Genomic DNA, 139,003 nt, shown 5'->3' on the forward strand with positions numbered 1-139,003 from the left:
TCTCCAAGGTAAACTGACCAGGTCTGAATCCGAATTGATGATCTGAGATGACACTGTTGGAAAAATAAATTAATGATTTTATGTCAACTGCAATGATGGATTCCATGACCTGGCTGATGATTGGAAGTACAGTGAGCTAATTGGGCTGTAGTGAAGGGGATCCGTTTTTGCACCTTTTTTATGTAAAGTTATGATGGTGGCTGATTTCCAATTTCTCAGGTGGGTCAAAGGAGAGCAGTCCTGAAGTGTAAAAATAAATAAATAAATAAAATATATTTTTAAAAAATTTAAAAAACGTAAATACACGAAGTGTGAATGTAGAAGCAGGTCACACTTGAAGTCCCACAAATTGCAGGGCTCGACAATATGGATATATATATATATATATATATATATATATATATATATATATATATATATATACATACATATATTGCAGCATCAACAGCTCAACTACTGTTGAACTCATTGCGGCGGGAGGTTAAAATCTCACGATGTACTGAACGGTTTCAATTCCCGTGGAGACATTTCAGATTAATGGTGGGTTTGTGCGCCTAGTGAGGAGAGATACGAAAACCCGAAGCTTTTGTAATAACAAAGGGGTCTATTCCCCGAACATAAAACATGTGATGATTGACCGATGGAGGGATATGAATGCGGGTAGTGGTAGAGAAGAAAGGGGGAGATGGAATCGATAAAAAAATAATTATATGCAATGAGAACAAACCAAATCTAAAGAAACTAAGGCACCTCACACCAGATTCAGTTCCTGACGGTAAATGGACAAAACCGGGGGACTCAGCTCTGGTGGTCGCAGGTAGCTTTTTTATACTGTGCAAAAGCTTTTTATATTTTTATATCTTGAACACTCCTTTTACTGTGCATTTTCTATACCTGTGTATTAACCGCACCCACAACTTTTAACTTTTTCCACTGATAAAAAAGCGTGGTTAATACACCGGAAAATATGGTACATACAATTTCCTTAACCATAATCCCTAACAAATTATTACCATGCACCACCCGCTGTATGGTGCACATACAAACAAGTCATTCTTTAAGCTGACATGTCTGAACTTATTACAGAAAGATGGGCTAACTACTCATACATGGTCCATGCTACTCTAAATATTCCTATCTGTTTTATTGTCACATCTACCCCCCCCCCCCTTCCACCAACGTAACAATATACACATATTAATTTGCAAGACGCAAGACATTTCAGCTTTTCATTTTAAATTAATTTATAAAAGATTCGAAAAACATGTTTTCACTTTGTCATTGTGGGGTATTTTGTGTAGATCGGTGACAAAAACATTAAATTCAATCCAATTTGAAAATCGGGCTGTTACACAGCAAAATTGAAAAAGTAAAGGGGTGTGAATACTTTCTGAAGGCACTGTCTATTAGATGCAAGCAAATACAACCCGTCACTTCATGGAGGGAATATTAAGATTGGGGGGGGGGCTGCGAGGGCAAGTGGAGTGAGGAGGGGTGGGGTACAAGGAAGGCGTGAGGAAGGGGGAGAGAGGAAGTGAGGGAGAGAGCAAGGAAGTGCAGGAGAGAGCAAGGAAAAGGGGAAAGTGAGGGGGGGGAAGCGAGGCCTTACCTCATATATAATCTATGCAAGTTGCTATACAATCCGGGAGGGAGTGAGGAGGATGGGAGAGAGAAGGGGTAGTGGGGAGGGGAAGGAGGTGTTCTGGACATGCGTATGAGAGGGGAACTTGAAGGAAAGTGGGGGGGGGATGGTCCCCTTATGCCAGTATTAGTACAGGGTTGAACAAAATTGGATATGTTAAAACTGCATGTTCAATCCGATCACACTAAACGATGCCCGGACACTGCCCAACGACGTCCATGGTGGTTGAAGGGGCTTTTGGAGGAGGTAAGCATGAGGGAAGGGAAGGGAAGGAAAGGCATTTTCTTTCAATCTTCAAAAAAGCCACGGCAGTGTTTGTGCCTTTATTTAATTTCCATACATACAATATCAAAGCATCAAAGCAGTAGTTCTGACTACTACTAAAAAAAAAGCTTTCATTTGTCGAATTTGCACATTCTTTGACAAACTTTCCTCGCCTCAACCTCTGGATAGTTGTATGATATTTAAGAGGGTTTCAAAGGAGGATAGTATTGCATGAGGGGAGGAAAGGGAAGGCAGCATGAGGGAAAGGCAGTATGAGGGGAGGGGAAGGCAGTGTAAGGACAAGGGAAGGAAGTGTGATTGGAGGGGGAGGGAAAGCAGCATAAGGGGAGGGTATGAAGTGTACCAGGGCATTACCGAGTTTGGATATCTTTTTTGTGTTTTTTTTTAAGCTGTTTTAAAGTTTTGAATTTTTCTTAATTTTTGTTTAAAAAAAACAACAACAAAGCAAAAAAAGGCCATCCCCATAAGTCGAGGGCAAACAATCCTGAAACACGCGTCCATGATGGTCCTTCTTCTGGGTGGACTGGTTGATAAAATTGAGAATTCAATTATCTTCCTGGTATTGGCTGCAGTCCAATCCTACTGCGAAGTAGGTGGTTGTAGCTCTGCTGAGCTCATGCCAAATAGGCACGGCCTATGCAAGTGTTTAGCAAGAAAAAAAAGAAAATATATCTATGCGCGCACGCGCGCACACACACACACACACACACACACACACACACACACACACACACACACACACACACACACACACACACACACACACACACACACACACACACACACACAACAAATAACTTTGAAATCCATCCCCAACCTGGTGAAGTGACTCATTAAAGAATGAAAATAACCTCAAGCAAAAGAGCAAAAGAGTCAAGGTGCTTGATGGGACCTCTCAAACTTCCAAAGTGAACCCTCTAGGAAAGTTCTGGGAGAAAGCAGGTGAATGCTACATGCCTTGAGAACACACTGAAGCAATTAGGATATATCTGTGCAGGAGAATGGGCAAAACTTTAAAAGGAAAGATGCTTTGTTATGGTCGAAATTTTGTTTAAAGAAATCCTTGAATCTCTTCTCCAATGAAAGTGAGGTCACAACAGATATGAAAAATTCCGATGTGGATACTTCTGTCGTTGTTCATGAGAACATTGTGACTGTGTTATGAAACTTGATTGGTGTAGTATGACTAAACGTTTGTTGATTTTTTAAATTGAACTTCAGACTTTATTTTTAGTTTGTGTAAACTCGATTATTATTGTATCCAATATGTAACTTTCCTAGGTATTACTTTCCTGGGAATAAACCGTTGGGTTACCACTGTGTTACTGCAAAGACCAATCCTCATTGTGTCACAACGCAAGTTCCATTCTCTGCCCATGTAACAGCAATTAATGCAAACAACCAAAGTGATATTAAAAGTATACCAATGGTTAGACACAACATTCACATCAGGAGTGGTTTGTAATTGCTTCTGAAAGAAGAGGCCCACTTACTTATTAAATTTGGTCACAGATGACCACTTTATATTTGATAAAAATTAGAAATAGTTTAACTTGGAACCAGTCAGAACTTGATGATAACTGGAATTCAGAATTTGACATGACTACATCAATGGATATGCCTCCACCCATGTTAGATGTCAACTCACTGTTGTGTTTGATCTTAATTAAAGGTCACATGAAAAAAAATTAAAGAGAGTGAGAGAGAGTGAGAGTGAGAGTGAGAGTGAGAGTGAGAGTGAGAGTGAGAGTGAGAGTGAGAGTGAGAGTGAGAGTGAGAGTGAGAGTGAGAGTGAGAGTGAGAGTGAGAGAGAGAGAGAGAGAGAGAGAGAGAGAGAGAGAGAGAGAGAGAGAGAGAGAGAATGAATCAGTCAGTCATGAATAAGTAGAAGAGAGATATCATATGCTTCTAACTTGAGTTATGGTCTGCAAAATGATTTCCAAAGGGCACATGACCATTACCTTTTGACTTGTTCAATCTAAAATAATTGAATCAGTACATTTTTGTTATTGCAGTCCATAAGTGTATCAATTATGTTTGAAATATCTTGAGTGGTTCATAAGTCATTGCATGACAGAGATTTTAAAATAAAGGGCACTTGACCTCATGCCTTTGACTATCTCCAGGCGGTGCCCATTGGCCATGCTAAGGTCCTGTAGTACCACCATCGACTGAGGTTGGGCAAGGAGTGGTTTCTTGCCAGCTCAGAGCCTGCTGCTAAGCCATGCTTAACAGGTCGAGATATAGCTTTTCCCATGGATCACTGTCATGGAATGTGAGATTTGGCTGTTGGTTTTGCCATGGAGTGTGTTGCAAAGTGTGTCCGGATATGTTGATTGTGGAGAGAGAGAGAGAGAGAGAGAGAGAGAGAGAGAGAGAGAGAGAGAGAGAGAGAGAGAGAGAGAGAGAGAGAGAGAGAGAGAGAGAGAGAGAGAGAGAGAGAGAGAGAGAGAGAGAGAGAGAGAGAGAGAGAGAGAGAGAGAGAGAGAGAGAGAGAGAGAGAGAGAGAGAGAGAGAGAGAGAGAGAGAGAGAGAGAGAGAGAGAGAGAGAGAGAGAGAGAGAGAGAGAGAGAGAGAGAGAGAGAGAGAGAGAGAGAGTGAGAGTGAGAGAGAGAGAGAGAGAGAGAGTGAGAGAGAGAGAGAGAGAGAGAGAGAGAGAGAGAGAGAGAGAGAGAGAGAGAGAGAGAGAGAGAGAGAGAGAGAGAGAGAGAATGAATCAGTCAGTCATGAATAAGTAGAAGAGAGATATCATATGCTTCTAACTTGAGTTATGGTCTGCAAAATGATTTCCAAAGGGCACATGACCATTACCTTTTGACTTGTTCAATCTAAAATAATTGAATCAGTACATTTTTGTTATTGCAGTCCATAAGTGTATCAATTATGTTTGAAATATCTTGAGTGGTTCATAAGTCATTGCATGACAGAGATTTTAAAATAAAGGGCACTTGACCTCATGCCTTTGACCTTTTGAACCCAAAATTTAATCAGCTCATCTTTGCATAACAATCCATAGTTATGCCATGTTTGGTCAATATCAATTGAGTGGTTCACAGGTTATCATGGAAACCAAAAATCTGCTATTTTAAGCTGAAGATCACATGACCTTTGACCCCAAAATCTAATCAGTTCAACTTTATATCATCGTACAACTTTGTACCAGGTTTGTAAAAAACACCTTCAGTTGTTCATACGTTATTGTGGTCACAAAAATGTATCCCGGACAGACAGACACACGGCGAGACAACCCAAAAACATAATGCCTCTGTACTCTGTACTCTGGTGGTGGAGGCATAAAAAGTTCCATTTACCAAATAAAGTGTGTTTAAGTGAAGATAATTTGAAATAATATTTTCACTTTGTGAGTTCTTATGATTAAGTAACCCCATCAACCCCAGTGCATCACCTAAAGGTGTGAATTATTTTGACAAGTGCCTTTCATTAACCAGAAACAGAATTCTTACAGACAACTGATTGTTTATTCCTATCGTAAAAAAGTTGTTCAAAAATAAATAAGATGGTACATCCTGTTTAATCACTTTCATTTTCTCACTGATTTTGTTTTCTCACTCTCACTGGAGGACTTGCAAGAAGCAAATGAGTATTTATTCTGTTCTGAAGATATGGGGAGAGCTGCCCTTTTGAGGTAGAATACAACTGCCCAATCCAAGCTGCCCTTAAGTATCTTTAACTCAACTACCAGTGGACTCACACCAAGTGTAAACAATGATGGGCGGGTGGATCATTTCCTCTGTGAAGGTCATTTGTTAGTCATCTTGAGTTTTCTTGACCCACAATCCAAAGTAACATGCCAATAATTCTTCTGCGACGACAAGCTTGAAGTCTAAATTCTAAATAATGCCCTTTTTAGGTAGACAAAATCCTTATAATTGCTGGTAGTCAAAATATATTTCATTGTTGAGGATTTGGGTCTGTAGCGATTAAAAGGGGAGTTCTCGAACCCACTATCTGGCCGACGATCCTGTAAGCCGATGAGCTGCGGATAATTCTGTGGTGCGGCGGGTTGCTAAACCACCACGGGTGGCATCTAAGACATTTAATTCAGGCAGGGTTCAGCGTCTAAATCCTCTTTACCTTTCTGGCAAATTAAACCCCCTGAGTAAAAGTACCGTGCTCTCAACGTCCCACCGTGATTAATCAAATGGCCGAGCGATACAGTAAGTGGAAACGTTGGCTACTGGCTAACCATAACAGAACGGTGGGAATGAACTCTTGGATACAACTCACACATATGGTTTAACCAATCAAACAGTTTGAGAAACGGTTTGTATTGCTAACAAGTCGTGTCACAGAAGAAAAGCTCTTATCCCTCGTAAAAAAGCCCAGCCTTATTCAATCACTGAGTCAAAGTTTTAAATCACAGGCACCTCAGTCATTCTAAGGAAACGGGGTGAGGAAGAGGGACAGAGAGGAGAGAAAGAAGTACGAGGTATGTTTGCAGCCTCCCTCACCGGACGCAGTCTGGGTGGCTTACAATGGTCCCAACAAAAGAGAGGGGAGGGGAAGAAAGAAGAGGAGAGTAGATGGTGTCATGCGCCATGAAAGGAGAGGTGCAGGTGGTGATTGTGTGTGACTTAGAGGAAGCAGCATGAGGTGTGAATCAGTAAGTAAGCCCTACAAAGGACAAAGGGTGCTCAATGATGCTCTGTGCATTCAGAAAAAAACAAAGTAGAAGTGGGGAAAGTAGAGAAAGGTCATGTAAATCAATGTGTCATGGTCAACGGATCTGAGAAATCTTCGCTGGTTGGGCCCGTTTCTTGTTTGGAACCTTGCTCACTCACACTCTCCACCAGCCATCTGGACACCAGCTTGCCCTTGTGGACTGGCGGGACTAGTCTTGAAACCCAGGCGCACCAACTCCTGATCTGTCCTTCGTTCTGGGATTTTATAAGCTGTGGACAGGCATGGCATTGTGGATAAGCGGCTTCTTCTGCCCTGGCAGCGGTGCTGGTGTTACCTCAATTCCGCTACCCAATTGCTGTCGAAGCTGGCAGAGCTTTGCTTCCCTGGTGGCCAACACTATCTCCAGGCGGTGCCCATTGGCCATGCTAAGGTCCTGTAGTACCACCATCGACTGAGGTTGGGCAAGGAGTGGTTTCTTGCCAGCTCAGAGCCTGCTGCTAAGCCATGCTTAACAGGTCGAGATATAGCTTTTCCCATGGATCACTGTCATGGAATGTGAGATTTGGCTGTTGGTTTTGCCATGGAGTGTGTTGCAAAGTGTGTCCGGATATGTTGATTGGAGAGAGAGAGAGGAGAGAGAGGAGAGAGAGGAGAGAGAGGAGAGAGAGGAGAGAGAGGAGAGAGAGGAGAGAGAGAGAGAGAGAGAGAGAGAGGAGAGAGAGGAGAGAGAGGAGAGAGAGGAGAGAGAGGAGAGAGAGGAGAGAGAGGAGAGAGAGGAGAGAGAGGAGAGAGAGGAGAGAGAGGAGAGAGAGGAGAGAGAGGAGAGAGAGGAGAGAGAGGAGAGAGAGAAGACAGAGAAGAGAGAGGAGAGAGAGGAGAGAGAGGAGAGAGAGGAGAGAGAGGAGAGAGAGGAGAGAAAGGAGAGAGAGGAGAGATAGGAGAGAGAGTAGAGAGAGGAGAGAGAGGAGAGAGAGGAGAGAGAGGAGAGAGAGGAGAGAGAGGAGAGAGAGGAGAGAGAGGAGAGAGAGGAGAGAGAGGAGAGAGAGGAGAGAGAGGAGAGAGAGGGAGAGAGAGGAGAGAGAGGAGAGAGAGGAGAGAGAGGAGAGAGAGGAGAGAGAGGAGAGAGAGGAGAGAGAGAGGAGAGAGAGGAGAGAGAGGAGAGAGGAGAGAGAGAGAGAGAGAGAGAGAGAGAGAGAGAGAGAGAGAGAGAGAGAGAGAGAGAGAGAGAGAGAGAGAGAGAGAGAGAGAGAGAGAGAGAGAGAGAGAGAGAGAGAGAGAGAGAGAGAGAGAGAGAGAGAGAGAGAGAGAGAGAGAGAGAGAGAGATATATATATATATATATATATAGATGGAAAAGGAAGTCACAATGGGGTTTGATTCTTCTTCACAAACACAATGCATATTCCATTTCCACTGATACAGGGAAGAGATAATGTAACTTCACAATATACTACAGAGATAACCACACAATGATTACTCTTGGTGTCTTGTATGTGTCTCGCTGGGGTCTCCGAAAACTGTCACAATATATTACTAACTGTGGTGTCTATCTGTGCATTCCTATGTCTCCCGTTTACGGTGGATGCTGCCCGCAATGCATTTGAAAAGCTCAACATTCACTTTTGAAATGATGAGAGAACAGGTATGAATAATGTTGATGCCAAATATTATTTCACAAGCAGGATATTTCGCCCTCTGTTCAAACAAAATGAACCTCCGCTGCCTGATGTTGCACCGACCATTTTGCAGTGTCATATAAGTAGCTCAGAGCTTTGGCTCTGAGTGAAACCGAGAGTGCAACACAATTAACCTTTTTAAAAGTCCATGAACTATTGTAAATTGATAGATTATCAAACTTTTCCCATCACTGGAGATGGATACTCTTCCTTGTCTATATATTATGGAGCAAGTGTATGGATGTATTACCAACTCCTCGGGGAGGATTTCACCTCGGAAGCTGAAACTTTCAGGAATTAATGAAGGTACCCTGAAGTTGTCCAGGTGCAACTTTCATTTGATTTCATCCAGTTTTGAATAAAAAAAATTTCGCCCTTCTTGCCCATTTTCTTGGGGGGTGGGGGGGTTGATGTTGGGCGTTGATGGGGCGTTGATGCAATCGGAATTATCCGAGCAATATAACCACAATGTATGAAATATGCACATAAGCAGTACGCATGTTTTCACTTCATATACGCAACCCAGGTTAATTATATTTTTGGGAGTGACTGAGGAAGCGGTCTGTTGCTTATACACCGCCCGACTAAATAGATTTGTTTGAAAAACATGTTGCATGTTTGTATCAAGAACGCCTGGAGGGTGGGTACTCTGCAATGGTATTAATAATCATAAAGATAATAACATGACCCCCTGGCAGCTCCCAAAGGGAGCGAGTGCTTCCAGTGTAAATAATTGCTTCCTTCGATCAAATTTTAACCCACATCCTCTGAGATGTCAAGTCTAGGGTCCTCACCCAAATACCATACACACCTCCCTAATTTTCACACTTTCATTGGCTCTGACACTCAGTGATAAAACTAACATATTTGTTGGTTGTTGTGGAGCAAGCTTAGGAAGTGAGCAACACAAAACACCTAAGCTGAGGATTTCCCAGGTGCAATGATGGAACTAGGTCATAAAATTCAGTGGCTGCACTAACCGAGCTTGCTGTTCACAGAAAAGCCTGGCTTCTCTTTGAATGCGCGCATTTGTCAAAAAATCACAAACAAATTATTTTTTAATTAAAAACAAACATCAAAAGTTTTACTACAAGCAAATCATGAAAGGTTAAACTGGAAGGTATGTGAAAAATGATGCGCCAAACGTCAATCACGGTGCAGTCATCTGCAGCCACAAATCGTACACACAAAACAAGACGCAGCCATATAAAGTTCAATAATTAACAGGTACCTATCAGAGGCCGTGATTCATGTTTAACGATGCACAAACCCTAAGTCGATACAAATTGCAAGCAAGTCCAACGGTGATGGTTTCTGGGAGGCGAGTGATGAAAACGATCAGCAAATGAAAGCAAGTTGTGTGGTTTGATGAGTGATATTCCCTTCTAATTGCATCGGATGAAATTATTTTTGTGGTCGTCACTGCCATGTGAAACATTTGGTACAACAGGCACGTTGTCATTATTACAGATTGCTGGAGATGAGGGGAGGAGTGTTACAGCTCGTTGTACCAAAATCGTAAGGTTGGATCAGGCAATGTGATTACCTGCGATTGTGTCAGACAAAGGTCGTTCAGAAATACCACTTCTACATTCCTTCGAGGAATGGATGATTGAGTATGGAAATTCTACCATCTACCGGCCTGGTGTTTGCGCAAGAACAAAACAAAACAGGATATTTCAATTGGACATAAAAAATGCTGCACAAAGTCTTTCCTTCAGCACTTAATGGTAAATTAGAGTTACATGTAGGTGCAGGCATTATGGATGTGCCAAGAAAATTACATACTCTGACATGAAGACAATAAATATAGATCCATCGAGTTAATTATAAGTAAATATGTATTCTACAGTGGTGGCCCAATGGTTCGGGTTAAAATCCCAGAGGTGATGGGTTCCTATCTGAATAATGGCACCAGTATCAAGGATTTGGATTCTAAAGCCTCGTCTGCAGTCAGAAGTATTCCCTTCCCAGGGACGTTGCCATTCAGAGGGATTTTAACCTTCTGACCCTTTATTCTTCAGGCACTGAGGGCAATGATATTGTGACGAAACACCAATCATCGTCCTTCACTTCGAGTCAGGTACAAAAATTTCAGCTTTCACGCTTAATCATGATATTGCTTCGCAGAACAATGACCTGGGATAATAGCCACACTGAGATGTGCCTGAACACCTTTTCATCCCTTGAAGTTGGTAAAGGTTCAACTTGAATATATTATCTTCTGCCCAAAGCATCAGCAATTCTTCAATCTCGAAAGAGCACCAAGACGGAGCACTCGATGTGTCTGCCCTTTTGTCTTTCTCGGTGTTACGGGGCAGCTTAGAGCGTGATAGCAGACGGCTAGAAGCATGATGACATCCCAAGTCCGATAAAGCGTTCCACCCAGTGGAGTAAGATCAGGTGAGAAAACATTCACTGGCCTGGTTGATGGCTGGCTTGCTTTGCAGATGGCAGGATTTAGATGAGAGAAGGCAGCACTTCAAAGCTGCTCCAGGACTCGGCTTGTGATGCAAATGATGCATAAGCTTCTCGAAATCGAGCAAGCTTTAAAGGAATTACATCACGATAAGATTGTTGGTTAAAAAAACAAAAAACACAGCTGCCTCATCGATGATCTTCAGAAAGAGATGAATATATCTGTCACCACCTGGTCTGATGTACCTGTGATGCCAGATCATATACTACGGTAGACTCTTATTGCACTCTGGCCTAAATTATTTATTTCGTATGCAGCCTGTGGCTGGTGATTGTATCATTGTTGGGAGCACGGCTGGACCGCTGATGCAGTGCCCCCTGTAGGTAGGAGCAGGAATTCGTAATTTGGCCAGGGTGCCGGTGATAACTTGCTTACTTTTCAGGAAGGACACTGTGGGATCTTTAATGTCCAAAAAAACTAATACTGGTAAGATGGAACGCACAATTTAAGATCTATCAGAAGGAGGGCACACATTGGTGAATCACCCTACCTGTGAAACACCAGCATGAGAGTTTATAGCTGGGTCAGAATTCAAAACCAGGATTGACACCGCAGAGGCTAGTGTGCGTACACCTCTATTCCATCCTGCCAGCCCCTATTCAGCTTTTATGATATGGCAGTGATGCCTCAAAATCTAAAATCCCATAATCAAATGGAAAAATTAAAAAAAAACTGTTCAAAGTTCGAGATTGACATCGAATTAGTACATCCTGCTCACCGACAATGTGACAGCAGGTGCTTGTAAGCAATAATTGCTAAACGTAGTTTTACGATCATTATTATTATGGTAGTATTATTGTTATTTTCCATAACCCCCATTAAGAGTGAGGGAAAATTTACCAAAAACAATTCTTCACTCTGCCATGAGCCTCGACTTTGTGTTGGGAAAAAACAAAAGTACAAGATGAGAAGTAAATCATGGAAGGGCTCCTGATCAAAAAGGCATCACTCCAAAACTGCTTTGGCCTTTGAGAAAGCAGCGACTGTGTGACATCCAGAAAGCCGGGTCTATCCGTCAGGTATTCCTGACAGGTATAGGAAAACACCTGCTGGAATCCCAGCACGGAAGGATGCGCAAAGAGCGAGCAATTTTACCCATCGTTGAAGACATTCATAAAAGCAGAATTATAATGCGTTTATAGCAATCCATAAAAAGTCCTTACGTAGAATTGTTCAACCACTCAAATGAAAGAAAAATAAATAAATATTTTTATTTCCTCGTACTAAACCACCCAAACTGCTGAACCCCCAGAAAACCACCTGCAGAGCTGCATACAAAATAAGAAGAATACCAAGAAGAGGAACATCCTGCACTCAGTTTACAGTGTGCGTTTCCATTGCCATTGCTTCTCGACCGCACTCGTTCGCCACATTCTGCCAGTCTTGTACCAAATGATCATTTCTGAGTTAAGAAATTCCGATTTTTACATTTCACTCTCAGCAGGACCTTTATTGTAATATTATCACATCAGGAGTCGACCTTTCTGCTGCTTCCACTCTTGTATCTCCAAATCTCTCACTGAGAGGCATTTCCATCATTCCATCAATGGGTATTTTTGCTCACAACCCAACGCGACGTGAAATTCCACGAAGAGTCCTGAAAGCCAGGGAGCTGTGTCATGTGGGTGCTGACGTGGGCTAGGCAGGCTGTAAGTGGACAGACAGTAATGAAAGCGAGCCAAGCATGCACAGATCGGCTGTGTTGATAGAGCAAAACGTCTGACATTGAAGAAACGCTACCGAGGCACGTCCTCGTGCATCAAGCCGCTCCAGTTTTACAATGAAATTTACATTTTGTCATGATAATCATTAATTTACGAATAATTATTCATGAAGTAATCGGTTTGTAAATCTTTAATTTTACTAATCTCTTGGTGTCCTTTCAGAGATTCTCAATTTGATATTTCTTGAAATGTCAATCAAGAGACGTTGGCTGTTCTCACATCATCAGATCAATGACGCTGCCTTAACCTGGAGGTTCAGATTGAGGTAGTTTACCACGGTCCTGTGAGCTGGTAGTGAGGTTGACCATGTTCCCATTATTAGCCCTCATAGGATTTTGATGCCCAAATTGAGTTTGGGGTGCATATCACATCTTTAGGATGGAAGACACACGAAAATGGAGGTGACAATTTTTTCGACCCTATTGAGGGTGTCAGGTGACCGACCCCTCAATGACCTTTACCTTTCTATGACTATATCGATGTGGAAATGGACAGATTACAGCAATGCATGCTCTGATGTAGCAAGGACCTACGGGGTCAAGGTCATGCCCTAAGGTCAAGATCAAACCCCCAAAACTGACTTTTTTTTTACTCCCATAGCTGCAATTTGATATGTATTATTTTTCTCTTTCTTCAGATCTTCAGAGAACCTGGTGGATTCCTCACCTCTAATCATCTGCAATAATCAACGCAGTCTCATCTGCGAAGAAATCACAGAAATCAAGAAGAATGACTGATAATATTTCTCTGATATATGTCACATAAAATGAAGGACGATCTCCCAACCATCTCGTGCCTGATCCTGGTCTTTATAAGATACTGCCGATCAAGGAATATGCTGAGAAACTTGTTGCATTCGGTGAACTTCATGTCAAACCTTAAAAGCCTGGTGTTGGTGTAGTGGTTAGGGTGGCTGGCTTGGGATCTTAGGGTCCTAAGTTCAAGCCCTGTTGGCTGCTGAATTTACATCACGTGAGGTGAACTCAGCCTATCATCCTTCTGAGGTTGGTGAAATGAGTACCAGTATACTGGCACAGCATCAGCGGCAGAGTCGCACCCCAACAAAATGATAGTTACTTGGCAGCCAAACTGCCATACGCAACAAAAAGATCTTAAACCTCTCGCTAACCATATGGCAAGCTATCGCATGCTGAACTGAGCCTGGTTAGTTATCCTGCGTGTTGTTGGAACATGTTGTTGGAAACAAGTGGTACACAGACTGTCAGATGAATGAGCAGAAAAAGGAGGCTCTGTTTTCCCACTCGTGTGACAGTTCCACCTAAAGTTGGGTGGCCATCTGTTTCTGATGATTGTAGTCATCCACAGTGTGTTTGTGGTGTGAAATATTGTGAAAAATATGTATTTTTCTCCTTTGTCCATACGAAGGTAAAGAGAACCTTCACTTGGTGAAAAGTGACAATAGAGAACAAACATTTTTTGATATAAAGCTTAGAACGACAGATGACTGTATAAGAGCATGTTTATCTACTTTTAATGACCCCAGTGATGCTTCTGCACAGGAAAAATTGTATCATTCCAGCTGTGTGCAAGATATGATACGTGCACTTCCTGGGGGAAATGAGACCCAAACTGATGTTGAAATCAGGCAGCGTATATCCAACATTCAGCTAATCATGTGTGTCAAATATAGCCTCTCTGATGAGAGAATTAAAAAAAATTGAAATTGAAAAGCCATTCCACTTGGATGGCCAAACAAAGCTTTTGCATGGAAGATAAGGTCACGAATCTGTGGGAGGAGCGGCAGCTACAGTACATGCGCGATTACTCGTGATCCAGCAGTCTTGCCGAGAGTTGATGCTGAGCCTTCCAGCCATCATCGAGGACTAGATGTCGTTGATACCAAGATCAATGTTCACCATCGATGGATCGCTGCTCATCCCAAACAATAAAAGAAATGTCATGCATGCAGTTGAGGTTTTTTTTTCTTCTTGTATACAATGTCAAGGCTCGTATGAGAGCGAACACACAGAACGTACAGCAAGGGGAGCAGGAGACAAGAGTGGCAGGAGCGGGAAGGACAAAACAGCACAGAACAGAGACATGAGAAGATCTTTGGAAGTGAGAGGGATGGGGTGGGGTAAACAGGAGAAACAAGATGGACACTACAGGGACTTTCAAGAAAGAAAGCATGGAATTTGAAGGAGGTGGTTTTTGGGTTGATTAGCAGGGGTAGAAAATATCATGGTTTTGGATGGAGCAAGACAAGAGATGGTGGTGAACAGCTGTTTTGAACACCTGGAGGAAAGAGTGGGATTGAAGAGAGTGTCGGAGTTTGTTCCACAGGAGGGAAGAAAGAAGAATAATAGAGTGAAGGTGAGCAGTGTTTCTTGATTTTGGTACTTTTACCAGAAAGGGGTTTCTGGCAGACCTTGAGAGCCCTGTGGAAATATGGAAGGGGACATATCTCAGACAGAGCAGGGTGAAGGTGAGGCCAGAGAGGAGATGGTAGAAGACAGAAAGACCACCGACCTGCCTGTGGTTCGAAAGTGAGAGACTCAAAAACTCAGCCTCATCACAGGAGATAGAAATGATCCTAAATACCTTGTTTTTCACAGCATGAAGCTGAGAAAAGTGAGATGCGGGCGCACCAGCCCAAACGGGAGAGCAGTACTCCATCAGGCTGTGGACGAAAGCTTTGTATGTGGTCAGGAGCTCAGGTGGGCTGAAGAAGGACTTTGCATGATGGAGGATGCCCAGGCGGTGACTGGCTTTGGAGGCCAGCTTGGAAATGTGGCTTTCCAAATGCGACCTTGACCTTAGTTGGTGACCTTGACATAGGGCATCAGAACATGTCTTAATCACTTAGGCATCCTAAAAACTGTCAGTTTACATTCCTAGATCTTCTCAATGAGAGCATGTATTGCTGTAATCTGCAAAAAAAATAAAGTCAGTTTTGGGGTTTGACCTTGACACATAGGGCCTTGGAACATGTCTCAATCGATTGGGTATCCTAAATACTATATGTTAACAAACTTATATCCTCTCACTCTGATCATTCATTACTGTAATATGCCCATTTCCACATAGATATAACCATATAATGATCAAGGTCATTAAGGGGTCACATGACCCATCAATGGGGTCGAAAAAATTGCCACCTTCCATTTTCGTGTTTCTTATGTACGCGATATCTACCCCAACTCAATTTGGTGCCAAATTCCTATGGAATGACATGGTCAGCTCACAATGCAGATGGAAGTGGGACCAACACAATTTTTCCACAAACCAATTGACTGGGCCTCACGTTTATGAGTTCAAACCAAAATGTGCATGAAATGACCAAAAATCCCACCTTGAGAACACATGGTAAGCAACTGGTGGTGAACACAACAACAACAACATTCGGCTCATTTTCCTCCTCATTTGGCCCCTCCCCTCGCTATTCTGCAATACCCAACACTCTTTCAACAACCCTCCTTACCTCCCCCCCTCGTCCCTTGTCCTACCCTCCCCCTCCACCTCCTGCACCCAAAGCCTCCTCCCCTACCTCTTCATTGAAAGTGTGGACCTCAAATATCCGGGGCCTTCGCTCAAACCTTTCAGATCTTTCCATACAGGTTGCCACTGACAAACCAGACATTATCTGCTGAACAGAAACTTTCCTCTCCAAAGACGTGTCTGACTCCCAAGTATCTCTCCCCGGTTACTCCCTCTTACGGTATGACAGACCTGAGCATCGTCCTGGTGGAGGTGTTGCTCTCTTCATCAAAGACTCTATTCCTCACTCTCCATGCACTGCTCTCACTCCCCCACACCCCCAGGAATACCTCTGGCTACGGTTTCCCCTCCACTCCCACCTCATGTTTATATGTGTACTGTACCGTCCACCAAACAGTGATGACTCCATCTACACCTCACTATCCGAAAACATGGACCATCTTCTATCTTCTCATCTAAACTCTCTCTTCCTCTTATGTGGTGACTTCAATTGTCATCACGCCAGTTGGCTAGGTGTGGGTACCTCTCTCACCTGCCATGGCACCTCAGCAAAAGCTTTCAGCGACTCATTAGGACTGACTCAATCGGTCAACTTCCCGACCCGGATCTCAACCAATGGTACTCCATCTCTTCTGGATCTGATTTTGACAAATTTCCCAGACAATATCTGCTGCTCTTCCTCTGATCCAATCGGTTCTTCTGACCACGTCCTTATCAAAGTGGACATCTCTCTGGCTGTTATCAGAGAACCACCTCACCGCCGTCGAGTCTGGCATTTCACTCAAGCCAATTGGCAGGGTCTCCGCACAGCCATCAAACTTATAGACTGGTCTCCTATCACGACTTTCTCAAACATCAACTCATCCTGGGAATTCTTACAAAGAAACTTGCTCTCCCTCATGCACAGATTTATCCCCTCTCGTGTTCAGTTGTCATACCCTTCCTCCCACCCTTGGTTTACTGAAGCTTGTGGCGAGGCAGTTGTCCTGAAACAACTTGCTTTTGCCTCATGGAAAGCAAACCCAACTGAGGGCAATCTCAGTTCTTTCCACAAAGCTCAGAACAAGTGTGTATCTACCCTCAGGAGAGCCAGAAAACAACATCTTTCTCATCTCAAGTCTGAACTCTCAAACCTCTCTCCCTCCTCAAAATCCTGGTGGCGTTTAATCAAATCTGTTTCTGGTGTATGTTGCCCCTCCATCCCCTCCCTTACCTCAAATGGCCGCACTGCTGATACCACACATGATAAAGCTGAATGTCTAAACTCGGTGTTTGCAGCTAAATCTTGTGTCCTAAACCCATCAATTTCTCTACCCACTTTACCCAGTCACACCCAACTGTCCCTGGACTCTATCCCTTTCTCCTGACAAGGTGGAGAGCTTGCTTTCAAACCTCGAGTCAGATTCTGCAACTGGTCCAGACGGCATCAGCCCATGTGTCCTCAAAGCCTGCTCTTCTGCTCTTGCTCACCCTCTCTCTGTTCTATTCACCCTCTCACTTGCCCAAGGTCATCTGCCACCTGCTTGGAAATCTGCTAACATCACTGCCCTGCATAAAAAAGGTGCAAAAACAGATCCCTGTAACTACAGACCAATCAGCCTTCTCCTAATCATCAGCAAGGTAATGGAATCCATCATCGCTTCAGACATGAAATCCTTCCTCTTCTCCAATGGCTTGATTTCCAATCATCAATTTGGTTTCAGACCAGGTCACTCTACCCTGGATATGCTGCTTCTGCTCTCCCATCAATGGATGGAGGTCCTCAATGCCAGACAGGAAATCCGAGCCGTATCCCTGGACATATCACGTGCTTTTGACACAGTCTGGCACCCTGCACTACTCACCAAACTCTCTTCCCATGGTATTCAAGGCCATCTCCACTCATGGCTCGCAGACTTCCTCTCCTGTCGCAGTCAACGTGTGGCCCTAAATGGAGTTCTTTCATCTCCTCTTCCTGTGCAGGCTGGAGTTCCTCAAGGTAGCATTCTGGACCCTGTTCTTTTTCTGGTTTTCATCAATGACCTCTCGGACTCTCTGGAAAATCCTCTATTTCTCTTTGCCGACGACTCCATCCTCTGCCTGTACCATCTGTCATCCCTCAGACCGGCAAGCAGCAGCTTCTTCGCTCACAGCAGATCTGGATAAAATCACAAACTGGTCCAACACGTGGAACATGCTTTTCAATCCAGACAAATCTCACACTCTCACTATGTCTCTTCGAAAAGACCGTTTAGAAACCCCCCCCCACCCCATCCACTTTCTCAACAATCCTCTGGAAGAGGTATTTTCTTTCAAGCTTCTAGGTCTCACTATCTGCCATGACCTTTCCTGGGAAAGCCACATTTCCAACCTCGCCTCAAAAGCCAGTCGCCGACTGGGAATCCTCCATCGTGCAAAGTCCTTCCTCGGCCCTCTTGAGCTCCTGACCACTTACAAAGCTTCTGTCCATAGCCTGATCCGGAGTACTGCTCTCCCCTCTGGGCTGGTGCTCCTGCCTCCCACCTTTCTCGGCTTCATGCTGTCGAAACCAGGACATTTAAGATCATCGGCATCTCCCGCAATGAAGCTGAGTCTTTGGGCCTCTCACTCAATCACCGCAGGTTGGTCGGTGGTCTTTCTGTCTTCTACAGACTCCTCTCCAGCCTTGCCCCTCCTGCTCTCTCTGCGATTTGTCCCCACCACATTTCCACAGGGCGCTCAAGGTCCGCCAACAACCCCCTTCTGGTAAAACTACCAAAATCACGAATCACTGATCATCTTCACTCTTTCATTCCTCTTTTTTTCCCGCCTTTGGAATAAACTTCCTCACTCTATTCTTTCCCATTCTTCCCTCCAGGCTTTCAAAACAGCTGTTCATCACCACCTCTTGTCTTCCCCCATCCAAATCCTCGATCTTTTCTACCCCCGATAATCCACCCAAGCCCACTTCCTTCAATTCCCCTGCTTTCCTTCCTGAAAGTCCCTGTAATGTCCATCTTCTCTTCGCCATGTTCCCCGTCCCATCCCCATCCCTCTCCCTTCCACAGTTCACCTAATGTGTCTGTACCCCACTGTTTTTTCCCTTCCACTCCCGCCCCTCTTGTCTCATGCCCCCTTGCTGTGAGTTGTGTGTTAGCTCTCATACGAGCCTCGACAAGGTATACAAAAAATAAAAAAAAAACAACAACAATGCGATACCCATTCCACCACCACGCCGCTGTACCTTGAAGTTAATTGAACGATAAATAGTGAAGAACTCTTCCAGAGGACAGTGACAAATTTCCAACGACATTATTGATGCGATACCTGGCATATGAATCAGACAATTCCAAAATGATGGTTCCACTAGGCCCTTGACATTTCATACGAGCACGAACATGATGAACGGGACCCGCGGCATTTCTCGGGACATTCAAAAAGATCCACCAACGAGAGTCTCACAATGATGGTACAAGACGTCCAACGTTATTTATTTATTTTCCTTGCTGCATCACCATGCAGTATTATATATTTCCTTCTTAAATATTTATACCAATCGAGTGAAAAAGTAAAACGTTGGCATGTCTTACACCATTGTGGGTACTCCATCTCATTGGTAGAACATTTTGAACCCCAAGCTCATTAACTCGCGCATCATCCGAAACCATCAAAGATGTTTCAATTCACACGTGATGTTCGTGATTTGACAGAGCGTTACAGTCGTCGTCGGTTGACAGACGCAGCTCGGTGCTGTTGCTATACTTCACGGAGTGTACTTGCTAATGTTTCCCTGTTCCTCCATGCCCATAACTCGGAAAACTCACCAGGGCTTGTGAGAGCTCATTTTCTTTTCCCTCCATGATTAACGATCATAGTGCGGGGATATTCTTCAGGGTGGAATAGTTAGATGGCATCAGGCGTTTCCCATCGATAAAATGTGTGATGGAAATGCGTTTGCCATCAGGTGTGGCCAATCACGAATTCATGGCTTTGTGTACCTTCTCAAAACTCATGTTTAAATAAATGGAGGACGTCAGATTGCACCTGTGTTTATGAAACAATCAATACATTTTTTACGGCTGTAACGGAGGGAAAATAAATAATTGAGTGCCCGAGTAAATACTTTCACTGTGCTCGAAAGAATTTTGGATTGGGAACATGTGTGCTGGTGAGAAATGAAATCTAGAGCTCTGGACACAAATCCAGCGTTCGGCATGTTCAGACGTTCTCTTTGCACCTTCTGTAAAGTCTTCCTTTGCTAAGGAGGAAGAGAAAATGGAGGACTTCAGCAGGAAACCGAACAAGAAGGTTTATACCATGTGCTGCAGCTCTCTCATTTCAAAAGTCACTTTGATGTCCTTAATCCTTCAAAAACCTGAAAACACGAGAAGGCCAAAAGAAAAAGCTTCCATCTGAGAAATGGACATTCCATTCAGACAAAGGAACTTCAGCACTGCAACTGATGTATGTATATATATATATATATATATATATATATATATATATATATATATATATATATATATATATATATATATATATATATATATATATATATATATGTATATACCAGAAACTGTAATGATAAGCATGTAATAATCAACAATCATCATCATAATAAGCCTTGTGTTTGCTTACCGGTTGAGGTGGCTGGCTTCAGATATTTGGGTCTTGAGTCGGAGCCACCTGTTATGTCGTTAAACAACACCAGGTGGATTGACTCAGCCAGTCATCCTTCCGAGGTTAGCAAAATGATTAGCAGCTTACCGGTAACGGGGGCACTGCATCAAATACCAGCAGCAGCCACAGGCTGCATACGAAATGATAATCATCGTAGTGAACGCAGCTCTACCTTTTTGCCATTCCTTCACTTGTTCTCCTGATGTTCACCTTCAAGCCACGGTCTCATCGTCCCGTCTCCGTTTCCTATGATGAAAAGCCTTTTCAGAATCAATTCGATCGATCTCCTTCATTATCCTAAACATTTCAATTAACTGGCTGAATAATGCCTCCTTCTTCTTATCCTGTACTCCATAATTATCTTCGAATCCACCACATTGTATCAAGAGCAATCGATAGATGTTGGTCTGATTTGAGTTAACGGTGCCAGTCTGGTACAGTTTCTGCGCCAGCAGCATGTCAGCACAACGGCTGGCAGATAACATCAGATGCTCGATGATGCGTTGAATGCAATTAGGAATCTCATCTAATATTTTAATCTGTAAACACCCAGACGTAAGAATAAGAGTTGTGTGCAGGGACGGCTGGCCAAGCACCCTTAAGGTCATTTAGGACTATCCCGAAGACAGCTGGCTTTACCCAGTTATGCCACAAGCTAGTTACATGGAGGCCAATTGCTTATAACCTATAGATAATTTGCTTAAATCTTCCCAAACATGTATTATCGATGTATAAAGGACTGGTGGAATCGAACCACATGAATAAAAAAAATTCAAATATCACATACTCTCTGGACTTCAGCTAAAATATTACTGAGGAGCAGACCTGAAATTTTCACTTTTGTTTTATCTAAGAGAGAGAAAAACAACCACCATGATTAAATCATTCCATGTACCCCTCCCCTCATCATTTCCAGGGTGGTGGTTTCCTCAGCAACTGCAGCAAGGTCCTTCCAGGGGTCATTGAGAGCAAACGGCCCCAGACTCTTCCATTTTGAGAATTTATACCTCTTTAAGACCAATTAGGTGAAATAAACAGACCATTTGGGGCTGGAATATACTCATATGTAGTTGTAGAGTATTTATTTCTTGTTTAAAATATATTTTATCCTTTGGTACCGATTCTGCCCTTTATACACACAAGAAAAGAAAAAATCATTTAAAAAAAGTAAAAACATGGAGATGAAATCTAAAAAAAAACAACCAAAGTATGAATGACACCACATTTTGATGCCACAATACGACACCACAATCGTCTTATGGTTTACCATCATGACATCTTTTGACATTTTACTTTTGTTGTAGGATTGTGATGGAACAACATCAAACGATGTTGGGATGCTAAATCAGAAGACGATTGTGGTGTCGTATTGTGGAATCGTAATGTGGTGTCATTCATACTTTGTTTGGTTGTTTTTTTGAGATTTAATCTCGAAGTTTTTACTTTTTTAATGTTGTTTTTTGCTCAGTTTAGTCGGACGGCCAGCTCTAGGAAGAGTCTGGGTAGTTCGGTCCATATTCCTTCCATTTATGCCTGTTGTTGGCTTAATGGTTTGGGTTGTGGGCTTTGGATCCTAGGGTCCTGAGTTCAAATCCCGCCCAGCTGTTGAATTCATACCAGGTGGGGTTAACTCGACCTGTCATCCTTCCGAGGTCGGCAAAATGAGTGCCAGCTTGCTGGTATACTGGGTCGGAGTGGCGACCCGTCCAGGATTGTGCCCAATAGCCAAGGAGACTACATAGGCAGCACCAACGCTCTGCACAGAGTGTGGTCCCAATCTCCTCTCCTCCCTCCTTCCATTTCCTAATGGTGAAGCTCATTCTGTTCTTGGGAACTTTCAACACTCTAGAAATTGTTTTATACCCTTCTCCAGATCTACAACCTCCTCACAATTCTATCTCTGAGTTCTATGGACAGTTCCTTGGACTTCATGGTCGAGTCTTGGACTCTGACATGCACCATCAACTGTGGAACCTTATATAGAAAGGTGTGTTTCTTTTTAAATCATGTCCAATCAATTAAATTGGCCACAGGTGGACTCCAATCAAGTTGCACAGACATCTCAAGGATGATCAAAGGAAATTGGATGCACCTGAGCTCAATTTGGAGTGCCTTCATAAAGGGATTGAATACTTATTGATGCAAGATATTTCAGCTTTTCATTTTTAATTAATTTGTAAAAAAATTCAAATTTTGTTTTTTTCCACTTTGACATTAAGGGGTATTATGTGCAAATCGGTGATAAAAAATAAAAAATCTCAATTTAATCCATTTTAAATTCAGGCTGAAACAACAAAATGTGAAAAAAATCAAGGGGTGTGAATACTTTCTGAGGGCACTGTACAATCATTTCAGCATGGTGGTTGCTTTTCCTCTGTCAGATCAAACAAACTCAAAATTTAGTGCCCCTTTTATTTTTTTTACAATTGCTTCCCCACTAAAATGTTCATTCATAGAATAGCACATCATACATGAATAACATTAATTTTGTATGACACTGAACTACAATCACCATTAACATTTGTTTATTTCTTTTGTTCAAAAACAGTGTTCGATGGGTCAATTTGGTTACTCAGCATAACAGTTAATCTGAAGGAACATGGAAAGAGGAATAAAAAAAAAAACCAAGGATGAGACTACTCCCAAAACTCCCGTTTGAGTAACTTAGGAATAATTGCTCCCCTTTTTTGCTGCTTCTCTGTGTGTGGGCCCGTCCGGTGAATTGTGCTCAAAGCGACGTCACGAAGTGATGGCTCCAGATATGTCATTCCTCGAGCATGGTTTGAGATTGTCAGAGTGCCCACGGTGGTCCGTCCGATACCGTGTGTGATCTTAAACTGAGAAACACATCCTCTGCTGGGAACTCAAACTGAGGCAAAGTCACTCAAAGTTCAATCAAAGCACTTTAGTTTTGAGACTTCTCTCTGCCTCTCTCTCTCAAAACCAAGGTAAAGTTCTCTATGGTCTGAAATAGAGCTCTACCTGTCTCACTAGGCAGAATGAGAAAAACACACCTCCTCTGCGGTGCTGGAGCGGAGCTACTTGTACGCAATCACAATGTGCAACTGGCAGCCAGAGAGGCCAAAGGGGAAAGCGAAAGCCCTCCACGACATTTTTTTCAACCTCATGGCCAGGTGAGTTCAGGGAAGGACTCTTCAATGTCTATAACCTTTTTAGCCAAATGGAGGCAAAATTATGTCGTCAAACAATCCTGTATGTTTACTTCGGTGGTTCACATCTGCATTGTGAAGGTGCATCTTCAAATTCAACAAACCACATTCCAAAATCTATAATGCCTGCAAATAATACTGTGAATTTTATTCTAGAATTACTATTTATAACCCCAGTAATTGATTTTGCAGGCTACATGCCACAAAGGTCCTCGTCATATAATATGCATGAATAACCCCCTGATCTTTCACAACCTGTGTGGGCTGAAAAAATACCATTTGCAAATTCCCATGAGAATTTTGTCAGACAATGAAATGAGAGTAACTCTGAGGAAGCCATGTAGTCCCAGTATCATTGCAAGCCTGCTGTATGCTGAAGATAATATGGTATCTTTCAAAAAGCATAGGCCATTGTGTACTGTTATCTTGGACAAATTAGACATTTATGTCCTCATCTACAGCAGGCTGCATCCTCATCTACTGCATCGGCAGCGCACGTGGTAAAAAAAAACTCGACCAACAACAGCAATCCAAAGCACAGTAAAGAAAAGGTATAAAAAGGTGTTTTGGTAAATACAAAATACATTTAAATACTTTCATACTATTCAAGGAATTTCACCTTGAGAAAATAAAAAATAAAAATAAAACATTGGCACGCCTAGCACTTTGTGTGTGTATTGTTGGTCGACCACTTTGAGCACCTCTCATAGTTGTACCCACAAATATCATGCGACCAGCTGCCAGGTATTGAAGAGCCAACCAGAACCGCACTCGGTAAAGTGCATATCTCCACCAGGCTGAACAGTTTACGTTTTGTATCCCACTGATAGGCCGGATCTAGATCTTCACCAAAATTGAACCAGCTCATCCTTGTCACACACGCAACCTGTCCACCAGGTTTCGTCCGAATCCGTCCATAACTTTTTGAGATATCGTGCGATGTATCGTTTTTGGCCCTATCTCTCAACGGCGAAGAATCACTTTTAAAAATTCTAGTATCCCGATCCGGATCCGGATCCTCACCAAATTCTAATCATTTCGTCCTTGTAACACACCCAACCTGTCCACCAAGTTTAGTTTGAATCCATCCAAAGCTTTTTGAGATACCCTGCTCACAGACAGACAAACAAATTAAACAGACGGGGATGAAAACACAACCTCCGGCCACCTTCAGTGGCGGAAGTAATAAGATAACCTGCAGGTAAGCTCCTCTATGAGATGTAGAGACTGCAGAAGTGTCCAGTGGCTATAACAATAAGGGATTTGCTTTTATAGTTTCAAACAGTTTATAAACCTTGGATTAGCTTTTGTATATAAACCCATCCCTTCAAACAAGAAAAGCACTCGGAAGAGTGCAACATCTGCGGGGCTGAACAGTTTACGTTTTGTATCCCCTGATAGGCCGGATCTGGTTCCCAGACCTGAACTAACATCTAATCAGCTTGTATCGTAAAGACATGAAGGGGGGGTGGTGGTGATTAAGGATGGTGACGGGAGGCCAGTGACAAAGAGGGGGGCAGAATTTAAAGTGTGGGAAGGATATTTCAAGGAGTTTTGACCCGTGAAGGAAGCAACGGCCAGCTGGTGCACTACCGTGTTACGATTATGGGAAAGTGGAGTTGGTGGAGATCACGGAGAAGGAGGACGTGCTGTCTGCATTGAAGATGATGAAGAAGGGAAGAGCACCAGACATTGATGAGGTGTGTACAGAGATGATAATTGCAGCGGGAGAGGTCAAAGTCAGTTGGACGAAGAGGCTGTTGAATATATGTGTGAGAGGGTTCAATTCCAGAGGAGTGGAGGACAGGGTTAATTGTGCCGAAATGGAAGGGGAAGGGTGATGTTCAAGATCCGGAGAAGTACAGGCGAATTACGCTCCCAAGTCATGTAACGAAGGTGTTGGAGAGGATTCTGGACAGGAGGATAAGAAAGAGTGTGGAGTTGGAGATTGGAGAAGAGCAGCTGGGGCTTAGAAAGGGTACGGGGATGATGGATGGGCTGGACACATTGAGAGTACTGGTGGAGAAGAGGTTGGATGTGCAACATGAAATGGCATTGGGATTTATCTACCTGGGTCCAACTAAGATATTCTCGTTTTGAGTTTTTAATTAAATTTCTGAAGTTTGCAGAATTTGTTTTTCACTTGGAAGTTACAGGTTACAATGTGTGAATAAAGAAGGAAAAAGTCTGATTTAATGCAATTTAATTCCAGGCTATAAGGCGACAAAATATGAAAATTTTGAAAAGGGGGTGTAGACTTTCGATAGGCACTGTATATAAGTTATGTTGTTCAACTACCATTAGTGAAAAGACGGCTCATTGCTCGGTGTGCTCACCTGTGGCCTCATGGTCAATACACCACTCCCCCAAACCATGCCTCCTCCCCCTGACGATGCTAAACAGTTGATGACCAAGAAAATAGAGAGGTGGGTTCATTTAATGATTATTCTGAAGTGACAGGGTGAGACTGTGAGATATTCCAGGATGAAAGGAAAGTTTCCATTTATCAGACCAGAGTCTAATCATCTACAAATCAGCAGGGAGAGACTCGTCTGCTGTCCGCCTTACAGAAAGATGGGGGTACTGTACCGTACATTACAATGCAGAGTTGTCTGCTAAAAGGAAGAGAGGGTTTTCCAGAACATTGGAGAGGTCATTAATATAGTTGAGGGACAAGAATGGACCCAGCACACTGCATTGGGGAACTGCAGCCTCCATTGTGAGAGGGAAGGAGAGGAAACACATTGATTGCGTGAGTGGAGGAAATCAGAAATCGAGGAATAAAGACCTTCTATACAACAGGAAAAGAGCTTGGCAAGCAAAGCAGGATGCCAGACTGTGTCAAATGCCTGAGATATATCCAGGGAGACGGTATAACTTATTGTTTGAGATTTAGGGCTTCAACTCTTCTTGAGAAAGGAGCAGCAGCATGTCCAGTATATCGTGACCAGGATAGAATACAAACCGGTGCTCACAGATCAGACTGTTTGAAAACAGGAAAGATTTGACATCCGAAGCCATAATGGATTCCATGACTCTGCTTGTAATTAGAAGCCAGCTCACTTGACTACGGTTGGTGGGGTCTTTGCTTGCACTCTTATTGTGGACCGGCATGATGTTTGCTGAATTATATGCAGATCAGAGGTGGGCAAAGAAGAACAGACTCAATAGGGTGGGTGGAAAGGAATTGTGATTTGTGCAAAATGTGACAACAATGTAGGCTTTTCATATCTATTTTTTTAACTTGGCAACCTGGGGCAGCACGTTAAATTGCTTTGAATAATAAAAAATAATAATTCAGGATTGGAACACATTTTATCTTAACATTATCCCATGCAGATAATAATTATTATGCATCTTTTGGGTCATTTTAAAATCTTTTTAAGAATCCAACCATCCATATTATTCCATCGCTGAAAGGCCATATGGCCCAAAAATTAAATAAGGCCAAGTACAAAGAGTGGGTGACCACACCACTTCTTTTCAGGATGGGGGTCAGCAATTTATCGTTCGTTAAGGGTGTCGGCGATAGATCTCCTTATCTTTGAGAAAGACACCGAAGGATCTTTAAACGTCTTCCAACTGCAAACGGAACATCCAGTTTCATGTCCATTTGAGAGATAGCACAGACAGTAATGCCACGCCCTGCCTGTGAGACCCCAGGATAATAGTTTATAGCTGGGTCGGGATTCAAACCCAAGCAAGACAGCTTGGAAGCAGTTAGGGTTAGTTTAGGGTTAGGGTTAGGTTAGGGTTAGCTTAGGGATGAATACATCTAGGCTATCCTTTCAGCGGCTTATTAAAAATATACTTCACAAAACATTTGCAGGTACTGTATTGTTCGTTCTTTGTTTCAGACATCAAGGCTTCACTTCCAGTTCCAGTATTTGAGGCATGGTTGGTTCTCCCCAGGGGTCTATGCTGAATTTCTCAAAGAGAAGTTTCCGGTTGTTGATCGTCGTGTTTTGACTGTTCTTTTGTTGCCTCCATGTTTAGTAGGTTGATTTTGGTTCAAAACTTGTGCAATTTGGTTTGTATTCAACAGGTTATCATATCGGGTTTCCATACCCATCTTCCTGTCTATGTGCACGATCGTGTTTATTTGTATTTTCTCCTTATTACCATCAGTTTTTATTTTCACCACTTTTCCCTCCACCCTCCCAACTATACCCTGTGTTCCATGTCTTAAAATAAAAAAAATTACAACAAAAAAACCTTTTCCCACCTCTCCTAAAACCCACGTAACCACGTGACTGTTGATACTGACTCTTCTTCTTTCCTATCTCCCTGCCAATTTCAAACTTTTCCTTCACTCTTCCCCCTGTCTTCCCTTATTTAAAAAAAAGAAAGCAAAAGAAACAGTCTCTCACAATGCTTCAACTTCCCCTCTCCGACCAGTTCTTTTTCTTCAAAATTGTTTGTTCAATTCGACCTTTCTTTCATCCCGTATCTAAAAATTCCATCTGGTACAATGCTTCCTTCTCTGCTGTGTCAATTCTTCTGTGCTCCATCCTTCTTCCAATGTATTTAAATGAATCTGACCTACAAATTTTTAAAATCCCATTTTGCAATACTTGTTCATCTCCTATATGAAACAATCTTTTTTTCCAACTTCAGTGCAAATTCATCCGACCTCCTTAAATCCACCTCCTCCTAAATCCTTCGCTGTTATAACCCTCCTCACTCCTCCCAACTTGCCCCCCATTCTACCATCTCTCCACTGGCCTCTGCCTTACCAATAGTTCTCCCTCTGATATCCCAAACTGTTTCGTTTTCAAATGTATCACACTCTCATTCCGCATGCTGCTCAATCTCTCTATCATGCTCCCTTTCCTCTCATCACATATTGTCCTCTTCCCACCCCCTCAAATCTTGTTCCTCCCTCTCCCCGCTCCCACCTCTACCATACCACTACCCAGTCTCATCCTCCCCCTCTCCCCACCCCTCACTTGTCCCTTCTCCTCCATGACCATGCCTGCTCTCATTGTCTCCCTTCCCTCTCAAAGCTTCCGTCTCACCCCTCCCTCTCAATTCAGCCACCAACTCCCTCTTCAAAGTAAACTTCACTCTCTCCACCCCCCAAGTTTCCCCTCATCCTTCTCAAAAGCTTCTCCCACACACCTCCTTTATCCCTCAATTCTCCCCCCTTACCATTCTCCCACAAATACCCCCATTGCCCCTCCCCTTCAAATATCCTTACCCACTCCCTCTTCTCAAAGCTGCCTCCACCTCTTTCCACCCTCTGAATTCTCATCACACCTCTCATTCTTCACACTCCCTCAATTTTTCTCCCTCTCCCCACCCATTCCCATCTCCACAATACCTCTACCCAGTCTTATCCTTCCCCTCTCCCCACCCTTCCTTTCTCTCTCCTTCCCCATGGCCGTGCCTGCTCTCATCGTCTCCCCTCTCCCTCGAAAGTACCCTCTCATCCCTCCCTCGCAAATCAACCGCCTCCCCACTCTTCATAGCAAACTTCTCTCTCTCCCCCTCAAAGCTTCCCCCTAACCTTTCTCCAAAGCTCCCCCCCACACACATTTCTCCCTCAATTCTTCCCAGTCAATCTTCTCCCTCAATTCTGCCCACTCACCCCTCCATTTAAAGTCTCGCCTCTCACTCCCCCCTTCTCAAAGCTGCCCCCCTTCACATCTACAAAGCTTCCTTCTTCTCCAAACCTTTCTCTTCCAGCTCATTCCTCCACCTCCTCCCACTTCCCTTTGACCCCTCTCTTATTACTCCCCATTGCTACTCATCCCTTCACCACCTCACTGTTTGTCCTCCTCCCCATCCGACCCTCTCCCCAAGCTCTTCTACAATCTATCATCAACTGTTAACACCACTCACTATCTCCACCTCTCCTCACTCACACAACCTTCCCCCCTCCCCTCTCCTACATCCAAAGCATCCTCCCCTCTCCTACATCCAAAGCATCCTCCCCTCCCTCTTCCTTAAGAGTATGGACCGCAAACCTCCGAGGCCTTCACTCTAACCTAACTGATCGCTCCATACAGGTTGCCACTGACAAACCAGACATAATCTGCTGAACAGAAACTTTGCTAGTTCAAGACATCTCGAACTCCTTCGTTTCTCTCCCTGGTTACTCCCTCCTCCGGTATGATAGACCAGAGCCTCGTCTTGGGGCAGTGTTGCTGTCTTTATCAAAAACTCCATTCCTCACTCTCCATGCACTGTCCTCCCTCCTCCACACCCCCAGTAATGCCTCTGGCTATGGCTTCCCTCCACCCCACCTCTTGTTTATCTGTGTGTCGTACCATCCACCAAACAGTGATGACTCCATTTACATCTCGCTCGCCAAAAACATGGATCAGCTTCTATCCACTCATCCAAACTCTCTCTTCCTCATATGTGTTGACTTCAATTGCCATCATGCCAGTTGGCTGGGTATGGGTACCTCTCTCACTTGCCACGGCTCTTCAGCAAAGGACTTCTGTGACTCATTGGGACTGACACAATCTGTCAACTTCCTGACGTGGATCTCAGCCACTGGTACTCCATCTCTTCTGGAGTTGATTTTGACCAATTTCCCAGAAAATATCTGCTGTTCTTCTTCTGCTCCAATCGATTCATCTGACCATATGCTTGTTAAAGCGGTCATCCATCTGGCTGTTATTAGAGAACCACCTCGGCACCGACGAGTCTGACACTTGAATAAGGCCGACCGGCAGGGTCTTCAAGCAGCTATTAAATTTCTAAACTGGTCTTCCATTTCTACTTTCTCCAACATAAACTCATCTTGGGAATTCTTTCAAGGAAATTTGCTCTCACATGCACAGATTTATCCCATCTCATCTTCAGTTGGCCTACCATTCCTCCTGCCCATGGTACAATGAAGCATGTGGTGAAGCAGTTGGCCTGAAACAACTTACCTTCGCCTCATGGAAGGCAAATCCTGCTGAAGGTAATCTCAGTTCCTTCCACAAAGAGTGGAACAAATGTGTGTCTACCCTTAGGAGAGCCAGGAAACAACTTCTTTCTCATCTCAAGTCTGAATTCTCAAACATGTCTTCCTACTTCAAAACCAGGTGACATCTAGTTCAGTCCTTTTTTGGTATATGTTCCCCCTCCATCTCTTCCCTTACCTCAAATAGCTGCGCAGCTGACACTGCACATGAAAAGGGAAATGCTGATCCCTGCAACTACAGACCAATCAGCCTGCTCCCAATCATCAGCAAGGTCATGGAATCCATCATCGCTTCTAACATCAAATCCTTTGTCTTCTCCAATGTCCTGATTTCTGATCATCAATTTGGATTTAAACCAGGTCACTCTACCCTGGATATGCTACTTCTGCTTTCCCAACAATGCACGGAGGTCCTAAATGCCAAACATGAGATCAGAGCCATATCGCTCGACATATCGCGAGCTTTCGATGCAGTCTGGCATCCCACGCTGCTCACCAAACTCTCTTCTTATGGTTTTCAAGGTAATCTCCACTCACAGACTTCCTGTCCTATCGCAGTCGACGCGTGGCTCTCAATGGAATTCTCTCATCTCCTCCTCCCATCCAGGCATGAGTTCCTCAAGGCAGTGTTCTTGGCCCTGTGCTTTTTCTGTTTTTTTTTTGTGATTTTTTTTCATCAATGATCTCTAAAATTCCTTGGAAAATCCTTTTTATCTCTTTGCTGATAACTCCACCCTCTGCCATACCATCTCTCATCCCTCTGATCAGCAGGCAGCACCCTCTTCACTCTCTGCAGACCTGGATAAAATCACAAGCTGGTCAAACACTTGGAATATATCTTTCAATCCTGACAAATCGCTCACACTCACCATGTCTCTACGAAAGGACTGTCTGGACCCCCCCCCCTCATCTACGGTACTTTGTCAACCATCCCCTTGAAGAAGTCATTTCATTCAAGCATTTGGATCTCACTATTTGCCACGATATTTCCTGGGAAGCCACATCTTCAAGCTGGCCTCCAAAGCCAGTCGCTGACTGGGCACCTTACGTTGTGCAAAGTCCTTCCTTGGCACACCTGAGCTTCTAACCACTTACAAGGCTTTCGGCTGCAGCCTGATGGAGAACTGCTCTCCCCTCTGGGCTGGTGCTCCTTCCTCTCACCTTTCTCAGCTTCACGCTGTGGAAACCAAGGCTTTTAGGATCATTGGTATCTCCTGCGATGAAGCTGAAGCTGTCATTGGGTCTCTCACTCTCTCACCAGAGCCAGGTTGGTGGCCTTTCTTCTGTCTTCTACTGTCTCTCCGACCTGCCCCCCCCCCCGCTCCCCGGGCTCTATCTGTGATCTGTTGCTCCTAGATTTCCTTGGGGCGCTGAAGGTTGGCTGAAAACCCTACCCCTTGTGAAGTGAAACTGCCAAAATCAAGAATCACTACTCACCTTCACTCTTTCATTCCTCTTTTTACCACCTCTGGAATAATCACCCACACTCTCTTCAATCCCACTCTTCCCTCCAGGTCTTCAAAACAGCTGTTCACCACCACCTCTTACCTTCCCCCATCCAAAACCACGATATTTTCTACCCCTGCTAATCCACCCCAAACCCACCTCCTTCAAATTCCCTGTTTTCCTTCCTGAAAGTCCCTGCAGTATCGTCTTTTTTACCCCGTGTACCCCACCCCATCCGAGATTGGTCGTACATTTTTTGTGCTTCTCTCTCCCACCCCTCTTGTCACGTGTCTTGTTATATGTTTCTGTGTGTTGGCTCTCACATGAGAATCGACATAATACACAAAATAATAATAATAATAATAATAATAATAATGATAATAACGAGCCAAAACCCCGTCACAGACGGATTCCGTTCCATGAGGCCAATATGACAACCAGTGGCGGCTCTTGTAAGAGCCGGTTCCCAGTTGATGTACTCCATGGCCTTACCTAATGGGGCCTACAAAACGTCCTAGTACATGACATTTTTAGTGTACACTATTCCTTGTGAAGAAGTACCCTGATTTGTGCACGTGTCTACTTTGACGTACAAACACCGTGTCAAAACTTCTCAGGTCACAGTACCGAGAAAAACGTGACGCGACCGCTCGGAGGAGCACAAAGTTGGTCCTTCAGTATTAATATATAGATAATAACAATAATAATAATAATGATAATAATAATAGATATCCACCATGTGTGACAGCTCATTCACTGATTTATTCTTATGTATTTTTACAGGGACCAAGGCTCATGGAAGAGCTGAGATGATACAAAAAGGAGACATTTATTATGATTTTGAGAAAGGTTGAAATTAAAATTGAAATCGTGTTGTTTTTCACATCCTTAAAAACTACACAATAACAATCCTGGTTCTTCCTACAAACTTGCAATTCAAGGACAAAATACAGAAGGTTTCATTACACAAGCAGCACAAATGAAAACGGAATGAAAAGCAATTTACAACAGAAACTCCATGTTCAATACAGAACAAAACTTTAAAGAAAACTCAGATTTTTATTTTTAAAATGTGAATAAAACACTCAAATTTTAATGAACTGGCGTACTCATTGTATGAATAGAGCTGAAACTTCCTGTCACAACACAGAACTTTTCCCTGTTGAGACCAGCAAAGCCTTTCCTTATCCAGCCATCATTCTCTTTGAATCCCCCACCCCCCCCTTTCCATACTCTCGTTCATGTACCCACTTCTAACACCACTTCACACACAGATACACACGAGAGACACACCAACACACTTCCTCTTTCCCACATGATAAATGACTTATTTATTATTTAGAAATACAGCCAATTTGTTACATCATCCTACCAAACTGCTCCCTTCTTCTTCTTCTTCTTTTTCTTCTTCTTCTTCTTTTTCTTCTTCTTCTTCTTCTTCTTCTTTTTCTTCTTCTTCTTCTTCTTCTTCTTTCGGCTGCTCCCGTTCGGGGTCGCCACAGCGGATCATCCGTATCATCCACATCGTGATTTGGCACATGTTTTACGCCGGATGCCAAACATTTCCCTTCTTATCTCTTAATTATACATAAGATAATTTTCTGGATGTCCATAAATTACTGATCCGAATTCAAATCGTAAAAAAAAAAAAATGGTCATCTATAAAAAATTCTGCACAGGTATGGTTGCCTATAATTATAGCTAGCATGGCTGCGAGAGGAGACACCCCCACCCCGTGCCCCTCCCCCCCCCAATTCTCCCATCAATACAGCAGGTGTGGTTGCCCAATGATTTGAGGAGCATGACACTAATGTTATCCATATGTCATGGCCTTCTCAGTCACCAGATATATGGGATATTCTGGAATGATACCTGAGACAGCGTTTTGCAACTCCATAAAACAGATGTGAGTTGATTGACTTTCTCGTGGACAAATGGTGCCGCATCCCTCCTGCAGAACTCCAGACGCTGGTGGACTCTATGCCCCATTAAGTTGTTTTACATTGGTGTTTCCATATTTTTGTCCACTACTTGCAGATGGGAGGGTTTTGTAATATTATCCCACAATCATTGTAAACCTCTGCTTAAGAACGTGTGTGTGTGTGTGTGTGTGTGTGTGTGTGTGTGTGTGTGTGTGTGTGTGTGTGTGTGTGTGTGTGTGTGTGTGTGTGTGTGTGTGTGTGTGTGTGTGTGTTAATGTGTGCTTCATCAAGTCGACTGTCAGCCCAACCCAAACCAAGTCAAGCCACATTGCATGTGCATACAATGCTAAAAAGTCTCCATTAATTAGGATGCACAGCGAAACATAAAGAGGATTCTTGGCAAGCCACTGTCTATTTAATTTAAAGCGATTGCTTCTTCGGGTTAATAATGGTTCAGAAAGAAGTTCACTCATAATAAAAAGAAACCTAAAATAATTTCCAGAAATACAAGGTTGCATCATGCAACCAACACAGGATCACGTGACAATACAGGAAGATGACGATATGACAACATTGAGGATATGTCGAGCATATGACGTCGATATGACAACTCTGAACATGACGATACATGACGAAGTATGGTCGAGGTTGGTCATGCATTGAAATAAATACTTATCCATAAGTTAAGTATCATCATTCCAAAGAACATGCATGACATCATAGGGCAATTGTTTGATTGATGTGTGTCTCATCAATGAACAGCGTATGTGCCTGTCTTGGAAATAAGCAAAAAAGCCGAAATATTAACCCGTTCAGTCCATATTCAGATACTCAGCATCGCCTCAATGTCTCACAAAGATACAGCAGCACAATAAAACAAAGGACTCAAGATATGGAGAACAGTGCACAGATGGTGTCCAACAACAATACAAAGAGAAGGTAATAAGTGATGCCTTTCAGGACATAAATTTGTAATAACTACATATTTACTGTAATCATCAGGAAAGCAAAGATTATCATGTGCTCTCTTAAGAATTTCGAGTAGAGAGAAAACTTTACAGCAATTTCAAACATGATGCCATGTCATTGCGCTTCAGAGTCCGTTGATTAAGAGATTGCTCATGGTTGCTGTTGTTTATCGTATCATAAAGCAGCAAACACCTGCACACCCACGTATGCATTATAGTCCCTGTGAACACACATATTGTGTTTTCAAAAACAATTCATGGGGTGCTATACGATGCCTCAAACGCACACGCCGCTCCTTCGCGTTAATCCCTGAATCAAAAAATGTTACACAGGCAACACTTTTGTCATGCCAAAATGTGAAGAAACACAACTGCCTCAAATATTTACACCGACACATACCGATCAAGAACAAAAAGCTCTTCCCAAGGATCATCATCGAATAAATGATGCGTCACCACATAACTGAACACAAGAACGGTGCTCGGTAGAGCGCAAACCTCCACCAAGCTGAATTGTTTACATTTTGTATCAAACTGATAGGCCGGATCTGAATCCGGACTTGAACCAAAATTTAACCAATTCATCCTTGTCACACACAACCTCTCCACCAGGTTTCATCAAAATCTGTCCACAACTTTTGGGATATCCTACTCACAGACAGACTTGGGTGAAACCATAACCTCCATTCATCTTTGGTGCCTGGAGGTAAAAAAGAAAAGAAAAAGGATGTGGCACTTAACACTTCACCACCTTCTGCTCAACAAGACCATTCTCAAAAACTGCTGAAGAAGAAGCAGCAAACTAATGAACAGCTTGGATTGACAACGAGTAGGAATTCGATAGCTGTCGACACTTATGAATAGTACAAAGGATGCAAGTGTACTAAATCGACGCTAAAATAATTGGCCAAATGAAAGATGCAATGAACCAATTGATCATGAGGTAGAGGCTCATACATCTGTCGGACGGAACAATTCCAATCCCGGCTGTACTAGTGCATCGATTGATGCATCTCCCAGGGAGTTTGTATCTCCCTCATTTGGTGATGCTTCGCTTTAGATCCTTTGATGGAGATGATAAATGATGAAGGACTGCAGGTGTATCTTTCATCAGGAGAACATCCAAAAGAACTAACAGTCACACACCTCCTCTACACGGAAGACCGAAAATGTTTTTGCACCAAACGATGGAAAACTAACCGAACAGCTGAAACTGGTAAAATGGTCCTCCCAAGACAATGAAATAGAATTCAGACATAAATGTATCTTTCCAGCAGCAACAGAAGAAAACCAAGAACAACAATACTCAAACTACAAAATGACTCATCATACAAATACCTCGAGGTAGAAGAGGCTCACCAAACAAATGGATAAGACAATTTCTAAGGAATATCTCTGGAAAACATCCGAATTGTGAAAGTAAATCTCTTCCCAAGAAACAAAATCAAAGACATAAAACCAGCTCGCAGTACCAGTATTCCAATACAGTTGCAAAATAGTAAAGTGGGCCGAATCAGGAATCGATAAGCTGGACACTAAAACAAGGGAAGTGCTCACTATACACAAAATGTTCCACAAAAACCAATGTATCCCGAGAATGTACCTGACGAGACAAGGAGGAGGAAGCGACATCATGGGGCACAGCGAAGTGCATCGGAGGATTAGCTGTGTATGTGAAGACTTTTTGGCTGAAGTCTTTCATGAACCATAGGAGACAGATTTGCCATCAGGAGAAATCCTGGTGGAAAAGTTCACAGATTGAATCAGACCCATGGAGTCACATAAATCCTTTGCAGAAGTGCCATGGCTGGTGAAAGAGAGGTACCAACACCCAGACAATTAACATGGTGAATATTGAAGTCACCACATATGATGAAGAGAGAGTTGGGATGAGTGATTAAAAGTTGGTCCATGTCATCAGAGAGAGAGAGAGAGAGTGAGAGTGAGAGTGAGAGTGAGAGTGAGAGTGAGAGTGAGAGTGAGAGTGAGAGTGAGAGTGAGAGTGAGAGTGAGAGTGAGAGTGAGAGTGAGAGTGAGAGTGAGAGTGAGAGTGAGAGTGAGAGTGAGAGTGAGAGTGAGAGTGAGAGTGAGAGTGAGAGTGAGAGTGAGAGTGAGAGTGAGAGTGAGAGTGAGAGTGAGAGTGAGAGTGAGAGTGAGAGTGAGAGTGAGAGTGAGAGTGAGAGTGAGAGTGAGAGTGAGAGTGAGAGTGAGAGTGAGAGTGAGAGAGAGAGAGAGAGAGAGAGAGAGAGAGAGAGAGAGAGAGAGAGAGAAGAGAGAGAGAGGAGAGAGAGAGAGAGGAGTGAGAGAGAGAGAGAGAGAGAGAGAGAGAGAGAGAGAGAGAGAGAGAGAGAGAGAGAGAGTGAGAGTGAGAGTGAGAGTGAGAGTGAGAGTGAGAGTGAGAGTGAGAGTGAGAGTGAGAGTGAGAGTGAGAGTGAGAGTGAGAGTGAGAGTGAGAGTGAGAGTGAGAGTGAGAGTGAGAGTGAGAGTGAGAGAGAGAGAGAGAGAGAGAGAGAGAGAGAGAGAGAGAGAGAGAGCGAGAGAGAGAGAGAGAGAGAGAGAGAGAGAGAGAGAGAGAGAGAGAGAGAGAAAGAGAGAAACTCGAGTGAGAGAGAGTGAGAGTGAGAGTGAGAGTGAGAGTGAGAGTGAGAGTGAGAGTGAGAGTGAGAGGGAAAGAGAGTGAGAGGGAAAGAGAGTGAGAGAGAGAGAGAGAGAGAGAGAGAGAGAGAGAGAGTGAGAGTGAGAGTGAGAGTGAGACTGAGAGTGAGAGCGAGAGAGAGAGCGAGAGCGAGAGAGAGAGAGAGAGAGAGAGAGAGACAGAGACAGAGACAGAGACAGAGACAGAGACAGAGACAGAGACAGAGACAGAGACAGAGACAGAGACAGAGACAGAGACAGAGAGAGAGAGAGAGACAGAGTCATCACTGTTGGGAGGACGGTACAACACACAGACAAACATGAGGTGAGAGCGCAGGGAAAGTCAAAACCAGAGGTACTCCTGGGGTTTGGGAGTTGTAAGAGCAGGACATGAGGAATGAGAATTGAGTTTTTGAAGAAATTGAAGAAATTAAAGCGTGACTCCTCCACCAGGACAGGCAGGGTTCAGGTCGATAAAACAGGACACCATAGCCAGGGACCATCATGAAGGAGTCAGGGATGTCCTGTAGGAGGAAGGATTTAGTTAAGCAGATGATATCTGGTTTATTGGCAATGGCCTGAATTGAGAGATCTGTCAGGTTAAAACTGAGGTCTCGGATGTTTGAGGTCCACAGGGTTTGGGACGGAGGAGAGGAGCTGCTTGTGGGACATTGGGATGTGAAAGGAGCAAGGAGAGGGTCCGAGGCAGGGGTAAGTCAGGAGCTGTGAGGAGGGGGCGAAGTCAGGAGTGGCAGGGGTGAGGTTTGGAGGGAGTGGGAGCGTGGGGAGGGGGCTGAAATGGGGAAGGATGAGGCTGAAGTTGAGAGGGGGCAGGATGAGTGGAAGCTATTCATTTTAATATAACCTGGAGAGTTTATATCATTTGAATAAAATCTGGAGAGTTTCTCACATCATTTGTAAAAAAATCTGGAGTTATGTCACCATTTGTAAAAAATCTAGAGTTTATATCGTCACTTGAATAAAATTAGGAGAGTCTATTTTGTCATTTGAATAGATTCTGCAGTTTACATCATCATTGGATAAAATCTGGAGAGTTTATTTCATCATTTGTAAAAAATCTGGAGAGTTTATGTCATAATATGAATAAAATTTGGAGAGTTTATATCGTCATTTGAATAAAATCAGGAGAGCTTATATTGTCATTTGAATAAAATCTGGAGAGTACATTTCATCATTTGAATATAATGTGTAGTTTATATAATCATTGGATAAAATCTGGAGAGTTTATATAATCATTGGATAAAATCTGGAGAGTTTATATAATCATTGGATAAAATCTGGAGAGTTTATATCATCATGTGACTAAAACCTGGAGAGATGATGTCGTAATTTGAATAAAATAAGGAGAGTTTATATCGCCATTTGAATTAAATTGGGAGAGTTTATTTCATAATTTGAACATAATCTGCAGTTTATATTATCATTGGATAAAATCTGGAGAGTTTATATCATCATTGGATAAAATCTGGAGTTGATATAATGATTTGAAAAAAATCTGGAGAGGTTATATCAACATTGGATAAAATCTGGAGAGTTCATATCATCATTGGATAAAATATGGAGAGTTCATATCATCATGTGACTAAAACTGGAGAGTTTATATCGTAATTTGAATAAAATAAGGAGAGTTTATATCGTCATTTGAATTAAATTGGGAGAGTTTATTTCATAATTTGAACATAATATGCAGTTTATATTGTTGCGGTTTTCGCGCCCGCCGGCGTGCGAACGGCCACGTAACTCGAATCGCGGCACGTCGCCCACCGGACGGACAATCCAGTCGTGACCCTCTCGGACTAACGCCGGGAACCAGTCACGGGTGGACCTTTCGGTCTCACCGCGATCCAGCCAATCAGCCCCCGCGTGGGATAGGGTTGCTCGCCAAATTCGAACTACCTAAGTACCCACGCGGAGGGTAGACCGGGCGATCACACCTCGCCGCAGGTCGACTTCGGACACGGGCCACTTAAGCGACCCGTTCCGTACTATCAGAATAACCGAGCGGTGTTATCGTCGACCTCGACGGTTCGATTAATTATCGGGCGTATTCAGCCCACTACCAACCCTTTACGTGAAGCAAGATGGGGATTCAATGGAGGAAAAGACGAAGCGAAGCGGGAGAACAGTTCAACAATAAAGCACATTTATTCGCGGCACACGGGAAGCACACAAATACAATTCCACCAAATGCACACAAAAAAAAGAAAACACACTTCCATTTACACAAAAAGCAAACATAAAAGTGAAAACACAGTGCAGAGCTAATACCGACTACCGAGCACACGGCAACACTTATACAATTCTACTTCACAGACGGCGCCGACAACACATACCCAAAACCAAGGAAAAGAAATACCCTCAAGAATGAGGCAGGCCTGAGGCCGAGACCGGGTCGGGCCTACCCGTCTGGTGATGAGACGCGGAGCGGCGATGGCGCTTCTCTCCGCGGACCTCGCGGACAGTGTCAGGCAGGGGGGTGGGAACGGGGCCCCCTTGGTCGCACTATCTCAGCGCGGGGGGAAACAGGAGGGGGTTGCTGATGCTCGGGGTATAGAGGATCTTCATTATCCCTGGTGTGCGTCTTCAGCTTCTCCAGCCACTGCAGGCTTCGGGCTCCAGACTTCTTTCGTTCTCGTTTGCGACTCTCTTCTGACTGACGAACACCGTCCTTTTATCCCCCCGTAACTTCGCCTTTGACCCCCTCCCTTTGACCTTTCACCTCGCTCCCCATTGGCCCGAGAAAAAGTGGGCGTGAAGGCTTTTTGATCCACAAATTTGCATATATCGATCGCCCTGGGGGCGGGGCCAATTCGCCCCTCGCTCACCGATTGGACGGCAAAAAGTGGGCGTGTGTCGTTTTTGATCCGTTTTTGAAGCAGAAAATCCGTGGTTTTGTACACGCTGTTCGACGCGCGTTCTGCATGAGTCCAACACCGGTACCCACAGCGGGGCAAGAACGGTGGCGATGCTACGGTTGTGAGGTGTGCGTGAAGGTCGTGGCGGTTGTGGTGAAGCGGTGGTTGTGGTCGGTGGTTGATGTTGTGGTTGTGATCATGGCGGTTGGTCCAAAATAAAGATAGTGAAAGAAAAACGGCTATCCTGAAGAGTCGCAGCTCGCATAAATGACATGTATTCCCACTAGACAACGGGTTTGGACCTAACTACACATGTACTTACCGAGATACCTCACCTAAGGGACCTGAATGGTGGTTTGCGAATCTGGTAACCACAACACTACCCCCTTCCCTTTTTACAGACTCGTCCCGAGTCGTCAAATTTTCGTGTGCCATCATGTGTAGTTTTCCCCTAGTACATTTTACCTACGGATCCCTGAGTGCGACATTCATGGTATTCGTGTCCCCAAAATAAATAACCTGAGGGCTGCGTAACTACCTAAACAAACTCACTCACACGGACGACTTAAATAAAATTGCCGGCGCTAAGACATACATGCCGGGGGCGCACTCATATGTACAGTACATCTTAACCTTAACTTACAAATTTTACACTAAACCATGGCCCAGGATCAATGAACTCTGCAAAAAGAAAGCAGTTAGCAGGGAGCCAGGCTGCCCGCATGCAGTCTCTGGCTCAAACAATGCAGGTGACAGGGAACGTGGCTGGCTGCTCACACGCAGTCCAAGGCCTTCCCTTTTGAACTGAACGCAGTGAACCACAACGGTGCATGGGCCGCACAACGCAGTCTCCGTGCCAGCTCAAGTGGCACACGCAATGAGCACAACGAATGGATGCATGAACACAAACACGGTGCACGGGCCGCCACTGCAGGCCCATGTTGTAGCTGCCAACAGGGCAGTTCTTGCAGCTTGCAAACTGTTGCTTTCAGATCCTGGCGCACATGGAAATGAACAGGGGGGGCAAAGCAAAATTGAACGGGGCTGGTGAACCTGGGCAGTGGGCATGGCATGGCAAAGGTGAGCAGGCAAACACAGCCGGCAGATGAACTGGCCGGCACAGGCCTCGAAGAAAAACAGCCAGCAGATGAACTGGCCGGCACAGGCCTCGAAGAAAAACAGCCAGCAGATGAACTGGCCGGCACAGGCCTTGCAGCACACAGCTGCCGATGAACTTGGCCGGCCTCCGCCTTGAAGCAAAACACGGCCAGCCGATGAAGTTGGCCAGCCTTTGCCGTTCAGTGGAGGTTGGTGGAGGGAGTGCGGTGGTGCTGGCCACTCGGAAGGCGGGCTCGGACCGACCTACCTGTCTCCCTCCCAACCTATCGCCTTTGCCTGTCACTGTACATACCCACTCCCTTAATTTGTCAAACCCCAATTTAGCCCCAACTTATTTTTTTGTTGTTTTTATTTTTACTTCCCCACTATAAATCGTCCCCTAACCCCCTTTATCGTCTTTGTTCGGCTAACCTATCCTGTCACCTAGCCTACTCCCAACCCCTACGTTCCCTTCCCGGAGGGGAACAAGGGAGAGCTAACGTCCTGTGCTGAGGCCCAACTCAAGCCTCAGAATGGCCTCCCCAGAGTTCGGCGATCTTAACACCAAGTGGGTCCAGCGGCCCACAACGACAGCGAGGGGAGGGATGGTGCGGAGGGGTACATCTCCTAATCTACCCTAACCATTTAACTGTTAAACTACCCCGGGGCTTTCAACAAGCGCCTCTCGCTTAAACTATTGGTTCTATAAACCCAGATTCCCGTCGCCTGTGTTGGTGTCCTCACAATTTCGGGCCTCGCCCCCCCAATTTTCTCTCCGTGCCCTCACACGGTCTCCTGGCTGGGACACGTGGCTCCCTTTGGCAGGCACGACCCTCTGCCGAATCTCCCGCTATGGCACCCCCGGGCACTACACTGCCTCCGAGCCTACCAGCTCCCTAACACCGGGGAGTGCCCCCCATGGCACCTCCCCTGAAACGCACACGTGGCAGGCCGTCCTCCCGGGCCCCTTTCCGGTGGTTATCCGTGCCCACAACACTGCCCACGCGGCTAATGCCTTCCCGGTCCCCCGCACCAAGCAGGCGCACCCGTGCCCACTACTCTATCCCGGCCCCCCATGGGCCCATGGCCTACCGCGGCCGACTAGCCTGGTGCCCGGGGTACCCTCTCAGCGATACTCACCTTTCGCAGCCACGCTCCCAAGCCCGTCAACAGGGCTCCTGCACCCCTCCAAATGGGTTTCGAGCCTACTTTCCCACCAACAACAAAACGACCTCCATTTTTCAATTTGACTAACCCAGCTAACTCACTCTACACTGACCCCGGGGTCCCTTGGGCGGGAGTCACTCCTCCCCCCAATCACTCATCGCACCATGCATTCCCCATTCGTTCCATACACACAGACCCGCTGGCCTCACTCACTCATCATGTACTCACCTCACAACTCTCCAACTCTTCAACACACACACCGCTGAACTCTGCCATCCTTCTAACTACATCCCCTAACTAACTCGTGCTCCCACGTCGTCCCTTAAACTACAGCACGTTCCTTTTAACACTACGTAGCTAAGCTACGTCCCCTCTACACATTCACAGGTCTGTCACTGTCTCCAAATAAATCATTTCATTTCCCAACCTAAATCTGGCTACAATCCCTCTAACTAATCCATTCCACAGACTCCATGAGGACTTACCCCTGCCCCATGAAGTCGGTCTAGCTAAGCTAACCCTTCCCCCTAACTAGTTTTCATCCTGTGCCCAGGTAAGGGGGTCTTTCACCCCTTGCCCAGGAATCCTGTACACCCGAAAGTGAGGCTTGCTTTTTTTTTTTTTTTTTTTTTTCCATGCGCAGCACCTGCGCGGCAACTCAGAGCTCGCGCACTTTGCACCTGTCCGTGACGTCATGCAGCTGCACGTGTTCCTCGTCCCTCCTTGGACGGTGCCATCCGGCAGAGATACCCCTCCTGCCGGATTCCAACCACACGTGCAGCCATGACGTCACCGTGCGCAAAAAAAACACAAGCCCCACGTCTCGAGGGGTTTCCCACGCGAACACATGTGCTTTGCCCGTTGGAGCTGAACACACACGATCGCGTGGAGAACCCGTCCGGTCCAAATCCATTTACCTGCCTAACTTTGTCCGTCCGCGGGATCGGCAAATCCACCGCGTGCGTTTCCGGACCGGGACTTCACTCTCGCAAGCGAGCACGTGGTGGTCTCGTGCGTTGCACAGCACGAACCGCGTGCTCACTGCTGGGTGAACCCGGCACGGTCCACGAAATAGCTACAGCCGCTACTCGGCTTTCTCTCCTCTGTCGCCGTCGTCGTCGCCATTCAACCCACGCACACCTGCGTGTTACGACGCACACAGTCCACACCATCACATTCACACCGGGAGACGCGGCTGCGTGCTCCCGCATGCCAACCGACATCTCCCTCTCATACCGCTCTCTCACACACACGGTCTCCCTGGCACACAGCGACCTTGCACACGGCCGTTCACTCACGCGTGCCTCACTACTCACACAAACCATACTACTCACACGTGGTGCTCCATTCACTCGCGCGGGGGCACTCACCCGCGGTGCCTCACCCACACACGCGAGGGCACTCAACCGCTGTGCCTCATCCACACACCGTGCCTCACTCATACACGCGGGGGCACTTAACCGCGGTGCCTCATCCACACACGTGGGGGCACTCACCCGCGGTTCCTCACTCATACTGGCCGTTTCACTCACACACACGGCCTCTTCCATACACGGTACCTCATCCACACACGGCGTGCTGGGAAGCACGTACTCCGGCACCATCGCCACCACACCACTCACACACGGGGTCGCTTCCACACACGGGGACGCACTCACCCCTTGCACCACACACACAGGGACAACCACACTGGGGATTCGTGTCCCCACAAGGGTCTCCGGGGCCTCTATACCCCCCAAGCTTTCCGTGCACCCGTTCGCAGCACTCGCCCCCTCAACCTCGCAAAGCACGACCGAACTCACCTGGTCGTGACTCGCCTCAAGGGGGCATACTCCCTCCCCTCGTTCCTGGAGGAGGCCATCCAGGTGCTCGCACTGGGTCTCTACCCAGTCCGCCAGCTCACCCCCATTGTCCTCCACTACCTCCGTGTGTGTGTGTGCGTCACTTACCCCGTCTTCATCGTGTTTATTGGTCTCTGCTTCTTTCTGGCGTCTTTCCCTTATCTTTATGTAGGTCAACCTTGCTTTCTCTTTAAGTCGCTCCCGTCCTTCCCTGTTTTTCACTCCTTGCTCTTTCACGATCTCCGCGTACCTCATCCTTGCTCTCCGTATTAATTGTTCTTTTCTCTCCCTCGCAATTACTTTCACCTCGTCTCTTGTCTCCCGAATTACTTTTTCCTTACCCGCCTCCACCGCGGGCCTGTCAGCCGTTGCACCCCCTTCCAGCTCGTTTGTTCCGACACGTGGAGTCGCCATTTTAAGTTCCCTGCTCACGGCCTTCATGCCCGCCTGCAGGCATCGGCCCATGTTCTGCGTCTCACCCCGTAGCTTTCTCGTTTCTTCCTTCATGTTTGTTTCCATTTTAGTTTTCATGCGTTTTATTTCGTTTGTGAATGTATCCATCTTTTCGTTTATTTGTTTGTTCATGTCTTTCATTTCGTTTTTTATTTCATTTGTCATTGCCGCATTCATTTGTGCCAGCATGGTGAATAGCTGGGCCATGTCGGATGCACTCAAGTGAGCCGTTTCGGCAGGGGTTGGGGAAGGGTCTTGGTGGAGAGGGGGGGGGGAGGTGTCATACACCGCGGCCGCTGCCGCACCCACCTCAGGTTCTGGGTTCAGTTGGGCGAGTCCGTGTTCCTGCACAATCAACATTTCCTGCTCGGGGATTCCATCCTGGACCATGGATTCTACATTACTACACATATACATTTCTAATACCCCCGGCTCCCGCTCGCCTTGAGACGCCATCTTGCTTCTCGTGAAGGGTTAATTTGCTCGCTCGTAATTTGGAGGGAATCGGGGGTCGCTTCTCTCACCCCTGGACCGATTCCCGTGAATTTAGCCGGAGACAGGAGAGCCTGTTTTCCTTTTCTCCGATACCAGTGCCGCGAGGAGGGCGATGAATTTGTATCGCACGACCTGACACCAGTGTTGCGGTTTTCGCGCCCGCCGGCGTGCGAACGGCCACGTAACTCGAATCGCGGCACGTCGCCCACCGGACGGACAATCCAGTCGTGACCCTCTCGGACTAACGCCGGGAACCAGTCACGGGTGGACCTTTCGGTCTCACCGCGATCCAGCCAATCAGCCCCCGCGTGGGATAGGGTTGCTCGCCAAATTCGAACTACCTAAGTACCCACGCGGAGGGTAGACCGGGCGATCACACCTCGCCGCAGGTCGACTTCGGACACGGGCCACTTAAGCGACCCGTTCCGTACTATCAGAATAACCGAGCGGTGTTATCGTCGACCTCGACGGTTCGATTAATTATCGGGCGTATTCAGCCCACTACCAACCCTTTACGTGAAGCAAGATGGGGATTCAATGGAGGAAAAGACGAAGCGAAGCGGGAGAACAGTTCAACAATAAAGCACATTTATTCGCGGCACACGGGAAGCACACAAATACAATTCCACCAAATGCACACAAAAAAAAGAAAACACACTTCCATTTACACAAAAAGCAAACATAAAAGTGAAAACACAGTGCAGAGCTAATACCGACTACCGAGCACACGGCAACACTTATACAATTCTACTTCACAGACGGCGCCGACAACACATACCCAAAACCAAGGAAAAGAAATACCCTCAAGAATGAGGCAGGCCTGAGGCCGAGACCGGGTCGGGCCTACCCGTCTGGTGATGAGACGCGGAGCGGCGATGGCGCTTCTCTCCGCGGACCTCGCGGACAGTGTCAGGCAGGGGGGTGGGAACGGGGCCCCCTTGGTCGCACTATCTCAGCGCGGGGGGAAACAGGAGGGGGTTGCTGATGCTCGGGGTATAGAGGATCTTCATTATCCCTGGTGTGCGTCTCCACCTCGGCCAGGTCGCGCTGCCGGCCTCCCTCGGGCGTGCAGCTCCTGGCACCGACGCGAGCACCCCTCGTCCGACTCTCTTCAGCTTCTCAAGCCACTGCAGGCTTCGAGCTCCAGACTTCTTTCGTTCTCGTTTGCGACTCTCTTCTGACTGACGAACACCGTCCTTTTATCCCCCCGTAACTTCGCCTTTGACCCCCTCCCTTTGACCTTTCACCTCGCTCCCCATTGGCCCGAGAAAAAGTGGGCGTGAAGGCTTTTTGATCCACAAATTTGCATATATCGATCGCCCTGGGGGCGGGGCCAATTCGCCCCTCGCTCACCGATTGGACGGCAAAAAGTGGGCGTGTGTCGTTTTTGATCCGTTTTTGAAGCAGAAAATCCGTGGTTTTGTACACGCTGTTCGACGCGCGTTCTGCATGAGTCCAACACCGGTACCCACAGCGGGGCAAGAACGGTGGCGATGCTACGGTTGTGAGGTGTGCGTGAAGGTCGTGGCGGTTGTGGTGAAGCGGTGGTTGTGGTCGGTGGTTGATGTTGTGGTTGTGATCATGGCGGTTGGTCCAAAATAAAGATAGTGAAAGAAAAACGGCTATCCTGAAGAGTCGCAGCTCGCATAAATGACATGTATTCCCACTAGACAACGGGTTTGGACCTAACTACACATGTACTTACCGAGATACCTCACCTAAGGGACCTGAATGGTGGTTTGCGAATCTGGTAACCACAACAATATTATCATTGGATAAAATCTGGAGAGTTTATATCATCATTGGATAAAATCTGGAGTTGATATAATGATTTGAAAAAAATCTGGAGAGGTTATATCAACATTGGATAAAATCTGGAGAGTTTATATCATCATTGGATAAAATATGGAGAGTTCATATCATGTGACTACAACCTGGAGAGTTTATATCTTAATTTGAATAAAATAAGGAGAGTTTATATCGTCATTTGAATTAAATTGGGAGAGTTTATTTCATAATTTGAACATAATCTGCAGTTTATATTATCATTGGATAAAATCTGGAGAGTTTATATCATCATTGGATAAAATCTTGAGTTGATATAATGATTTGAAAAAAATCTGGAGAGGTTATATCAACATTTGAATAAAATCTGGAGAGTTTATAACATCATTTGAATAAAATCTGGAGAGTTCATATAATCAGTTGAATAAAATCTAGAAAGTTTATATCATCATTGGATAAAATCTGGAGAGTTTATATCATCATGTGAATAAAACCTGGAGAGTTTATATCGTAATTTGAGTAAAATCTGGAGAGTTTCTGTTGTCATTTGAATAAAATCAGGAGAGTTTATTTCATCATTTGAACATAACACTGAACAACAAAAATTTTTTACTGGAGATGTGTAAAGTGATTTAGACTAATTTGGGTACGCTGATTTCAAAAATCATAACCGTTTTGCTGTATCACGTCAGGATTTTCAGTAACAGAAATATTCCCATTGCCTAGAAGTCAGGATTTCAATGAAATTTACAAAAATTCATTTATTCATTTATTTCATCATGAATGCTTCAAAATTATAGAAATTACAGAAAAACTCCACTAGAATGTAATTAAAAATGCTTTAGGCATTTGGCTTTGCGTTTGCGCTGCTCTGTGTCAGTTTCACGATGCAGGAACCAGCAGAAATCGCCCATCATGTTTGGGTTGTGCCGCCCTTGGTAACGCGTCTCCATGAGTGAAATCTCTTGGTGGAATCGCTCGCCCTGCTCGTCCGAGACTGCTCCCAAGTTGTCAGGGAAGAAGTTCAGGTGCTGGTGTAGGAAATGGATTTTCACGGACATCCTGGAGCCAAGTTTCCTGAAGGACTCCAGCAGCTGCTGCACTATTTCTTCATAGTTGTCCGCGCGCTCGTTCCCCAAGAAGTTGTCCATCACAGCTTTGAAGCTCCTCCACGCTGCCAGCTCTTTGGGGTTTAGAGTTGTCGGAAAAGTTTCGTCCTTCATAATCTGTCAGATTTGCGGTCCAACAAAGACACCAGCCTTGATCTTGGCCTCCGACAAGGTGTTGCCAAACTTTTCCTTGAGGTATAAAAACCCACGCCCATTCAGATCCATTGCCCGTACAAAAGTTTTCATCAAGCCGAGCTTTATGTGGAGTGGTGGAAGGAAAACCTTGGCTGGGTCGACAAGTGCGACATGCTTCACGTTGTGTCGACCAGGTACATGCTCTTTTCGCTCTTCCCAATCTTTCTTCGTCCAGTGATTCTTGTCGTCTCTGCTATCCCAGAGACAAAGGAAGCACATGTATTTCGTGTAGCCTGACTGCAGCCCTAACAACAGCGCCACCACTTTCAAGTCTCTGCAGATGTGCCAGTTGAAGTCATTGTACTTGATGGAATCAAGCAGCTGCCGCATAGTCTCATAGGTCTCTGTCATGCCGAACGCGTGAGCCAGTGGGACTGATGGTTTCTCGTTGCCATTGTGGAGCAAAACAGCCTTCAAGCTGTTCTTCCCCGAGTCGATGAAGAGGCGCCAGTCTCCAGGATCGTGATCACACCCAAGTTCTTTCAACAGACCGTTGATGTCACTGCAGAATGTCATCGTGTCTTCCATCTCAAAGAACTCAGCCATGTCTCTGTGACGTGCTCTGAACAAGGATATCTTGGTGTTAGGTTCAAGTAGATTCCACTGCTGCAGCCTTGATCCAAGCAGCTCTGCCTTCGCCTTTGACAGCGAGAGATCTCTTACAAGATCATTTTAGTCTCCCTGGTTCAGAAGGTGTGATTCTTGAGTGTCAGGTTCAAAAGGTTCATCATCACCATCCTCTTCACCACTGCTTACAGCTATGTTCTGATCAGCTGGAGGTGTTAGAACGGGGTTCTCGTCATCATGAGGCACAGGTTTACGAGCAGAGACGCAGTCAGCGTACTTGATGTGACCTTTATTCTTCTTGTTGAAGCTGGCGATGCTTGTGCAGCAGAAATAACAATCATCATGATGATTCTGCGGCTCACGCCATATCATGGGCACCGCAAATGGCATGCTCGCGCGCTTGCCCACCAACCACTGAGTCAAGGTTGTGTGACAGCTTGTGCAGCAGATGTGTGGTGCCCAGCTCTGTTCTTGGTCCCCCACCTTACACCCGAAGTAGTGAAAGTAGGCGGCCTTCATTTTCACTGCTGTAGATATACTTCGCTGTTGATCTTTTTTGGTATACCGACCACAGACATAACAGAAGTTGTCAGGATGATTGGTACAGGAACGCCTACTCATCTTTATCTGAAAGAAAGAAATATAACACAAGTTAACAACAATTGTACGAAATAGACATGTTAAAAACATATGTAAATTTCATTGAAATCCTGACTTCTAGGCAATGGGAATATTTCTGTTCCTGAAAATCCTGACGTGATACAGCAAAACGGTTATGATTTTTGAAATCAGCGTACTCAAATTAGTCTTAATCACTTTACACATCTCCAGTAAAAAAAAATTTTTTGAAATATGTTGTTCAGTGTAATCAGCAGTTTATATTCTCACTGGATAAAATCTGGAGAGTTTATATCACCATTGGATAAAATCTGGAGTTCATATCATCATTTCAAAAAAATCTGGAGAGTTTACGTAATCATTTGAATAAAATCTGGAGTTTATATCATCAATGGATAAAATCTGGAGAGCTTATATCATCATTTGAAAAAAATTGGAGAGTTTGTATCGTAATTTGAATAAAATCTGGAGAGTTTATATCATCATTCGATAAAATCTGGAGAGTTTATATCATCATTGGATAAAATAGGGAACGTTTATTCCGTCATTTGAGCATAATCTGCAGGTTATGTCATCATTGGATAAAATTTGGAGAGTTTATGTCATCATTTGCAAAAAAAAACTGGAGTTTATATCGTCATTTGAATAAAATTTGGATAGTTTATATCGTCATTGGATAAAATCTGCAGAGTTCATTTCATCATTTATAAAAAAAATCTGGAAAGTTTACATTGTCATTTGAATAAAATCATGAGAGTTTATTTCATCATTTGAACATAATCTGCAGTTTACATCATCGTTGGATAAAATCTAGAGCGATTATTTCATCATTTGTTAAAAAAAAAAAACTGGAGAGTTTATATCGTCATTTGAATAAAATCTGGAGAGTTTATTTCATCATTTGGAAATAATCTGCAGTTTATATCATCATTGGATAAAATCTGGAGAGTTTATATCATTTGAATAAAATCTGGAGAGTTTATTTCATCATTTGAACATAATCTGCAGTTTATATCATCATTGGATAAAATCTGGAGAGTTGAAATCATAATTGGATAAAATCTGGAGAGTTTATATCATTTGAATAAAATCTGGGGATTTTCTCACATCATTTGTAAAAAAAATCTGCAGTTTATGTCAACATTTGTAAAAAAAAAAACTTCTGGAGTTTATATCGTCATTTGAAATCAGGAGAGTCGATTTTGTCATTTGAACATAATCTACAGTTTATGTCATCATTGGATAAAATGTGGAGAGCTTATATCATCATTGGTTATATCTGGAGAGTTTATGTCATCATTTGTAAAAATCTGGAGAGTTTATATTGTCATTTGAATAAAATCTGGAGAGTTTGTTTCATCATTTGAATATAATGTGTAGTTTATATGATGATTGGATAAAATCTGAAGAGTTTCTATCATCATTGGATAAAATCTGGAGAGTTTATGTCATCATTGGATAAAACCTGGAGAGTTTCTATCATCATTGGATAAAATCTGGAGAGTTTATGTTATCATTGGATAAAACCTGGAGACTTTCTATCATCATTTGAATAAAATCGGGAGAGTTTATTTCGTCATTTGAGCATAATCTGCAGTTTATGTCATCATTGGATAAAATCTGGAGAGTTAATATCATCATTTGAATAAAACTTGGAGAGTTCATATCATCATTGGATAAAATATGTAGAGTTCATTTGATTATTAATAAAAAAAACCTGGAAAGTTTACATTGTCATTTAAATAAAATCAGGAGAGTTTATATCATCATTTAAATAAAAACAGGAGAGTATATTTCATCATTTGAACATAATCTGCAGTTTTTGTTATCATTGGATAAAATCTGGAGTGTTTATTTCATCATTTGTAAAAAACCTGGAGAGTGTATATCATCATTTTAGTAAAACGTGGAGAGTTGATATCGTCATTTGAATTACATTTGGAGAATTTATCTCATCATTTGAATAAAATGTGGAGAGTTTATGTCGTCATTTGAACATAATCCGCAGTATATATCATCATTGGATAAAATCTGGAGAGTTGGTATCTCAATTTGAATAAAATCTGGAGAGTTTATTTCATCATTTGAACACAATCTGCAGTTTATATCATCATTTGGATAAAGTCAGGCTGTTGTCTCGTTGTAAAGCTTAAATTGTCATTTGAATAAATCTGGAGAATTTATATCATTGCTGCAACGGTGATGGTGCAACGGGGGCGGGCGGTGGTGACGGTGCAACGGGAGAGGAGGGTGGTTGTGGTGCAATGGGGGTGGGCGGTGGTGATGGTGCAACGGGGGTGGGCGGTGGTGATGGTGCAACGGTGGCGGGCGGTGGTGACTGTGCAACGGTGGCGGGCGGTGGTGACGGTGCAACGGTGGCGGGCGGTGGTTACGGTGCAACGGTGGCTGGCTGTGGTGACGGTGCAACGGGGGCGGGCGGTGGTGACGGTGCAACGGTGGCGGGCGGTGGTGACGGTGCACCGGGGGCGGGCGGTGGTGACGGTGCAACGGTGGCGGGCGGTGGTGACGGTGCAACGGTGGCGGGCGGCGGTGACGGTGCAACGGTGGCGGGCGGCGGTGACGGTGCAACGGGGGCGGGCGGCGGTGACGGTGCAACGGGGGCGGGCGGCGGTGACGGTGCAACGGGGGCGGGCGGCGGTGACGGTGCAACGGGGGCGGGCGGCGGTGACGGTGCAACGGGGGCGGGCGGCGGTGACGGTGCAACGGGGCGGGCGGTGAGACGGTGCAACGGGGCGGGCGGCGGTGACGGTGCAACGGGGCGGGCGGCGGTGACGGTGCAACGGGGCGGGCGGTGAGACGGTGCAACGGGGCGGGCGGTGAGACGGTGCAACGGGGCGGGCGGTGAGACGGTGCAACGGGGCGGGCGGTGGTGACGGTGCAACGGGGCGGGCGGTGGTGACGGTGCAACGGGGCGGGCGGTGAGACGGTGCAACGGGGCGGGCGGTGGTGACGGTGCAACGGGGCGGGCGGTGGTGACGGTGCAACGGGGCGGGCGGTGGTGACGGTGCAACGGGGCGGGCGGTGGTGACGGTGCAACGGGGCGGGCGGTGGTGACGGTGCAACGGGGCGGGCGGTGGTGACGGTGCAGCGGGGCGGGCGGTGGTGACGGTGCAACGGGGCGGGCGGTGAGACGGTGCAACGGGGCGGGCAGTGAGACGGTGCAACGGGGCGGGCGGTGGTGACGGTGCAACGGGGCGGGCGGTGGTGACGGTGCAACGGGGCGGGCAGTGGTGACGGTGCAACGGGGCGGGCAGTGGGGACGGTGCAACGGGGCGGGCAGTGGTGACGGTGCAACGGGGCGGGCAGTGGAGACGGTGCAACGGGGCGGGCAGTGGTGACGGTGCAACGGGGCGGGCAGTGAGACGGTGCAACGGGGCGGGCAGTGGTGACGGTGCAACGGGGCGGGCAGTGGTGACGGTGCAACGGGGCGGGCAGTGGTGACGGTGCAACGGGGCGGGCAGTGGTGACGGTGCAACGGGGGCGGGCAGTGGTGACGGTGCAACGGCGGCGGGCAGTGGTGACGGTGCAACGGCGGCGGGCAGTGGTGACGGTGCAACGGCGGCGGGCAGTGGTGACGGTGCAACGGCGGCGGGCAGTGGTGACGGTGCAACGGCGGCGGGCAGTGGTGACGGTGCAACGGGGGCGGGCAGTGGTGACGGTGCAACGGGGGCGGGCAGTGGTGATGGTGCAACGGGGGCGGGCAGTGGTGACAGTGCAACGGGGGTGGGCAGTGGTGGCGGTGCAACGCGGGCGGGAAGTGGTGACGGTGCAACCGGGGCGGGCAGTGGTGACAGTGCAACGGGGGCTGGTAGTGGTGACGGTGCAATGGGGGCGGGCAGTGGTGATGGTGCAACGTGGTTGGGCAGTGGTGACGGTGCAATGGGGGCAGGCAGTGGCGGAGGTGCAGTGGGTGCGGGCATTCGCGGAGGTGCAGCGGGTGCGGGCATTGGTGGATGTGCAGTGGGTGCGGGCAGTGGCGGTGGTGCAACAGGTGCGGACAGTGGCGGAGGTGCAGCGGGTGTGGGAAATGGTGGAGGTGCAGCGGGTGCAGGCAGTGGTGGATGTGCAGCAATAGAAATTGGTCGAAATGAGGTATGGGAGACTGTTTTTGTGGGGGAAGAGATTATTAAATATGTAGATTCTTCATTCTGCTGGAAGTATTGTAGACACAGAAATCTGTGTAATTTTGAAGGAGCGGGAGGTAGGGACATTGAAGGAAGGGTAAGCAATATTGTATCAGGTCACGGCAGGAAGAAGTTGGTTGTGGTACACCTTGGTGCGAATGATGTAGGGAAAGTATACTCAGCGGTTTTTTGAATAACAGGATATTGAGTAAGTGTCTGAAAGCAAAGGGTTGTGAGGTCATGTTTTCTGGGATCCTCCCAAGATTAGGAAACAATAAGAAATTATGAGCAGAGCAATGGACAATAAATTTAATTATGAGCAGAGCAACCAATGGCTGGAAGAATGGTGTGGAGAGGAAGGTTTTACATTTAGGAAGCAGTGGGAATCATTTTGGGGGCAAAGGGAGTGTTTCCAGAATGATGGCCATATGTTAAATAGAAAGGGGGGCAGCAGGGTTTGCAGTGGGAATTGAAGAAGGAATTCAGGCTTTTTTTAGGACAGCGAAGGGTGGGGAAGCTATAAAGGAAGGAACGGATGAAGTAATTGGGATGAGTAAGGCCAGACAGGAAAATAGAATTTCAGGAAGGGAAAAGTTAAATATATTCCATACCAATGCCAGAAGTTTAAATAATAAGATGGAAGAGCTTGAAGCCAAAGTGGATAGCGAGGAGTACGATATAGTTGCAGTGAGTGAGACATGGTTTAAGGACGAGAGTAACTGGAGGACAGGATTAAAGGCTACAAGGTGTATCGGTGTGATAGGAAGGAGAGAATAGGAGGAGGAGTAGCAATCTGGGAAAAGGACAACATTGCAACAAGAGAAATGGGTGACATTAAGGAAGGAATAAATGTTGAGGATTCTGTGTGGGTAGAGATTAGAAATTGGAAAAACAGTAAGATACTGGTAGGAGGTTTTTATAGGGCTCCGGGTGGGAAGGAAGAGGAGGAAGGAGGAGTACATGAAGAATTCAAAAGGGCATGTTTTAAGGGAAGAGTATTGATTATGGGAGATTTCACTTGCCAGTGATAGATTGGGTCCAGGAATAGGGAAAGGGCAGAGCAGATGAGGATTTCCTCATTTTAGTCCAGGATTGCTTTTTAACCCATTTTGTCGATAAGCTCACGAGTGGGAGTGCAGTGTTAAACCTCCTTTTTAGTAACGATCCCAATATGGTGGAGGAGGTGGAGGTTGGGGAGCATTTAGGAGCAAGTGACCATAACATTGTGTGTGCAAAGATTCTGTTGAGGGTTAGAGTTCAGGATGGTAGGGTAAGGCTATTAGATTTTAGGAAGTCAAACGTTGAGGGTATGAGGAGAGAATTGGGTGATGCAAATTGGGAGACTCCAACAACAGGACAATCAGCATCAGAAAAATGGGAAACCTTCAAGGACCAAATGTGTAGAGTTCAGAGTGACGACATTCCAATGAGGTGTAAAACTAGAAGGAGAAAGAGACTAGGGTGGTTGAGCAGTGAAAGAAGGAACGCTATTAAGGAGAAGCAAAAGGCATTTATTAGGTTGAAAATAACAGGACTGGAGTTAGATTGATATCACTATCAGAGTAAACAGAGGCAAGTGAAGAAAATAACTCGGCAAGCCAAAAGAGAGTATGAGAAGGACATGGCTAAGAATATTAAACATAATAGCAAGGCTTTCTTAAAGTATATCAGGGGAAAACAACAGGTTCGGACCAGTGTGGGCCCATTGAGAAATATCACCGGGAGAGTCATTAGTGATGAAAGTGAGATGGCCGGCTTATTAAACAGGTATTTTTTTTCAACTTTTACAAAAGAACAGTCAGGAGAATTGCCAATATCTGAGAGTATCTATTGAGGAGGTGAAGAAGGGCTTCAACAGAAGATCCAGGTTGGAGTGGAGGAAGTAAAGGAACAGCGAGGAAATCTAAGAGAAGATAAGGCTCTGGGTCCAGATAATATGCAACCAAGAGTATTTATGGAGGAGGAGCCTGGTGTTGGTGCAGTGGTTAGGGCAGTGGCTTGGGATCCAAAAGGTCCTGAGTTCAAGCCCCGTTGGGCCACTGAATTAATACACCAGGGGGTTGACTCAGCCTGTCATCCTTCCGAGGTCGGCAAAATGAGTACCAGTGTACTGGGCCGGTGTATACCCTGGTTAAAATAGGTGTACCATATTCCTGTCGTAAGAGGAATATGGTAAGAGGGTTGCGTCAGGAAGGGCATCTGGCATAAAACGTGCCAAATCACAATGTGGATCATACGGATGATCCGCTGTGGCGACCCCTAACGGGAGCAGCCGAAAGAAGAAGTATTGATGGAGGAGGGTGAGCAGGAAAACGAGATGTTAATAGATATCTTCAATCGCTCATTGGAGCCAGGACAGGTACCGGAGGATTGAAGAGTAGCAAATGAAAAAACATTATTTCAGAAAGGACCCAGAGAAGAATTGGGAAACTATGTCAGGTATGGGAGAATGCACCAGAGCAGCATGTCGTTGCGTCCACTTTCCACCGGTACACCAGGGGCCTCCGTCTGGCCATCCTCCAGGCAGATGCCTGGCCCATCCCCATCTCCTTGAGATGCCGATCAACCTGCTGCAACCACGAGGCACGTGGTCGGCCCATTGGCCTCCTCCACTCACGAGACTCCCTCACTGAGAGAATCTGGTGAGCAGGATCAGCGTCAGGAAAACGAGCCACATGTCCATACAGCCGCAGCTGATGCTCAAGGACTATGCAGGTAACAGATCTCATTTGAGTCTCTCTCAACAACCGCTCGTTGGACACAAAGTCCGAGCAGCGATAGCCAAGGATTCTCGGAAGAGACCTGGCACCAAAGGAATTAAGTCTCCATCTCAGATCCTTGGTCAGAGTCCAAGTCTCGCATCCATAGAGCAAGACTGGAAGCACCAAGGACCTGAAGACTCGGATTTTCGTCCTCCCACACAGGTACCGGCAGAGCCACACCCCATCATCCAGTGAATCCATGACTCCCCAGGTCCGACGCAGACGTCAATTGACCTCTGACTCACAGCTGGCAGAGACATGAATATCACTGCCAAGGTAAGTGAATCTCTCCACGACCTCAACATCCTCACCACAAACAGACACAGACAGGACAGCGGCATCCAAGATGTCATTGAAAGCCTGGATCTTAGTTTTGACCGAGGAAACCCGTAATCCCAGTGGCTTCGAGGGCTTCCTCATTCAGCACCTCGAGGGCCCCCAAAAGGATATCTAAAGTTTCTGCAATGATGACTGCATCATCTACGAAATCAAGGTCAGAGATCTTGACATTCCCAAACGATGCACTGCAGCTTGATCTCTCCGACATCCTCCCGAGAATTCAGTCCATACAAATGCTGAAAAGTGTGGGGGCCAGTACACACCCCTGACAAACTCCAGTAACAACTGGAAATGTCAGAGATGGTACTACCACATCTCACAGCACTCTCAGTACCAGAGTAGAGTTCAGATATCAGATCAATCAGTTTTGGTGGCACCCCACGAAGACCAAGAATCCTCCAGAGGGCATCCCAATTCACCAAATCGAATGCTTTACAGAGATCAACATAAGCTGTAAGCAGCACCTGCCGAAACTCTCATTTGCGTTCAGTGAGGACCCGAAGAGCAAGGATACAGTCAATCGTTGACATCTTTGGTGTAAAGCCTGACTGCTCTGGACGCTGGTGCTCAAGCAGATAGTGGCGAACCCTATCAAGAATTATAATCCGAGCAAAGACCTTGCCCGGCACTGAGAGCAGTGTCACCCCTCGGTAGTTGTTGCAGTCTTGGCGATCACCCTTCCTTTTCCAGAGAGGGACAACAAGGCCCCACTTCCAGTCAGTTGGGATGATGCCTGTGTTCCAAGCAGAGCACAGAACTGCATGCAACGACATGAGTGCAGCATTTCCACCAGCCTTGAGAAGTTCAGCATGGATGCCACATATCCCTGGAGCTTTACCCCATTTCAACGGTTCACCGCAGCCTGTGTTTCCACAAGCGAAGGTGGATCACAGTTGATTGGAGGGTCAGCAACAGGGATTACAACACCCCTGATGTCCAACCGCTCAAAGTAAGCGGGCCTTCACTTCGGACTCCTCTGTCAAGAGCCTACCACCCTCTGCTCTAACTGCAGTACACCAAGAGATAACTTGGATGAACGCAATGCGCGAATTCCCCTGTAAGCAGGATGAGAATCCCTTGACCACAGGTGATGCTGTACCCCCTCACAGATTCCTCACACATAGGCCTCCTTGTCCACCTCAAGCATATGTACAGTTTTACGCCTCAGCTCCCTGAACAGCTCAGCTCTGCCATTCAGCCTGGCCCTGTGACTCTGGTCAATGGTATCCAGTGTCCCTTGAGAGACAAAATTCTTCTTTGCCCGACGGTGAGTTCCAAGACTTCCACCGGCAACATCAAGGACGGTGGTCTTGAAGGCACTCCACAACTCTTCAGGACCTTCCAAAGCACCCAGACTCCTCAAATCTCCACTCAGCCTGTTCGCAAACTCCTCAGCTACCCTCTGAGGGTAGCTATGAGGTAGCAAACATGTTTGCTACTCTGAGGTAGCTACTCTGAGGTAGCAAACACCTCAGCTACCCTCTCAGCTACCCTCTGCCTTGGCTGAGATGGTACCATTCTCCTAGATTTAAGGTGCAACTTCAGAGTTGCCACAACAAGCCAGTGGTCAGCATTGAGGAACTGAGCACTTAGGTGGACCCTGCAGTCCTGGATCATCCTCCAGCGACCATCAACGAGGACATGGTCAATCTCCTTTGCCACACCACCAGCATTGGAATACCAAGTCCAGTGATGAGCTTGTGGGCGCTGAAACTATGATCCGGCCACCCTAAGTTCATGACTTCTTGCAAAGTCAATGAACTCGTACCTGCCAACCTTTTTGGAATGAAAATCGGTAGCTTTTTGCGCAACGCAGGGGCATGCCCCCCCCCCGGAAATTTTTTGAAAAAAATGGTGCACTCTGCTGCATTTTAGACCACTTTATAGCCTCAAAAAAATCAACCATTGACCACAGCAAAATCTGGCCTACTTGTCAAATTTATTATGTGCAACAAGTAACAGCTTCCAAAATAATTACACTGGCACTTCAATACACGACATTTTTGAAATAAGTCACAAAAATGGCAAAATAGTGCATTATCCTGCATTTAGAGTTTAGACCACACAATTTCCTCAATAAAAACGACATATTTACCACAGAATCAGATGCATTACATGTATGTACAAGTGTACTCTATGTAGCCACTTCAAAAATAATTCCACTGATATTTCACTGTGTATCTTCAAACGAACTACATGTATACATGTGCCATGTATATAGGTGTACAGTTCATGCCAGTCACTCTGATGCCCATTTTGTATTATCCAGTAATTCAGTGCACAAAGTGTACAGTTCATTACAGTCACTCTGATGTTCTCCAGTTCATGTTTCATAACGAGTGATTCAGTGCACTCATGACACCAAGTTTAAACAATAATGTACAAAAATAAATGTAAGCACAGTAATACAGTACACTGATAATTTACAATGTGACTTTACAATATCAAAATGTGTAAAGTTCACATGGGACTGTGGGACTCATTCTGTAAACGTCCAGAGCTTCACTAATTATTGAGTGCCTGGTAGGTGGCAGATTTAGCTGTTTTCAGAAGCTCCTCTGATGGTTTCCAGGTACAACAAGTGCAGCCATCTTTCTTAAAGATATTGATCTTGGCTGCCAATAGCCCACACTGTGTTGTGGATACCATAGTGGTCTTGATATGACGTGACGTGGTGGTCCAAAAATGACGTGGTGATCTGTCCAGTCTGCTTGTCTTCATGTGTGATAAGAATCGGGAAAAATGTCTTCTTCATCACGACTCCCGTCCGTTGCCAGGGAAAACATCTCACCGCTAACTTCCTCTTTCACACAGTTTACACGATGTGAAGCGATGCTGTACGCAATGTGTGTCGCCTTGGTCCGCCCGCACGAGTACTGTTTCGCAATCTCGCTGTCTGGAAACATTCGTGTCGCCAGTTTTGAAAAGTGATCGTTAACGGATAGTGACAAGTTGTGTTCTACATCAAATCCTTGGAACAGGACTTCAGCGTTTATTGCCGAAGCTGTCTGTGTTTTCGGCAAAAACATTTTCATTAAGCGCGTGCTTTTGACAGCGTTCGCGTTTTTCACGCGTTTGTTCGTTTTAATGTGAGTGGCAATATGTCCGTAGCTGCTGTGAGACACAGATATATCAGTCCTGCGCAGTTCACAGAATGCGTGCTTCGTACATTTCCGCGATGCCTTGATCCACGAATGTTCTTTTGTCCACTCGTCCTTGAAAACATTGTCGTACCACAAAGGTGGCTTTTTTTTTTCAGGCGTGTCCATTGTGATTGTTGTGAAAGCATCCCCGTGAAAAATGGCTTTGTTGTTGTCCACTCGACCGTGCGACGCTAGCGACACCAGGCGGTTACGCGCGTCTGCTATCACTAAACTAAGGGCGGATAATCAGATTTAACGATAGCAGACACGTGTAACGGTGTAGACTCGTGCATAGATGACGGAAAAACGTAAACTGCAAGGTACTGTACAGTATCATATTCTGTAACTCGGATAAAAAAAAAAATTCCCTGAATTAAAAATCCGGTAGATTAAGCATGTAAAATCGGTAGCCGGTAGATAGCCTCGATAATCGGTAGTCTACCGGCTAAATCGGAAGGGTTGGCAGGTATGGGAACTTCGTGCTATTCTGGTTCATAGTTCCTGACCCATGGGGACCAACACACATCTCATTACCATCCCTTTCAGTTCCAGTCAATGCATTGAAATCCGCCAAGACTAGAAGTGTTTCTCGTCTGGGGCACTGATCAACCACAGACTCGAGCGTGGCGTAGAATGCATCCTTCACGGTGAGATCACTCGTCTCAATCGGAGCATAAACAGAGACCAGGGAAATGACACCGAAGGAGTGACGAATCCTTAGTCTCATAATCTGCTCGTTGACCGGTGTTACCTAAATTACCATTGGAGTCAGCTTATTGGACACAGCTACAGCAACTCCTTGGGAATGGAAACCATCAGAGTGACCTGTAAGTATAGACCTGTTAGTTTGACTTCAGTTGTGGGGAAGGTGTTGGAGACATTAATTAAAGACCGGACGAGGAACCATTTAAACAAATACAAACTAATTAAAGGTAGTCAGCATGAGTTTACCAAAGGTAGTTCCTGTTTAACAAATCTTTTGGAGTTCCATGAAGCAGTGTCTGATAGGGTGGATGAGGGAAAGGCAGTGGACATCATATATCTAGACTTTAAGAAGGCATTTGATGAGGTACCACATCAGAGGTTGTTCATCAAAGTGAGGGCTTGTGGAGTGGCTGGTCAGGTAGCTAATTGGATTGCAAACTGGCTTCGTGGTAGGAAGCAAAGAGTGGCTGTGAGTGGGAGGATGTCTTGCTGGGAGGATATAAGTAGCGGCGTACCTCAGGGATCAGTACTCGGACCATTGCTATTCAATGTTGACATCAACGTTTAGGATAATGGAGTACAGAGTAAGCTTTCCAAATTTACAGATGACACAAAGCTTGGAGGTAACATGGATAGCAGAGTGGGTGGTGAACAGATTCAAGAGAGTATTAAAACTGGCAGATGGAATTTAACCTGAGCAAGTATAAGGTGTTGGGGATGGGAAAGAACAATGAAAATAGAGATTAAAGGATGCAAGGGGGTAATTTTGGAGCGTGCTACACAGGAGAAGGATCTCGGGGTGGTAATAGATATGGAAGGTAAGCAGGCAGCACAGTGCCAGGCAGCTATAGGTAAAGCAAATAGGGTTTTAGGCTGTATAAGGAGGGGGATCAATTTAAAATCAAAAGAGGTGGAATTTAGTGAGGAATTGTACAGGAATTTAGTGAGGGCCACATCCAGAATATTGTGTACAGCTTTGGGCACCACAGTTCCAGAAGGACATAAATGCCACAGAGAACGTTCAGCATAAAGCTACTGGATTGATTTGGGGCCTAGCTAGATTCAGCTATAAGGAGCGGTTGAAGGAGACAGGGCTTTATTCACTAGAAAGGAGGCGATTGCGAGGAGATATGATGGAGATGTTTAAGATAATGAAAGGTATAGATAAAATAAGTGCAGATGAATTATTCAACAGAGTAGACAGTAATAGGACCAGGGGCCATAGCCTGACAGTTAAGAAGAGGAGAGTTAAGACAGTCGTAAGGTAGGAGACTTTCACTCAGAGAGTAGTTAATGCAAGGAATGGTCTCCCTGGAAAGGTAGTGGCAGCAGAAAAAGTAGATAGTTTAAATTAGAATTACATCGGTACGTGAAAGTTATGGACATAGAGAGGTATGGGGATGTTGATAAGACTTTTAGGTAGTTTTAGTATTGATGGGTGATTGTCTACGGAGTGCTGTTGGTGGGGGTCTTGTTAAAGGGGGGTTTTGTGGTTGATGTGTGTTTTTAACCAAGCCCATACCCCCTCTCCGAGGGGAAGAAAAGAAAAAAATATACAGCATAAAAAAAAAAATTACAAAAAAAAATTACAAAAACAACAAAAAATACAATTTTTTTTCTTTCATTAATTCAAACGATCTTGGGTTGGTGTGGTGTTCACGCAGGCATGATGGGCTGAATGGCCTCCACCTGTGTTTGATTTCCTTGTTAACCTCCGCCATCGAAGATGGATGGAGATTACTGTTTTCACCCGTCTGTTTGTTTGTTTATTTGTTTGTTTGTTTGTGAACAGTATTACGGAAAAACTCCTGGACAGATTTCGACGAAACTTGGTGGGGGGGGGTTAGGTATGGTCCAAGGATCATGCCATTAGATTTTGGACTTGCTCCAAAGTCCAATATGGCCGCTATGGCGGTCATTTTGAAAAAATATTTGAATTTTTGTTTTTGCATTTCTACATGTTTTAAGTGATTTCCAACCAAAAAAAAAAAAATTTGTTGGAGAAAAAAAAAACAAATTTTGCAACTTTTTTTCAAAAAAATTTCGATTTTATTTAACAAATGTTTGAATTTTTTTTTTGCATTTCTACATGTTTTAAGTGATTTCCAACCCCCCCAAAAAATTTGTTAGAGAAAAAAAACAAACAAATTTTGCAACTTTTTTTTCAAAAAATTTCGATTTTATTTTTTGCCATTTCTACATGCGCGTCAATGTAGTTTAGTTTATTCAATCGTGGTTCAGTCGAGTCTGATCCATTTTGACATACAATGAATAGGATATCAGGTTTACTTAAGTGACCCAGCAGTATTTGCGGCGGAGGTTTTGCACTCCACCGAGTGCTCCCCCTCTCGTTGTTCTTGTTATCATTTGAATAAAATTGGGAGAGCTTATTTTGTCATTTGAACATCATCTGAAGTTTGTCATCATTGGATAAATTCTGGAGAGTTTATATCATCATTTGGATAAAATCTGGAGAGTTTATTCCATCATTTGAATAAAATCGGAAAGTTTATATCATTATTTGGATAAAATCGGAAAGTTTGTATCATTATTTGAATAAAATCAGAAAGTTTATATCATTATTTGGATAAAATCAGGAGAGTTTATTTCGTCATTTGATCAAAAGCTGGAGAGTTTATAGTTGTCACTCAAACAAAATCTGGAGCTTACTTCAAAGTTCTCGAGTTTATATCATACTTTTTATGATACTTCCACCATTGTCAAATGTACAAAGTAAAAAGGTTTACATCAAACTTTCGATGATCGTCAAGAGTTTTTGTCGAGTTGAAGAGAAAGTATTTTATTCTGTGTAAAATGTTTTCGGCAGAAAATGGCCACCACAAAATGAGAAGATATCGTTTTCATGATGCGTATCAAGAACACATATTTGAGGCAAGGCAAAGACACTTTCACCATTTTACGGCTTCTCGACCAGAAATACACCCTTTGGCAATGTGTGGCAAAATTTGGGAATGCAATGATGACATTTCCTTAAACCAACCTGGCTGATGGGTCGACCCTACCCTTTTGAGTGGGAAACTTGAACCGTCAAATGGGTGAAGTATAGACACTCCATCCCGAGAGGCCTTTGTGGCTGATTGCACACTAATGTGCAATATAAACAGGCCTTAAGAGTACCCTGAGGGGCACCATGAGATGGCAACTCGCATGTGGCTGCACACAGCTCGTAAAGGCAGGATCTTGGAATTCAGCCAGGACTGGTGACAATGGTTTTGTTGCCATAATTATGTCGTTTATTTGACAGGAGTTGGTTTGTGAGAGGCACTTCCTTGTAATAATTTTTATATATTTATGGAAATACAGAAAAATAACTTTTGCAGTTTCCAAATAAATTACAAAAAGTGAATATGCATCTGTATAGGAAACATATTTGAACCCCACAAATAAAAAATAGTTCACCTACCAAAGGTGGCAATGACTACATGTGTGTACAGCCAATAGATAGGAAATCACTAAGATACTGTACGTAAATATTTCATTTGGGGCCAGCTATTTATCACATATACAGATAATGTCAGTTTTAGAGGGTAAGTTGAGGGGAAGCATTAAGAGGGTGAGGTGAGGATGCAGAAAGGGGGGACATGAAGCTTTGAGGGGATGGGATGGGGTGGATGCTTTTCCTGATTCTATATTCCCAACTTTGACTGACGGATATAAAGATCATGATATGGAAGATTAGAAAGGTTGTTAAACGCTTTTGTTTAAATTTAGTTGCACAGAGAAATGCTGAAGAAATGATGCGCTGTATGAGCGGGGGTGACGGGCTTGGGAGGTGGGGGTGAGGTTTGTGGACAAGGTGCAGAGCAGACAAAAACCTCAGAAAAATAATCATTCTGAAGAGGAAGAAGAAGAAAAGTCCTATTGTGGTGGAGAAGAAGAACACGTGTTAAATTTGTGAAAGAGATACAAGGGTTGAAATATATTCTTAAATTTGATTTTAATATTTTCTTGAAAGAAGAGGACTTTCTATTTAATGAGCAAAGATACCTGGCAATGCCAGGTCCCTCATCACACTCCTTTCCCTCCCTCATCCAACCTCAAACACTGCCTCTTCCCACTCCACCCCCATCCAGACAACCACCCAACCCTCCCCCCCCTTCCATCCGAAATCGCACTCCACACCTCCTCCCACCTATTCCCCTATCTCCTCCCACCCCATCCACTGCCTCCTCCAACCCCTTCCCCTGCCTCCTCCTTCCCCCCCCTCCCTCCCCTCCCCTCCCTCCCTCCTCCAACCCACCCTCCTCCAACCCATCCTCCTCCATTCCTTCTCCCACCCACCACTTCCCCTCCCTCCTCCAATCCACTCCACCCCCTCCCTCCAAACTCCCACTCCTTCTCTGCAACGGCTGGTGTTTCATGTGATTATCCATACAAATAAATGCAAGTGTGTGTGCGTGTGTGTGCGTGCGTACGTGCGTGCGTGTGTGTGTATGTGTGTGTATTCTCCCAAACTCCAAAATCATGAAACCTAGCAGCCTGAAACTTTGCATGCATACCAAGGGAACTCCAAGGAAGTGCATGAGTGAAAAATGGGTGTTCAGGCTCATGAAAACATCCCTTTGAAGATAATTAAGGCCTTATTTAATTACATCCTTTATCAGGCACATCTTCAGTCACCGCTCTCGATGGGGTCTTAAGGCGTATCCTGGGTTATTTCGCTGGGGTCTGAAGCCGCCATGTTTCTTGGCCTGCTGGGAACAAGCCACAACGATTTCTTAATGATAAACTTTTCTATTTTCACTTTCCTCACTCATATTGTCCAATCCCTATTCATCATACCTACGAATTGCTGGGAATATTGCAACGCTAATAAACGCATGGAGACACCAGCCTTCATGGCTTTATTTCATTACTGCACATGCCCCAACATTGAGAATCTCTTAAACTATGCCGAATTACAAAATTTAAGCTCCAGAATTGAACTTAGCAGCAGTTCTGATGCTGAAAAAGTGTTATTTTGGCCAATTTGGACATTTCTTGGGTGCTTCCAGGTGCATGGGTTTATCGATGGCAATAGGTAATCGCTTGCCACACCAGGTGTTCCATTGGAGTGCTTGCTCGAGTGCTTAAGCCATTTGCAGAGCACCCCACAGTCGATAGCAGTACAGTTTGTGCCCCAATCGGGATGTACAGTCGACAGTTATTACAAGAACGAGGTACATATGCAGCACACATAGATGTGGTACATATGGGTAGATTTGGATCTGTCGGGACTCTCCGCAGGTATGTGGACATGCCGTGCCTGTTACGGGTGCAGTGGTGGCAAAGTTTCAACTCGTATCTTATGGAGGTTTTATCAGGTTTTTCTTTCCAAAGCAATTCCAAAGAAGAATAAGAAAGCAGAAAGCATATGTAGTATCATGCCATGCTGTGAAAACTGCAGGTTAGCTCGGAGCTTCTTTCCTGGACTATTACAAGGGAGTGGGTTTTCACATTTTTTACTCGGCGATGTCCTGAGGTGGTGTATTTTGCCTTGCCTCACTGATATTTTGATTATGTTTGTGAAGTACAACATGTCTTTTGATGACACCCGTCAGCAAAGTAAAATGAGGCTCACCTTGTAAGTTATGAATTGTGAAAAAATGACTATTTAAAAGTAAAAGAAAATGACAAACAAACAACAACATCGCTCCAAGCTCCTTATGAAATGAAATAACATCATGAATGAATGCAGATCACACAAAAAGGTGTAAATGAACAAACATCGAAGAATAGCACTCAAAGTTGAGCAACAAAGTCACGACAAATATTTCAGCAAAAAGACAAATAAAGAAAAAGGAAAGGCAAGAATGATGAAACCAGGACGTGTTCCATGACCAAGCATCTTGTAGAGTGCTTGACAAGTGGCTTAAGTACTCAAGCAAGCACTCCAATGAAACGGTTGATAAGGAATGGCTGGTTTGTCGGGCCATTAGCAACTTGGAGTTGTTAAGATCAGGCATTCGATGATGAGCACTTTATCATACAGAAAGAGTTCCAAGGGAAAGTATTTTTGGAGGCCGGAATAAATGGAAGATTAAGACCACTCTCTCTCTCTATCGAGTGCAGGCTGTGGCTGCTTGTTGCATCATTGGTTGGGACGTGGCGATGCCGCTGATGCAGTGTCCCCCTTACCAATACAGTGCTACTCATTTTGCCGACCTCGGAAGGATGACAGGCTGAGTCAACCTCCTGGTGTATTAATTCAGCGGCCAATGGGGCTTGAACTCAGGACCCGAGGATCCCAAGCCGCCACCCTAACCACTAAGCCAACACCAGGCTTATTAAGACCACTGTGAGGTGAACACTGGCTGACCAAGGAAAATGCCTGTTTTCATTTTGATTTAATAAGCCCGTTAATTATCTTCAAAAGGGGTGTTAAAATTTACCCAAACACTCAGTTTTCATTCATGCACTCCCTTGGAGGTCCATTCGTATGCATGCAAAGTTTCACGTCACCAGGTTTCATGGTTTTGGAGTTATGGAGGAGACACACACACACACACACACACACACAAACACTGATTTGCACTCATATTTATTACATGTATAGATATAGATAAATATCGATTCATTTTGGAGGGGAGAGGGGGGGTGGAGAGCCAGGAGCAGATGTAAATTCAATAGAATTGAGAATCGTTATGAAATATAAAGTTTTTTGTTTGTTTGTTCTGAATTTTTTGAAACGAGGAGAGGAACTAGAAATAGAAAATAGGATAAGATAGTGTTGAGGAAATACAAGCCCGATACCTGGGAATATATCCAGGACTGAGCTAAGCAGGACACACTTTCTGTACAAGAAAGGCTTTGAAAAAGGTCGTTCAGGCCTTGACAATATAAAATAAATAGCCTAAAACAATGAACAAATTTCCATGAAATATTTCACAGGACAAAACACAACGCACTGATAAATGACACACACAAAACACAACAAATCTGGTTGGGAAAACTCAGCGTTGGTGAGATGGAACAGAGCAGCTCAAATTTCACCATGCATGAGCGAAGAACCCAAACCGGATGATTGGTAGTTTGTATGGCATACAGTATTGTGCTTAGTCACCTCAACATAGGAAACAACACCGGATACCAGACTATTTCAGTCCACAGCAGCATGAATAAGTCCTTCAATTCATGTTGAAGGGTATTGTCGATTGTGGACAAGGTGCAGAGCAGACAAAAACCTCAGAAAAATAATCATTCTGAAGAGGAAGAAGAAGAAAAGTCCTATTGTGGTGGAGAAGAAGAACACTCAAATGTCGATTGATGAGTGAGTAACTATGAAAATCGAACCCACACCAGTCACATGGAGAAGAAAAGATCTTTAACCACCCAACCAATACAGCCAGTCAGTTAGCCACCACTTAACTTGTGCCATATCCTTAGTTAACTTCTTGTAGACACTAAATTATGATTGATTTCTGTGCAAAAACGCTGTATTGAAAGAAAATATAGTAAGCTGTAAGAGAGACCATGAAGACGTTAATGGTTTTATCACTTGTTACACTGGGAAGTAAAGGAAGAACAAGAGAAGTTGTATCAGACCCTCGTCCATCAAATGCATATCACAAAAAAAAAAAATAGTGACATCATGTTTCACATTGGTTGTCGCTATTGGATGCCCAAGTCGATTTCACGAGAATTAAAGAATCTCCTTCCTCCCATAGGATTCCATCTGCTGGCGAGGAAAGATAAAGATGTCTCGGAGAAACAAGGAGGGTATTGTTTGAGGGAACCTATCAGTAATGGCGAGCACGCTCAACGGTTAACAATTCTAATAGATACGTTTTCATTCCAAGAAGACAAAATCTTTCGGTAGATCTCATATGAGATGAATCATAGGGCAGCATTCATTTACTGCACCTGCCTTATGAACATAGAATTGTGAAGAAGGCTCTTCCTCTCCTGTACTAGATTTGCCAGGGGACAATATGGCGGTGGCAGAATTGTCCAGGGTTTGTGAGAAGAAGAGGTGATGAAGTTACTTTGACAAACATTAGGTTTGCACTGTTGATTCTGCGTTAAACCTTTACACGATGTATTGTGCTGTGCCATGAAAAAGCATGGGTCTTCAGCTAAATTATCTCGACCTTAACCCATTAAACTTATAACTGGCAGTGTTAAATTGTGATCTACTTTGAGCACAATAAAATTACTTAACCAGAAAGAAAGCATTAAGTAAGCTCAACAGTGTGTGTGTGTGTGTGTGTGTGTGTGTGTGTGTGTGTGTGTGTGTGTGTGTGTGTGTGTGTGTGTGTGTGTGTGTGTGTGTGTGTGTGTGTGTGTGTGTGTGTTTTTTATATTTTCTCGCAATTAAATTTTGCTGTCTTGTTTCAGGCATCGTTCATCAGTATACCATGACCAAACACCAGTTATCGTTCGCTAACATTTCCCCGAGGTGTTCTTATTGCTAACCAGTCACTTGCTCACGTATGACATCTGTGTTCCTTATATGTGCTTTTTAAATTCCAGTATTTCAAATCAAACTAAACAGACATCAAATTTTCTTCGTTTTATTGATGGTACAGACATGTAATCGACAAAACGTCCAACTCATCCAGTCTTGAGGGGTGTCTATTGTACCAAAAGTCCTTGTGCATGAGGTAGTCAATGCATGCAGAATAGTGTGTCTGCGACCCCAAGTTATGGGTGTGTTTTCCCACCAGCCAAGGATTCCAAGAGACCCCTTATCTGCAGCCATAGCTCAAACCCATTCCACGAGAGCAGACGTAGCATGACTGGTTCCCTCGGGATTTTATGCCTGTCGTGGTCAACTCAATTGGTAATGTTGTATTTGTAATGAAAAAAAAAACATTGGTGACGAATCTAATAAACAAAAAACTTAACTTTGATTTTAAACAGATGGCAACAACCAACCAAGCATGTGTATTGTTTTCTCATAATCGAAAGTTAATGACTTTTGCAAATGCAACAAACAGTCTTTCATGAATTACGAGTTCTGACATTCCCTCCATCTTCCCGTCCCTCATATGCTCTTTGCTTTGCCTCACCCTCCAGACTCGGCCCTCTCACAGGAAAAAAAAAGACAAGTTCAACACTTCAGCAAAACACGGCACAGTGGGGAGATGATACACACACTGCTCGACCTAGCAAAATGAATGACTCAAATTGACATCACTTGGGAACCCCCCAGCATGAAAGCAAAAATAACAAGCCTCCCAACCAGCGCTTCAAAACAAACTATATACCTGCGATCACAAAGCGATCACTGACCGGGGAGGTCTACTACCCTTGGCGTTCGCCCACAACTTACCCTTGGCCCTTGATCCAATGATGGCCATATTTTTTTCAGACCACTATATGGCCTTGACCTTCAACATTTAGGAATGAAGTGTAAATTAAGAAAATGTGTCCCCATCTACAATCTATCCAAAAAATTCAACATCACGAAAATTATTCAAGTTATGATTAAAAAGGTGTTTTTTGTTAATTTGGTCACAATCCGTTAAAAGTAGGTCAAGAGCACAATTCAAATGTCAGCTGCACACATCAGTGCAGGTACACAATTAGGTTGCAAGAACTTATTGAAAAGCCCAGTGGTCTTTGAGATTCCACATTGGCAAAATTGAGCGATGAAAAAAAAACAAAAAAAACACGTTTTTTTTTTTCAGACTGCCATTTGACGTTGACCTTTTAACTTGGATAGTCCTGCAGCGTAGTCTGATATTTCAGATCAATTGTTCAAATTTGCATAAAAGCACCAAAATAATGTATTCCGAACAATTCTAGATATCGAGCCACCCGAGATTGTGCCTTGGTCAGCTTCGGCGACCATTTTCCAAATGGCCGCCATTCTACTTTAGTGAAATTGGCTATATGCTCTTATTTTCTTATTGTATTGGTGGTAGATATGAGGAAAGTGTAAAATTCAGCAAATTGACCATGAAAAGGCGTATTCAAATATTATGAGCCAGTATTTTCGGTAAAAATGCCATTATTTGATTTGTAAATTGCTGCTCTCCTGAAACTTTTCACTGAAAAGTACCCATTATTGCCTGGAGAACAAGAGTCAAATGATAATCATCACACTCAATGGGTTTGGAATCAACAAAAATTGCATTATAGATTACATACTTAACTCTATTTTGAAAAGGGAACTGATAATCGTGATAATGACAAACTCAGAAAATGTAGTCAAATTATTGCACACTTCACTTTGAAGTGGCTACGGTTTACTGTCTACTACCATTCTACCAGGACACATGGTACACGCATACATCAGTCTAGTACAATATGAGTTTCTGAGCTCAAGTGTACTGGCTCTGGATCAAGAAGTCAACACTTTTACAAGCAATGCGACTTTGCATTTGCACATTCTAAGCTAGGCCGATATCTCAGTCTGTGTCTACTGCATCTGTCTACTGGCATTCTCCTTCACAAGCACATAGTAAGTCCAGTGCATTGCAGATTAGCCTTCTTGCATTTGCAGTGGTTTCTACAGCCTTTTTTGCAGCCGCACGACACCAGCTCGAAGCAGCTTTTTGAAGCCTCAGGGAGTGTGGTCCAGAGCGGTTCGTAGGACCCATCCTCTGTTTGCCACCAGCCCCAGCTTGTTGGTGATGGAAGCACGGGTTGAGGAACCAAGACCTGCCCCCAGACATAGCCACCCGGGAAGACTGATCTCTTCACATGCTGTTCCAAAGCATCGTAGGTAGGTGGGATGCACTGGACGGAGTTCCTCTTGGCGAAGAGTTTCTTTCTGGCCTCGTTGACGTCCGTATCTGGACTGGTGCGGTCATAGAGGAGCACCACAAACCTTTCAATGCAGTACATTGTGTCATCCTGGATGTTGACTGGCGTGGTGGTCAGGGTCACAAGAGAATCTGTCAGTTCTGGAAACGAGTTCCATGTGGCCCAGGCAGATTTCTTCCCATGCCCCACGAATGCTGATACCGTGTCACATCTGGTCATGGCGTGGAAGACAGGGAGGTCATGTGCCTTCTGTGGACCGAGGGAGGCAGCTATTTCATGGGCAGGGATGTAGCGGTAGTTCTTGCCCATCCCAAAGGCAGTCCAGAGTTCATCCACGCATGGTAGTGCCTGGGCTACCATCACCACCAAGACGACGTCGTCGGTGTCTACGGTTCGAACTTGAATCCGACGGTGGTCATGTTCTGCAGCATGGGCCACATGTAGCATGATGCGAGTGTCCGCCTCTTCTTGACCGCATGGAGCCAGAGAGCTTTCATCTTCCTGCCTTGGAAGGCAGATGACTGCTTCACCATCAGTGACTACCAGCTCCTTTGCCTCGTCATGGAAGGACTGCACCAGCACATCAGACAGGAAGGTGAAGAGCTCCACCTTGTTTGCGTCGACAAGTAGGAAACTCTGCTAGTTTCCTGGTATGGCTGCGGTGCTCACCACGTGCCGTCGCACCCCTTTTCCTCATTTCTCCCTTATCGCTGTCTTCAAGGAGCCATCTTTGTAGCTATCCCAAACGAGGTCGAGACGTGAAGCAGGACGCAGCTGCCCCTCGACATATGGGATGAAGACTTGGTGGGCATATTCTTCAAATGTCTTGGCAGTGCCAGGCTTCAACATCTGCACGATGACGGCGCCGTCAAGGACAACAGAAGTGACAGCAGGTGCATCAGACTGAGCTTCAGCAACACCTTCAAGGCACACCAGCCAGTCGCTTACTACTACTACTACACCAATATTACCAATTACAACACCACGTACACCACTACCACCACCACAACAAAATACTTCTGAACCTGTCGCTGATGCTGTGTGTAAAATGGATTTTCCCACAAAAAATGAGCATTTTTCCCCAATACAATGGTTGGAAATATAATAAATCAACACAAATGACATTTGTATTGTTTTCCTTTGTAAATGCACATCACATGGAGTATTTATCACCTCTGAGAAACCTACAAAGAGAATAACAATGACAGATATCCCATGTTGTTAAAGTAGAATGGCGGCCATTTTGTAAAATGGCCGCCAAAGCTGACCAAGGCAAAATCTCGAGTGGCTCCATATCCAGAATTGTTCAGATAACATTAGTCAACATATGTACCAATTTTGGTGTTTTTATGAAAAGTCGAACAATTGGTTTGCTATGCTGCAGTACTAGGAGGGGTATGATGCAAATTAAGCTTAAATGCACCTCGCTCCTGGCTATCTAGAAAGGGCAATATTTTTTCTCATCGGACAAACCTTAGTCGAGTAATGGTGAAAAATGTTAAAATTTCTGTAATTGGGTCAAGACCTTAAAATGATGTCAATGTCAAAAAAATTGTCTCAACCCCACAAACTCTTTATTCCCATTATTGATGCAACTTTTCATTCTGAAAGTCCCAGCCATATTGGAAATACAGCTCGGAATTTGCCAGAAAATGGAGAAAAACCTAAATGGTGGTTTGGTACTCCTCGGGGTGTAAGACCTTGACCTTTATTATGCTTAAATGTGGCTTACTCGAGGCTATCTAATTTCATTCCAATTGGACAAACTTTAGTCAAGTTATGGTGAACAATGTTAAAATGTCTATAATTAGGTCATGACCTTAAAATTACATCATGGTCGAATATTAGGTCAACCGTGCATACTTTACATTTGTATTAATGATGCAGAATTTGATTGTGAAAGTCCTAGCTGGAGCTGAGATACAGCATGGAAATTGATAGTTTGGAAATTTTGAGTTTTGAGAGTGCAGGAAAGAAAAATGTTTTTTTCCTAAATGCTGGTTTCGTACTCCGAGGGTTCTAAGAAACTCTGTGGTTCCATTAAAATTGGAGGTGTCAATTGTAGAAACAAAACCGATGACAGCAATAAGCTTTTCCACATGCTATATAGGGGGAGTTTTATTGACTAGTAGCCTACTTGTTAATGGAAACGACAAAAGCTCTTTCCCAGTGTTAGCGACAGTGCTTGCCAATGTACAGACATAAAGTAATCTAAAATCACAGGGAAAACTTCGGAGATACACTACTTTAAAGTTTCGGGACATATATGTCACTTTGTCCTTAAAGGGTTTAAACAAGGAACAGTTATGACTACCTGACATAAATCTTTCTCGAAATGTCTTCTTCCTATAACTGTTATTTTTCTTATTTAGTGACAATATAAAAACAAGTCGAATGAATGGGTAATATAAACATGTGACTAACCCCTGTTTTTCAGATACCATGTGTTTAGAAGGTGAAATATTTACTTGATGCTAATAACGTGACAGTATTGCATAAGAATGTTTTCATCTCACCAAGCGTTGCTCCAATCCTCTGCTCCCCGACACATTCCATGAGATGGGTGCTTCGTCGAGTGGTGAAAGACTTATTTCCTTCTCCACTGCTTGGTGTCCATTTTATTCCCAATGGCTACTCGCTCTCACCACCAGTACTTGGCAAGTATGGTGGGTATGCTGTGCGTACACCCTTTTATATGAGTGAATAGAAGCCTTTGTCCTGCAGTAAGCTGAATAAGCTGCTTCAAGGGTTTTTAATGCTACACATCCAGCACGTCCTTTTGTAACACATTGTGGCGGTTGCGGCCCATAACATACTGTGACGTAACATATTGTAACATACTGTGATGGGTTGGACTTCATGCACACCGCACAACAGAGGGAAGGGAAGCACACACGCATAGATATGAGTCAGATATTTCCTTAGTATTCTGTTTAGAGTAAGGTAAATTGTATTCTTGTGATCGATATGAGTTGCATGCATAAGCAGCACAAGGGCCTGTCCCTTTTCCCCCTTTCCATTCCCCTCCATATCTCTATCTTTCTATCTCTTCCATTTAACACCATTCTCTTCCATTCACTTTCATTAACATGTTCAGTACAATGCCTGCTCACAAAGCCGTTCACTCAATTGCTCGCCAAGAGGCAGAACAATGGTAATGTCCCGGCACCAGGGTGGCAGAAGTTGAAGGAACAGAAGTCGCTTACACAGAAGTTGTTTCAACCCCTTCACATACCTGCCCCTTAGCGTGACGACAATGTGGCACTGCAGCATGACGAGAGAGAGAGAGAGAGAGAGAGAGAGAGAGAGAGAGAGAGAGAGAGAGAGAGAGAGAGACGGAGAGAAAGAGACAGAGAGAGAAAGAGAGAGAGAGAGAGAGAGAGAGATACTAAGAACAGGGCAGAGAGAAAGAGAGAGAGAGAGAGGGAGAGAGAGAGGGTATGACCAGGGCGCACAGAGAGAGAGAGAGGGAGGGGGAGAGAGAGAGGCTATGACCAGGGCGCACAGAGAGAGAGAGAGAGAGAGAGAGAGAGAGAGAGAGAGAGAGAGAGAGAGAGAGAGAGAGAGAGAGAGAGAGAGAGAGAGAGAGAGAGAGAGAGAGAGAGAGAGAGAGAGAGAGAGAGAGAGAGATGATATAATCAGGGCACAGAGAGAGAGAGAGAGGGAGAGGGGGAGAGAGGGAGAGAGAGAGAGAGAGAGAGAGAGAGAGAGAGAGAGAGAGAGAGAGAGAGAGAGAGAGAGAGAGAGAGAGAGAGAGATATGCTACGACCAGAGACAGCAGCTTGTGAGGGGAGGGGCAGGGTATAAAAACCCAGAGTGGGGGAGAATTTTCTCTTTCTCCATGATCACCTCAGCCAGATCAAGCAGTTTGAGAGCCTGTTCCCCCAGAGACATTTTCCGTCATCGGACAATGCTTCTTACTCTTTATTTTTCTCTCCGGGATGTTCAACATGACACGGCTCCAGCGCCGTATTTTCCATCTCCTCCATGAGAACAGCGGCACCTTCCAAACGTCAAAGCCTGCCGATATTTGAACGGAACGAGTTGTCCTGAACCTGTTAAACATCAAGTCAGCCAGAGGGGTTCTGGCCCAGGACCCCAGACCATCGGGGCTCTGTTGCAAGGGGAAGTAGGAGTTCAGGTGTGCTGATTTCACAACAAAGTCCCTAAAACTTTCTCTTATCAACCTCTGTATTCTCTTTCCCTCTCAACCCAATTTCTCTGTGTCATTCCTCGTGGTTTCAGTATTGTAGATCTGTGTTAAGTGACTTCTTAAGTGCTCCGGGGTCGGGTATGATCGGTGGAGAGTTGGGGAAAATGTATATGTGTGTTTATTGTGCTTACTATATGTTTGAACTCTTGTAACATCATGAATGATTTCCCTCACCATTTTCTGAGGTAACGTCATTTTCTCTAATTTGCATTTCTTCCTCATTCCCTCCTGTCACTTTCCCGCTCTTTCGATTGCCTTGCTATGTAATAAATCATTGAAGTGTTGAAAGTGTCCTGATTTATCCTGCTTGGGGTTAGTCAGAAGAGCGTTCTCGGTGGGCAGTTGGTTGGAGTTCCCAATAGTAATGGTAGCCGATGTGAGACGGCATGTGGTGTTGGTTCGGTCGGCCAACTTAACCGCCGTGTAGTTGCAGGCACGATTCCCCATGTGCCGCGCTTGATTCACTGGTATGGCAAAGCGACTCTGGGCGCAAAGATCTGGCCCGAGTTCGACATTTCAGTTGGCATTTTTGGTCTCTCGAAGCAATGTCCGTAGCAATACGATATATTTGAATCCCTCCCAATGACAAATTAGTTCATCGCTCTCAAAAGTGCAATGCCATTCGGTGCTCCTAACTTCCTCAAAAATCCTCCACAGCAATCGTAAAAGGTTTGATGTGATGTGAGGAAAAGAGTTCGTCTGCGAATCAAGCAATCACAGACATCAAAACCATTGGCTGTGAACACCCTCATGACTCTTTCACGTTCTTTGAGAGATAATGAACCTAAATTAATCAATAAGGAACTCTAGCTGGTTCATGGGTTGACAATAATGGAAGGACAATGTGATCATGGTGTATTATTGCCTTAAGGTACATCCTATTGTTTGGGATATTTTCTCACTACCTGTATCAAAATTGTGCTGCTCAAGGGCGTATTCGGTGCTGCTAAAGTGGCTCCATGACAACAGTTCGATTGGGTAGTTTTGCCTTCCCAGTGGTAGTCAGGGAACATTTTTCTAATTTGTTCAGGGTGCTGGCGATAACTCACCTGTTCTTCATGAAGGCCAATGTGAGATCTTTATCATCCACCAACGGGATGGCACACTTTGTGATTTAGCACACCCACCTGCGTAGCACCAATCATCAATTTATAGTGAGGTCGAGAATCAAACCCAGACAAGATGGCGCAAAGGTAAGTGCACTATCTCTGTACCATAAATACCTGAAATGAATCCTACCACATTAAATAAGGCAAGTGTGTGTGAAAAATCAGAAAAAAATAGGGCTATACTGATGCCCACTAAATTGTGCATACATGTTGGTCGTATCCAGGGTCAAGTCATGGGCACAAATAATCCCCTCCTCACCCTGCGAGGGGAGGGGGGAATGACTTACGATTTTCACTTGTACATGTGCCACAGTGCAAGTGGTTTACTGACCCCTGCTGCAAACGGGAGTTATGAGCCACAACACACAATATATTTGCCCCACCTACACCATTATTCCCCACCGCTCCCCCACCCTCCCCATCGTCCACTCAAGGTTGTTCCCGAAGAGAGCGGGTGTTGCTCGTGTTTAAAAAATATGAAGTTGAATATGAAAACAATGAAACAAATAAACAAACAGAAAACAAGTGTGGGAACTATATAAAACAATTTCAAACGGAGCATAGAGCCAATTGATGGCTTGCTGGCATGTGGTTCGCTGCAGGGGAGACAACAAAGTGAGGACCAGCCGTAACTGGATGCAATGGCTGAAGATAAAGGCGGGTTATTATGGGGATTAGCATAGGCAAGCCGGCAATGGATACGGCAGGGGATATAAAATAGGAAAATCTGTACGGATTAGTGAAGCTTGCTCTGAAAAAGCTTGCACACACCACACACACACACACACATGCACATACACAAACATACGCACAGATGTGTCTTTGAAGCCAAAAAGGTATTAGCACATCAAATATAAATGTAATGATGAAAGTTCTTTCAATGACAAAAAAGCCTGCACGACATCAAATTTTGAAAGTGTTTGATGGAAGCTCAAATCCCCAACTCAAAGTGGTTATCACGAGGAGCGTGGCAATCCGAATGGCAGCACGCGTGCGTTGTTCAAAAGTTCAGTGTACATGTCCGATGGGCCAAACGCTTTTTTACCAATTCAAATCAATGTATTATAATCTCCAGTTTCATGTGTTCTCATCTGAACCCATGGCTCATGGTGTTCATGAACCCAGGTTAAAATCATGTGCTCTATACATTTGTCCATCATGTGCTTATTAAGTCCTTGCAATTTACATTGAAGCGCAATTATATCTCATAAAGTCTTTACACGTCTTTTGCACTCGTCATGATGTACATACAAGGTCCTCCAGGAGGTGTTGCATCCATCCATCCATCCATCCATCCATCCATCCATCCATCGGGCACACACTCTGTGCAGAGCATTGATGCTGCCTAAGCAGTCTCCTTGGCTATTGGGCACAATCCTGGATGGGTCACCACTCCAACAGAGGATACCGGCAAGCTGGCACTCATTTTGTTGACCTCAGAAGGATGACAGGCAGCGTCCAGGCATAGTCAACGCCACCTGGTATTAATTCAACAGCCAAGTGGGATTTGAACTCAGGATCGTAGGATCCCAAGCCCACCCACCACCCTTACCATTAAGCCAACACCAGGCACGGTGTTGATCACTCCAACACAAATTAATAAATATTTTGTCTTCAGAATACTTTTCAAGCCTGGTGTTGGCTTAGTGGTTTGGGTGGTGGCTTGGGATCCTTGGGTCCTGAGTTCAAGCCCCGTTGGCCACTGAATTAAAAATACACCAGGAGGTTGACTCAGCCTGTCATCCTTCCGAGGTCGGCAAAATGAGTACCAGTGTACTGGTAAGGGAGACACTGCATCATGATCAACGAGAAAAAGAGAAAAAGAGAGAGAAAAAGAGAGAGAAAAAGAGAAAAAGAGAGAGAGAAAAGAGAGAGAAAAAGAGAGAGAAAAAGAGAGAGAAAAAGAGAGAGAAAGAGAGAGAAAAAGAGAGAGAAAAAGAGAGAGAAAAGAGAGAGAAAAAGAGAGAGAAAAAGAGAGAGAAAAAGAGAGAGAAAAAGAGAGAGAAAAAGAGAGAGAAAAGAGAGAGAAAAAGAGAGAGAAAAGAGAGAGAAAAAGAGAGAGAAAAAGAGAGAGAAAAAGAGAGAGAAAAAGAGAGAGAAAAAGAGAGAGAAAAGAGAGAGAAAAAGAGAGAGAAAAGAGAGAGAAAAAGAGAGAGAAAAGAGAGAGAAAAAGAGAGAGAAAAAGAGAGAGAAAAGAGAGAGAAAAGAGAGAGAAAAAGAGAGAGAAAAAGAGAGAGAAAAGAGAGAGAAAAAGAGAGAGAAAAAGAGAGAGAAAAGAGAGAGAAAAAGAGAGAGAAAAGAGAGAGAAAAGAGAGAGAAAAAGAGAGAGAAAAAGAGAGAGAAAAGAGAGAGAAAAAGAGAGAGAAAAAGAGAGAGAAAAAGAGAGAGAAAAAGAGAGAGAAAAGAGAGAGAAAAAGAGAGAGAAAAGAGAGAGAAAAAGAGAGAGAAAAGAGAGAGAAAAGAGAGAGAAAAAGAGAGAGAAAAGAGAGAGAAAAAGAGAGAGAAAAGAGAGAGAAAAAGAGAGAGAAAAAGAGAGAGAAAAGAGAGAGAAAAAGAGAGAGAAAAAGAGAGAGAAAAAGAGAGAGAAAAAGAGAGAGAAAAGAGAGAGAAAAAGAGAGAGAAAAAGAGAGAGAAAAGAGAGAGAAAAAGAGAGAGAAAAAGAGAGAGAAAAAGAGAGAGAAAAGAGAGAGAAAAAGAGAGAGAAAAAGAGAGAGAAAAAGAGAGAGAAAAGAGAGAGAAAAAGAGAGAGAAAAAGAGAGAGAAAAAGAGAGAGAAAAGAGAGAGAAAAAGAGAGAGAAAAAGAGAGAGAAAAGAGAGAGAAAAAGAGAGAGAAAAAGAGAGAGAAAAAGAGAGAGAAAAGAGAGAGAGAGAGAGAGAGAGAGAGAGAGAGAGAGAGAGAGAGAGAGAGAGAGAGAGAGAGAGAGAGAGAGAGAGAGAGAGAGAGAGAGAGAGAGAGAGAGAGAGAGAGAGAGAGAGAGAGAGAGAGAGAGAGAGAGAGAGAGAGAGAGAGAGAGAGAGAGAGAGAGAGAGAGAGAGAGAGAGAGAGAGAGAGAGAGAGAGAGAGAGAGAGAGAGAGAGAGAGAGAGAGAGAGAGAGAGAGAGAGAGAGAGAGAGAGAGAGAGAGAGAGAGAGAGAGAGAGAGAGAGAGAGAGAGAGAGAGAGAGAGAGAGAGAGAGAGAGAGAGAGAGAGAGAGAGAGAGAGAGAGAGAGAGAGAGAGCTTTTGAACTGAATTGTCACCTTCACCAAAAGTTACTTTTCGTTGAGGCATGTTTCTGTTTGTATATTGACTGTAAAGGCAAAAAGGAATCTTTTTTTTGTGAAACTAGACATCACAGATCAACTCGAGTACAAGGACGTTGAACGGATTATTATATGTTCCGTCTGCTTTTCTGCTCAAGGGCAAAGCAGAGCCAATACAAGCCATTAGAGGAGAGAATTATCCACGTTTACGCCATGGTGAGTTTTCTAATTGTGCACAATGAACATTAATCATTACAATGCAATTACAAGATAGAATTTTAGAACCATATTGGACCTCAGGCAGACCATTCAAATGCGTATTATTCTTTTGCACAAGCTAAATGGAGTGCTTGAACACAAATGGATCCAAAATCAAGATTGATTTTGATGCAAAACGACAGTGTTACAAATTTCTTGTTGTTGCCAATGATAGCAAGGTAGTCGTGTGGAGTTGCATCGCCGGGTGAAGTGCCCGTGTAGTGATTTGACTATTCGTGTTTATGATCAGCCACCCACCCCCCCACGGAGAATATTGAAAGAGGAACTTGGCATCACAAAATACAAAAGGAGGAAGCACAAAACTTACCTGCCTTTGATTGAATATCAGAAACATAAGATCGATGCACATCCTCCAGAGAGCCTATTTAATGCACATCACAGCATCCACTAATTGGCCTGGGGCTTGGGGCGAGTGCTCCAACAGGCAACCAGCACAAGTGGTTGTCCTCCTGGAGTTGTAATGCTGCTCTGTTGCTTTGCCCTTTTCCAACTTGGACAGCAAATGGCTCCCTCGCTTCATGACTCGGCAAGCTGCTTACTATCTATCCTTTGTGGTGTCAAGAGTCTTCTGGGAGCTTGGACCCAAGCCGGATCTTCAAACGATCCTTTCGATTTACCCCATTCGATGGGTGATAAATGTCAAAGGAGTGCTTATCTGCATTCTTTGAATATCCGTCTTTAAAGCTTTTCTGTCTCTTGAAGATTATCTTTGTACCGTTGATGATGCTTGAATGCAGAACCAGCAAGTAAACCTGCTGAAACCACGCATTTTAGCACGGCACACCATTGTAAGAAATAAAGGGGGGCGGGGGGGAAATCGACAGGAGAAATGAGAAGGTGAATATCACGAGATGCACGTACACCATTGACAAACACACTTCATGTTTTTATCCATTATCTTCGCTTTTTGCGACTCATCCAATTAATTTGTAAACATCCATCGCTCGTCAGAGAACAAGAATATTTCGCCAGTCCACCGGAGCGGCAGACGGGGCTTTGCAATCACTTATGTGTGTCTGTCATGATGGTAACTTTTTTTTTTTTTACCATTTGAGCTTTTGTCATCAAATTTTCAAGAAAGCTTTATTATGAGAATATGGGGGAGAAAATGAATAATTTGATCAAAAGGTCAAAGGTCAGGATTACATAAAATCATCAATTTTCATCCGATTGACCTGAAATTTTTATAATTTGCAAATTGGGTCACTGAATTGGTTCACCAATCAAAAGTTTGACACAGATTGTTTTTAGGTCAAAAGGTCAAAGGTAAACATTGCAGTAAATCTTCAATTTTTGTCCGGTTGACTTGAAATTTAAGCAGGGTTTGCATGTTGGGTCACTGAAGCCTAAAAGACAATTTTTTTGAATTTTTATCTCCACCACCAAAGGTGAAGGAGGTTATGTTTTCACAACTGTTTGTCTGTTGGATTCGCTAGATATCCCTTATTGTCGGGTTTTCCGTGTGTGTGTGTGTGTGTGTGTGTGTGTGTGTGTGTGTGTGTGTGTGTGTGTGTGTGTGTGTGTGTGTGTGTGTGTGTGTGTGTGTCTGCAACGCGAGGCTCCACAGCACAAACCAGCAAACCAATTTCGATGAAACTTGGCGAACAGGTGCCATATGGGGTGGGAATGTATGCGTTTGAGTTTCGTTGCCAAGCAACCACCCGTTGCTGTGCAGCGGCCAAAAAACCGCGTTCACTATTTTCAATACTTGTCCTACAGTTTTGAATGTGGAGAAACGAGACTTCGGAATTAAACACTTCGAGATATTTAAATTTTTTTACTCTAGCCGATTTTTGATTTAGGTTTTATTTTTCAAATGGTAGTCCTTCAAAAATAGGGCGTCTATTTACCGTCATTTTTTATGAGGGGCTTAGGAAAGTGGTCGGAGCTTAGAGAAAGTGGACGTGATTGATGAAAAGTGGGAGTGGCGTCGGAAAGTGGGCGTGGCTTACTCGGACTTATCCGGGCGGCAATCTATATTCCGGGCGATCAGTCGGGCCGACTCGACTTGCGGCTCCGTCAGAGCGATCAGTTGGCGGCCGACCCCCGGCCCGTAACAATATATAGCACGATATGTCAAAACGTTGTGGACTGCTTCGGATGAAACTTGGTGTGGACAGGTTGGGTGTGTGACCTCGACGAATTTATTTGAGTTTGGAGAAGATCTGGATCTCGATATGAGAATTATATATTTTGTAAAGTGATTCTTTACCATTGAGAGATTGGGCCAAAAATGATATACAGCATGATCTTTCAAAAATGTATTGCACCTGATATGTTCTCATGGATCAGATATTTCGTGGCAGAGGCATGCGCTCTACCAAGTGCCCTTCTAGTTTTTAGCTGTTTTCGTCATTTTTAGCACACGGACGAAGAAGAAATCTAAATATAAGGAGCACTTCTATTTTATGAAGAGAGTCAGCATACTTGAAGACCACAAACATGCTTCCTTAGGATGTCCTTAAAATGTTTGAATGGAGGTAAGTCCGACAATCATGGCCGGACCAGTTCACATGAGTACTGTTGTGCTTATTAAGTTCCATGCTGACAACATATGCATGGTGTGCATGGACGTTGTATTACCCATAAAGTTGAAATTGTGATTATTGCTATTGCACCAGAGAGACACCTGAAGGTGAAATTATCTCATCCCCATGTACGACATCAAACATATCACCTCTCCAAATGACAAGATCAGTTCTGAGACAGCCATGCATACCCAGAAGCCTCCTGAAATTACAAGGAGACTTGCTAAGCCCCGATAAATTTGCTCCCATGTCACCACAATAGGAGGATTGCCTCAACTTCTCTGATATGCACAAGTTGCAGGTGTCTCACCTGAAACTCGCTCTGTGATCAGCACTGAGGGAGCCAATGAGAACACAGCAAAGCCAGTTACGTCACATCTGCATTTTTCACAATAACATATTCAAGGAAATTTCCACAGGTGTGATACATTGTCCAGTCAGGGTAAACCACCTGATTTAGTAGCATGTTCACTCAGAAATAAAGTAGAATTCATCTCAACTATTTCAAATATTACTTTTCATTTCCATAATTTGAAAAAAAAAACAGAAATGACATCCATGCATTTGAAATTCACCAAAAAATGTTTGGAGTTCATGGGAGTGTTGGTCTGATGCTCATGGTTGGTGCACATTATGCAAATGTAAGAGTCACTCTTTAATAATCACCTGGCATGAGCACAGATGAATCACCCCAGTGTGTGACCAACTTAACAGGAAACTGGTGAAGGATTATTAGAATTCGCTGAGAAATTTTAAATGATGTGCTACTCGCATTTGTATGAAAACATTAATGTCGAAGAGAAGTTAATCGTGATGGAAATAATATCACACATTTTTCTCACCACAAATCAATGTGCTGCACGAATGCAACGAGTGATTAAACTGATTAGCCGAAACAAAATTCTTGAAATATTTTAACAAAATATGGTGTTCCATGAAGTGGAGGAGGCCACCAAAAAAAAAATAAAACATTCCCATGACTTCTCAACTTGTCAAGAGTCATTGATGGTCTGGGATGACTATTTCTATATGTGAAATTATATGCCACATTACAACAAACCCAAATCTTCAGCAAACAGAAGTAATAGTAGCAGCAGCAGTGGTAACATCTATCAGCCAAATTATACTGCATGCCAGGGACTTTAATTTTTTTTGTATACACTGTCGAAGCTTGTATGAGAGCCAACAAAGAATGCAAAACAAGGGGAGCAGGAGATAAGAGGAGTGGGATAGAGAAGAACAAAACAGTGGGGAACCGAGACATGAGAAGATTTGTGGAAGGGAGAGGAATGGGGTGGGATACACAGGACTTGCTTGGGTATTGCAAGATGTTAAGGCCCACAGACCTGCTTGAGGGTGTGGTCATTTATCTTTCTACAAGGGTTCATACAGGCAGTACACTGCTTTTGCCTTCAATTTTAACAGTTCTGTTCTTCATTCTCTTCTATCATTTTTTAGTCTCAGGATTCTCTCTCCATCCACTACTTCTCGATGTATGAATTTTTGTCATCTGCTGCTTGGCTGCATCATTTTCTGTGGGTGTGGTTGTGTCGCTGATGCAATGCCTCCTGTTACCAACAAGCTGGTACTCATTTTGCCAACCACTGAAGGATGACAGGCTGAGTAATGGATGAGCTTCAACAGAGGACTTCAAAGTCTAACATCACAGATACATCCTGCTGGATTAATCTGGTTTCAGACAGTCTAACAAAAATATTCCTCACCCATGTTCCTTAACCCTTTGATGTTCTTCTCTGATTTAGCAAGATGAAACTTGGCCCAGTAGTAGAGTAGCCTTCCTCGGTTAAGCCTTCTCCTCGAGGAAATACACTAATCAGGCCTTTAGATTACATGCTGGCTCCAGTGGACTAACAGTGTGCCCAAAATAAATTCACCCAATTAATGTCCCCAAATTGGTAGCACGGTTAATCAAAATAAAAGCATTGGCTGTTGTCAAAAACAAATTCAAGTGCAAATGTTTGGAAGAGGGAAATACATGTAGCTTTCAAAATCCTCCCATACAGATGATTATATTGTTGCGGTTCTGTAAAACCGCATTCCTCTGAGGCAAAATGCACACAACATACAACGATCCCAAGGTAGCTGTTTCAATTGCATGTGTTTAGTTAGTCTTTTCCATATGTCTAGTGGGTAAATGGGAAAGATGGTTGCATCGGGCTCTTTTAATTAGGTCTTCAACCTTCAATATTTGGACTTCTTCCACTACTTTTGCCCCGCGTTGTCCCACTCACACGAAATACGCAAGCAAGTGCGAAAACAAACCAATAGAAATCAAGCGAGCAGAATAGCGGGCACTTCATTTGCATATGCGTGCCATTTCCATTCATAACTGCACGCCAATTTTCAACTGCCCTCTCACCTAAGACCCTCATTCTGCTCACCACGCTGCTACTGCTTTCACCACAACCACTCCACATGACTACCAAAAATCCCTGCAACAACTTACGTTACATCTTCATTACAAATGCCACCATTAGGGACAAACCTCTCCCTCTCCGCAGAGATGCCGCCATCACAAGCAACTTCTGCCTCTTCGCCGCAATGCCACATTACAATCTCTTCACTGCAAATGCCACAATCCTCTCTTTGCTCTCTACAACTGCCGCAACTGCCACTTATTCATCAAACACTCACCTCAGCCTCGAGAGACGCTGAGGGAACAAGGGTCAGGTATTTTACTGGGCACAATTCGAAACACAAACGTTCGCTGGAGCTCGTTTGAGAATGTACAGGTAGTGCGTGGATTTCTCAAAATTCCATGCTTGAAGGGAGGCGACAACATGTTCAGGGCCATTGAGCACTTCCAAGAACCATGGCCCCATGTCAATGTCAGAGCTCCGATGCATGGGCAGGCCATTTTTTGGTTTCAGAGCCCAGCAGGGCATGACCACGACCCAGGACAACCACTATGGGTCAATGTTAAGGCTAGAAATAATCAACAGCCCCGTTTGATCCAATTATTGGATCCTCCCCCGCACAGGGCTCATAAAAAGAGCAAATTCAGCTCAGTTTTGTAAGGATCGCCAGGAGGAAGATATTGCCAGATACCTGACCTTGCTGGACATGCAAGAAGACTGCAGCAGACTTCAGACCTAGCCAGGGAAACAGGCAGTAGTAGATGACACAAAAAAGGCAAGCGTCGGCGCTGAGCAAGTGGCAGCACGAGTCAGCACGGTCAGTGTAAATCACAAGTGACAATTATGAGCCGGGGCTCCTCTCATTCTATCAACGCTCAGTTCGGCTGCATCCTGCAGCAACATTTACACATACAGATTCTTACACTATTACGATTGGGTCTTTCTCTGATGCATCTATCTCAACCATCTATCTCTCATCTACTGTGGATGCACAACAGCAATCGGCACAGGCAAACCCGGCCAACCATTCTTTTCAGAGCGACCAACCGTTATTTTCAGAGTGACCAACCATTGTTTTCTGAGCGACCAACCGTTGTTTTCAGAGCGACCAACCGTTGTTTTCAGAGCGACCAACCGTTGTTTTCAGAGCGACCAACCATTGTTTTCAGAGCGACCAACCATTGTTTTCAGAGCGACCAACCGTTGTTTTCAGAGCGACCAACCGTTGTTTTCAGAGCGACCAACCGTTGTTTTCAGAGCGACCAACCGTTGTTTTCAGAGCGACCAACCGTTGTTTTCAGAGCGACCAACGTTATTTTCAGAGCGACCAACCATTCTTTTCAGAGTGACCAACCATGCTTTTCAGAGTGACCAACCATTCTTTTCAGAGCGACCAACCGTTATTTTCAGAGCGACCAACCGTTTTCAGTGACCAACCATTCTTTTCAGTGACCAACCGTTCTTTTCAGAGTGACCAACCATTCTTTTCAGAGTGACCAACCTTTATTTTCAGTGACAGACCGTTATTTACAGCATGACCAACCGTTGTTTTCAGAGCGACCAACCATTGTTTTCAGAGCGACCAACCGTTGTTTTCAGAGCGACCAACCGTTGTTTTCAGAGCGACCAACCGTTGTTTTCAGAGCGACCAACCGTTGTTTTCAGAGCGACCAACCGTTGTTTTCAGAGCGACCAACCGTTGTTTTCAGAGCGACCAACCGTTGTTTTCAGAGCGACCAACCGTTGTTTTCAGAGCGACCAACCGTTGTTTTCAGAGCGACCAACCGTTGTTTTCAGAGCGACCAACCGTTGTTTTCAGAGCGACCAACCGTTGTTTTCAGAGCGACCAATCGTTGTTTTCAGAGCGACCAACCGTTGTTTTCAGAGCGACCAACCGTTGTTTTCAGAGCGACCAACCGTTGTTTTCAGAGCGACCAACCGTTGTTTTCAGAGCGACCAACCGTTGTTTTCAGAGCGACCAACCGTTGTTTTCAGAGCGACCAACCGTTGTTTTCAGAGCGACCAACCGTTGTTTTCAGAGCGACCAACCGTTGTCAAACCACGAGATCATGATCATTCCCAGCCACCACCCACATATAACATGATCATGGTCCCTAATACAGCTATGGCGTGTTTCTGTGGACCATCAAGGAAGGATATACACACTGCCTTGGGAAAGTATTCACACCCCTTGACTTTTTCACATTTTGTTGTTACAGCCTAAATTTAAAATGGATTAAATTTAATCTTTTTGCCACCAATATACACCAAATACCCCATAATAACAAAGTGAAAACATTTTTTTTAGAAATGTTTACATATTTATTGAAAATTAAATGCATAAATATCGAACTTACATCAGTATCCAGTCCCCTGAGCCAATACATCATAGAAGCGCCTTTGGCAGCGATTACAGCTTCCAGTCTTCTTGGGTATGTCTGCATCGGCTTGCACATCTGGATTTGGGGATTTTCCCCCATTCTTCCTTGCAGATTTGCCCATGCTCTGTCAAGATGGTTAGGGAGCATAGGTAAACAGCAGACTTCAAGTCTTTCCACAAATTCTCAATGGGATTCAAGTCTGGACTTCAGGTAGGCCTCTCAAGGACTTTCACGTTCTTGTTCTGAAGCCATTCGAGAGTCTCTTTGGTTGTATGCTTGGGGTCATTGTCTGGTTGGGAGGTAAATCTTCACCTGAGTCTTAGTTCTTTTGCACTCTGAAGCTGGTTCACCTCAAGGATTTGCCTGTATTTGGCTCCATTCAATGTTCTCACTATCCTTACAAATCTTCCAGTACCTGCCGCCAAAAAGCATCCCCATAGCATGAGGCTGCTTCACAGTAGGGATGGTGTTAGATGGGTGATGAGCTATGTTCAGTTTCCACCAGACGTAGCACTTTGCATTCAGGCCAAATATTTCAATTTTCTTCTCATGAGACCACAGAATCTTTTGCCTCATGCTCTCAGTCTTTCAAGTGTCTTTTTGCAAACTCCAGGTGTGCTGTCACATACCTTTTTTCAGGAGTGGCTTCCATCTGGCCAATCACCCATGAAGCTTAGATTTGTGAAGTGCTGCAAAGACTGTTGGGCTTCCAGCAGGTTCTCCCATCTCCCTGACCAAGGTCCTTCTTGCCTGGTTGCTTAATTTGGTCTTGCTCTACGAAGAGTCTGAGTTGTTCGATCCATGTTGTTTAAAATTTCCTTATGATGGAGCTCATTGTGCTCTTGGGAACTTTCAACACTCTATAAATTGTTTTATACTGTTCTCCAGATCTATGCCTCCTCACAATTCTATTTCCGAGTTCTACGGACAGTTTGTTGGACTTCATGGTGGAGTTTCTGCTCTGACATGCACTGTTAACTGTGAGAACTTATAGAGAAAGGTGTGTTTCTTTCTAAATCATGTCCACTCAAAAGTATTGGTCACAGTTGGAGTCGAAATAAGTCTTCGAGATATGTCAAGGATGATCAAAGGTAATTGGATGCACCTGAGCTCAGTTTGAAGTGTCAAAGCAAATGGTTTGAATACTTATTGATGCAAGACATCACGAGTGGTGAAGGTTGTGGTCTGGTCAAGTTTCATCGAAATTGTGTGTGGAGTTTTGGAGAAGAGAGCAAATACACATTTTTTGGGGGGAAGCTGTTAGGTTCTACCCCCCCCCCCCCGTTGAGATCCTTTAGACTCCAATTTTTGATATGCCATAAACACACTTTAGCACAGTCTGGGTGATCAATGTTGTGGTCAAGTTTCATCAAAATGGTGTTTGTGGTTTTGGAGAAGAAAGCAAATTCATATTTTGAGGGCAATCCCCCCAATAGAACCCCCCCCCCCGTGAACCTCCCCCTTCCCCAGAAACATGCTCAAGAGAAAGACACTGTGATGAAACAGAATTTTTTTATTAAAAGGCATTATCTCTAAACACATGCTTTTCAAACGTGTGGACAAATGAGAGAATCTTCTGATGTGCTCGTGGAAACAAGACGGAAGTTCGCCCTAATTTTGGATATTTATGCCAAGATCCATGCAAGAGCACAAATGGAAGGGATATTTGCCGGTGATTGACGCGTCGTTCAAACCGACAAGCAACTGTGCATTGGCAGACAAAAGGACCTGAAAGGATTGTATGTAAGGAGTAAATAGTGCACTTTGTTATAACATGCCGAGAACTGCATTGTGTTTGGAAATTGCTTAACAAATAGTGGAGATGTGCCGGTAAAGAAGCAATCTTTGTAGGGGAGCATAGCGAATGTTCGGCGTGAGAAGATATGCAGTGTTAAATGGCAAGCCATGTGCAGACAATTTGTGTTCTCTACCTTACTGGGCAATCTTGTTTGAAGTAAAGACACTGTGTCTCAGTGCCCTGGCATGATTCAAAATTTGATGCTTCTGTATAAAATATTTTTGTGTTTCTTATGATGTCTGTAATTAAAATAGCATTACTCCACTCATCGTTTGTGTTGGTTTGCCAGCGAGCACAATAGCCTCGTGTCTGAAGTGTTCTGGGTAGTATCAGTGGCTATGTTTGTGGTGATGTCTTGACTTGAGAAACTATCTTTATGATAAACAGATGAAAATCAGATGGACTTCAATAAGGTCAAGAAGAGTCAGTGATGCGAAAAGCTTTTATTCCATTAACTGCAATGTGAGGTCATGGTCTGCAAAATACCACATGTATGGGATGTTGTAGACTGTAGAGTAACATGATTTGAACAAAACTTGCCCAGATGACAACATATATTTTGTAGTGCTCTTTTGAGGAGGTAAACTTCATGTATCATTAAATCACAGATATAACCATCAAAAACGATTGGAGATGGTATGGTATCGGATTAGATAGACCAGGAGGGCCATGGAACAAAAATAATCCCATGGAGGAATGGCGCTGGAAGCAGCACCACCCATCAGAATACTGTGATGCCATCCAGCGTGGCAAAGGCTTCGAGAAAGGTCTACTTATGACCAGGCCGACAGAATAAAAGGCGTTTTTAAGGAAATTTAGATGCCGTGACCAGAATTGTGAGAAGGTAATTATGATGTATATATATATATATATATATATATATATATATATATATATATATATATATATATATATATATATATATATATATATATATAATGTGATGTGATTTTTTCCTTTAAAGTAAAGTAGAGAAGGTCAATGTGTGTTTCATCATTTCTATAGTTGTTTGAAAATTTTAATATCTGAACTTTGTTTGTGTCCATTAATCCATATATATTAACAGATAGAATATTCATTTTATCAAATTTCGGCATATCTCTCAATGACATTGGAAACTTTAAATCTTTAATATTTAATGTATTCTCATATTTCTTATGAGTTACTCTTTCAGTATTCCTTTTTGGAGGATGTAGGTGAGCAAGAACAGTCCATAGAAAGCATTTATTATCATTGTTTTGAATCTGCACAAATGCCTTTTAAAGTTTAATCTCTTTTGATAAATCAATGTGTGAGGAAGCCTTGAGAGGATCTGATTATAGTTTGTGTTTATCCAAAAATATTATTTTTAAAACGACGAATCCATGTTGTCATTCACATTTTGTTCATATCTCAGAAGTTCACACATACATCAAAATCGAAGAAATCTTGGAATGATGTGATAAAGTGATGATTTGTTCTCATGTAGGGAGTCTCTTCACCACCTTCTCTTGTCATTTTTCTTTTTACTCCCTTATAAAACTTAAAAGTATTGATTAGGCTCAATGTATTTTAAATTACAATTTCAATTTTGGGTAACTATAAAAATTGTCTCAATGATTGATGTTGGTTTTTGGTCTTTAAAGTGAAATAATTATATTTTATATGGCCTTTAAATGATTCTTCAATATTTTGAATAGAGTATCCAAGTATGCCCTTTTCATTCTTCTTGTGCTTTTGTGTTTAAAGGTGTCTATTATCATTTAAAAAAAAAAGAATATCAATATTTCATGCATCACAATGCATATATTTTAAATATATTCCTTCAACAGATCTTTTATGTTTTTGTGTTTGAATGTGTCTATTATAAAAAAAAATTGAAGAATATTAATATTACAGTCATCACAATGAGTTATATTCACTGTATTTATAAAGTTTAACTTTGCTTAAAATATAAATAAATTCTTGGCACAGGTCCAAGTTAGTTAGTCTCTTTGATGAAGACTTTAAATATTAGAACCTTATTTTTCAATTTTTTTTCATCATCTTTGTCTTTTGTAATTCCTTTGAATAAAATGAAATTTTCTTCATGAAAATCTTGTGGTGATATATATGTGAACCCACCAACTTTTTTACTTAATATATGCAATGTATCAAGACATGTAAGGCAAGTTTTACTCAATCTCTACATTTGTATAAGATACTGAGAAATATGTTTGAGGATGTAAAATTGAATAAAGATAAATATAACAACTACTGGATAAAAATATTTATGACTGATAATATGAGTTCTTCTACTTCTTTCAGTGGAAGGGCTTTTAGTATATCTGGAAGAACATCAATTAAAGGAGCTCCAAAAAAAGTTTCTCCTCTCATTCTAGGAATATATTCAAAACTAGAAAAAGCAATGAAACAAGAAAAAGTATCAAAAAAACAAAACCCTGATGGATGAGGTTTTAGAAAGAAAAGATAAGACCATCACCAATAAGCATTGAGCGATTTGCATTTCTTTAACAGCCCTAAAGATGTAAATCTAGATAAAATAAAGGATGTTAATATATCAGGTGAAATGACATTTCATTCAGTAGTAATTAAGAACCATTTTAAAATTACCTTGAACATATAAATTGTAGTTGTTGAATCTGTTAATGAAAACAAGTATATCGATATAGATGGTAATGTTTTTTTTTCTACTAATTAAATAAGAGTCATTATTCAAGTGAAGATTTTGAAGACTATGATAGTATCTCTTTTGGAACAGAAGACAGTTATGATACTGAGAGATTGTGTTCAAATGATAGTTATGAAAGTAGTTTCATAGATGTTCATGAGAGTACTGATGAAAGTACTGAAGATCATACCGAAGATGAATTTTTTTTCAGTAAAGTTTTACGATATGAATGGAATACCAAATCTTGAGCCTCTTGATTTCCCTGATTCTCCATATGACAAATTTGAGAATTGTCCTGCATGTGATAGAGTGGGAATAAACACAGTCAAAGCCCATATACAACGTATATTCTGTGACTATCTTCTAATTAATGAAAATAAAAAATAGAAAAAGGAACATAACTGTTTCAAAATTACACCAAAAATTAAATACTTTACAAGATTAATAAGAGAAGTGAATGTTAAGTACGAGGGTGATAATACACCTTTTATGACAAGAGAAGTGACTGAACAAATGACGGTAATGTTTCATGGATTGATGATGTATATGATTCACGATTGTCATTTTCATGGAAATATCAACACAAGATATTGTAAAAATAAAATAATGGCTTATCTTGAAATCAAACCTGAATTCAGGATAAAACATAGAGTTTACAAAAAGGCCAATAAAAATTTTAATAATTTATTTTCTAAATACATAAATGAATGACTTTTTACCCATTTGGGAAAATAAGAAAAAATGTAACAACCATAAAAATCTTCCAAATGCATAAAGATCTCATAGTTGGTTCAAGCGGATGTGGAAAAACCTGCCTGCTTTTAAAGATACTCCTTACTCCCAACTTTTTAGATTTTGTTGTTTAATAATTATCACAGTCAAGTTTTTAAACTGAGTATCAACTACTTTCACAAGGTTTTAATGCAGGTCTTCATGAAGAAGACATAATTGGTTTGCTTGAATTTCAAAACAAACTAAATGTTTATAACATTGAAGATATAATACAACTATTTTGTGATACACAGAAATGTAAAAATAAATCAAAACCTATAACTTGTATTCTTCTTTATAATACAGATGATATACCTTCACCCCAAGATTTGGAGAAATCAAAAAATAATCTCGTTATCTTTGATGATTGTGTTAATGAAAGAAGCCAAACGGTTATGGATAGTTATTACACAAGAGGGAGGCATTCTTCTTGTAATTGTGTTTATCTTCATCAATCATACTTTCAACTCCCTCATCGCTCGATAAGAAATAATGCTAAAACTTTTATTTTATTCAAGTTAAATTCAATCGATATAAAAAAATTGGAGAGCCAATTGTTCTATGTTGTGGAGTAAAACAGATGTTGAGGAGTACATGAAACAGACCACTGGAAAATATCAATACATTGTTGTGAAACAAGATGAGATATTGAGGGATATATATTTTTTAACAATTACATACATAAATGAGAGTTGATATTATGAATCTTGTGGGTAAATCTGCTTCTGGGAAAAACTTTCATAAATCGAGGTTCTTGAATAGTGAAAATGAAAATATTACATGTTTAAAAAAAACAAACACCCTGTGATATGTATTGTGTCAACAACAACCAGAGTAATGTGACAAGGAGAAGTAGAAGGTAAAGATTATTACTACATTTCAATAGAGGAACACATGCGATTGAGGAACCAAGGTCAAATATTGGAGGAGGTCTCTCTTGGTACAACAAAATATTCACATTGTAAGAGTGAGTTAAAGAAACTAAAATCTGGTGGTCTTGGGTTATTTGAAACTAATCCAGAAGGAATGAGACAAATTATTAAACATCTGAGTGGTAATGGAGTTAAGATTTTAGCATTCGGCTTTTATTTTGATGAAGAAACTCAATGCAAGTGTATGAAAAGCAGAGATACAAGTATTAGTGAAGAAGAAATTACAACTCGCATTAATGCTAATAAAGAATTTGATGAAATATTTAACAAAAAGAATTTATTTGAACATATCTGCTTTCATGATAAAGAAAAGGAAAATTTCCCCAATGACCTTTATAATTCATTAAATGATATTTTCCAATCAATAAATGGATGCAAAAGAACAAGCAAGAAGATTTAAGGAACATAAAGAGTTGGTTTCAAAAGTTGTAAAACAACAGTAAGATGTAAATAAGAAATGTAGACAGAAATTCTCAGGTGAAGAAGTGTTTGAAAGAAACGATAATTTTTTTAAACCACTTTAAAAAAGAACTCCCCAACAAATGTCCACAGTTCCGATGATACAATACACTCTAAAAATTTTCAACTGATAAAAAGATTTTCATCAAATGATGAAGCAAGAAGTAGAAGATATAGGAGAATTAGAATATGAAGATGATGATGGATTATTTCAACAACTGGAAGGGATAAATCAACCCCCTGATTATGTTGTGAATGCTCTCCAAAACAATGAATATTCAATCGATTCAAAAACCATAGCAGGTCTCATTCCAACAGAACAACCAGCACTATTCCATCTTGTACAAGAAAAGGTATTGATATTTAATGATGAATTAATGTTCTTGAGTTCTGTTCAACTACCTGTTAAATTAACTGCGAGATTAATATTTCTTCTTGCAAAAGATGGAAGACAAGGTTCAACAGTGAGGGGTGAATCAAGTTATTTTGATAAACCATTGAATATAAAAAATGAGGATGATGGAGGATAGATTGATTTACTAAACTCGCTTGATTATGCAGTTTCTGTTGCGAGTTAAGGAAGGAAGAATGAAAAGGAGAAACACCTTATTGAGTCTTTAAGTCGGCTTGGTTCAGGTGTTAGTTTTCTTCCAAATGACTCATCACAATTAGTTTATAGACTGTTATTGTTGTTAGGTAGTAAGAAGGCTGGAAATAATTGTTTCAATGAAGCATCAGCCATTTTAAATCCGTTAATGAAGATGAAAATAATTAATAAATATCAATGCAAAGATATTTTATCCAATGTTAAATGAGTTTAATTCTCTCTCATGGTGAAAATGAAAAAAAAAAACTCATCAATTGTAGATGCCAATGAGAATTAATTTTTAAATTGTTGTAAGATGATAAAGAAGTATATATATATATATATATATATATATATATATATATATATATATATATATATATATATATATATATATATATCGATAAGATAATGGTAGGAATACTGCCACTGAATGTTGGAAGAAAAATGATTTGTGTTACCTTCTTTTCAAGACTATTTCACAAGTGTGGTGTTTTATAAAATAATTATATACATACTTTTTTGAACTTATAAATGAGAAGTACAATCCTTCATTTTAACTTCACGCATGATCACACATCTTCTTTCCCATACCCATTACAACTTGAACAAAAAATGCGGTTGATTATGTCTCTGATATATCTGAAATGATGAAATTTACACTATATTCATTTAGTGATAGAATGGGTAAGGTGGCTGTCGAAGGTTTTAATCCTGATATGGTAACGGGAACAAACGCAGACCCTGGTTATAGTCAAAGAAAGGCAATGTATAATGATGATACAAAAGCAGGTGATAGTTTTACCGTGGCAGTTCCTTTTAAAGGTATAATTGGATTTTGTGCTGATAAAGTTCTGTCTGGACTTAAAATTAGATTTAAACTCCACAGGAATGACAATGAAAATATATTGTTTTTTGGTGTTGGTAATATTTTTGGTGCTCAGAATAAATTTGTTATTGATGGAATGAATTGGTATATTACTGAATATACTCCTAATCTTAAAACAGAAGAGATGTGGAATAGAAGACAATTCAAAGAAACCAGGAAATGGATCATACCTTAAAATAAGATGTCAACAAGTTAAACTGAACTAAATCACTTCCATGTGGAATTTAGGTGTTCTCTAAGAAAAGCCACGAAACCGATGGCTCATTTTAAAGAAATCAGATGGAGATACTACTACTGATAAGAATAATGCATTGAGTGATAATGCGAAGGTGAAACAACTTCGCTTTTTTCTAGATGGAACATTTTATCCACGAGAGAGATTGGAAATTGATTGGGTAAAAAATGATTATTCTGAACCATGCAAGTCCTCCCAAAAGGTGCGTGAAAGTAATGCAAATAAAGAACCGATTTTGGATATGGTTGCATTTAAAAGCCTAAATACAATCAACACGATTGACTTGAGCACTCGAAAGGAAACTATAATGTCGAATAGAGTGGATACTTCCCAATACATTGAAAGAGGAGAGAGTGAAGATGTTGATACATATTGTTTGCTTTTTTTAAGAAACAGAATGACAGATTAATACAGATAATGGTGTTATGATTTATCTCACATAATTTTTTGATAAATAAATGAATAGTAAATTGCCAAATGGGGTATATGTTAATCAAATCAATCTTAATAAGCAATCATTTTGTATTCAAAATCAAAAGCCTTGTATGATTAATGTTAATACAATTCAGAGATTGAAAAACCTTGGCATTTCCTGGACAATTGTGAATACTGTCGGACCCCGCTATTCGCGGATTCACTCTTCATGGACCACGTGTATTTGCGATTTATAAAATGTGATCTGCTTCGACATTTGCGGTCTTGTGCTTCGCGTCTTCGCGTTTCTTTTTTTTTATTTTTTACAGGATTTTTGATTTTCTCTCATGAAGCATGAACCACTAGGAACCTATCCCCCCCTTTTCCATTGAAACAATGCCCCGACATTCGCGGATTTGACACTTGCGACATTTCACAGGAATGTATGCCCCATGAAAAGCAGGGTCCAGCAGTTTCTTGTTGTGTATCTGCACACGTCATGTTTGCATATGCCCTTTGTCAATACATGAGGTCAGATGCTATTTGGACATTATTTGGATAATATTCAGATTAGATGCATTCTCTTACCTTTCCTGTTGCTATGCTACCTTTTGTTGATGGAGTGGATGACGCAGAACATGGACTATGCAGGAGATAAAATGGAGGAAAGAAGCTAAGTGAGATGGACTGGAAGTACTTAATGATTATGATTACCGTATACATGAACCGCATGATGTGGCACTAATGTCAGTGTTGTTGCGTGTACCTGGACTGACCGACAAAGGCACTTAAACTAAACCTGGCCCAGATTTTCACGATCGGGCTGAGTTTGAACCACAAATGGCAATCTTTGGAGATATAACTCAGCCCTGTTCAGAACGGTTCTAACCCGATAATGGAGATGAGGCATAAGTCGATAACTTCTCCTACTCCACCCTGAGAGTGCTCATCTGTTCACCATCAGACTTACTAGTTTGTGTGATTCAGCCTGGAAAGAAAAGTTCATCCTTGCTTGATTTGATGCATTTCACATTGCGCTGACAAAAAGCATGCCAAACAATTGCAATTTTGATAATTACTTTGTCTGTGACATGAAATCATAATTGTACCAACCTGATTCATCAGCTCTTTTCAAAATGTGCAAAATACAAAACAAACTGTACAAAACAAGGATGATCTTTGATAGAAGAAAAGCTCTTTTGTTTGACACTTTGATCTGTGATAATGATAAGGATAGACACTTCATGTCCATTTCCGTAAAGACATTTAGTCGATATGTGAGTCCTCGATTGCACGAAGTATTTATTGTCAAAGCAGGACTTTTTCATCCAGATGTCTATCAAATTGGAGAATGAAGTTGATCAAAAATGGAAGAAATATTATACTTTGATTCTGAGTGGACAATGTTGAATGAACAGACTTATCTTACTTTAAATATGACATTTCAAGTTCCAGATAATCTTCTGATCTTCTCTGGAAGGTGTTCCTCTCAACTTTTTAGTAAAAGAAGCCATCTGGTACAAATAATTTTTTTTCTGTGAAAGTAATCAAAAGTATATTTATAATATCATTACTACTTCTTTAACAGTCCAAATTATTCCCATCTTGTGTGTTTTTCAGGGGATGTTTTTGGCCCAGGCCTTTCACGAACACGCTGGCCAGGCCTGACGTTCGACTGGACATGACACAAATTTGGAACTTAACCTTTGATAACTCGCCTACTCATGACACAGGACACAGGACACATGACACAAACTCGCCTACTCTTTCGCATTCACCATCTAATGCTAGCAGGTGGGAGACCCAGATTATCTGAGGGATGATGCACACATTGATTCTTCACACTACATGTGAAACACCTACAGGGTGATGGTTTATAACTCTGTATTCAAACCCAGGACAGAGAGCTCAGAGGCGAATACGTGTATCTCTATGCTATCCTGCAAGCCATAATTACAAGGACATTATAAAACAATGGAAGAAAAGAGTACACAGGATTTGAACCAGGGACAGTATCTTAACAATAATAAGATTAAAAATAGAAAAGGTGACCAGATGTGGCAGATGCCATAAGACCTTAATTGTAGGAAGCAAACACCTCATTAATTTTATATTTCTGTTCGGCCCCTCTTACTTGAGAGTCACGCATTTCCTTTGTGAGGAACATTAAGTTTGCTTACATCAGATTTTCTTCCGTGTTGCATGAAGGTGAGTTACGCTGTGGCATCTGTTTGTCTTCGAACATCCTGATGTAAGGTCTGGAATCCTGCATATCATCGAAACAAGATAGCTTGAGGTGATATGCAATGCAGATCTGATTGATCAAAGAAGGACAATAGCTAGTTATTGTGTGCAACTATTGTGTGCAACCTGTGGCTGCTGCTTACATCATTTTCTGAGGGCGTGGCTGTGGCGCTGATGCAGTGCTGTCCATTCCCAGTACACTGGTACTCATTTTGCAAACCTTGGAAAGATGACAGGCTAAGTCAACCCCACCTGGTGTTAATTCAATGGATGGAGGCTCAAACTCAAGACCCTAAGATCTTAAGCCAGCCACCTTAACCATGAAGCCAACAGCAGGCTTAGAAGGACAATAAGATTGAAGAATTTTTGTATACAAGTAGAAATTTCTGAAGACAATTCCCAGAGCTTTCTTTTTCAAAAGTGGAATAAATATTTCATCAGACTGGGAAAAAGAGGAGCACGGAGGCCAATGGAACTGCCGTCCTCTAAACGTGTTGGAGAGATTCCCTGAAGAATGCAAGTATATTATCAACATTTTAAGGAGGATGTTATAAAAAAAAAAAAAAAGGAATGACAAAGCGAATTGCAATCATGGTAGGTTGGAGAATTAGTTGGTTGGATGGTAAAGAACAATTTGAAAAAGCCTTGTACTTAGATGGTATTTGAGATGGTTGGATGTCACTAAACCGAGTCACCAGATTGACATGCAGACCATCATAATCACGAGAGAGAATGAGGAGAAAACCTTGGTAGGTGGTTTCTAGCAGGTGAAAAAGTTTTATGTCATTATGACTTGCAAAATGCCAGGTGGGGACCAGGGGGTTAGTTTTCCAGGGGCATCTAACCTAAGGGTGTTGTTGAGGGTTGGCATACATTAGCAGGCCTTGATATTACATTTGATATTACATTAATTTGGGCACATTATTAGTGAGTGTGGTGTCTGAAAGAAAGGGTGGGGAGGGGGGGCAAGGAAAGATAAATATTGAAGAGGAGGGGCATCCCCCCAGCCTTTGCTGAAAGCAGTTGTTTAGTTGGTGTGATAGGGAGGAAATGACAACATTGTCGTGACACCGGAGTCATGGGGGAGCCATGAGGGAGGGGCTGTCCCTGGTTCCTCTCTGAACTCACCGGGAATTGCAGGCCATCACATATGAATAACTACGTGTCCTGACTGGTCACTAATCGGCCACGAACACCAATACCTTGACAACGTGACACAGTGTACTCCGTCTGACAACCGTTTAGGAACACGTGATCGCTTTATCGGGGAATCGTGCCTTCAATGTGTACTTGATTAACTTACCATATAAGGTGCAGCCAAGCGGAGCTGCCAAGTACGCACCGGCTATTAAGCAGATTTGGGGATAAAACGTCCCGGCTAATCTAGGGTGCGGATCATGCGAGACCAATGGAGTAAATGACAAAAACGAGCTGGGTACTTTGTAACAGGCACATTTATTTAAACAAGCAAGGAAAATTATGTGGCACAGTATGGGATTTATTCAAATGTACAGCAGGGAAAGCAAGGAATTTGTGTGTGCGGAAAAAGACATGCAATATTCACAAAATAATAAGATAGTGCAGAGTTATCCCGAATATTATTGTGCAGTCTTAACTTATGCTATGACAGGTGCCATGGCACACACACACACACACACACACACACACACACACACACACACACACACACACACACACACACACACACACACACACACACACACACACACACACACACACACACACACACACACACACACACACACGACCTCCACTCCCCCTCTTCTTCCCCAGCCCTTTGGCATGGATACAAAAGATGGAAATCAAGTAAGCATGGCCACAGATTAAATTGCCTGTCCACCACTTGTCAAAACACTATCGTTCAGCTCTTACACTAGCTTTGAACTTGGTTAGGCATAAAATAACTGATATAACCGATATAATCTCGCAAACCAATGGTCATCGTGAATGAGGCGAATTAAGTAAGCAGGTTTTTGGACAATCAACATAACAGATGAAAACAACATGGCACATTGACCACGAGATCACCAACTAGAGCAATCTGTGAGAATACACAAGCATGACAATACCACCTTAGTCCAGGAGCCCAGATGGTTTATTCAAGTGAAAAGCGCCAGAACGTTTGAACTCATGGGCTGATGGGGTCATCTACCGACATCACAAAAATGCATTGCTGCCTGTTCTGACCCGTGGCTTTCCCCCCGAATTCACTCAATTAGTGACGCCATTACCGATAAACCTAATTTCCTCAATATCGAGCAAACTATGCATGATAATATCATGAATAAGGTGTCCATACCTATGTTTTCATGGTCAATCATTACCCTGATGTTATGCATATTGCTAGAAAATGTATAGTTTACCTGGTAAATGCATGGTTCATCCACTAAATTAGCAACGCCATTACCGAAACCTCACTATCTGAAAAACTGTGCGTGATAATATCACAAATACGGTGTATGTGTAGTTTACCGATATTTTTATGGTCAATCATTAACCTAACACCTGTGTTATTACTGGGAAATGTGTAGTTTACCATGTAAATGTGTAGCCCACCTGCTCATTAAGCGATGCCATTACCGAACAACGATATATGGAAAACTTGCAAATGTGCAGTTCACATAATTAACTTGATGTCCTCTTGGCATTACAAGTCTTCTCTATCACTTTCGTCACTCTCATCACTGCCCTCACTCCAAGCGTTATCTGACTGAAAAAGGTAATAACACAACATTTTCACCACAAATGTGTATTTGTATTATTATCGCTATTATTATTGCTATTATTATTATTATCATTATTATCTATATATTAATACTGAAGGACCAATTTTGTGCTCCTCCTTGCGGTCGCGTCATGTTTTTCTTGGTGCTGTGACCTGGACTGAAAGAAACTTCATACCTCTAAGAGTGCATCGCACATCGTGGCAACAGTCAACTTTCAACTCTGAAGCAGAATAAACACTTTTCGTTTTACATTCGTTTACATGGCGACATGTGACGTCACCGCTGAGAGGCGATAGGACGTCATGGCATCATCGGTCATTCACTGACGTCATTACGTCTTTCGTCGACAGACCGTTACCGCTGAGAGGTGTAATTCCACTCCTCGAAAATAGCATCTGCAATGTGAAACCCTCTTCTGCACATGCTGACTACCTCAGAATGTGAATTTGACACAAAAAAATGTAACAAGAAACATTGTGTCTATATATTAATACTCAAGGACCAATTTTGTGCTCCTCCGAGCGGTCGCGTCACGATTTTCTCGGTACTGTGACCTGAAAAGTTTTGACACGGTGTTTGTACGTCAAAGTAGACACGTGCACAAATCAGGGGACTTCTTCACAAGGAGTAGTGTACACTAAAAATGTCGTGTACAAGGACGTTTTGTAGGCCTCATTAGGTAAGGCCATGGAGTACATCGACTGGGATCCGGCTCTTACAAGAGACGCCACTGGTTGTCATATTGGGCTTATTGAACAGAATCCGTCTGTGACGGGGTTTCGGTTAGTTATTATTATTACCTGTTCCCAATCCATCGCACAAATGGAGACCGGCAGGAGTTTCCTGTTCCAAGTCAGAGCAGGTGTAGGCCATTTCAGTCTCGAGCCGCTTCACTTCATCGTAGCTGAAACAATGACCAAAGAGGTTCAGGGTGGTCAACACTGTTTTCGATCCTGTCAGTGTTCCCAACCCGAGCCCAAGGGCTTGATGCTTCCAAGGCCTAACTCTTCCTCTGGTACAGTTAAACACAGCATCCGATGTACCCGCTAATGCTTTTCTCTCGATCACATCCCTATTGGAGTTATTTATGCCAATTTCTGATTGCAACCCACTGATGAGAGTACGGAAGAACAGGAGAGTCAGCTCAGGGATACTTGGGGAATTTTCCTTCAGGGTGTGAACTGAAGTGGGTGATGGGGTCTTTGATTTGGGGATTGTAAGAATTTCTGTCTGCAATGCCATGGCAACACACCTGATTTCTTCAACCTTTTCATTGGAATCAGTCAGCATAGCAAATGCCTCAGCAGACGTCAGTGATGAGTGTAATACAAGGTTTCCAGATTTGTTTGCTCGTTTGTCAACGAGAATTTCCAGGAATCATTCCTTTATCTTCGATATCGCACTTTGTGCTTTGTACCTATCAATGTCATCCTGTGTTCCTCCAAGAGGAAGAAACTCTTCTTTGTACAAATTGAAAATTACTGACGCCAACATGGGAGTTTTGTTTTTGATGACTTCATTTTCGAGGAGCATCGGCAAGTTTTTGAAGACTTCAACGTGCATCTTCCGATTCGACGTTTGCTCTTCATCCGTCACATCCAGTCTTACATAGTCACAACAAGTGTTATGGTATTTGGCTTCCTTTGCAAAAAGATCTTCCCCTTGTCCAATGATCCTATATCACACTTTTTCTTAGCAGCAAGAAGGATTGCTTTGCTCCCGTCTGTGGTCAAACATTGGCTGAAGGGTTCATTTTTCTGCAACTTCCTCTTCCTCTTCTGTCCACAAAAAATACATTCCTGTCCAAGGACGCCTCTCTTGCTGGTAGAAGGTTGATCGGAACTTGAACGAGTGGTCTTCTGAGGTAGTTCAGATGGTTCTGTGCTTGGAGGTGCTCCTCTCTTAACAGCACAGAATCGACTGAGGCAAACTGAGTGGTAATATTTGCCTTCTGGGCCCTCAGCTGTTCTGATCTCTTCCGAGGTGTTCGAAAACTTGTCAGTTTGAATTGCCTTTCGCCGTCTAGCCGCATTTTTGGCTGTTTCCCAGTTACTGGAATTGAAACACTTCAGGGCACATTTCTTTTCTCCTCTTTCTTTGCAAATTATACAAATGGGGGAATCATTTGTCATGATCTGTAAATAACAAAAAAGGACAGAGACCAATGCATTATCTGCCACATTGTAACAAAAGACAGAGATGGTACGACTCTCGTAGGCAACTTTCAGGGTGAACTCAACATTTTCAAGCACTAGAGTTGGCATTGTAATATTTCACCATAAAAACATGGGTAGAGACACCTTATTTGTGATATCATCATGCAGTGTATTTCAGATATGAATGAAAATGGGTTTTTCCGCAACGGCGTTGCTAACTTAGTGGGTGAAATAAACATTTATACGGTAAACTATACATTTTCTAGCATTAATGTGGGTATCAGTGGATTCATTGACCATGAAAACATAGGTGTAGACACCTTATTCGTTATATTATCATGCATATTTTTCCAGATATTGTGCAAAATAGGTTTTTCGGTAATGGCGTCACTAATTGAGTGATTTTGGGGGGAAAGCCATGGGTCAGACCCAGTAGCAATGCATTTTTGTGATGTCGGTAGATGACCCCATCAGCCCATGAGTTCAAACGTTCCAGCGCTTTTCACTTGAAGAAACCTTCTGGGCTCCTGGACTCGTGTCTGAACTGGAGATGGTTGCCTGGCCCCAGGTGATCCCAGCCTGATAGGCCACACGTTTTTCATGTTCTCTGAGGGCTGCCTGTGTTGGTGGAATTGAGTTGTGTGGCCTCTGTTTGTGGGCAAAGAGATCCAGTCTTGCTCCGTCCACACCAGTGGCTGCGCTTGATCTGTCATACATGTGGACAATGAACAACGAATCAATGTTGGATGCTGGCTGAGATTGGTGAATGTTTCAGAAACATCAGTAAAGACGTTCCAAGTCTGCCATGCAGTTTTCTTCCCTTTACCGCGGAAGGCAAACATGACGTCACATTCAGTGAACGCATGGAAGTATGGGATCCCTCTAGCTTTCTCAGGCCCTATTGCAGAAACTACCTCATGGACTGGAATCCATTGCGCCTTGGCTCCTTGGCCAAAGGCAATCTACATGTTCTCAAGACCTAGTTCCTGAAAGGATGGCACTACAGATATTGCTCTGACTTGTACGTCCATGTCATGAGCCTTAATGATAATGGATTTGCCACCATCCGTCGTTGCATCCCTGGCGTGTACAAATATTTGAGTGTCAGCTTCTTCATGACAACATGGAGACACAGCATCCAGTGACTTCCTTGTATTGCGAATGGCATATTCTCAATTTGTGACAATGACTGTGCTTGTCGTCTGTGCTTCACACATCTTTTCCACAAGGAAGTGAAGCAGCTCAGTCTTGTTGCTGTCATCTCGAAGAAAGCTTCTCAAGTTACTTGGGGTCTTACTGATTCATGTTACTCTTCTTCTGATTCCTTGCCCCCTTTTCGACCTTTCCTCGGACTTCAGACTTGACTTCTTGTACACAAACACTATGTCCACCCTCTCGCACCTGGCACCATAGGATTCCACCTTTGGGATGATGTCTTCTTTAGCATAGTCATCAAATATCTTTGAAGTGCGTGGAGGTAGGGCATTGATAAGTGCTGAGCCATCAATGATGACTGTATCTCCCCCTTGGTTCTCTGTCTGGGAAGTTCACTTGCGCTTCAAGAATTTCAGCCAGCTGTGACTTCTGACATGTATGAAGCTTGCCGCTGTCACTGAGAGATGCAGGGTGTGACTGATTCTCATGCTTGAAGAATTCTTGCAAGTCACACTGCCTGTTCTGGCATGAGATGAACAGTCGTGAGAACAGGTGACAGTCATCTTTCAGGACTTTCTCCTTAGAACTTCCCCCAGCTTGCTCTTGTTTGAAGAAAGAAACAATGTTTTTCTTGAGTGGATGATAGAAAGGACATTCACCTTCATTCTGTAGCCCCTCCATGAATGAATGGAACTGCTCTTTGCCCCGCTGGTGATGTGTAGCTACCATTTTGGCTAGAGTTGGGTCTGCAATGTTCTTCATGTCTAGTACCAGTAGGTTGGCTGATTCTTCTTGGAATGGGTTGCCCATTTCCTGCATTACTGCAGAGAGTGCTTTCACCTTTTTAAAGAAAGATTTCTGGGCACTCAGTGTCTGCTCATGGTGTCTGCTGTTGTTGGTTGCATCTTTCATACTATCCAGCTACTAGACGACTCACTTCGGGTCCAGCGACCATCCACCTACGAAGTTCTGCCAGGTCTTCTGTCAACCCAATTGCTCCTCCGTCACCTTTGATGACTGCTGACTGCTGAAACAAAGGTACTACCTCTAACACTACACCCCTACACCCCATGCATAAGTAGCTACTACTACTTACATGTTAAGTCATGCAAACGTATGAAAATCATAAACAAATGTGCGAAATCAGAAAAAGTGTGTGTCAGGGGGGCTTTAATAACAGGAAAATTCACTCCAGCAGGCTTGAAAACATAGGAATCCACACTTGGATCATACAAATCGGACAACTACAAATACTTCTAAGCAAAAAGTCAACTTCGGGAGGCTAACTTGGCGGCCATCTTGGATTTTCAAATGGCCAATTGGGCACATTTGATTAGAAAGCCCTGCAGAACAGAAATGCCAAATTTGATGCTTGTATCATAATTTGCACGATTTTTCTACTATCGACTACACTATGTGCTTCTTCCTTATGATGCAGGAAGCAATGCATGTCCAAGTGCTCGCACGAGTAAAGAGGAATGCTTCGTGTAAAGCTACACTAATTTAATAAAATGTAAGTTTAAAAATATCTGTGTTAAATATGCCATTTTATACTCCCATTACCAAAATGATCCAAAGACGGAATGTGAGAAGTGCGTTTGTGGCCAGGGAAGAATCATTTAATACACAAACACATGCCGTGCCAAACGAATAGGGAAGTAATACACCATGGATCACCTCGTAAAGCATTCCTATGACCAGAAATATACCCAGGAACATGCAGGCTTGGTTGTTACACAGTCAAACAACGGCTGGCAGAACGAGACAAAGGAGCTGATACTTGTATTATAAATGAAAACTTACCTTTGTAATTGAGATGTTCACTTTGTATAACAAGCTGAAAATAAATTAATTTATTTGGTATACAATGTGAAAACACAAAATATTTTTTCACATTGAATGGTCTCATTGACCAAAAGAATGGTCGTTTCAACTCAAATGTACATTAAGCTTTAAATTTTATTATTTCATTATTAATCAATCATTCATTGTTCAGTGATTCAGAGGGGTCAGTCAGTGTTTAGGATAATGTATTCCAGCTTTTGGTTCTAAAGCTCAGAGAAGAGTTACAACACAAATCACACACACACACACACACACACACACACACACACACACACACACACACACACACACACACACACACACACACACACACACACACACACACAGACACACACACACACACACACACACACACACACACACACACACACACACACACACACACACACACACACACACACACACACACTCCGTCCATGCATCTCTTGCCACCATCATATTCGATATGCTGCGTTGAGGGGAAACCCACATTTTTTCCAAAAATAATTATTTAGGGGCTTGTACATATTGTTGCATCAGAGGGTCAGTGAATATGGAGCGTTCTGAGCCTGAGATCCAATGACCTCCACAAATGCCGAAATGATGTTTGAAGTTACTGTACTTTTATCATTTACAAAATCCCAAGGATCGCCCAATAGATAAACCAAACTTAGCGGTCGATCACACGTGGAAGGCAACAAGGAAGGAAAACGTTTTTTCACAGTCAAATAGATGTTTATTTACAAAATGACCGACACTGCAATAAATAAGACAACATAACTCAGACAGATACGGCGCATGAAAACAAAAAAATTGGGAAGGTAAGATGCGAAAACCCGATCTTATGTACAATGGAAAGAAATAACCCGCAACTGTGACAACAACACCAGATAAACACAATGGAGGGAGCAAATAAAGACTATAGGCAGGCACAAGCTGGTCTTGGGCTGGTGTCGTGCAAGTTTGCGTGGCAGAGACCAAAGTGCAGCTCGCCATGGAATAAGGAGGCCAGGAGATGAGCGGATGATGATGATGAGGCCTAGAGATGAGGGTGTAGCATCCACATCTCTCCAAACTTTCCTCCGACAAGCCATAAAAATAGAGAGGGAGAGAAATATTGTCTCTCCATACTCCAAAGTCCAAGACAACTGCTGTGTGCATGCGCAGACACAACCTTCATTACCTCCGGGACCGCCTCAGGTATGATTGGTCCTTCTCTTTGACCACCTCTTGGTGTGGGTGGTGCCTTCTTTCAGGTTGTCCCACCATGTGGGGCAGCCTATCGAAAAAGTGTTCCACCCCTCTCAAAAGCTCCACAGCTCACTGTAACATCCTGGCCTAATGGCTACTGACCAAACAGCCTGTGTAAATTCCTTTCAAAGTACGCGAAGTGCTTTCCGGGTGTCTTTTGTGCCTGAAGTCCTCACCTGGCTTGCCTGTACAGGAGGTTTTACACCATACAATTTATCCCATTCTGCTCTATTGTTTACAGTCACTGCCTGGCCAGTACACATATCATGTATGACTTACCCGTCATTTCACTAATGCAAGAGTAATTCTGCCCTACTCAATCACATGGTCCATACTATTATTAATGCAATCTATATATAGATCTCTCTTCTTTCCTCCACCCCCCCCCTTTTCCAACTTTCCACATAATAATATTTTTCATACAGGACAAGCAGGTTACGAGACATCAATATAGCTTCATTCAAAATATAAGGCCATTAAGAGTGACAACTTTGGTGGTGGAGTGGGTTAATCAAGCCTTCACCCATAGCATTGCCCATATCATAGGGAAGGCTTATTTCTGTTGTTGGGTTTGTTTGTCCAATTCGCACCCCTAATTTTTAATGGTACCACAGGGTTTCTTCGACCCCTAGGAGTACTAAACCACCATTCTTTATAATTCTTTTTTTCTTTTTCTTCCGACACTCTCAACACTCCAAATTTCCAAACTGCATAAAGTTCCGAGCTGTATCTTGGAGCCGGCAGTGGCTTTCAGAATTAAATTTTGCATCAATAATGGGAGTATGAAGTACGTGAGGTTCACACCGTTGCTTGACCTTGACCAACCTTTAAGGTCATGACCTAATTAAAGACGTTTTAACATTTTTCACCACAACTCGACTAAGGTTTGACGATCGGAACAAAATTTCTCTCTCTGGATAGATAGCCTAGAGCAGTGATCTTCACTATTGTTTTCGAGGGAGGCCACTTTTGCCGATAAGACAGTGTGAGAGCCGCCACACTGCCTGCAGGACTCCAGGGCTCCATAATGGCTGCGATTAGGCCCATTTGTGCATTATCGGTCACACAATAGGGGCTGCACTTTAGGCCACCAGGGGCCGCCAGTGGCTTGCGGGCCATGCAATGGAGAACAGGAGCATAGAGCAAAGCACATTTATACAATTTACATCATAGCTCTATAGGTTAAAGGTCAAGTTCTTACACCCAAAAAAACATTAAACCACCATTTAGGTTTCTCTCGATTTTTATCTGCCAATGTCCGAGCTGTATCTCGGAGCTGGCAGGGACTTTCGGAATGAAATTTTGTAGCAATAATGGAAATAAAAAGTAAGCGAATTGACAATTTTTTTGACTTAAGGTCATGACCCAATTGTATAAATTTTTGACATTTTTCAACATAACTCGACTAAGGTTTCTTTAATCAGAAGGAAATTTCCCTGTCGAGATAGCCTAAAGCAGTGGTTCTTAACTGGGGGTACAAGGAATCAAAGCAGGGGGTACGATATATGGTGTCAAATTCAATACTGTTTTGTACTTAAATTCCAATAATAATAATAATAATAATAATAATAATAATAATAATAAATAATAAGAATTTTTTAGACAGGGGGTACGGGGAAATATTATGAAAGCTCAAGGGGTACGAGCACATAAAAAGGTTAAGAACCACTGGCCTAAAGCAAGGCGCATTTACACTTAATACATCATACTCATCCTGGTTATAGGTCAAGGAGAATTGGTGGTCTGAAAAAAAGTGCACTTTTTGTCATCGCTCAATTTTGCCAGTCTTAAAGACCGCTTGGCCTTCCAAGCTGTTCTTGCATCATAGTAGTGGATCTGCACCGATGTTTTGCACCTGAAATTTGTTTTGTGTCCTACATTTTTCAGATTGTGACCTAATGAACAAAAAACACCTTTTTTTATCATAACTTGAATAATTTTCCTCTGATTTTCATGACGTTGAGTTTTATGGATAGATTGTAGGTGGGGAAACACTTTCTTTATTTCCACAAGTATCCACCTTTGCAGATATCTAGTCCTTGTTGCTTTGCCCTCATTGGTGTAGATTTGATTCCCGTGGTCCTCAATGGAAATTTCTGCGACTAAGTGGAACTAAGTCTGTGGCTAAGTGACCACCTGTCTTGCGACAAACTTTGTAACTTTTCTGTGACTACTTCTCCCTTTTCTGTGAATAAGTGGCCACTGGTCCAAGCCCATGTCTGGTGTAGGCTTAATGGTTAGGGTTGTAGGCTTGGGATCCTAGGGTCCTGAGTTCAAATCCTGCTCAGCTGTTGAATTAATACCAGGTCAGGTTGACTCGTCCTGTCATCCTTCTGAGGTCGGCAAAATGAGTGCCAGCATGCTGGTATCCTGTGTCGGAGTGGCGACCCGTCCAGGAGTGTGCCCAATGGCAAAGGAGACTGCTTCGGTAGCACCAACACTCTGCACAGAGTATGTTCCCAATGGATGGAAAGGATGGATCAATGGTCCAAGGCTGGTTCTTAACCATGAGCATGACTCTGACAATCTGTCACAAGCTTGCGTGGCTTCTTCCATCACAACCCGAGACAACAAATCAATTCAGTAAAAACCATCTCAACCTGATTTCTTCAGATCATGATCTGTGATCAGATGGGAGCATCAAACAGACAAACTATGAGTTGACGTGTCTCACAAACAAAGTCCCAAAGCAAAAACAGGTGTCCAAAACTGATACTTAAATTATAAGCTTGCATAATTTTCTCTTTTGAGTTGTCTTTGGTAAACTATCAAAGGAGAAATATCCCTCTCTCTCTTTCCCTTCCCCACCCAACTCCTAATAAAACCTTTGCCTTTATCCTGGTTCAAGCCTTCAATGAAACTGTGCAGATTATTGGGGAGAATTTTTGAGCCTTTAATTCAATCTGCTTTTGGTTTGTATTGACTTTTAGCTTTGAGGGTTATAGCTTAGCCTTGAAATTAGATTGGAGGTAACACATCATTCACCACAAACAAAATGTCCTGCCTCTTCCTAAAAGACAAGGTATATTGGTTGTGAGTTCAGTCTGACCCTTTTCTTTCAAACCCTGATGTGCATGCATATGGTAATTCTGCAGTTTAATGCCAAAAACACCTGTGGATAATGAAAAACATCTATCTATAGTTTTTTCTAATCGGAATGGGCGATGATGTCATTCATAGTCAGTCGACTATTACTTATTCATCACACGGCAGTGGAAGCTAGGGCAAGATGCCCCTGTCAGGCAAGGTGGGAAAGATGTCCCCCATACCACCCCCCCTCACCCAAACCTCACTCCACTCCCCTAATATCACCTTCACTTTCTTGAACATCTACACCAGAGGGCTCTCTAGCTGAAGGTGTCACAGCCAAGCACAAATTTAAAATGTACAGTACACTGAACAAAGGGATGAAGGAGGATGTGTATTCAAATACACATGGATTTGGGAGGTGGGGTGGGGTAGGAGGGATCTTACCCCATCTCACTGAATTTGACAAGATCTATGTAAAGTAACAAGTTAAACTACATGTCTGATGGAGACTTAAATGACAAATGTCCAAGTTTATAAGCTGATGTTACATCGTTATTCAATGTAAAATATATTAGTTTGCATGATATTGGATGGAAGGGGTATGGTGATCCCTATAATGTCATCACTGCTAAATGTTTCTGACATTCTGAGACAGATCGTTTTTGTGTGTTTAATCACAAACTTTAACAAATGCAACTTTTTTTTCTTAGAACAAAGCTTGCACTTTGACTAAAATAATGAACAGCAAATCGAAGTATTCAAGTTCACTCATTCCCACCACATCCCCAGCGACCTAAACCCCATCCATTACATCACACCTGCTCCTCTGTGGCATCTCAGATGGAGACATAAAGTGTAATGTAAACAGGAAGCCGATCCATTAGTTCATTGTAAGAACCACAACTTTTGCAGACATCAATAAGCTTGGCAAGGGAGAACGATGAATCTCGCAGTAAATTAGGAACCATTAATGTCTGCAGGAAGAACATGGAAAGACGTACAGGGAGCGACAAAATCATGAACTAACATATACATGGTTTAATGCCTTGTCAGCTTTACCATAAAACCTCATGGGGTGTTTCTCCCCTATCAGCTTATTTTATGCCAAGTAATGGTTTTTTAAAGAATTTTTAATAAAGATCTGGACCCCCATTTATCCAACTCGCTGTTAGTTGTCTTTCCAAGTTATATGTTTAAGTATATTATTATAATGTCAAATATGTTGCTTATCTCGTTGAACACACAAAGTCCTGGTCTTCTTCAACAGCCCCAATTAATTATTCACGACTTCTTGTTGGGTTAATTGGGGGGGGGGGGGAGGGATGCGGTGCATCTTCCACGAACCGGATTGGTCAGCCATGACATCCAAAGGTAGCTGATTTGGGAAGGGATTTGTGATTTGTCCAGGACAGAGATAACTCACCTACTCTTCATGAAACACATCGTGAGGTCCAAGTAATGTGAGCAGTTGGGACACCCGGCTTAACGTTCATCTGAGGGACGGAACACTTTGTGGTGAAACGCCCTGACTGTGAACCACCAATCCGGCAGTTTCAGATTTTCAGGTCGGAAATCAAACCCAGATGAGGCAACCTCTCAGGTCTCCTAGAAATCTCAAGCTCTCTCAGGTCTCCTAGAAATCTGAACAAAATCCTGAATAACCATTAATATGTAAATGTTCCAATGTGCTCACAGCAGTGAAAACAAAAATCAAAGCAAAATAACCTCAACCTGTTCCGTCCCTAAAAGCTACAGACTTCCATTTTGTGCCCAGTGATGAATGATTCAGCAACTCAATGCAGGTTTGCACAATATTTTTGCAACATCTTCATTTGAGGCTGAAAACTAACTGTGAGTTTATGAAACCAACACGAAACCCAATATTTAATCTTCTGATCTATACCAATAAATATCAATGTGTGTTCGTATGTGTGTCAGTCTGTCAGTGAGTCTCCTCCATAACTATGAAACCAAGCAGCCTGAAACTTTACATGGATACTACGAAAACTCTAAGGAAGTACAGAGTGAAAATTGGGTGTTTGGCTTAATTAAAACACACCTTTTGAAGATAATTAACGGCGTTATGTAATTATATCCTTCATCAGGCGTATCCTCGGTAACCTTGCTGGGGTCTCAAGCCGCCATGTTTTTTTGCCTGCTCAACCACGCTTTGACTTGGAACAGGCCAGAATGATTTCTTAACGATAAAGTTTTTTTTTTTCACTTTCCTCACTCATATTATCAAATGCCTGTTCATCATAGCTACGGATCACTGGGTATATTGCAATGCTTATAAAAATCCGGTAATGGCAGCGTTTGTTGCTTTATTTCTTTTCCGCACATGTGATCACCACGAGATATCTCTTAAATTAAGGAGAATTACAAAATGTAAGGTCCAGAATTGAACTTACAAGCAGTTCCCACTCCTGGAAAAGTTCCTTTATCCAATTTGGGGGGAGGATGTTGAATATACTCCCGGAGGTGCATGTTTAATATGACAGTTCGGTGATTGCCAATTGTGTGCCAAGGGAGCCATTTCTTATCAATCGTTTCATTGGAGCGCTTCAGCCAACACTACAATATTCGCACTGTCACTAAATGCTGTATATAGATCGACTTGAACAAGGTTCAGTGTTACTCGCCTGTGTTGGCCATATGTTGTTCAGCAGTGCAACAGGCGGTGACTGCCTCGCTGAAAATGTGAAATTATATTTTCCACTACGTTTCCCGTTTTTGACGATGTTATATGGCCCGTCACTTCAGCATAAATACGAATAAAAATTAAACTGTTTCCCCATTAAAAGTTTCTCCAAACGTTTCATGCATTGTGTAGTAAAGCCACTTGGTGCGTTATTCAACTATCAATTGCGATACCGTGGATCTACACTGGAGGTAAGAATGCAAAATAAATTATATGATCACAATGAGGAAAAAAAATAATTTCAGTTCTGATGTAAAGAATCGCCACATCATGGCAGGAAAGCCAAGAGGTACGCATGCTCAATTTGTATAGCCTGGATTCGAATCCCAACCCAGCTCTAAACTGGGCTCCCAGTGTTTCACAGGTCAGGTGATTCATTTATGTGTGTGTCGTCTTTCGGATGGATGATGAACTGGGCATCACATCTGCTGGAAACCCTCACCCTCTTTCCACCTCTTCATCTCTCTTCTCTCTCCAACCCCTCTGGTCCCCCACCTTTCCCCCCTATTGAGGGGACTGTAACATGTATGAATTAAATTCGGTGCTGACTGGTGGGATGCAATGGGCGCTGCATTTACAAGCTTTTGGTTTTGAATGCTCATGCCCCAGGTCTCAAAGTGTGTGTGTGTGTGTGTGTGTGTGTGTGTGTGTGTGTGTGTGTGTGTGTGTGTGTGTGTGTGTGTGTGTGTGTGTGTGTGTGTGTGTGTCGTTGATTAGTATTGTTACGAATTCTGGCCCGCCTGGCGTGCGATCAGCCGCGTACCTCTAATGGCAGCCGCGTCGCCTACCGGACGGGCAATTCAGTCGTGACCCTCCTGGAACTACCGCCAGAAGCCAGTCACGGGTGGGGGTTTAACCTCACCACAACCCAGTCTGCATTCTACCCGCGCGAAGTAGGGTGAATTGCCGAATGTCGATACACCTAAATACCCGCGCGGGCAACCGACCGAAAAATTGCACCACGCCGCAGGTCGGCTTAGGACACGAACCGCTTAAGCGGTTCATTCCGTGCTACAGGGATAACCGAGCAGTGTTATCGCCAACCTCGACGGTTCAGTGATTCTTCTTTACTCGGGTGTTCAAAACCCACCACTCATTCCACGATGCAAGATGGCACTTTCAATGGGGTGAATGGAGGACGCGACGAACGGGATACGTTGCACACAAGGACATTCATTTACAATAACACGTATTGCACACACAACACAAGCAAGGAATCATGCATGTATTTACAAGCAAGGCAAATAAAAAGCAATACAACCGACGACAATGAGAATATAAATGCACTTAACAGTTGTTACTTAACAGGACACGGCGCCACATCATGCATATAAAAACAACAGGAAAACCCTCCCCATCGGCCGGGAGCGAGACGGGGTTCGTAAACCTTTATGGTCGTGGGCCGTGGATGACCGAAAAGGCCCGCGAGACCGTGCTGGTTACCTGCCCCCTCGAGGTGTGACAGTGGGCAGGTCGCGACGCCTTGTTCCCACGGCAGCTAGCGTAGCCACGCCTGCTCTCGGGCCTTTGCGATGATGTGGTCGGTGAGTTCTCTCCGGCGTCCCTCGCCAGACGCGCAGATTCACACCACATAGCCGGCAGGGCTGCGCCTCCCGTCTGCGTCTCCGAGGCGTCGCCCGGACTCGCCACCGGCCCGCGCCTTCACCGACAGGTCGCCCAACGCCAAGACGAGAGAGCCCGACCTCGACCACCAAGAGAGAGCTCGAAGATGAAGCGAGAGGATGACGTCCACGTCCAGTTGCCAGGTGAGTACCTTGTTGTTGCGAGAAGTGTATTGTTTTTTGATGGTTTTGAACTCGCATGGGTCTATAGAAAAGTTTAGCTTGGTTTCCGGAGTGGCAACGTTGGGGAACTCCGATAATTTGCATAAATCCAAGATGGCCACCTCAGACGGAGGTGGAAAATAACTTTTCAACCAATCAACCTACAATCACGTGTGATACATTTTTGCCGTATAATTTTGAGGTGAGGAATCGATTTCTGAGGTCAGTTGTGTGGTTCGGGGGTCAAATTCAGGGTCAAAGGTCAAGTTCAATGTCATTTTTGGACTATTGAGGGGTTTAAAACTTTTTGACCCCTGCATCAACTGCAGATCACTCCGACTCGATAGTTGATGAACGATCCCGTTGATTCTCATCTCACCTCTTCTTCTTTTCAGAGAAACGTATGATGGCTGACTCAAGGTGTCTTCTCCCGGTGTGTTACGGAGGTGGAGAAGAAATGAAATTCACTGAGATCGGGATCAAGAAGCTCATCTCGTGCGCCAAATCCCGTGGAGATGACCTGCAGGCTAAGCTGCAGAACATTATTGATGTTGGTGGAGATATGGCAAGCATGGCCTGCCACAAAGGTTGCAACTGTACTTTTACATCAAAAGAGAAAATTGAGAGTGAGAAAGTCACAGAAAAGAAAGGCTGAAGATGAGGGAGTAAGGACAACTACAAGGCCTCATACTAAGGTAGCTGACAAAGGTGTGTTTGAATACAAACGTGATTGTATGTTCTGTAGCGAGGAATGTTTACCCATTGATGATAGACACCCAGAAAGATGGGACCGCGTTCATGAGCGTATGACCGAAGAATGTTTTGACACAGAACGTAACCCACTCCCAACGATGAAAGATATGCTCCTTGATGTTGCTGAGCAGCGTAATGATGATGTCGCGAGAAGGGTCAAGTTGCACCTTGCTTTTGTTTCTGATCTACCTTCTGCTGAGTGCAAGTACCACGTCCGCTGCTATAACAGTTTCACGAAAGTCCCCACATGTGCTGATTTGCCAACTGGTAGTGCAGATGAAAATGCTCTGATAGAATAGTGTTGAACAGAATATGGAATAGTGTTGAACTGCATTCCCTGTACTTGGATCTCGGTGGCAAGCTTGCTCGATGTGACATGTTTAGCAAGTTGACTGACTGCATGAGTAAGGATGTTATCGTTGTTCGGGTAGATGGTTGTGCTACCATTGTTTGTTGCTAAAAGTCTCAAGATAGTTAAGGTAGACGATATGGATGAGAGGAGCATTGCTTCCATGGTGAGGCACGGTCGGTGCATGAGGCAATGAGGAATGGTCGGTCAAGTACAACAGTGCCAATTACGACCTATCAGAGTTTACACAGGCCAACACAATCAAGGTGACCAGCCCAAGTTTGTTGAAGTTTGTTTCGGACCTGGTCTCCGGTGGTAAAATGACCAAGAAATCTCTGAGCCTGAGCCAGTCAATTCAGAGTCACGTTACAGGTACCAGAAATCAGACAACATGAGGACTGACCGTCAAACTGTTGCACCAGCATGGCATTTCCGAACTTCTCAAACTCCTTCATGAGCATGGCTTCACGACCTCGTACGATGAGGCCCTGAGATTCCGAAAATTGGCCGCTCGTCTACTAGGTGACAATGCACAGGTTCTCCACAAGTTCATGGGGTTGTGTGGAACCGTCGGCACCATCTTCACATGGTTTGACAACTTCGATCTCCAGGTATTCACACCCAATGGTCGACGCACTACCCATGTCCTCTCACATGATTTCCAGCAACCTTATCCCCCAGGTATACTGGAGTATGGCCGTGCTAAGCCAGGATGCAGACCATATTCGCAAAATCTGCTGACCAGCAGGCTCCACCTGAACTTGACATCATGAAGTATGGGTGGCAAATAAAAGATGGCACCCCAGTACCAGCAACCTCCAATCAGCCCCCAGGACCCCAAGATCTTATGGATGTAGTGTGGTGCAGCTGTAAGGTGGCGGTGAAGGCGTGTGGCACTGAACGTTGCAGCTGTCACCATGGAAAGATATCATGCACTGTGTACTGCACTTGTGTTTGTAGTGATGCCTGCTTCAACCCATTCAAGATAGGAGACGAAGACCAAAATGAAGTGGAAGAGGAAGGAGAAGCAGATGTGGAAGATGATGAGGAAACTGAACATCTTGATCTTGCATTCAGCTCTCATGATGAATGGGAGTGATCGCCATTAATGAATAAACGCTTGACCACCATCGCTCTGAAAATTTTATTAACATTATTATATTATTTCATTTTTGGCAAAAATGACCTTGAACTTTACCTTTGACCCTGAATTTGACCCCGAATCACAAAATTGACCTCCGAAATCGATTCCTCAGGTCAAAATTATATGGAAAAGAGGTATCACACGTGATTGTAAGTTAATTGGTTGAAAACTTGTATTCCTCCCCCGTCCGTGGTAGCGATCTTGGATTTATGCAAATTAGCGGAGTTCCCCAAGGTTGCCGCTCCGGCAACTAAGTCAAATTTTCTCTATAGACCCATGTGAGTATGAAACCATCTAAAAACAATACACTTCTCATTACAACAAGGTTGAGTTCAGAACATATACGGGTGGCAAACGGACTATCCACCAAGAGAGCGAGTATAATCCAACACGACCCCAACAGAGAGAGAGTGAGCCTCATGCGTGATCCACCTTATATAGCGCGGGGCTCCGCCCTTCGCTCCTCCCCGTTTACGGCTCCACCTTCCTTCGAGAAGGTTCCCGAAAAGGGGCGTTCCCTCACCCCGACCGCCTCACGCTGTGCATCCACCAATCAGCGCCGAGCTGCCCTCCCCCTTTCCTTCACACCAAGCGTGGGGAAAATAGGCGGGAAAAAACCCCACAGGCCTCACAAGAGCTTTTGTTCTGCCAATCCTTCTCGGACGGTTTCCGACGCGGAAACTGTCCAACCGTGGTCCGTGAAGGATGGCGTTCCTAAGCGGGCGTAGTGGTGAAGATGGTGGTGATTGTTGTGGAGGTGGTGTGAGCATGGTGGGCATTGTGGCAGTTGTTGTTTGCGTGGAGGTTTTTTGCAATGGTGGCTCAAAATAACGATAGATAAGAAAAACGACTATCTCAAAGAGTCGCAGCCCGGTAAACACGAAGAAAACCCTTTAAACAACGTTGGGGACCTATCTGCACATAAACTTAGCATCATAACTGATTTAAGGACCCTTTATGGTGTATTGCGAATTTCCACAGCCGTAACACTATCTACAGATGTCGTTTTTCAGAATGAGGAAGGTAGTCCTCCTGGGAGGGCTCAAATAGTGTAGTAGATAGTAGAGAAATCATGCAAATTATGATACAAGCATCAAATTTGGCATTTCTCTTCTGCAGGGCTTTCTGATCAAATCTGCCTGATTGGCCATTTGAAAATCCAAATTTTGAAAAATTTGAAAAAAAATAAAAACTTCAAAAAATTTTGAAGTCACAGCTGGCTGAAATTCTTGAAGCGCAAGTGAACATCCCAGACAGAGAACCAAGGGGAGATGCAGTCATCATTGATGGCTCAGCACTTATCAATACCCTACCTCCATGCACTTCAAAGATATTTGATGACTATGCTCAAGAAGACATCATCTCAAATGTATTTTTCGATTCATGGACCAAGATGTGAAGTTTTCTGTTCTCAAAGTTTTGTGCTGAGGGCTCTATTCAGGATCGTCACTGAGTCCCGGAAAGCTTCCAACTGTAGTTTGTTCTTTGTACTTTGGCTTTGGCGATCCAATAATCAAATAACTTTTTGATCCCAACACAAACATTTTCATTCTGAAGTGTCCTTCAAACGGTGGGAATGTCTGTGTTAACCACTTCAATCAATGCATGTAAAACATCTTCCTCTAACGTCATTGTTAATTATGAGGAATAAGTGTAGGTCCACATCAGTAGGGTAGATATACTGATTCTGGCTCACTTTCCCCCATGGTAAGTGAATGGGGGATTCGCAGCGATTCATATTTTTTCCCCTAAAAAATAAACCTCCTTTTTATCCCAACCTGTTGAATTCTCTGCTGTTGAAATATCTAAAACATGTAAGTGAATGGAGATTTTAATAGCCTCTCCTTTTAGCCGAGGAGCACTTTTTTTTCAAATAACCAATGCATATTGTTTAGCTCACTCATTGAACCTATAAAGTTTTGTTCATTCTCAAATTCCTTCAATAGTTTAATTTTCTTTGCACAATAATCCCCATCTAAAATATTTTAAAATAAAACATTTGAATCTTTATATTTTTCAAGATACACCTTTTGTGTCATTATGAAATGATAAACTTCTCTTAATGCTCTTGATTGACCACCTCCTGAGTCGCAGATTATTTTTTGCAGAAGCCACACCCACTTTTCCTGAAACTCCGCCCACTTTTTAAGCCACCCCCACTTTTCATGACCCAATTTCCCTTAAGCTCCGCCCACTTTTCCAAAGCCCCGCCCCTCTTTTCTGAGGACCACATACTCTTACATCATTTCCTGTTAATCGATTTTTAAAAGAATTCACCAGAAAATTCTAGAATGTTATGTTTTAGAAATTTCAACAGCAGAGAATTCTCCATTTTTAAAAAGGAAACCACACCCACCAGTCTTTCTCTATAAAAGCTTCAAACCCAGACTCCATATTAAACATATTTTTACTTTTACTGAGAATGCTGTGCTGTGCTGTGCTGTGCTGTGCTGTGCTGTGCTGTGCTGTGCTGTGCTGTGCTGTGCTGTGCTGAGCTTGAGTGGGATGACTTTGGAGTTCTACTACTCGTATGGAACTAAACCTTCAAGTTGATGAACTGGATTCAAACCTCTTATCTATTGAGGTGAGATTTTATTTTCCTATTTACAGAGTTTGATTTAAGCATATAATCATTTAATAATTAAATCACTTTATTAATACATTATTATTTTCTCTCACAGGAAATTGTATCTGAAATACAAAATGAAAATACTGCTTTTGCCACAACTTGGGGTGAAATTGTCGGTTTGGTTGAAGACCTTGTGAGCAACCAAGACCCACAGAATGAGCTTGAGTGGGATGACTTTGGAGTTCCTTGGAGTTCTACTACTTGTATGGAACTAAACCTTCAAGTTGATGAACTGGATTCAAACCTCTTATCTATTGAGGTAAGATTTTATTTTCCAATTTACAGAGTTTGATTTAAGCATATAATCATTTAATAATTAAATCACTTAATTAATACATTATTATTTTCTCTCACAGGAAATTGTATCTGAAATACAAAATGAAAATACTGCTTTTGCCACAACTTGGGGCGAAATTGTTGGCTTGGTTGAAGACCTTATGAGCGACCAAGACCCACAGAATGAGCTCGACCTTGATGGCCCAACCAAAGAGTTATACCTTGGAGACCACAAAAATCCTGAAAAAGAGTTTTACAGCAATAGTACTCCTTGTGAGTTATCAAGACAATACCCACTGAACAAGTTATACCTTGATGAGCCAGAATTCAAGTTTTACCTTGGAGACTCACAAATTTTGAAAAAAAATCAGTAAATGAGTTATCCCTGGTGGTTTTAAATATGAAACCTTCCTCAGAGACCTCAAATTTTGAAAAATCAGTTAATGAGTTCTGCCTTGATGGTTTAAATAACTACCTTGGAGACTCGGGAAAAGGGTTCTGCCAAGATGGTTCTAAATATGGAGCCTACCTTGGAGACTCAAAAATTTTGAAAAAAATCAGGAAATTAGTTATCCCTTGGAGACAATGTAAGTTGGTTTTATTTTGGAGACTTGAAATGTGGGTTCTGGCTTGATAACACACAATGTGATACATATCTTAGAAACTCAACAGGAGTGTGGTTATACCTTGGAGACTTGGAAAGTTGGGTTTATTTTGGAGACTTGAAATGTGGTTTCTACCAAGACTCTTGGGGATCTCAACCTATCGATGTGGTTCTTTGTTGGATGGTGCTTGATGAGAGCAATATCAAGAAAGTTCTGGGAAGAAAGTGCAGGAAAGTTCTTACTCCCCCTTTCTACTTCAACAAACCTGAAAGCCTTAAAAGACAGAATTGGTAGAAGAGAAAAAAATATATTGTTAGTTCTGGGAAGAAGATGCAGGAAGGTTCTTACTCCCCCTTTCTACTTCATCAAACTTGAAAGCCTTAAAAGACAGAATTGAAAGAAGAGAAAAAAACATAAAAAATATATATCGTTGAAATACGTATTTAAAAAAAGATATTGTGTTGGGCGAGGGTTGGGTTGGGGTTGAGATTTTGAATGCGAGGGTTCTGGCGGGGGTTTACGTTGGGGTTGAGATTTTGAATGTGAGGGTTAGGGCAGGTTTGCGTTGGGGTTGGGATTTTGAATGTGAGGGTTAGGGTTGATTACACTCCCTGTTATATGATCTCACACACACACACACACACACACACACACACACACACACACACACACACACACACACACACACACACACACACACACACACACACCAACAAACAAAAGTAAAGCCTTGACTATTCAGTTAAGGATTCTGTGTTTGGGGTTCACAGATCTAAGAACGTCCCCCTTGACACACATTAAAAAAAAAAATATATATATATATATATATATATATATTTTTTTTTTTTTAATTTAACCCTGTTATACACCTCAGACTTGGTCCTCGAGTGTCCATAATGGTGTATAGTAGAGGGGAGTGAAGCGCTAACCTATTGCTCCCATGAGTATTATTTGCTTAGTTTTGTCTTTTGTAATTCCTGTGAATAAAATTAACCTAAAATCTGTTCCCCTTCTAAATCATATACCTAATAAGTCCAAGGAACTGTATCTATTACATCAACAATTTTAAAAAGCTCATTTGTTCAACGCTTTGTATAACCTTTTTCAAAATGAGATTTCCATCTATATATTCTTACGATATCACCAACTTTTAACATAGGTTTTCTGACATTAATCTCTTTTTCATATTCTAATTTCGTAAATGTTTCTGATGGGTTCGTATTCATTGACATGTGAATCGTGTCATTATACTTATCTACAATATCCTCAATAAAAGATGACCATTGTTGTGAACCGAGTTGTGTGAATTTTTTATATAATCTGTCTTTTAAGGTATGATTAAAACATTCAATAACAACAGCTTTTCCTTCATTAAAGGTACTGTATAATGTAATACTGTTATTTTTTAGAAAATTCATAAATGTCTTGTTATAAAACTCTCTACCCTCATCAGTCCACAATTTTTTAGGTTTTCTCTTACTTTTATTAAATATCTGTTGAAAAACTAACATAAGAGTATTACCTGTTTTGTTTTTTTAAAGGGACAACCCACGCATATCTACTCCTCAAATCAATAACGGTTAAAGCATACTTGTACCCCTTATCATTATTGAGTTCACTCAAATCAGTGGACCAAATATAATCAACTTCCTTGGAATAAACCTTCCTTCTCTGAAACTTTGTGAATATTGTTTTATGTAATTCATCAGCTCATTGCTCTTCAATCATGACATCATTAGAGCCGATAAGTTTTTTTGAATTTCCAAGTCCAAGTTTCAATTTAGCACTGATCATCTTCTTCACGATGAACCTATCAACTTTTTCTCTCAAGGTTGGATTTTGTATCAGAGACAAATTATACAACATTTCTCGATCAGCTTTATGTTTTTCTTCCAACGTTGTGGTATTCCCAGAATCAATATCGTGTCTCATGCACACTTCATCAACCCTATTGATGGGTTTACTCCATGTTTTAGGATTGTCTACCTCATCTAATCTTTTATCCAAGTTTGAGCCTGGACCACAGAGAGAATACCCTGGTAGATGTAATTCCCCTGGTATTCCAGTAGTTGCAAATTTACTTCCTGACAAAAACTTTTGCATATCTCCTCCGAGTTTGTGTTTGGAGATAAATTGACTCTTTTGAACCACACACCGAACATGTACCTTTTTGTATTAACCTATTATTTTTACTTTTAAAATATGAAATATTTTTAGTGTTAGTTTTCTTTTTACATTTGAGACAATAACTCGTTTATTTATGAGAAAAATTCCTACAGAGTGCCAAAACCTTTTTAGTTTCCAACATGCACATTTGAATCTTAATTTTTAAAACATAAAGAATCCTTAGAAATGCCTTCACTCTCTCCTCCATTTATTTAAGAAAAAAATAAAAAACTTTAATGAAGTTAATATCTTGTCCTTGAAAACGATGACAAAAGTCTTGTTGAAAATATTGCGAATAGACTTGTCAATTCTTTGTTTTCCTCCTCGGTGCGTTGAGATTCATTTATTTTCTGTAATACCCCCAATCTTTTTTTTGGTTTCTGGTTTCCATATTTTCATATTTATTTATTCTCTCTCTTTCCTCTCTTTCCTCCCTCTCTCTCCTCCCTCTCTCTCTCTCTCTTCTCTCTCTTCTCCCTCTTCTCTCTTTCCTCCTTCTCTCTTCTCCCTCTCCTTTTCCTCCTCTTCTCTCTCTTCTTCAACTCTTTCTTCGTCCCTTACTATCCTTGAATCGCTTACACCCATAGAATATCATACATATACTCAACAGGATTTCTTGTTATTCCTCTATCCAAAATAATTTTTTTTACAACAGGAAACCAATAAATTTCTTCTGAATTTCTAAAAGAGCCTTACGTTTTCTTAACTTTATAACTTTTTCATTATTTAACATTTTAATTAAATCTAAAGTTGTCGGTTTATCAACATCAACATAAAGCCAATCTTTTATTGAAATTACATCATTCTTATGTTGTAGAACATATTTATTAAAATACCGAATACCCTTTTCTTGAAGGTATGCTTGGACACAGAAATGATAATTTTCTTGAAGCCTTCTTGCTGTCATTTATGTATTAGAAATATATGACAGAATAATATTATGACACGAAACACCTCCCCATCTTCCAATAGTTAAATCATTTTATATTTCCTTACTTATTATATATAATCCTGTTTTTTCTGTTTTCATGATATAAACTAGGGCAAAACCATTATTATATTAACCCTTATTAAATTATTTTATTTGTTGTTTACTAATCGTGCTTCCACAAAACTCATTCTCAATACCAAGTGGATAATATTTTTCCTTACGAGACTGATTTAATTGTTCCAGGTCTTCTAGGTAAATTTTAAATGACCAATTATACCCTAAATCATTCATATCATACACCCATTGTTCTATTCTCATACAAACGATATGCCCTTTTTTATAAAAAAAAAAAAAATTTTAATTGGAACTGTGAATTCTGTATGACCTGGAGATAAAATCAACACTTCTGTATCTTTGAAATACATGGCTGTTTTATTTAAGGATATATATATATATATATATATATATATATATATATATATATATATATATATATATATATATATATATATATATATATATATATTGTGATAAATAACTTAATCTCACCAAGTCATTCGCGTCAGTCAGGCTTGGATCATTTTTTAATTTACAAGCATTTTTCATGTAAATATTTTTTGTTATACTATATTTCTGTCGTTCAGCCTGTGCCTTTGTGTAATAATTTGATAAATCAATATCCAGTTATTGGGATACACCAAAGATAGAACCATCTTTACCAACATAAGTCATTTATATTAGATTAAAAATAATGTCATTAAAAATGTTATTTTTGTTGAGTAGAAATAACACGGAAAGGCATAATTGACCACAACACATGGAATTTAATTATTGGACTTGAAATGTTTGATAAACACCATTCTCTAAGAATTTTATGACTTCAACAGGTGGTGGAAGACCAAAACTATCAAAATAATATTTGTCTTGACTATTAAAAATACAAACCCAATGAGAACCGGTCCCATTATTATCTTCTAAGTTCATAATAATATTCTTTGTACATTTAGGCACATTTGTTAATTCATCTCTCAAAGAAATAACCACATTATGAATTTTTAATTTCTTACAATATTTGACAAGTTGTAAATTTGATGTTGTATTCTTTCCAAATTCTTTAAACCATTCATCAATGCTCATTTATTTATTAGAAAGATATAATCCATTACCCCAATTAGTTGATTTTACACCTGCTTGTGCGATAGAAGAAAGCATATCTCCAACCAACAATCTCGCTTTATCAGGCAGACTTTCAAGTTTTTCAGAAAAATCTACAATTACACCACTTCCACTAATTTGTTTCTCCAACTCTTTGTTATGTCTTTCCAAATATTTTTGAGCCCGGAGTTGAGCCTTCCATTCGTTAGCAGTTTTCACCGCTGTTGAAATACGACCCATCAATGCTCCAACTGCACTTAAACCACCAAATAAAGGAATTAGAAATGGGAGAAATCCTCCACTCGTCTCTCTTATTGAACATTTTTTTCAACATTGGTTTGGTCATTTTAATTTTAAGTGAGCCAGTATCGTTCAAGATTTTAACCTGTTCTCTTGTGATCAAAACATCAATTCTTACTGCTCCTTTTCTCTGAATTGTATTAACGTTAATCGCACAAGGCTTTTGATTTTGAACACAAGATGATAGTTGCTAAAGATTGATTTGATTAACATATACCCCAGTTGGTACTTTGCCACTCATTTATTTAACAAAAAATTACATGAGACTAATCATAACACCATTATCTGTATTAATCTGTAATTCTGTTTCTTCCAAAAGGAAACAACATGCATCAACTTCTTCTATCTCTCCTCTTTCAATGTATAGGGAAGTATCCACTCGATTAGACTTTATAGTTTCCTTTTGAGCGCTCAGGTCAAACGCATAGATTGTATACAAACTTTTAAATGCCGTCATATCCAATATAGGTTCTTTATTTCCATTACTTTCACACACCTTTTTGTAAGACTTGTATGCTTCAGCAAAATCATTTTTTCCCAATTCATTTCCAATCTATCTTGTGGATAAAATGTTCCTTCGAGAGAAACATGAAGTTGTTTCACCTTAGCATTATCAATGCATTATTCTTATCTGTAGCAGTATCACCATCTGGTTTTTTTTTTAAATGATCCACAGATATTGTGACTTTCCTTCCAGAACACCCAAATTCCACGTGTAAGTGGTTTGGTTTAGTTTAACATGTTGACATTTTCTTTTGAGGTATGATACACTGAATGGTTTCTTTGAGTTGTCTTCTGTTCAACATCTCTTCTGTTTGAAGATTAGGAGTATATTCACTAATATACCAACTCATTTCATCAATTACAAATTTATTCTGATCACCAAAAAGTAATTTATTTTCATTATCATTCCTTTGTAGTTGAAATCTAATTTTAAGACCATAAGGAACTTTATCAGGGGGTGCCAGAACAGTGCGTCGCTGCATCCACTTTCCACCGGTACTCAAGGGGCCTCCGTCTGGCCATCCCCCAGGCAGATGCCAGGCCCATCCCCATCTCCTTGAGATGATGGTCAACCTACTGCAACCACGAGGCATGTGGTCGGCCCCTTGGCCTCCTCCACTCATGAGACTCCCTCGCTGAGAGAATCTGGTGAGCAGGATCAGCGTCAAGAAAACGAGCCACATGTCCATACAGCCGAAACTGACACTCACGGACTATGCAGGTAACAAATCTCATCCGAGTCTCTCTCAGCAACCGCTCGTTGGACACAAAATCCGACCAGCGATAGCCAAGGATTCTCCGAACAGACCTGGTACCAAAGGAGTTAAGTCTCCATCTCAGATCCTTGGTCAGAGTCCAAGTCTCGCATCCATAGAGCACGACTGGAAGTACCAAGGACCTGAAGACTCGGACTTTCGTCCTCCCGCACAGGTACCGGCAGCGCCACACCCCATGATCCAGTGAATCCATGACTCCCCAGGCCCGACCCAGACGTCAATTGACCTCTGACTCACAGCCAGCAGAGACATGAATATCACTGCCAAGGTAAGTGAATCTCTCCACGACCTCAACATCCTCACCACAAACAGACACAGACGGGACAGCAGCATCCACGATGTCACCGAAAGCCTGGATCTTAGTTTTGACCCAAGAAACCCGTAATCCCAGCGGCTCCGACTCCTCATTCAGCACCTCGAGGGCCCCCAAAAGGATGTCGAAAGTCTCCGCAAGGATGACTGCATCATCTGCAAAATCAAGGTCCGAGATCTTGACATTCCCAAACGATGCACCACAGCTAGATCTCTCCGACATCCTCCCTAAAATCCAGTCCATACAAGTGCTGAAAAGTGTGGGGGCCAGAACACACCCCTGACGAATTCCAGTAACAACTGGAAATAAGTCAGAGATGGTACCACCACACTTCACAGCACTCTCAGTACCAGAGTAGAGTTCAGACATCAGATCGATCAGTTTTGGTGGCACCCCACGAAGACCAAGAATTCTCCAGAGGACATCCCGATTCACTGCATCGAACGCTTTACAGAGATCAACATAGGCTGCAAGCAGCCCCTGCCGAAACTCTCATCTGCGTTCGGTGAGGACACGAAGTCAATTGTTGACCTCTTTGGTGTAAAGCCTGACTGCTCTGGACAGTGGTGCTCAAGCAGATGGTGGCGAACCCTATCAAGAATTATAATCCGAGCAAAGACCTTGCCCGGCACTGAGAGCAGCGTCACCCCTCGGTAGTTGTTGCAGTCTTGGCGATCACCCTTCCCTTTCCAGAGAGGGACAACAAGGCCCCTCTTCCAGTCAGTTGGGATGATGCCTGTGTTCCAGGCAGAGCACAAAACTGCATGCAACGACAACAGTGCAGCATTTCCACCAGCGTTGAGAAGTTCAGCATGGATGCCACAGATCCCTGGAGCTTTGCCCCGTTTCAACTGGTTCACCGCAGCCCGTGTTTCCACAAGCGAAGGTGGACCACAGTTGATTCGAGGGTCAGCAACAGGGATTGTAACACCCTTGATGTCAAACTCGTTCTTTTGTTTTGTTCTGCCAAACAAACAAACTTTTGTTCTGCCAATCCTTCTCGGACGGTTTCCGACGCGGAAACCATCTTACCGTGGTCCGCGGAGGATGGCGTTCGTAAGCGGGTGTCGTGGCGAAGATGGTGGTGATTGTTGTGGGGATGGTGTGAGCATGGTGGGCGTTGTGGCATAGTTGGTGGCAGTTGTTGTTTGCGTGGAGGTTTGTTGCAATGGTGGCTCAAAATAACGACAAATTAAAAAAATGGCTATCTCAAAGATTCGCAGCCGGGTAACGCGAAGAAACCGCTTTAAACAATGGTGGGGACCTATCTGCACATAAACTTAGCGTCACAACTGATCTAAGGACCCTTTATGGTGTATTGCAAATTTCCACAGCCACAACAATATCTATTGAATTTAACTTGAATAAAATAAAAGTATTAGCATTGTTTCTGATGGAACGACAAGGAAGTTGAAAGTATGATTGACTAAGATAAATACAATTACAAGAAGAATGTCTCCCTCTTGTGTAGTAGCTGTCCATTACCGTTTGGTTTCTCTCATAAACACAATCATCATAGAGAATGAGGTTCTTTTTTGATTTATCCAAATCGTGGGGAGATGGAATATCATCCGTATTATCACGAACAATACAAGTTATCGGTTTTGATTTCTTTTTATATCTCTGTGTATCATAAAATAGTTGCATTATATCTTCAATGTTATAAACATTCAGGTTTTTTTGAAGTTTAAATAAACCGATTATATCTTCTTTTTGAAGACCAGCATTAAAACCTTGTGAAAGTAGTTGATACTCTGGTTGAAAACTCGACTTTGTGAAAATTATTAAATTATCATAATCTAAAAAGTTGGGAATCAGGAGCATCTTCAAAAGTAAGCAGGTTTTTCCACATCTGCTTGAACCAACTGAGACATCTTAATGAATTTGGAAGATTTTTATGATTGTTAAATTTTATCTTATTTTCCCAAATGGATAAAAAATCATTCATGTATATATTTGGAAAACAGGGTATTTAATTTATTATTGGCTTTTTTAGAACCTCTTTATTTTATCCTAAGTTCGGGTTAAGTTTTAAGATAATCCATTACTTTATTTATACAATATCGTGTTGATATTTCCCTGAAAATGGCAATCGTGAATAATATATAACAACAATCCTTTGAACATTTCTCTAATACGTTCAGTTTCTTCCCTTGTAAGGAAAGGTGTGTTAACACCCTCATACTTTACATTCATTTCTCTGATCAATCTTGTAAAGTAATTCAATTTTGGTGTAAATCTAAAAGAATGATTTTCCTTTTTATATTTTCTATTATCATTAATTAGAAGATAATCACAGAATATACATTGTTTATAGGCTTTTGACTCTCTGTTTAATCCCCGTCTTTCACACGCAGGACAATTCTCAAATTTATCATATAGAGAATCAGGGACTTCAAGAGGCTCAAAATCTAGCATATTTATAAAGTAAAACTTTACTTAAACTAAAATTCATCTTCGGTATCATCTTCAGTACTTTCACAATCATCTATAAAACTATTTTCTCAACTATCGTTTGAACACAAACTCTCAGTATCATAACTGTCATTTGAACACAAACTCTCAGTATCATAATCACTCTCATAATCTTCAGTTGAATAATGACTCATTTAATTAGTAGAAAAAACATTACCTTCTATACCTATATACTTTTTTCACGAACAGATTCAACTGCTACATTTTTTTTATATTAAAGGTAATTTTAAAATGATCTTTAACTACTATTGAACGAAATGTCATTTCACCTGATATATTATCATCCTTTATTTCATCATGATTTACATCTTCAGGGTTGTTGAAAAAAAATACAAATTTCACCTTGCATATTACAGATGGTCTTATATTTTCTTTCTAAAGCTTCATCCATAAGGTTTTTATTTTTTTGATACTTTTTCTTGTTTCATTGCTTTTTCTCGTTTTGAATGTATTGCCAGAAGGAGAGGAGAAACATTTGCTAGAGATACTTTAATTGATGTTCTTCCAGGTATACTAAAAGCCCTTCCACTGAAGGAAAATGAAGAACTCATATTATTTACCATAATTGTTTTTATCCAATAGTTGTTATATTTATGTTTGTTCAATTTTACATTCTTGACATATTTCTCAGTATCTTTAACAAATGAAGAGATTGATTGAAACTTGTCTTTTGTGTCTTGAAACATTGTATTTATTAAGTGAAAAAAGTTGGAGCATAAAATGTTTTTTAGCACAGATTCACTGATAAATTAAACGAAATTTTCATCAAGAACATTTTAGTTTAAGCAAAGTTTTATAATAAAATATGGTGAATACAACGTACTGCGATGTTTGTAATCACGAATATAAATATAATAAAAAACACCTTCAAACCAACAAACACACATTCAATCTTTTCAAACAAATATCACCTCTTGAGTTGGAAACAAAACATTGTGATATCTGCTCAAAGGATGTTTTGAAGAGTAGTTATAAGAATCACCTTCAATCACAAAAACAGAAGAACAATGAGTTTAAAGTAAAGGGAGACTATTATATTGAAAACACTGGTGAAGCTTTTAAGAATCATATTAAAATATGGAATTTTCAATTTTGAGAACCCGGTCCATAATCAATTGCTGAATCAATTGAAATCGTGAAACCTGATGTTGAAAAAGTTATTAAAAAGACAAAAGAAATGAAAACTTTAAAGTTTTATATGGGAGTGAAAATTAATATGAAAAGACAAGATGAAGAACAAACTCCTTATATGAGAACAGATCTTCATTTTATAACATCATTTCAAGATTTTCTGAATAGTGGGGTTTATGAAGAACTATCAAGACAAGAGGAGGATGTTGATAATACAGTGGTAGGAAGTGGATTTAATATTTAAAAAATCATCTTTTTAGATATACACATTCTAAAATTAGACCCTCTTAAAGCTTCTTCTTATATTGAATTACCAAAAGAAATAAAACTTAAGAAGGCAGTTGTTAATATTAAGAACAATGATAATAAATGTTTTCTCTGGTCTGTTCTTGCTCACTTACATCCACCAAATTGTAATTCAGAAAGAGTAAAACAATATATGAAGTATGAGAATACCTTGGACATTAAAGATTTTAAAATCCCAATGCCACTAACAGATATTCCTAAATTTGAGAAAAAGAATAATCTTTCTATTAATGTGTATGGATTAACGAGAGAGAATAAAGTTCAGGTATTAAAGATTACAGAGAGAAATGAAGAAACAAACATTGATCTTTTATATTTTAGTGTTGGAAAGAATTCACATTATACATACATCAATAATTTATGAAGATTAATCTCTTCTCAGGTATTCAGAACAGCAAACAAAATATATCCTTGTAAGCGATGTCTTAATTCATTTCATACAAAAGAACGATTAGAACAACATTCAAAATATTGCAGTAATCATAAATCAGCTGTGATTGCAATGCCGAAACCTGGTGAAAAGATTTCTTTTGAAGATTATAATAAATCTATCATGCACCCATTTGTGATATATGCTGATTTTGAATGTATCCTTAAAAAAGATAAATACTGCTTCTCCTAATCCAAAAGAATCGTATACAAATAAATATCAAAAACATATTCCTTGTGGTTTCTTTTATTATATCAAATCATCTGTTGGAGAAAAGTACAATAAACTTGAACATCATGGTTGGAAAAAAGCTTCACAGGAGTTTGTAAAACGATTAGAAAAGGATTGTACAAAACTAACTAAATTAATGAAAGAAACAAATGAACCGATGAAATTAACCGAAGAAGAAAAATTCGTATTTAGAAAGAACAATATCTGCCATATTTGTGAGGAGGAAATTGAGGGAGAGGTCAAAGTTAGGGATCATTGTCATCATACTCATAAATATAGAGGTCCCGCTCATTCCTGTTGTAATCTTAATTATAAATTTCCTTCTTTTATTCCAGTCTTTCTTCACAAAAGCGCCAACGATGATACACATCTATTTATAAATGAACTTTCAAAAACACCAGGGAATATTTCTGCCATAACAAACACAAGTCAAAAGTATATTTCATTTACAAAAATGATATTCACAAAACCTTTAACTCATATTAGGTTTCTAGATTCTTACAAGTTTATGGGAACACCACTAGCCTACCTCACATCAAATCTAAGCTCCACGGACTCTTTTCCAAATATTAATTCATTCTTTCCAAAAGAGGAAATTCTCACTAAAGAGGAAATTCAGATTAAAGAGAGAATTCAAAGTAAAGAGGAAATTCTAATTAATGAAGAAATTCTAACTGAAGATGAAATTCTAATTATAAAGAAAATTCTAACAATGAATGAAATTCTAACTAAAGAGGAAATTCTGATTAAAGATGAAATTCTGATTAAAGAAGGAATTCTAACTAGAGAGGAAATTCAAACAAAGAATGAAATTCAAAGTAAAGAGAAAATTCTTACAAGTAAGGGAATTTATCCTTATGATTATATGGATTCATTTATGAGATTTAAAAGAAACACAACTTCCTTCAAAAGAAAGTTTCTATAATAACCATTCTGAAGAAGAGATAAGGAATATAAACACGCACAAGAAATTTGGAAAATATTTAAGATAAAGAACCTTGGAGAATATCATGATTTGCATCTAAAAACACGTTTTATTGTTAGCTGATGTGTTTGAAGCTTTTAGATAACTCTGTCATAATAAAAATTGTTATGGATTAGATCCTTCCCACTATTTCACAGCTTCTGGTTTAGCTTGGAGTGCAATGTTGAAAATTACAGAACAAGATATAGATTTAATCAGTGATGTAGATATGCTTTTGATGATTGAGAAGTCCAAGAGAGGTGGAATATCACAAGTATGTTCAAAAAGATATGCTAAAGCAAATAATAAATATCTTCCAAATTATGATAGTGAAAAAGACAGTAATTATTTGATGTATTTTGATGCTAATAATTTGTATGGATGGGCAATGTCTCAATCTCTGCCTTATGGTAAATTAGAGTGGGTGGAAGAAAAGGATGATGAAAAGGTTTTGATGAAGATTGTTATTTCTTCTCAAGAGGAATTGAATGAGGAAGAAGAAGGTTATTATTTTGAAGTTGACTTGAGGTACCTGAGTGATCTTCATCATAAGCATAAAGACCTTCCTTTTGCATGTGAGAAAGAAACCCCAAAGAAAGAATGGTTAAGTGCTTATCACAAAAGTTTTAATATTAAAGGTAAATCAACAGAAAAGTTATTAACAACATTCTATGATAAAGAGGGATATGTTTTGCATCAGAGAAGCTTGAAACAGTTTTTGGGAGAAGGATTGAGAGTAACTAAAATTCATAGAGTTTTAAAATTTAAACAAAGTCCTTGGATGAAAAAGTATATTCAATTCAAAACAGATATGAGAACAAATACAAAAGTAAAATTTGAAGGGGAATTCTATAAATTGATGAATAATGCTGTCTTTGGAAAGACAATGGAGAATATTAGAAACAGGCAAAACATTAGATTTGCAACATCTTGGAAAGAAGCTTCGAGATTTATAAGTAAACCAAGTTTTTAGAGAGAAGAGGTTTTTTTCAGAGAACTTTTCTGCTATTCCTTTGGAAATGGAAAGTATTCTAATGGATAAACCAATTTATATTGGAACAGCAGTTCTTGATTTATCAAAGATATTGATGTATGATTATTTGTATAATGGCTTAAAAAAAAAGAGTGTGGAGAAAATGTTTCATTGTTGTATATGGACACTGATAGTTTTATTATAGATATAAAAACTGATGATGTTTATAAGGATGTGAAGAAAAATATCGGAGTATATGATACAAGAAATTTTAGAAAGAAGAGTGAGTTATTTTCAAAAAAAGAATGAAAAGGTTATTGGTAAGTTTAAGGATGAGTTGGGTGGAAAAGTAATGAGTGAGTTTATTGGATCGAGAGCAAAGGCATATGCTTATACGTATGGTGATCAGATTGATAAAAGGTTAAAGGGAATAAATAAATATGTAATAAGGAAATCAATAACTTTTAGAAATCATTATAATTGTTTGATGAATAAGAATAATAATAATAATAATAATAATATAAGAAGAATATAGGAAAATGAATACAATAAGAAGTTATAAACATAAGATATATAGTGGAGAAGTAAATAAAAAAGCATTAGGAGCCTTTGATGAGAAGAGATTTATTTTAGATAATGGAATAGATTGTGTTCCATATGGATATTGTATCATAGAGTATATAGAATAGATTGTGTTCCATATGGATACAAATTTTAACAAAATAGAATATGGGTTAGGGTTTTTAAGGGCTACCGCCGTCTTTTTCACAATATATAAATGGTCGAACCAAGTATTAATCAAACCAAAGAGTGGCGAAAACCTCAGTCTTGGTATATAAATGGAAAACATAATGAATGTGAAAAATATCACATCAGTCTTATTGAAAAAATAACTAAAACAAAGGTAAATAAAACAAATAAGCGAATCAATTTAAAAACTAGTAAGTTAGAGGATGTAAAGAAAAAATAAATATCCTTGAATGGACTGAAAACTTTGATAGTTATCAATTGAACAATGGAAAAATAATTTACTTCAATCTCAAAATGATACGCAACTCAGGAGGTGGTCAGATGAGATCAATGAGAGAAGTATATAATTTCATAATGACACAAAAGGGGTGTCTTGAAAAATATAAAGATTCAAATGTTTTATTTTTAAATATTTTAGATGGGGATTATTGTGCAAAGAAAATTACACTGTTGAAGGAATTTGAGAATGAACAAATCTTTATAGGTTCAATGAGTGAGCTAAACAATATGCATTGGTTATTTGAAAAAAAGTGCTCCTAGGCTAAAAGGAGAGGCTATTAAAATCTCCATTCACTTCCATGTTTAGATATTTCAACAGCAGAGAATTCAACAGGTTGGGATAAAAAGGTTTATATTTTTTAGGGGAAAAAAATATGAATCGCTGGGAATCCCCATTCACTTAACATGGGGGAAAATGAGCCAGAATCAGTATATCTACCCTACTCACATAGACTTCAATTTCGTGAATATGGTGGGTGCGGAAAAGCTTCCAACTCCGAGGAATCAAATAGGTCATGGATATTCTGTTTTACATGCAACACTGCATTGTTATGGAGGAAGATGGCACAATGTCCAGAAAACCTTTTAGCACATCTAACTACAATGCACACTTGTTCTTGAGAGAGACCTTTGATGGTGTTCTCTGCAATGTCATTGATTGATACTCTTGCCACATAACATTAACACATCAAGCTTTCTTGAGCCTCCACCACTTGTCTACAATAACCTTTTTTTCCTCTGTCTTCATTTTAATTTGAAGCAATTGGTAGTCACTGTTGCACTCTACTAAATTTACTGCAGTGCTAAATCACCTCAAACGCCTTCTTTTTTCCAGGTGATAGCAAAGTCAATGCAGTGCAACTTCTTTCATTTGGAATATCACCAGGTATTCTGAAGAAAGGTCAGAAAGGAAGATTCAGGAAGGTTGAACAATATTTTGAAGGAAGATTCAGAAAAAGGAAGGTCACTAGTTCTTTCCATAATCATTCACTTCTATCTATCGATGTGCACCATGAACTCCCAATTAACCATTCCCATCCTTTCTGGATCCAAAACAGGTGAGGAAGTCTCCTAGCATCACATATGACTCAAATGATGGCAAGGCCTGTTGGAGATTATATATATATATATATATATATATATATATATATATATATATATATATATATATATATATATATATATATATATATATATATACCAAGTCGAAAACACCAGGGGGTTGACTCAGCCTGCCATCCTTCCGAGGTCGGCGAAATGAGCACCAGTTGTACTGGGCCCGGTGTATGCCCCGGTTAGAATAGGTGTACCATATCCCTGTGTGTCGTAAGAGGCGACCAGGGTTGCGTCAGGAAGGGCATCCGGCGTAAAAACCTATGCCAAATCATTATGCGGACAACAAAACGAATTTCCATACCGGATCGGTCGAGGCCCGGGTTACCAACGACTGCCACCGGTACCGGTGGTCAGCAGGGTACCAGTGGAAATTGTGCTACTGCTGGGCGAAGGAGGAGAAGGAGACGGGGAAGGCGAGTCCGGAGGCAGTGGGAGAGGGGGAAGGGTAGAAGTGTGGAGGTGAGAGTTGGAACTCTGAATGTTGGGACGATGACTGGCAAAGGGCGAGAGTTGGCTGATATGATGGAGAGAAGAAAGGTGGACATACTGTGTGTACAAGAGACCAAGTGGATGGGGAGTAAGGCGAGGAGCATTGGAGGTGGTTTCAAACTGTTCTACCATGGTGTGGATGGGAGGAGAAATGGTGTCGGGATAATCCTGAAGGAAGATCATGTCAAGAGGGTATTGGAGGTGAGGAGAGTGTCTGACCGAGTGATGAGTGTGAAGTTGGAAATTGAAGGGGTGATGATGAATGTCATCAGTGCATATGCCCCACATATGGGGTGTGAGATGGAATATAAAGAAGATTTCTGGAGTGAGTTAGATGAAGTGGTGGAGAGTGTATCCAAGGATGAAAGAGTGGTGATTGGAGCAGATTTCAATGGACATGTTGGGGAAGGGAATAAAGAGGATGAGGAGGTGATGGGGAGGTACGGTCTCAACAAGAGAAATGTGGAAGGGCAAATGGTGGTAGAGTTTGCAAAAAGAATGGAAATGGCAGTGGTAAACACGTATTTCAAGAAGAAGGAGGAACACAGGGTGACATACAAGAGTGGAGGAAAGTGCACACAGGTGGATTACATCTTAAGTAGGAGATGCAACCTGAAAGAGATTAGTGACTGTAAGGTTGTGGCAGGGGAGAGTGTAGCTCGACAGCATCGATTGGTGGTCTGTAGGATGACTTTAGAGGTGAGGTTGAGGAAGAGAGTGAGGGCTGAACCAAGGACCAGATGGTGGAAGCTGAAGGAGGAAGACTGTTGCGTGAAATTTAGGGAGGAGGTGAGACAGGCGTTGGATGGTGGTAAAGATGGGTGGGATGATTGGGCAACGACAGCAGAAGTTGTGAGGGAGATAGCTAGGAAGGTACTTGGTGTGACATCTGGACAGAGGAAGGAAGATAAGGAGACTTGGTGGTGGAATGAGGAAGTACAGGAAAGTATAAGGAAGAAGGGGTTGGCGAAAAAGAAGTGGGATAGTCAGAGAGATGAAGAAAGTCGGCAGGAGTACAAGGAGTGGCGTCGAAAAGCAAAAAGAGAGGTGGCAAAGGCCAAGGAAAATGCATATGACGAGCTGTATGAGAAGTTGGATACAAAAGAAGGGGAAAAGGATTTATACCGATTGGCAAGACAGAGGGACCGAGCTGGGAAGGATGTGCTGCAGGTTCGGGTGATAAAGGACGCAAATGGGAATGTGCTGACGAGCGAGGAGAGTGTGTTGAGAAGGTGGATGGAGTACTTTGAGGAGCTGATGAATGAAGAAAATGAGAGAGAGAGAAGGTTGGAAGAGGTGGAGATAGTGAATCTGGAAGTGGGGTGGATCAGTAAGGATGAAGTGAGGACTGCTATGAAGAAGATGAAAAGTGGAAAGGCGGTTGGCCCAGATGGTATACCAGTGGAGGCATGGAAGTGCATAGGAGAGATGGCAGTGGGGTTGTTAACCAGATTGTTTAATAAAGTCTTGGAAAGTGAGAGGATGCCGGAGGAGTGGAGATTAAGTGTGCTGGTTCCGATTTTCAAGAATAAGGGTGATGTGCAGAGCTGTGGAAATTACAGAGGGATAAAGTTGTTAAGCCACACCATGAAGTTGTGGGAAAGAGTAGTGGAAGCTCGGTTGAGAGGAGAGGTGATGATCTGTGAGCAGCAATATGGGTTTATGCCAGGAAAGAGCACCACTGATGCGATGTTTGCTTTGAGAATGTTGATGGAGAAGTATAGGGAAGGCCAGAAAGAGTTACATTGTGTGTTTGTGGATTTAGAGAAAGCTTATGATAGGGTGCCAAGAGAGGAGTTGTGGTATTGTATGAGGAAGTCGGGAGTGTTGGAGAAGTATGTGAGGATCGTGCAGGATATGTATGAGGACAGTGTGACAGCGGTGAGGTGTGCGGTAGGAATGACGGACCGGTTTAAGGTTAAAGTGGGATTGCACCAAGGATCGACTCTGAGCCCTTTCCTGTTTGCAATGGTGATGGACAGGTTGACGGACGAGATCAGACTGGAGTCTCCATGGACCATGATGTTCGCGGATGACATCATGATCTGTAGGGAGAGTAGGGAGCAGGCTGAATCGAGCCTTGAGAGGTGGAGGTACGCACTGGAGAGAAGGGGAATGTTAGTCAGTAGGAGTAAGACGGAGTACATGTGCGTAAATGAGAGGGAGGGTGGTGGTATGGTGCAGTTGCAAGGAGTTGAGGTGGGGAAGGTGGATTGGTTTAAATACTTGGGATCAACTGTCCAAAGTAACGGAGAGTGTGGGAGAGAAGTGAAAAAGAGAGTGCAGGCAGGATGGAGTGGGTGGAGAAGAGTTGCAGGAGTGATTTGTGACAGAAGGGTAGCTGCAAGAGTGAAGGGGAAAGTATACAAGACGGTAGTGAGACCAGCTATGTTGTATGGTTTGGAGGCGGTGGCTAACAAAAAGACAGGAAGCAGAGCTGGAGGTGGCAGAGTTAAAGATGCTGCGATTCTCGTTGGGAGTGACGAGGATGGATAGGATAAGAAATGAGTGTATTAGAGGGACAGCGCAGGTAGGACGGTTTGGAAACAAAGTGAGAGAGGCGAGATTGAGATGGTTTGGACAT

At 42.4% G+C, this 139,003-nt stretch overlaps 2 long non-coding RNA genes across 3 annotated transcripts; one reads left to right on the forward strand and one right to left on the reverse strand.

Annotated features, from left to right (window-relative positions):
* Positions 1–19,487: 19,487 nt before the first annotated feature.
* LOC147010850 (uncharacterized) lies at positions 19,488–115,779 on the reverse strand. 2 transcript variants are annotated; one of them, XR_015052226.1, is made up of 4 exons: positions 115,034–115,779; positions 20,719–20,792; positions 20,505–20,600; positions 19,488–20,241 (listed from the first exon to the last, which is right to left on the reverse strand). It is a non-coding gene; the product is annotated as an uncharacterized LOC147010850 (long non-coding RNA). The 2 variants fall into 2 exon arrangements; XR_015052227.1 differs by lacking the exon at positions 115,034–115,779 and adding an exon at positions 74,136–74,267.
* LOC147010851 (uncharacterized) lies at positions 25,282–121,588 on the forward strand. The gene is made up of 3 exons (XR_015052228.1): positions 25,282–25,416; positions 115,770–120,508; positions 120,606–121,588. It is a non-coding gene; the product is annotated as an uncharacterized LOC147010851 (long non-coding RNA).
* Positions 121,589–139,003: the final 17,415 nt, after the last annotated feature.

The sequence above is a fragment of the Eptatretus burgeri genome, chromosome 16 (genome assembly GCF_056783735.1).
Source record: "Eptatretus burgeri isolate ZD-2024b chromosome 16, Ebu_testis_v1, whole genome shotgun sequence".
NCBI lineage: Eukaryota > Metazoa > Chordata > Myxini > Myxiniformes > Myxinidae > Eptatretus > Eptatretus burgeri.